The sequence below is a fragment of the Triticum aestivum genome, chromosome 2B, assembly GCF_018294505.1.
Source record: "Triticum aestivum cultivar Chinese Spring chromosome 2B, IWGSC CS RefSeq v2.1, whole genome shotgun sequence".
Lineage (NCBI taxonomy): Eukaryota > Viridiplantae > Streptophyta > Magnoliopsida > Poales > Poaceae > Triticum > Triticum aestivum.
This window is the reverse complement of record NC_057798.1, coordinates 333,399,914-333,544,092: the sequence shown is the minus strand read 5'-3', so window position 1 is coordinate 333,544,092 and position 144,179 is coordinate 333,399,914.

The window sequence follows — 144,179 nt, the reverse complement described above, 5'->3', positions numbered from 1 at the left end:
AGCCTCCCCCAAGCTAGAGCAATCCATTCTCCTTCACGAGGCCAAAAATTATATATATAATTTCGATCACGATGAACTAGATACATAGGATAATTTTTTTGATGGAATTCCAGTTTCAACAGATTCCAATTCCAAGATCCAATATCATCTCATAGTCTGTACCATGTCAATGCTTTTCCCTTCAAAACTAAGGGAAAACCTTCTTCTTAGCTTCATGTCTGGGTAAACCTACAAGCTTAAATAATCCACAAATTCTTCCACATATATCAAGTGCATATCAGGATGTTCGGTTCCATCTCCTGCATAATGACTAGCTAGTCTATCATACCTGAAGGAATTTACTATTCAATATTTTCAGTAGGTGCAGTAGGTTGAGGGGCAACTAATTGTAGTTCCGATCAAGGTGAAGATACGCCGAACAAACCCCTCAAAGGATTGTTCTCCATAGTAACAAGTGACAATAAATTTCAGCACATAGTAATAATTTTTTACTTACCAATTACCACTTACCAAGACCGCTTCTGTCGGTGCAACAGACCCTGGGTATGTTGCCCTATCTGTGCACAAGCACGGGAACAAGATTTTGGCCTCAGGCCATGCCAGAATACAAGAGATCAAGATCTTCAAAGGACCAGCATGAAGAACAAGAGGACCAAGACCAAGCTGGAGAAGGAAGATACCACCAGGAGAAAAGCCTCCCTTGCCAGGCAAAAGGATATGGCAAGGGAAGAGACACCCCCGAAAAGAAGCAACCAAGACGTCCCAGCAGGGCCTGCCGAGACACACGGAAGCCAGAGACACCTCATCACCCACTCCCCCACGACCCACGTCGTGGATCAGTGCGGTGTCAAGCCGCAAAGTGATTAAGTGGCAATCACTCGCCACATGACAGCCCCTTTCTACAGGAAAACCTACAAATGACACTCATCCTATGACGTGTCGAATAAGTAGGCATGGAGCTGGCAGAGTAAGCCTGGCAAGGCTTGCCGAGCGAGCAATGATGCAATGTTGAGTGGCGCATTTAATGCGCCCTGTAAGCCTGCGGAGTTAGGTATGATAGCACTGTTTGCTATCTTATTAGTGCCTAATGACTGTTTTTCCATTGTGGTGACCCCTTAACCCATAAAAGCTGGCCAATGGGAACTGTAGAAGGGGTTCGCGGTTTTCGGTTCGGTTCATTCGGCTCGTGAGGCTGGAGAACTAGACGCCCGTACGCGTGTAGCCACGGCCGTCCCTGCTGGGCAAGTGTACTACGCTCCTCCACCACCATTCTTCCACCATCAACCCACCAAAGCAGGAGTAGGGTTCTATGCCTCGCGGTGGCCCGAACCTGGATGAAATTACTCGTGTGATTCCTACCATGCCGCCCCATGCTCCTCTACTCTTTGTGCAACGCGACGTCCCCCCTACCAAACCAGAAAGGGGCTGCCTGGTCCCATAGCTGGTCGTGGTTTCCCGCGACATCTTTGGTGCGCCAAGTAGGGGGACCGCTTGCGCGAACCTGAGAGAGTGCATAGTGCGTCATCTTCATCACCATTTTCGTCTTCGACGGCACCATCGGCCATGTCGCCTGAGAAGAAGTCCGGTGTTTCGGCTCCACCGTCCACCTCTAAGGCTCCGCCACCCGCAGCTCCCAACGCTATGGGAGGTGCGGAGGCACGCGAGGGTGTGGACGCTGCTGGGTATATGGTTGGAGTAGGCGGCGCCATCACCATTTCCCCCGCAGCTAAAGCAGAAGCAGGAAACACCGGAGGAGAGCGACATCAGCAACACCCTAACGGCCACACTCCATGAAGTACATGCGGAGGGGCTACTCTGTCCACCCCTCCTCCTCTCGCCGACGGGCACAACCGCAGTGATGGCGCTCAGTCTGGGACGAACCGCCGCCCTCTGGCTGCCCTTGTCACAGGAGCAATCACTGCGCGTGTGCTTTTCCCTGGGCGAGTCGACCAAGCCGCTGCGCCCAACGGAGCCATTGGCCCTCAAGCGCCTTCGCCGCACCACCACGCCATCAAGGTGGCTGCTCCGCAGCAGTGGGGGCACAACACTGTTGCTACTGGCACCATCAGAAGCCGAACAATGGTGCAATCTACGTCGTCATTGCCCATGCCGAGCATGGCTACGTAGGCCATGGCATGGGGTCAACTGCTACTCAGGTTCCCGCCCGTAGCTCAGCAGTTGGACGAGTGGCGTGCCACCATCTAAAGCCTCCTCGGTTTCGCCAAGGCTGGGGGCTTACAGCAAGCCGACCCGCTGATGACCCACAGGTGTAGGGGATCTATCATAGTCCTTTTGATAAGTAAGAGTGTCGAACCCAACAAGGAGCAGAAGGAAATGACAAGCAATTTTCAGTAAGGTATTCTCTGCAAGCATTGAAATTATTGGTAACAGATATTTTTGTGATAAGGTAATTTGTAACGAGTAACAAGCAATGAAAGTGAATAAGGTGCAGCAAGGTGGCCCAATCCTTTTTGTAGCAAAGGATAAGCCTAGACAAGTTCTTATATAGAGAAAAGTGCTCCCGAGGACACATGGGAATTATCCTCAAGCTAGTTTTCATCACGTTCATATGCGTCGCGTTCGTTACTTTGATAGGAGTGTGATGGTGATACGATACCGGGGCACCTCCCCCAAGCTTAAGAGTTTCGAAGGGGAGTGCCCATACCCATGTGTTTATGTCTCCCTCTTCGGAAGTGGTGGTGTGATGTTCTTGGCGATGATGCCCCTTAAGATATGATTCTCCTCCTCGAGCTTATTGACTTGCTGCTTGAGATCCATTGTTTCCTTACGGAGCTTATCCGCGACGGCTAGAGCTGCTTTCACCCATGGGTGTTGCATAGCTGCTGGAGAACAATTGACATTCTTTTTCATAGTTTCATAAGAAAGAAATCTAACATTGGAAGGATGACCTAGTTTGGAATAGCTGAGCTCTGTAGTTCCCCCATTGTGAGTACAGCTCGGAAATGAGAGTTAACTTCTTGGTCTTCCTCCATTGCATTTATCGTTTTCAAGTCGTCCTCCATCTCCTCCGTTGATGGCCCAAAGTCATAGGCATCGCTGTTTGCTCCTGGACCCAGTGTCGGGTGAGACACCCGACTCTCCCTGACTGACTCTTGAGAAGACACCTTGCTTTAAACATGTTGCAGAAACAACTCGAAACAAAGACAGAGGATATTTGTGTGATACAGTGGTCAAAACCTTCGAGAGATTATATAATGAATTTTTACCGACCAAAAGAAGTATCGTGCAAGAAAACGGAGTCCGGAGAGCACACGAGGTGCCCACATGGTAGGGGGCACGCCCAAGGGGGTAGGGCACGCCCTCCACCCTCGTGGATGCCTCATGTCCTTCCCGGACTGCTTCTTATTTTCCTATTTTCTTAAATATTCCAAAATAGAGAAAAATTGCTATTAGAACTGTTTTGGAGTCGGTTTACTTACCATACCACATACCTATTCCTTTTCGGAGTCTGAAACGATCTGGAAAGTATCCCTTATGTATTCCTCTAGGGTCACAGTTTCAATAATATTAGTTTCCACATTTATAGGATTACCTGAGATATAATGTTTGATTCTCTGACCGTTAACCACCTTCGGATTTGTGCCTTTGAAGTTGTGGATTTTTATGGCACCGGAACGGTAGACCTCCTCGATAACGTAAGGCCCTTCCCATTTAGAGAGAAGTTTTCCTGCAAAAAATCTTAACCGAGAGTTGAAAAGCAAAACATAATCACCTACATCTAACTCATGCTTTTGTATCCTTTTGTCATGCCATGTATTGACTTTTTCTTTAAACAACTTGGCATTCTCATAGGCTTGGGTTCTCCATTCATCAAGTGAGCTAATGTCAAATAACCTCTTCTCACCAGCAAGTTTGAAATCATAATTGAGCTCTTTAATGGCCCAATATGCCTTATGTTCTAGTTCGAGAGGTAAATGACATGCTTTTCCATAATCCATCTTATACGGAGACATACCCATAGGATTTTTATATGCAGTTCTGTGAGCCCATAATGCATCATCAAGTTTCTTGGACCAATTCTTTCTAGGTCTATTAACAGTCTTTTGCAAAATTAATTTGAGCTCTTTGTTACTCAATTCTACTTGACCACTAGACTGTGGGTGATATGGAGATGCAATTCTATGATTAACATCATACTTAGCAAGCATTTTACGAAAAGGACCATGAATAAAATGTGAACCACCATCAGTCATTAAATATCCAGGGACTCCAAACCTCGGAAAAATAACTTCTTTAAGCATCTTAATAGAGGTGTTATGATCAGCACTACTAGTTGGGATAGCTTCTACCTGCTTAGTAACATAATCAAGAGCAACTAGAATATGTGTATACCCATTAGAGGAAGGAAACGGTCCCATATAGTCCAAGCCCCAAACATCAAATGGTTCAATAACAAGAGAATAATTCATAGGCATTTCTTGAAGTCTACTAATATTACCAATTCTTTTACATTCATCACAAGACAAGAAAAACTTACGGTCATCTTTGAAGAGAGTAGGCCAATAACAACCGGATTGCAATAACTTATGTGCAGTTCTATCTCCAGTGTGGTGTCCTCCATATGCCTCGGAGTGACACTTGCGTAGGATCTGTTCCTGTTCATGCTCAGGTACACAACGTCTAATAACACCATCTACTCCTTTATAAAGGTGTGGATCATCCCAGAAGTAATGTCTTAAATCATAGAAAAACTTTTTCTTTTGCTCGTATGTGAAACTAGGTGGTATAAATTTAGCAACAATGTAATTAGCATAATCAGCATACCATGGAGCAGTACGAGAAGCATTTATGACAGCTAATTTCTCATCATGGAAGTTATCATCAATAGGTAGTGGGTCATCAATTACATTCTCTAACCTAGACAAGTTGTCTGCAACGAGGTTCTCAGCTCCCTTTCTATCAATAATATGCAAATCAAATTTTTGTAGTAGGAGAACCCATCTAATAACTCTAGGTTTAGCATCTTTCTTTTCCATAAGATATTTAATAGTAGCATGATCAGTGTGAATAGTTACTTTAGAATCAACAATATAAGGTCTAAACTTATCACAAGCAAATACAACTGCTAAGAATTCTTTTTCTGTAGTAGCATAATTTCTCTGGGCACTGTCTAGAGTTTTACTAGCATATTGAATAAGATTTAGTTTCTTATCAACTCTTTGTCCTAGAACAGCACCTACAGCATAATCACTAGCATCACACATAATTTCCAAGGGTAAATTCCAATCAGGTGGCTGAACAATAGGTGCAGAAATCAAAGCTTTCTTAAGTATTTCAAATGCTTCTACACAATCATCATCAAAGACAAAAGGAATATCTTTTTGCAATAGATTCGTTAGAGGCCTAGAAATTTTAGAAAAGTCCTTAATGAACCTCCTATAAAAACTGGCTTGACCAAGGAAACTTCTTATACCTTTAATGTCCTTGGGACATGGCATCTTTTCAATTGCATCAACTTTAGCTTTATCAACTTCAATACCAGTTTCAGAAATTTTATGCCCCAAGACAATGCCTTCATTAACCATAAAGTGTCACTTCTCCCAATTCAAAACAAGACTAGTATCTTTGCATCTCTGCAAAACTCGTTCAAGGTTACTCAAACAATCATCAAAAGAGGATCCAAAAACGGAGAAATCATCCACGAATACCTCACAAATCTTTTCACAAAAGTCAGAGAATATAGCCATCATGCATCTTTGGAAGGTAGCAGGTGCATTACATAAACCAAAAGGCATACATTTATAAGGAAAAGTACCGAAAGGGAAAGTAAAAGTGTCTTTTCTTGATCCTCTGCTGACACGTGTATTTGAGAGAAACCAGAGTAACCATCTAGAAAGCAAAAATGTGTATGTTTTGATAGTCTTTCTAGCATTTGATCAATAAAGGGTAAAGGGTAATGATCCTTTTTAGTAGCTTTATTTAATTTACAGAAATCAATTACCATCCTATAACCCGTAATAATTCTTTGCGGGATCAATTCATCTTTATTATTAGGAACGACAGTAATACCTCCCTTCTTAGGAACACAATGGACAGGACTTACCCACTGACAATCAGCAACTGGATAAATTATACCTGCCTCAAGGAGCTTTAGTATTTCCTTCCTTACCACTTCTTCCATCTTAGGATTTAACCGTCGTTGGTGATCAATAACTGGTTTGGCATCTTCCTCCAATTTTATTTTGTGTTGGCATAGCGTGGGACTAATTCCTTTAAGATCATCAAGAGTGTATCCAATAGCAGCACGGTGCTTTTTCAGAGTTTTCAATAATCTCTCCTCTTCCTTCTCTGAAATGTTAGCACTAATAATAACATGATATATCTTCTTTTCATCAAGATAATCATATTTAAGAGTATGAGGTAATGATTTAAGCTCAAACACGGGATCACCCTTGGGTGGTGGAGGATCCCCTAGGATTTCAATAGGCAAGTTGTGTTTCAAAATAGGTCCTTGTTTAAAGAATACTTCACCTATTTCCTTTCTTTCATTCATAAACATATTATTTTCATGGTCTAGCAAATATTGTTCTAAAGGATCTTTAGGAGGCACAGCAATAGAAGCAAGACCAATAATTTCATCTTTACTAGGAAAATATTTATCATGGGGTTGTCTACGAAATTTAGCAAAGTTAAACTCATGAGACATATCTCCCAAACCAATAATAACAGCATCCTTTTTGCAATCTATCCTAGCATTAACAGTTTTCAAGAAGGGTCTACCAAATATAATGGGACAAAAGTCATCTTGTGGGGAACCAAGAACAAGAAAATCAACAGGATATTTAACTTTCCCACACAAGACTTCAACATCTCTAACAATCTCAATTGGTGAAATAGTATCTCTATTGGCAAGCTTAATTGTAACATTGATTTCTTCTATCTCAGCAGGTGCAATATCATACATAATTTCTTTATATAAGGAATGAGGTATTGCACTAGCACTAGCACCCATATCACATAAGCCATGATAACAATGATCTCCTATTTTAACAGAAATAACAGGCATGCCTACAACAGGTCTATGTTTCTTAGCATCGGGTCTAGCAATTCTAGTAGCTGCATCATAGAAATAAATAACATGCCCATCAATATTATCAGCCAAGAGATCCTTAACCATAACAATACTAGGTTCAACTTTAATTTGCTCAGGTGGTGTATATGTTCTAGTATTACTCTTACGAACCACAGTTGAAGTTTTATCATGATCTTTTATCCTAACAGGAAAAGGTGGTTTCTCAATATAAGTGGAAGGAACAATAGGATCATTATAAGTGATAGTCTTTTCTTCAACTGTAATAGGCGCAACTACTTTTACTTCAGTGGGAGGATTATATTTAAACAACTTCTCCTTAGGGAGATCAACATGAGTAGCAAATGATTCACAGAAGGAAGCTACTATCTGAAAGTCAAGTCCATATTTAGTGCTAAATCCATGAAAAGCATCAGTATCCATAAAAGAATTAACACAATCAAACTTAGGTGTCATACCTGACTCCTTACCTTTGTCGGAATCCCAATCTTCAGAGTTGCCTTTAATTCTTTCCAATAAATCCTATTTGAATTCAATAGTCTTCATCATAAGAGACCCAGCACAAGAAGTATCGAGCATGGAGCGATTATTGAGAGAAAGCTGAGCATAAATTTTTTGAATAATCATTTCTCTTGAGAGCTCATGATTGGGGCATGAATATAACATTGACTTAAGCCTCCCCCAAGATTGAGCGATGCTTTCTCCTTCGCGAGTCCAAAAATTACATATATAATTACGATCACGATGAACAAGATGCATAGGATAAAACTTCAGGTGAAATTCCAATTTCAATCGTTTGTAGTCCCATGATCTCATATCATCACATAGCCTATACCATGTCAATGCATCTCCCTTAAAAGATAAAGGGAAGACCTTCCTCTTGATAACATCATCAGGCATACCTGCAAGCTTAAATAATCCACAAACTTCATCCACATAGATTAGGTGTAAATCGGAATGCAATGTTCCATCTCCTGCAAAGGGATTAGCTAGCAGTTTCTCTACCATACCCGAAGGAATTTCAAAGTAAACATTTTCAGTAGGTTCAGTAGGTTGAGGATCAACTCTTTGTTCTACTGGTCGGGGTGAAGATACCCCGAACAAGCCCCTCAAAGGATTATGTTCCATAGTAACAAGTGACGGTAAATTTCAGCACACTATATAATTTTTCCTTACCAAGTTCCACGTACCAAAGGCGCTTCACTCCCCGGCAATGGCACCAGAAAAGAGTCTTGATGAACCACAAGTGTAGGGGATCTATCGTAGTCCTTTTGATATGTGTGTGGATCGGTGCTTGGGTACGACCCTTTCTTGGACAAGAATCCCACTTATGATTAACCCCTATTGCAAGCATCCGCAACTACAAAAGAAGTATTAAGGTAAACCTAACCATATCATTAAACAAGTGGATCGAAATCAGCCCCTTACGAAGAAACGCATAAACTAGGGTTTAAGCTTCTGTCACTCTAGCAACCTATCATCTACTTATTACTTCCCAATGCCTTCCTCTAGGCCCAAATAATGGTGAAGTGTCATGTAGTCGACGTTCACATAACACCACTAGAGGAGAGACAACATACATCTCATCAAAATATTGAACGAACACGAAATTCACATGACTACTAATAACAAGACTTCACCCATGTCCTCAGGAACAAATGTAACTACTCACAATGCATATTCATGTTCATGATCAGAGGGGTATTAATGTGCATTAAGGATCTGAACATATGATCTTCCACCAAATAAACCAACTAGCATCAACTACAAGGAGTAATCAAGACTACTAGCAACCCACAGGTACCACTCTAAGGTTTGGGTACAAAGATTGGATACAAGAGATGAACTAGGGTTTGAGAGGAGATGGTGTTGGTGAAGATGTTGATGGAGATTGACCCCCTCCCAATGAGAGGATCGTCGGTGATGAGGATGGTGATGATTTCCCCTCCTAGAGGGAAGTTTCCCCGACAGAACAGCTCCGCTAGAGCCCTAGATTGGTCCTGCCAAGGTTCCGCCTCGTGGTGACGGAGTTTCATCCCGAAAGCTTGCTTATGATTTTTTCCAGGGTAACAGACTTCATATAGTAGAAGATGGGCACCGGAGGGCTTCCAGCTGGCCCACGAGGTAGGGGGCTAAACCCTCCAGTTTATATAGACACCGGAGGGGCCTAGGGTTACACAAAGTCGGTTATAGAGAAAGGAATCTTCATATCCGAATCGCCAAGCTTGCCTTCCACGCAAAGGAGAGTCCCATCCGGGCACGGGACGAAGTCTTCTATCTTGTACTTCCATAGCCCAACAGTCCGGCATATGCATATAGTTCGTCTGTCCGAGGACCCCTTAATCTAGGACTCCCTCAGTAGCCCCTGAACCTGGCTTCAAGACGATGAGTCCGGCATGCAGATTGTCTTCGGCATTGCAAGGCGGGTTCCTTCTCCGAATAATCCAAAGTAGATCTTGAACATAAGAATCGTGTCCGGCTCTGCAAAACAAATTCCATATACCACCGTGGAGAGCATAATGTTTTCACGAGTCCAATTCGCTGACATCTTTTGCAACACGACATTACGTCATCGTTCGGCCATTATTTCGAATCGTTTTTCCAACCCACTGCTCCATGCTTCGCGAGGTGGTTTTATTGGCACATCTTGTCGAAGCAGAGATCATGTCCCCTTATTATGGGATTCTAGTCAACACGGGCGTGGGTAACCCAACCGTCCCATTGGTATGATTCCTTGGGAATAGGCATGTTTTAAGGCCACGTATGGGATGTTTGATATTCGTCATCTTTATAAGGAGGCCGAGACCCGCCTTTCCCCTCTACGCTACTCCCCTCCTCCTCCAACCTCGAGTTCCAACACCCAAGGCTTAACCAGTTGCTTCGATCCTCAGGACATGTCTTGATGCAGATTCTGGTTCAGAACCAGAATCAAGGTAACAACAACAACAACAGCAACAACAACAACAACAACAACAACAACAACAACAACAACAACAACAACAACAACAACAACAACAACAACAACAAGAACCCACCGCCACCACCCCCTGTTGACAACCTAGCACATTGAGGGAGTCCTGGATTAGGGGGTGTCTGGATGGCCGGACTATGACCTTTGGCCGGACTCCCGGACTATGAAGATACAAGATTGAAGACTTCGTCCCGTGTCCGAATGGGACTTTCCTTGGCGTGGAAGGCAAGCTTGGCGATACGATATGAAGATCTCCTCCCATTGTAACCGACTCTATGTAACCCTAGCCCTCTCCGGTGTCTATATAAACCGGAGAGTTTTAGTCCATAGGACGAACAACAATCATACCATAGGCTAGCTTTAGGGTTTAGCCTCTCGGATCTCGTGGTAGATCAACTCTTGTACTACCCATATCATCAATATTAATCAAGCAGGAGTAGGGTTTTACCTCCACCGAGAGGGCCCAAACCTGGGTAAAAACATCGTGTCCCTTGTCTCCTGTTACCATCCGCCTAGACGCACAGTTCGGGACCCCCTACCCGAGATCCGCCGGTTTTGACACCGACATTGGTGCTTTCATTGAGAGTTCCTCTGTGTCGTCACCTTTAGGTCCGATGGCTTCTTCGATCGTCAACCACAACGCGGTCCAGGGTGAGACTTTTCTCCTCGGACAGATCTTCGTATTCGGCGGCTTCGCACTGCGGGCCAACTCGCTTGGCCATCTGGAGCAGATCGAAAGCTACGCCCCTGACCATCAGGTCAGGTTTGGAAGCTTAAGTTACACGACCGACATCCGCGTGGATTTGATCTTCGATGGATTCGAGCCACGGCCGAGAGTGACGCACTGTCCTGGTGGGCATGATCTAACTCTGCCGCCGGACAGCACCTAGAGTGCCGCTCAGGTGTCCGCTCTGATCATTAGCTCGGAGCCGACTGCGCTAGGCGGGGATGGACGATTGGACGCCGCCCCGGGAGCTGCAATCTCTACGGCGATAGAGCCGAATACCAGCCTAGTCCTTTGCAAGGCATGTGACTCCAAGGTGCCGGACTCCGTTCTGGACTCCGAATCTCCTGCACCCCTCCCGATCGAACCCGATTGGGCTCCGATCATGGAGTTCACCACCGTGGACGTCTTTCAACACTCGCCCTTTGGCGATATCCTAAACTCCCTAAAGTCTCTCTCTTTGTCAGGAGAGCCCTGGCCGGACTATGGTCAGCAGGGATGGGATGCGGACGACGAAGAAATTCGAAACCCACCCACCACCCACTTTGTAGCCACTGTCGACGATCTAACTGACATGCTCGACTTTGACTCCGAAGACATCGATGGTATGGACACCGATGAAGGAGACGACCAAGAACCAGCACCTATATGGCACTGGAAGGCCACCTCGTCATACGATGTATACATGGTGGACACACCTAAAAGAAATAACAACGAGGATCAAAAGGGCGCAACCAGGGATCGCTCCCTCAAAAAACAATCAAAGCAGCGGTATAAGCGCCACGCCAAGCCCCACCTCGACAAAGACCCAGCCATAGAGCAGGGCGAATCAACGGAAGACGAACATGCCATCGAGAAACCGTCCAGACAGGGCGGACAATCCAAACAACCCATCCCCGGGAAAGATTATAGTCCGGACGACCTCACGCCGGACAAATTGCTGGGACATCAGAACCTCCACCAAAGGCTCGTTGCTACTGCACAGAGCCTGAAAAAGCAGAAGCGGAGGCTCAAAATAGCGGAAGATGCACTCAAGATCAGATGGGGCAAAGTACTCAATACCGCACACAAGTACGGCAACAGTCGTCACACAAAGAGCTATCCGAAGCAGAAACTACTACCGGAATTTGATGAAGAGGCCATAGAGCCCCCACCGTCAAAAAATAAGGAAGCCACAAGGTCGGATAGACGACCCCACGATCGATCTCAATCGACAAAGGGCGCCGCACTCAATACGGCGCGCGATCCGCCCAAGGATTCGCATCAAAAAACTGGCCCAACCAGATCCATCTATGGGCCAAGAAAGCAAGCTCCAGTGAGCAATGCAATGCAAAAAATATCCGAACATCACGGCACACCTACATACAGGGGCGCCGCACATCCCCTATGTTTTACCGATGAGGTGCTGGATCATGAATTTCCAGCGGGATTCAAGCCCATGAACATAGAAGCATATAACGGAACAACAGACCCTGGAGTCTGGATCGAGGATTATATCCTCCACATACACATGGCCAGAGGAGATGACCTCCACGCCATAAAATACTTACCCCTTAAGCTCAAAGGGCCAGCCCGGCATTGGCTTAAAAGCCTTCCTGAAAACACCATGGGAAGTTGGGAAGCACTCGAGGATGCTTTCCGGGCAACTTTTCAAGGGACCTATGTCCGACCTTCGGATGCAGATGATCTGAGTCATATAACTCAGCAGCCCGGAGAGTCAGCCCAGAAACTCTGGAACAGATTCCTTACTAAAAAGAATCAGATAGTCGACTGTCCGGATGCCGAGGCCCTAGCATCTTTCAAACATAGCGTCCGAGACGAATGGCTCGCCAGACACCTCGGCCAAGAAAAGCCAAAAACAATGGCCGCATTAACAAGCCTCATGACCCGCTTTTGCGCAGGAGAGGATAGCTGGTTGGCAAGAAGCAGCACCAGCGACCCGAGCACATCCAGACTGAGAGATGGAAACGGGAAACTGTGCCGTAACAAAGAACAGCGCCGAATTAAGGATAACAGCCCGATGAGCATGGTAGTCAACACCGGATTCAAAAGCTATTGCAAAATCAGAAAAAGCCGCCACCCAAAGATGACAGGGACGAGGTGTCTAACCTCAACAAAATCCTGGACAAAATATGTCAAATCCACAGTACTCCCGGGAGACCCGCAAACCATACCCACAGAGATTGTTGGGTCTTCAAGCAGTCCGGCAAACTCAACGCCGAACACAAGGGGTTCGACACACCAAGCGAGGATGACAACGCACCCCACAAGCAGAACACCAGAGAACAAAAGAAGTTCCCACAAGAAGTCAAAACAGTAAATTCACTTCAGGTGACAAAAAGGGAACAACAGAACGGCGCTTATGAACACACGCGCCATACGGCCAGCCCCAGAGGAGCACCGCCACTGGTTGTTACAACCAATCACCTTTGATCATCAGGATTACTCCAGACGAGCCCGGAATGCAGGCTGGACTACCTTGGTCTTGAATCCGATTATTGACGGACTCCAATTTACAAAAGTCCTTATGGACGGCGGCAGTGACTTAAACCTATTATATTAGGACACAATCCGCAAACTAGGGGTAAACCCAGCTATAATCCGCCATGGCAACACTTACTTTCAAGGAGTCACGCCGGGTCCAGATACCCAGAGTATGGGTTCCCTTTCATTAGAAGTCACATTCGGCTCACCCGACAACTTCCGAAGCGAAAAGCTAACATTCCACATCGCCCCATTTGTAAGTCGCTATCAAGTTCTACTGGGACGTGAAGCTTTTGCCCGCTTTAATGCAATACCGCATTATGCATCCCTTACACTTAAAATGCCCGGCCCACGAGGCATCATCTCATTACAGGGGAACATCAATTGACCCCCAAAGTACGGGTAAAGGTGCGACCGCCTAGACAACCGCACAGTAATCCAGCCCTACTATCCCGGACACGGCTCGACGAGTCCGGCGTAAACATACACAGGCTTAATAGCCACATAACCCTGCACAAGGGGCTCCGCGTGTTCACGCCAGGAGACAATACGGCTCAATTCTTGCTCCAACTATATTTTGTTTATTTTAATATAGATTTCTCGGACGCTTATTTTTCACTAAGTTCCTCTCTTTCGCAGACGAACATCGTGCTACGCCCGTGCAGGATACGGCACCACGGAGACACATGCGCAGACGTGCAGTAGGGACCCGTTTCAAGGATTCTTTTCAGATTAAGACCCTGCGTAAACCTTTTTTACTGTCTGTTGTTGACAACATCCCCCGACTTTCGCTATAACCGAGGAGGAGACTGGCGTCTTGCCATGTGGCCACGCCAGAATTTTGTGCGTACCTGGACACCAGGGGCTATTTTTACCAAGGGCTCTATTTCGGCCCGTCTTCATAAAGACCGAATACCTTAGGGAGTGTTCGGCGTCGCGAGTTTGGCCTTATATGCATCAGCTCCGAATCATGTCTTTGGTTAAATGTTGGGTTTGCCCGGCTCCTGTGTTTTGCTGTGTTACGTTCCGTTATATCGGCTAACGCGACACCAGGAGAACTACTGCGATTGTGCCCCGGTTTTGCCAGGCGAGCACCTCAGTAGAGAAAGCCAAAAACTGACTGTCATGATATAGCGAGAGACTGGTCAACCACTCGATGACTCTCGGAATCTTTAGGATTCCTCCGCATTAACGAAGGACCGCTTCCCGGTCAGGCACACACGCGCCCCAAATTCGGGCGAGCGCGGTGCCTTTAGGGGCTATTGAGTAGCCCCAATGTAAACTCCTATGGCTAAGTGAAAGTGATAAAGCATTATAGTCCAGTTGCCTAGTTCGCCGCGCTATCACCTCCTTTGTAGGACCAAGACGTTGGATTAAATGTGAAAAGGCGCCTTTTTTGCGAACACCCCCGCATTATATGCGTGGGGGCTGAAGCTAACGGCTGCCATCTTTCAGGTTATATACACATATACATTAACGGCCGCACAGGAGGTATTATAATTCTTGCAAGCACAAGTATAAAAAGCTTTTATATTCTATTACAATATTTCTTTCACAATAGCACATGCTATTCGAACACAACATCCTTCGAGCATTGTGCTTCTATTAAACGAGCGCCCGGGAGAACTTCCTCAAAGTAGTGCCTGGCAAGTACCCGGCCTTCGTCCGAATCCCGGGATGCAACAATACTGGCCTTCATATCCGCCCAGTATGTCTTGACACGGGCAAGAGACATTTGTGCACCCTCTATGCACGCCGACCTCTTCATTGCATCAACATGCGGCACAGAACCAAGGAACTGCTGCACCAATCCAAAATAACTCTTCGGCTCTGGCTCTCCCGGCCACAAATGACTCGCAATATACTTCATGGCGAGTCCGGATAACCTGTTCAGCTCCGCCCAGGCGGGCAAACGGTCGGATACAGAAAGTGCGCGTTCGGGATTGTGGAACTGCGACCAAAAAAGTTCTTCCAATTTATGGTCACCTCGACCTCGGAAGTGTTCGGTTGCATCTGCCGCACTCGCTGCCAAATCCAGATAAGTGTTTTCCGCACTCCACTGCCGGTCTAACGGAGCATACCTAGGATCCCTGAACTTCATCCGCAGCATATAGAGCCTTCCAGCCGTGATATCTCCAGCCTGACGCAACTCCTCCTTCATAGCTCACATTGTAGAGCGAGTTTCCTTGGCCTCAGAAGTGATCTTCTCAAGGTCCTTCTGAGCCGCCCTTTCTTCTTGTTCGAGAAATTTATAGTGGCCGGCGGCATCCTTCAATTTTATAGCCATCTCGGCTATTACCTTCTTTCTCTGGCAGTGAGCAGCCTATTCGGCTTTGAGCTCTTCAACTGCCTTAACGGCAGCCGCATCACTTTTCCTTGCTTGCTCCTTGGCTCGGGCAAGTTCCGCCCAAAGGTTCTCCACGGCAGCAGCACTATCTGCATTAAGCACATATATTGTAAGGCACGAGAATCGCACTCCTCTTATCAGATGTCTGTGGAGCATACCTTGTGCCTCATCTAGCCGCTTATGTACAAGCGCGATGTCGGCATCCGCCACGTCAAGTTGCCGCTTTAGTTCGGCAGATTCATCAGTCCGGCTAGCCACCGAACGCCTCACCACCTTCATAAAAAGGTGACATTTTATACCTGGGGTTATGATCCTCTGTGCGCCATCACTCTTGACGACACACAGAGTCTCAGGGGCTACTATTTATACAGGGCGCATTTTATATGCAGCTCTATCCAAAGCCTATCAGTAAACTCCTGGCGGCCTCGTACAATCCGCTTTCCGCGGATGAAATCCTTCCTATCACCATGTTCATCAACATACGGTGTTCTTCTAAGACGGATGCTCGCCCGAGCAGATCCCTCAGCCTCTCCAACCGTGCACCAAAAGGCACCGGACTAGCCCGACGACCTTTTTCAGGATCAGGACTTGGAGAAACCCGCCGGGACGACACCTCGGGGTCGCCTGCCTTGTAAGTCGGTGCGGCTAGGGGAGGCGTTTCTCTCTCCATCATCTCCGGACGAAGATCCCCTAAAGACGAGCTCTGCTGAGAAGGGTTGAGATCCGAACTGCAAGGTAATATTTTGGTTATGTTCCTCAGAAATAAAACAGGGATGCTACTCATTTTTGAACCCCTCTCTTTACGTACAGCTCGGAGGAAAGCTGATCCCCTTGAGGGCGCAATGCGGCCGGGGCAGTCTCCCGCGCCGGATCCTCTGACGAAGATTTCTTCCCCCGTTTCGAGGTCATCCCCTTCGGGTCTTCAGAGGCACTCCTTTTCTTTCCCAGGTTGGGGGAAGTCTCGATTCCTCCCTTCCTGACGGTCTCCTCCATGCAAGCGGTAGCTCCTTGGTTCCCCTCTTCGCCCTCTGCCGAAAGCATAATCTCCAGCATCCTGGTTAACACGGGATCCGGCACGGTCTTGGGCAGGGGGGCTGGACACCTGATCAAGGGATAGCTCTGTTAAAGGGCAACTTTATGATGAAAATACGGATGGTGTGTCCAAATATGGGGCTACTTACCTTTGCATCCGGGCGATTGCAGCTCAGACCTGCATCCTCGGACGAATCCAGACACCTTGTTTGTGATCCGAAGAACAATTTGTACATCTCCACGGGTGTCGCGCCCATAAAATGTTGGAGGACTCGCGGTCCCTCCGGATTAAATTCCCACAGGCGGAGAGGGCAACGTTTGCAGGGCAGCGTGCGGTGAATCAGCATAACTTGCGCCACTACGGTCAAGTTAATATCTCTTTCTAGGAGATCCCGAATGCGGTCCTGCAGTAGGGGCACGTCTTTGGACGGCCCCCAGATAAGCCCTTCATTGACCCATGATGCTCGCCGTGGTGAGGGACCCGAGTGGAAAGCGGGTGGCGCCACCCATGTGGTGCCCCTGGGGGCTGTGATGTAAAACCAGTCCTGTTGCCATAAGCCGAACTCCTCTTGGAAAGTGCCCTCGGGCCAGGGAGCGCCGGCTATCTTGCTTATAATAGCTCCTCCGCACTCAGCGTGCTGCCCTTTTATCATCTTCGGCTCCACCTTGAAGGTTCTGAGCCACAATCCGAAGTGAGGAGTGATATGGAGGAAGGCCTCACACACGACGATGAATGATGAAATTTGGAGGATGGACTCCGGAGCTAAGTTGTGAAATTCCATCCCGTAATAGAACATCAGCCCCCTCACGAAGGGATCAATCGGGAAGCCTAGCCCCCGAAGGAAGTGAGATGTGAACACCACGCTCTCACTGGGCTGGGGAGAGGGAATGGCCTGCCCTTGAGCAGGCAGCCTATGCGAGATTTCGCCGGTTAGATACGTGGCATCTCTCAGCTTTCACACATCTTCTTCCATAATGGAGGAAGCCACCGACCGGCCTTGAAGGTCGGAGCCGGACATCATCGAAGGTCCGAAGCACCTAAAATTAGAGCTTTGAGTGTTGGAACTCGAGGCGAGGGGTGGATTCGATTGGATTGAAAAAGAAGGGAGTCAAGCCTTGGTCTCTTTATAAAGGAGTTGAATACCAACAGCCCTCCTCATAACCGTTTGGGACTCGCTTTCAATTACAGAATCATACCAAAAGGCGCAGTTGGGTTACCCACGCCCGTATTGATGAGAATCCCGGAATAAGGGGACATGATCTCTGCTTTGACAAGACGTGCCAAGGAAACCGCCTCGCTAAACGCGCTGAGGTGGAACAGTAAAATGACTCGAATAAAGGCTTGGCCGTGGCGTGATGTCATGCAGATTAGATTTTTGTAGATATTATTCTCTCTACGGTGGTATGTGGAACTTATTTTTGTAGAGCCGGACACTATCCTTGTGTTCAACATCTTCTATGAAGTATTCGGAGGAGGAATCCGCCTTGCAATGCCGAAGACAATTTGTGCGCCGGACTCGTCGTCATTGAAGCCTGGTTCAGGGGCTACTGAGGGAGTCCTGGATTAGGGGGTGTCCGGATGGCCGGACTATGACCTTTGGCCGGAATCCTGGACTATGAAGATACAAGATTGAAGACTTCGTCCCGTGTCCGGATAGCTTTCCTTGGCATGGAAGGCAAGCTTGGCGATACGATATGAAGATCTCGTCCCATTGTAACCAACTCTGTGTAACCCTAGCCCTCTCTGGTGTCTATATAAACCGGAGAGTTTTAGTCCGTAGGACGAACAACAATCATACCATAGGCTAGCTTCTAGGGTTTAGCCTCTCTGATCTCGTGGTAGATCAACTCTTGTACTACCCATATCATCAATATTAATGAAGCAGGAGTAGGGTTTTACCTCCACCGAGAGGGCCTGAACCTGGGTAAAAACATCGTGTCCCTTGTCTAATGTTACCATCCGCCTAGACGCACAGTTCGGGACCCCCTACCCAAGATCCGCCAGTTTTGACACCGACACCCGTTTTCTGAGGTTGAATCCGGCGATGTTATCTAGCAGCACCGAGCAAATTGTTGCAGATGATTAGCTCCGCAAGATTGGAAGAGAGCTGACTACTTTAGGATGCACAAATGCGGAGAGAGTGTTCTTTGATGCACATCAGCTTGATGGACCCGCAACATCTTGGTGGGAGAACTTCACCACCACTTACCCCATTGATACAATTACATGGGATCAGTTTCAGCATGCATTCCGCACCGCCCATGTTTCAGCAGGAGCTATGAGCATGAAGAAGCGCGAGTTTCCCAACTTGCATCAAGGGAGTCGTAAAGTGGGATAGTATGTGGATGAGTTTAGCAAGTTAGCCTGTTTATGCCCCAGATGATGTGGCCACAGATGCCGCGAAGCAGGAGAAGTTTCTTTAGGGACTCAATGATGAGGTGAGCATGCAGTTGATGGTGGCAACTTTCAACAACTACCAGGAGTTGGTAGACAGGGCCCTCATGATAAAAGGCAAGCAAAAACAGATTGAGAATCGCAAGAGGAAGTATGGACAGGGGAGGTAGACTTCTGGAGCTTAGCAGAAGCCCCACTCTTCCCCGTACTCGGGAGGACATACTCACAACCATGGAGGCCATAACCATGGAGGACATATGTACAATGGAGGAAGTTCCCACAACCACAGTGGCCCTAAGAATGGCAATGGGAATGGATGAAGCAACACTCAGAAGCGTTCCAACTCGGCAACACCAGCCAAGAGGGATCTGAATCACATTACTTGTCTCTAGTGCGGGAAGACTAGACATTACGCCACTGAATGTCCTGAAGCAATGAATGGAAATGGCAATGGAAGTTCTGCAAAGAAGCCCAACCCCTTCACCAAAGGTTAGGTGAACCATGTCAGTTTTGAGGAGATTGAGGAGCAGCCCGACCTAGTTGTCGGTAAGTTTTTGATTAATGCATTTACAACACTTGTTCTCTTCGATACTGGTGCATCTCATTCATTCATATCAAGGGAATTTGTGGATAAGTATAAATTGCCAACAGTAGCTCTTAAGTCACCTATGTTAGTAAGTTCCCCAGGAGCGGAGTATATGGCTAGTAGGGGATGCTATCAGTTGCAAGTAACCATAGAGAGACATGTTTTCCCAACCGACCTGGTTGTCCTGGAGTCACAAGGATTGGATGTGATACTAGGCATGGATTGACAATCCAAGTATGAGGGAAACGTTGATTGCGCCAATAAATCAATTCTTCTCACCACCCCGGAAGGAAAGAGGATCAAGTATGTATCTAGGCATACGCCGAGGAGGACTTGGGTGAACTCCTTATCAGGAGTTGTTGAGGAGGAAGTACCAGTGGTGAAGGATTACCCTGATGTATTTCCAGAAGATTTACCAGGCATGCCACCAGATCGAGACATTGAGTTTTTGATTGAGTTATTGCTAGGAACCGAACCAAAATAAAAGAGACCGTATCGGATGCCCGCTAATGATCTGGAGGAAATTAAGAAGTAGATAAAGGAGTTACGGGACAAAGGTTATATTTGATCAAGTTCATCACCTTGGGGAGCCCCAGTGCTTCTAGTAGAGAAGAAGGATGGATCTTTGAGGATGGTCGTTGATTATCATGCACTGAATGATGTGACGGTCAAGAACAAATACCCTCTGTCGATGATTAATGATTTGTTTGATGAGATGCAAGGAGCTAAACCTTTCTCCAAGATTGATGTTCCATCAGGTTATCACCAGTTAAAGATCCGAGAGTCGGATATACCTAAGACAACTTTTACCACGAGGTAGGGATATATGAGTATACAATTATGTCATTTGGTTTGACTAACGCCCCTGCCTATTTCATGAGTATGATGAACAAGGTGTTCATGGAGTTTTTGGATAAGTTCGTCATGGTTTTCATTGATGACATATTGGTTTACTCAAAGAATAAAGAGGAGCATAAGGAACATTTGCGTTTGGTTCTCGAGAAGCTCAGGGAACATCAGTTGTATGCCAAATTCAGCAAATGTGAGTTTTGATTGAAGCAAGTTGGATTTATCGGACATGTTATATCTAGAGAATGAATAGCAGTAGACCCAACCAAGGTTGTTTCTATCACTAAATGGTTGGCACCCACCTCAGTGGGAGAGATCAGAAGTTTTCTTCGACTCGTAGGTTATTATCGGAGATTTATTGAGAATTTTCCAAGATTGCGAAGCCCATGATGGAATTATTGAAGAAAGACACCAAGTTTAAATGGACTGAGGATTGTGAGGCCAGTTTTCAGAAGTTGAAGAAACGTTTGGTTACAGCCCCAGTGCTGATTCTCCTAGATATATGCAAAGATTTCCAAATGTATTGTGACGCTTCACATCGAGGACTTTGAGGTGTGCTTATGTAGGATGGATGAGTTGTTTCATATGCCTCACGACAGCTTCGACCTCATGAGTTGAATTATGCTACGCGTGATTTGGAGTTAGCAGCCGTAGTGCATGTGATCAAGACATGGAGACATTTTCTCCTCGGAAACCGTTGTGATGTTTACACGGATCATAAGAGTTTGAAGTACATCTTCATGCATAAGGAGTTAAACCTCAGGCAAAGAAGATGGTTGGAGCTCATAAAGGATTATGATATGATATTGCATTATCATCTAGAAATGGCCAATGTCGTAGCAGATGCGTTGAGCCGCAAGAGTTATGTTAACACACTCATGACCGGAGGATTACCTAAGGAGTTAGCAGACGACCTTCGAGAGATATGCTTGGAGATAGTTCCGAGAGGTTATCTTGCAGCATTTGGAATTCAGTCCACTTTGTTGGGTAAGATTAGAGAATCCCAGAAGATGGACAAGGAGATTGCTGAGATAAAGGAAAGGATGAGTAAAGGAAATGCTAAAGGATTTCGTGAGGATGAGCACGACACCTTATGGTTTGAGGATCGTATTTATGTGCCTAATGACCCCGAGATCAGGAAGTTGATTCTTCAGGAGGCTCGTGATTCACCTTACTCAATTTACCCAGGTAACACCAAGATGTATCTGGATTTCAAGGAAAGTTTCTGGTGGACAGGAATGAAGAAGGATATTGCCGAGTATGTATCAGTATGTGATGTATGTCAGAGAGTTAAGGCAGAGCATCAGAAACCAGCAGGGTTATTATAGCTTTTGCCAATACCCGAATGGAAGTGGGACAAACTTGGCATGGATTTCATCACTGGATTACCTAGGACTCGTTCAGGCTATGACTCTATATGGGTTGTAGTTGATCCCTTAACGAAGGTAGCCCATTTCATCCCCGTGAAGACAACTTATACGAGTGCTCAGTTGGAGAAGATATACATGACCAGGATCATATGTCTGCATAGAGTTTCGAGGACCATTGTATCAGATAGAGGAACACAGTTTACTTCAAAGTTTTGGAATCAGTTGCATGAAACTTTGGGTACCAGGTTAGAGTTCAGTATAGCCTTTCATCCATAGACAGATGGACAAACCGAGAGAGTCAATCAGATTCTAGAGGACATGTTGAGAGCTTGTGCGCTATATTATGGATCTAGTTGGGATGACAATTTTCCCTATGCGGAGTTCTCCTATAACAACAATTATCAAGCCAGTTTGAAGATGGCCCCTTTCGAAGCATTGTACGGAAGGAGGTGTAGGACACCGTTATCATGGGATGAAGTTGGACATAGACAGTTGTTCGGACCAGACTTCATCAGAGATTCTAAGGAGAAGGTTAAGTTGATTGAAGATAGACTCAAGGTAGCCCAGTCCAAGCAGAAGAGTTATGCGGATACTAAACACAAGGAGGTAGACTATGAAGTCAGAGATAGAGCATATCTTCGTGTGTCCCCACTTCTAGGAGTTAAACGTTTTGGAGACGAGGGAAAGCTAGCACCACGTTTTGTGGGACCATGCAGAGTTTTGGAACACATGGGAGAAGTTGCCTACAAGTTGGAATTGCCCAAAGGATTGTCAGGAGTTCATGATGTGTTTCACGTTTCCCAGTTGAAGAAGTGCCATCCAGAGATGGCCGATATTCCTCTGAGAGATATAGTGCCACTGGAAGCAATTCAGTTGTATAGTGATATGGCCTATGAAGAAAAGCCAGTTAAGATTCTCGAGTTTTCCAGCCGAGTTACCCGCAACAAGGTTATCAAGTTTTGCAAAGTTTAGTGGAGCCATCATACCAAGGCGGAAGCCACATGGGAGCGAGAAGAAGACCTCCGCAAGGAACACCCAAACCTTTTTGCTAACCAACCTGAATCTCGAGGGCAAGATTCATCTTAAGGGGGGTAGGTTTGTAACATCCCAATTTTTAATTTGGATGTTATACATAGATCATCACATGCATATCATATTTTATTTGCATTTGGTTGAGATCCAAGAAATCTTTAGCAACTCAAGGACCCAAGGAGAGAGTTGGAGGTTTCACAAAAATTTCATATTTGAATTTATTTCAAATTTGAAAAGTTGATTAATTTGATTTTCTATAATTTCTTTCCAATTATTTCAAACAATAAAAAAAATAAGAGAAGATAAAATCACTTCTTCAACAGAGGAGAAATATTGGAAAAGAAATTTTGAAATCAAATTATTATTTTATTTTGAATTTTATTTGGAGTTTTATTTGAATTAGAGAAAAACATGCATTTTTAAAAATTGCATTCGGTCCGTAAAAATGTTCACTTTGTCCCAAATATAAGGTTTGGCTGGTGAAAAATGTTTCTGGAACTTTTAGATTTTTATTTTTATTTTATTAGGTTTTTCTTCGTGGAAAAATGTTTTTTTATCTCTTCTTTGGCCGGCCCAGTCACCCGCCGCCTTCCTTCGCTCGGGGAGTCCCGACCGCTGCCGCCAGGAGGAGTCCGGCTCGGACTCCTCAATGCTGCCGCCTGCGCCGCCCCCTCTGGCAAGCCGCCGCGCAGCCTCTCCCCTCCTATAAAGCTGCCGACCCCAGACCCCTCCTGTCCAAATCGTCCCGCCGCCCCGAACACCACCGCCACCCACGCCGCGCCGTCGCACACTACCGCCTGCGCCACCACACCCGCACCCCGCCGCCTGCGCCGCTGCACCCGCACCCAGCCGCCGCCACCGCTTCTGCTGTGTTGCACGCCGCCGCCTTGACCACCGGAGCCGCACCGCCCTGTCGGATCTTGCTGCCGGTCAACTTCGGTTAACCGGTAAAAACCGCCCAGGTTCGACGGTTTAGTTTTCGGGTTTTTTCAGTTTATTAGGTTTAGATCGGTTTTTATTTTTGTTCGTTATTTGACGAACGTTCACCCGTTAGTTTCTTATAACGAACGAATTCGTTTGTTATGATCTGTTAGCAAACGTTCGTTCTGTACATTTTTATTTTTTAGTTTTATTTTCGCACAGGGACCTATCCATGAATAAGTATTATTGCGATTTAGCCCCTGATCTTAAAACTAGCGTAAATTTTTGCTCGTTTATCCAAATCATACAAAACTAACACCTATATCCCCAGTTATGGACATCTTGAGTATCTAGAGTTGGATATTATTGTTGATCTCATCACTCTTTAATTAATTGAATCGGGTTTAATGATGATATTTGTTTAATTGGGATTTGAGTTGGAGGAACCTTCTCAATTATTGGTTCAACTTGGGAGTAGTAAATAAACTTATTACTTTGTTGTAGAGAAAAACTAGCTTTATGCAAAACACTAAACTTAGAGCCTCCACCAGGAAAATATGCATGTAGATATAGTTCTTGCATTCATTGCTTTACAGTGTAACTATGACAGCATATTCAATGTGCTGACCTACACAGCTGCAACGTCTCAAGTTGCAGACTACTCATACGACGAATAAGGTGCGACAGGTCATTGTCGTGCACTCAACTATGCCGCTGGAGTTGACGGACTCATTTACCTTCGAAGCTTTCACAGTTATTTAGTTTAGATGGCCTTCAGCCATATTATTTTTTTGTAATCATACTCTTTATGAGGACTCGATGTAATAAGTGTGTAATTGAACTCTATTATAATTCCTCGAGTACTGTGTGTGTCAGCATTACTGATCTAGGGATTACACTTTAGCACAAAGACTTCGGTCCATTGGGATCGTGGTTGCTACACTGCAGCTTCGTTCGTCCCGCCGCGTCCTGCTGGCCCTAGTGGTGGCGGTTGACGGGTCGTCTGTGCCCATCTCTTCACCATCACCGTCGTCCGCACTCTCCCGCTTATGCCAGGCTACCTCTCCTGGAACCCGATAGGGTCAGGCGGGGCTTCTGGCTAGGCTCCACTTTTGCCCTCTTTGCCTTCCGCCAAAGTGCCTGGGAGGAGAGGGTCAAGAAAGGGCATCACGGGGCACTTATCTTTTTTCAATCTAAAATTTGTAGGCACTTGCCAAACTTTAGTTCAAATTATGATGAAAATACGGATGGTGTGTCCAAATATGGGGCTACTTACCTTTGCATCCGGGCGATTGCAGCTCAGACCTGCATCCTCGGACGAATCCGGACACCTTGTTTGTGATCCGAAGAACAATTTGTACATCTCCACGGGTGTCGCGCCCATAAAATGTTGGAGGACTCGCGGTCCCTCCGGATTAAATTCCCACAGGCAGAGAGGGCGACGTTTGCAGGGCAGGGTGCGGTGAATCAGCATAACTTGCGCCACTACGGTCAAGTTAATATCTCTTTCTAGGAGGTCCCGAATGCGGTCCTGCAGTAGGGGCACGTCTTTGGATGGCCCCCAGATAAGCCCTTCATTGACCCATGATGCTCGCCGTGGTGAGGGAGCCGAGTGGAAAGCGGGTGGCGCCACCCATGTGGTGCCCCTGGGGGCTGTGATGTAAAACCAGTCCCGTTGCCATAAGCCGAACTCCTCTTGGAAAGTGCCCTCGGGCCAGGGAGCGCCGGCTATCTTGCTTATAATAGCTCCTCCGCACTCAGCGTGCTGCCCTTTTATCATCTTCGGCTCCACCTTGAAGGTTCTGAGCCACAATCCGAAGTGAGGAGTGATATGGAGGAAGGCCTCACACACGACGATGAATGATGAAATTTGGAGGATGGACTCCGGAGCTAAGTTGTGAAATTCCATCCCGTAATAGAACATCAGCCCCCTCACGAAGGGATCAATCGGGAAGCCTAGCCCCCGAAGGAAGTGAGATGTGAACACCACGCTCTCACTGGGCTGGGGAGAGGGAATGGCCTGCCCTTGAGCAGGCAGCCTATGCGAGATTTCGCCAGTTAGATACCTGGCATCTCTCAGCTTTCACACATCTTCTTCCATAATGGAGGAAGGCACCCACTGGACTTGAAGGTCGGAGCCGGACATCATCGAAGGTCCGAAGCACCTAAAATTAGAGCTTTGAGTGTTGGAACTCAAGGCGAGGGGCGGATTCGATTGGATTGAAAAAGAAGGGAGTCAAGCCTTGGTCTCTTTATAAAGGAGTTGAATACCAACAGCCCTCCTCGTAACCGTTTGGGACTCGCTTTCAATTATAGAATCATACCAAAAGGCGCAGTTGGGTTACCCACGCCCGTATTGATGAGAATCCCGGAATAAGGGGACATGATCTATGCTTTGACAAGACGTGCCAAGGAAACCGCCTCGCTAAACGCGCCGAGGTGGAACAGTAAAATGACTCGAATAAAGGCTTGGCCGTGGCGTGATGTCATGCAGATTAGATTTTTGTAGATATTATTCTCTCTACGGTGGTATGTGGAACTTATTTTTGTAGAGCCGGACACTATCCTTGTGTTCAACATCTTCTATGAAGTATTCGGAGGAGGAACCCGCCTTGCAATGCCGAAGACAATTTGTGCGCCGGACTCGTCGTCATTGAAGCCTGGTTCAGGGGCTACTGAGGGAGTCCTGGATTAGGGGGTGTCCGGATGGCCGGACTATGACCTTTGGCCGGAATCCCGGACTATGAAGATACAAGATTGAAGACTTCGTCCCGTGTCCGGATAGCTTTCCTTGGCATGGAAGGCAAGCTTGGCGATACGATATGAAGATCTCGTCCCATTGTAACCAACTCTGTGTAACCCTAGCCCTCTCTGGTGTCTATATAAACCGGAGAGTTTTAGTCCGTAGGACGAACAACAATCATACCATAGGCTAGCTTCTAGGGTTTAGCCTCTCTGATCTCGTGGTAGATCAACTCTTGTACTACCCATATCATCAATATTAATGAAGAAGGAGTAGGGTTTTACCTCCACCGAGAGGGCCTGAACCTGGGTAAAAACATCGTGTCCCTTGTCTAATGTTACCATCCGCCTAGACGCACAGTTCGGGACCCCCTACCCAAGATCCGCCAGTTTTGACACCGACACCCGTTTTCTGAGGTTGAATCCGGCGATGTTATCTAGCAGCACCGAGCAAATTGTTGCAGATGATTAGCTCCGCAAGATTGGAAGAGAGCTGACTACTTTAGGATGCACAAATGCGGAGAGAGTGTTCTTTGATGCACATCAGCTTGATGGACCCGCAACATCTTGGTGGGAGAACTTCACCACCACTTACCCCATTGATACAATTACATGGGATCAGTTTCAGCATGCATTCCGCACCGCCCATGTTTCAGCAGGAGCTATGAGCATGAAGAAGCGCGAGTTTCCCAACTTGCATCAAGGGAGTCGTAAAGTGGGATAGTATGTGGATGAGTTTAGCAAGTTAGCCTGTTTATGCCCCAGATGATGTGGCCACAGATGCCGCGAAGCAGGAGAAGTTTCTTTAGGGACTCAATGATGAGGTGAGCATGCAGTTGATGGTGGCAACTTTCAACAACTACCAGGAGTTGGTAGACAGGGCCCTCATGATAAAAGGCAAGCAAAAACAGATTGAGAATCGCAAGAGGAAGTATGGACAGGGGAGGTAGACTTCTGGAGCTTAGCAGAAGCCCCACTCTTCCCCGTACTCGGGAGGACATACTCACAACCATGGAGGCCATAACCATGGAGGACATATGTACAATGGAGGAAGTTCCCACAACCACAGTGGCCCTAAGAATGGCAATGGGAATGGATGAAGCAACACTCAGAAGCGTTCCAACTCGGCAACACCAGCCAAGAGGGATCTGAATCACATTACTTGTCTCTAGTGCGGGAAGACTAGACATTACGCCACTGAATGTCCTGAAGCAATGAATGGAAATGGCAATGGAAGTTCTGCAAAGAAGCCCAACCCCTTCACCAAAGGTTACGTGAACCATGTCAGTTTTGAGGAGAATGAGGAGCAGCCCGACCTAGTTGTCGGTAAGTTTTTGATTAATGCATTTACAACACTTGTTCTCTTCGATACTGGTGCATCTCATTCATTCATATCAAGGGAATTTGTGGATAAGTATAAATTGCCAACAGTAGCTCTTAAGTCACCTATGTTAGTAAGTTCCCCAGGAGCGGAGTATATGGCTAGTAGGGGATGCTATCAGTTGCAAGTAACCATAGAGAGACATGTTTTCCCAACCGACCTGGTTGTCCTGGAGTCACAAGGATTGGATGTGATACTAGGCATGGATTGACAATCCAAGTATGAGGGAAACATTGATTGCGCCAATAAATCAATTCTTCTCACCACCCCGGAAGGAAAGAGGATCAAGTATGTATCTAGGCATACGCCGAGGAGGACTTGGGTGAACTCCTTATCAGGAGTTGTTGAGGAGGAAGTACCAGTGGTGAAGGATTACCCCGATGTATTTCCAGAAGATTTACCAGGCATGCCACCAGATCGAGACATTGAGTTTTTGATTGAGTTATTGCTAGGAACCGAACCAAAATAAAAGAGACCGTATCGGATGCCCGCTAATGATCTGGAGGAAATTGAGAAGCAGATAAAGGAGTTACGGGACAAAGGTTATATTTGATCAAGTTCATCACCTTGGGGAGCCCCAGTGCTTCTAGTAGAGAAGAAGGATGGATCTTTGAGGATGGTCGTTGATTATCATGCACTGAATGATGTGACGGTCAAGAACAAATACCCTCTGTCGATGATTAATGATTTGTTTGATGAGACGCAAGGAGCTAAACCTTTCTCCAAGATTGATGTTCCATCAGGTTATCACCAGTTAAAGATCCGAGAGTCGGATATACCTAAGACAGCTTTTACCACGAGGCATGGGATATATGAGTACACAGTTATGTCATTTGGTTTGACTAACGCCCCTGCCTATTTCATGAGTATGATGAACAAGGTGTTCATGGAGTTTTTGGATAAGTTCATCATGGTGTTCATTGATGACATATTGGTTTACTCAAAGAATAAAGAGGAGCATAAGGAACATTTGCGTTTGGTTCTCGAGAAGCTCAGGGAACATCAGTTGTATGCCAAATTCAGCAAATGTGAGTTTTGATTGAAGCAAGTTGGATTTATCGGACATGTTATATCTAGAGAATGAATAGCAGTAGACCCAACCATGGTTGTTTCTATCACTAAATGGTTGGCACCCACCTCAGTGGGAGAGATCAGAAGTTTTCTTCGACTCGTAGGTTATTATCGGGGATTTATTGAGAATTTTCCAAGATTGCGAAGCCCGTGATGGAATTATTGAAGAAAGACACCAAGTTTAAATGGACTGAGGATTGTGAGGCCAGTTTTCAGAAGTTGAAGAAACGTTTGGTTACAGCCCCAGTGCTGATTCTCCTAGATATATGCAAAGATTTCCAAATGTATTGTGACGCTTCACATCGAGGACTTTGAGGTGTGCTTATGTAGGATGGATGAGTTGTTTCATATGCCTCACGACAGCTTCGACCTCATGAGTTGAATTATGCTACGCGTGATTTGGAGTTAGCAGCCGTAGTGCATGTGCTCAAGACATGGAGACATTTTCTCCTCGGAAACCGTTGTGATGTTTACACGGATCATAAGAGTTTGAAGTACATCTTCACGCATAAGGAGTTAAACCTCAGGCAAAGAAGATGGTTGGAGCTCATAAAGGATTATGATATGATATTGCATTATCATCTAGAAAAGGCCAATGTCGTAGCAAATGTGTTGAGCCACAAGAGTTATGTTAACACACTCATGACCGGAGGATTACCTAAGGAGTTAGTACACGACCTTCGAGAGATATGCTTGGAGATAGTTCCGAGAGGTTATCTTGCAGCATTTGGAATTCAGTCCACTTTGTTGGGTAAGATTAGAGAATCCCAGAAGATGGACAAGGAGATTGCTGAGATAAAGGAAAGGATGAGTAAAGGAAATGCTAAAGGATTTCGTGAGGATGAGCACGACACCTTATGGTTTGAGGATCGTATTTATGTGCCTAATGACCCCGAGATCAGGAAGTTGATTCTTCAGGAGGCTCGTGATTCACCTTACTCAATTTACCCAGGTAACACCAAGATGTATCTGGATTTCAAGGAAAGTTTCTGGTGGACAGGAATGAAGAAGGATATTGCCGAGTATGTATCAGTATGTGATGTATGTCAGAGAGTTAAGGCAGAGCATCAGAAACCAGCAGGGTTATTATAGCTTTTGCCAATACCCGAATGGAAGTGGGACAAACTTGGCATGGATTTTATCACTGGATTACCTAGGACTCGTTCAGGCTATGACTCTATCTGGGTTGTAGTTGATCCCTTAACGAAGGTAGCCCATTTCATCCCCGTGAAGACAACTTATACGAGTGCTAAGTTGGAGAAGATATACATGACCAGGATCATATGTCTGCATAGAGTTTCGAGGACCATTGTATCAGATAGAGGAACACAGTTTACTTCAAAGTTTTGGAATCAGTTGCATGAAACTTTGGGTACCAGGCTAGAGTTCAGTATAGCCTTTCATCCATAGACAGATGGACAAACCGAGAGAGTCAATCAGATTCTAGAGGACATGTTGAGAGCTTGTGCGCTATATTATGGATCTAGTTGGGATGACAATTTGCCCTATGCGGAGTTCTCCTATAACAACAATTATCAAGCCAGTTTGAAGATGGCCCCTTTCGAAGCATTGTACGGAAGGAGGTGTAGGACACCGTTATCATGGGATGAAGTTGGACATAGACAGTTGTTCGGACCAGACTTCATCAGAGATTCTTAGGAGAAGGTTAAGTTGATTGAAGATAGACTCAAGGTAGCCCAGTCCAAGCAGAAGAGTTATGCGGATACTAAACACAAGGAGGTAGACTATGAAGTCAGAGATAGAGCATATCTTTGTGTGTCCCCACTTCTAGGAGTTAAACGTTTTGGAGATGAGGGAAAGCTAGCACCACGTTTTGTGGGACCAAGCAGAGTTTTGGAACACATGGGAGAAGTTGCCTACAAGTTGGAATTGCCCAAAGGATTGTCAGGAGTTCATGATGTGTTTCATGTTTCCCAGTTGAAGAAGTGCCATCCAGAGATGGCCGATATTCCTCTGAGAGATATAGTGCCACTGGAAGCAATTCAGTTGTATAGTGATATGGCCTATGAAGAAAAGCCAGTTAAGATTCTCGAGTTTTCCAGCCGAGTTACCCGCAACAAGGTTATCAAGTTTTGCAAAGTTCAGTGGAGCCATCATACCAAGGCGGAAGCCACATGGGAGCGAGAAGAAGACCTCCGCAAGGAACATCCAAACCTTTTTGCTGACCAACCTGAATCTCGAGGGCAAGATTCATCTTAAGGGGGGTAGGTTTGTAACATCCCAATTTTTAATTTGGATGTTATACATAGATCATCACATGCATATCATATTTTATTTGCATTTGGTTGAGATCCAAGAAATCTTTAGCAACTCAAGGACCCAAGGAGAGAGTTGGAGGTTTCACAAAAATTTCATATTTGAATTTATTTCAAATTTGAAAAGTTGATTAATTTGATTTTCTATAATTTCTTTCCAATTATTTCAAACAATAAAAAAAATAAGAGAAGATAAAATCACTTCTTCAACAGAGGAGAAATATTGGAAAAGAAATTTTGAAATCAAATTATTATTTTGTTTTGAATTTTATTTGGAGTTTTATTTGAATTAGAGAAAAACATGCATTTTTAAAAATTGCATTCGGTCCGTAAAAATGTTCACTTTGTCCCAAATATAAGGTTTGGCTGGTGAAAAATGTTTCTGGAACTTTTAGATTTTTATTTTTATTTTATTAGGTTTTTCTTCGTGAAAAAATGTTTTTTTATCTCTTCTTTGGCCGGCCCAGTCACCCGCCGCCTTCCTTCGCTCGGGGAGTCCCGACCGCTGCCGCCAGGAGGAGTCCGGCTCGGACTCCTCAATGCTGCCGCCCGCGCCGCCCCCTCTGGCAAGCCGCCGCGCAGCCTCTCCCCTCCTCTAAAGCTGCCGACCCCAGACCCCTCCTGTCCAAATCGTCCCGCCGCCCCGAACACCACCGCCACCCACGCCGCGCCGTCGCACACTACCGCCTGCGCCACCACACCCGCACCCCGCCGCCTGCGCCGCTGCACCCGCACCCAGCCGCCGCCACCGCTTCTGCTGTGTTGCACGCCGCCGCCTTGACCACCGGAGCCGCACCGCCCTGTCGGATCTTGCTGCCGGTCAACTTCGGTTAACCGGTAAAAACCGCCCAGGTTCGACGGTTTAGTTTTCGGGTTTTTTCAGTTTATTAGGTTTAGATCGGTTTTTATTTTTGTTCGTTATTTGACGAACGTTCACCCGTTAGTTTCTTATAACGAACGAATTCGTTTGTTATGATCTGTTAGCAAACGTTCGTTCTGTACATTTTTATTTTTTAGTTTTATTTTCGCACAGGGACCTATCCATGAATAAGTATTATTGCGATTTAGCCCCTGATCTTAAAACTAGCGTAAATTTTTGCTCGTTTATCCAAATCATACAAAACTAACACCTATATCCCCGGTTATGGACATCTTGAGTATCTAGAGTTGGATATTATTGTTGATCTCATCACTCTTTAATTAATTGAATCGGGTTTAATGATGATATTTGTTTAATTGGGATTTGAGTTGGAGGAACCTTCTGGATTATTGGTTCAACATGGGAGTAGTAAATAAACTTATTACTTTGTTGTAGAGAAAAACTAGCTTTATGCAAAACACTAAACTTAGAGCCTCCACCAGCAAAATATGCATGTAGATATAGTTCTTGCATTCATTGCTTTACAGTGTAACTATGACATCATATTCAATGTGCTGACCTACACAGCTGCAACGTCTCAAGTTGCAGACTACTCATACGACGAATAAGGTGCGACAGGTCGTTGTCGTGCACTCAACTATGCCGCTGGAGTTGATGGACTCATTTACCTTCGAAGCTTTCACAGTTATTTAGTTTAGATGGCCTGCAGCCATATTATTTTTTTGTAATCATACTCTTTATGAGGACTCGATGTAATAAGTGTGTAATTGAACTCTATTATAATTCCTCGAGTACTGTGTGTGTCAGCATTACTGATCTAGGGATTACACTTTAGCACAAAGACTTCGGTCCATTGGGATCGTGGTTGCTACACTGCAGCTTCGTTCGTCCCGCCGCGTCCTGCTGGCCCTAGTGGTGGCGGTTGACGGGTCGTCTGTGCCCATCTCTTCACCATCACTGTCGTCCGCACTCTCCCGCTTATGCCAGGCTACCTCTCCTGGAACCCGATAGGGTCAGGCGGGGCTTCTAGCTAGGCTCCACTTTTGCCCTCTTTGCCTTCCGCCAAAGTGCCTGGGAGGAGAGGGTCAAGAAAGGGCATCACGGGGCACTTATCTTTTTTCAATCTAAAATTTGTAGGCACTTGCCAAACTTTAGTTCAAATTATCTAATCTCTTTTATCCATGTTTGTGCTCTGTAAGATCTTGTACTTGTTAATCATCATATTAATGATAAACCTTGCCGGGTACTTGTGCATGTAATACGTCCATGCAGAGGTGAAATACCTCTATACATTCGAGGAAACAAGTTTCCCCGATAGGTTATCCTATCGGTACCCTTAGTTTGTTGCCACGGAGCGAGCACTACCGGGCACAAACCATAGAGAGGAACCAGCCCCTGTGAGCCCTTTTCGCTAAAGGCCACTACGACCATCCCGACTGAAGCAACGTTTGAGTCAAAGGATGGGAGCACCTAAGTCTCAAAGGCGGCGAGGCTTTCTTATGAACAAGTACCTGCTTACATAACACGTATGGATAAGAGAAATAACTTATCTGTTTTGTCTTGCCGGGGATCACAACGTAGGCTCGTCTTCTCTTCTCCTCTTAGGGACCAAGTCCACGACAGCAGCATGTAGTTTGATGCAGATGAAAATGATGCCTCATGCGATCTTATCTACATGAACATGCAATGCTCATGATATGCTTATGCATCCATGCAATTTTTCGGGGCCCCTAGCGCTTCATTTATTTCTCTGTTGCTCAGGGTCTACACATGGCTTTGTACAAGGGGTTACATGCAACTGAGGCAAGGCCTATATAAAAGGGTGGCTACCAGGCAGGGCCCGACAGCCATGCCTTATGGGTAGAACTTGCAGAGATGCTCAATGTTCCCTGAGTTTTGCAATTTAATTCCATCTCCGGTCTCCAGACGGACTACACCAGGTCTGGTGACTCGTACTACCCGATATGGGCCTTCCCACTTTGGCGTCAACTTGTTTGTACCCTAGGCAGACTGAACGTGCCTAAGGACAAGGTCGCCTTCCTCAAAACACCGGGCATGAACCCTGTGGCTGTAATAGCTACACAGGGCTTGCTAGTAGCATGCGGCACGTGTAGCAGCCCAGAGATGGTTCTCCTCAAGTAGCACAACATCGTCACACCAGTGCTGTTCCTGTGCTACTTCATCATAGGCAAGCACTCAATGTGACTCGTAAATGAGTTCCGTAGGGAAAACTGCTTCTGCCCCATAGACCAGGGAGAAGGGAGTCTTCCCGGTAGCTTGATTTCGTGTTGTTCTGAGGGACCAAAGAACCACCAGCAGCGCATCGATCCACCGCCTGCCATATTTATGCAACTTATCAAATATTCTCGTCTTGAGTCCCCACAATACTTCAGCGCTCGCCCTCTCAGCTTGCATGTGGCTCTTTGGGTGAGCAACAAAGGCGAATGAGATATTGCTTCCGAGGGCATGAATGTATTGCATGAAGGCACAACTCATGAATTGGGTGTCGTTGTCGGTGATGATCCGAGGAGGGACTTCAAAGCGGCACACCAATCCTTTCAAGAACTTGATAGCTGACTGAGCAGTCACCATTCTCACGGGCCATACTACCGGCCACTTTGTAAACTTGTTGATTGCAACAAACAAGAAATAAAAGCCCCCGACAGCACGGGGGAAAGGGCCCAAGATGTCAAGCCCCCAGACCAAAAATGACCATGACAAGGGGATTGTTTGAAGAGCTTGGGCAGGCAGGTGGATATTCTTGGAATGGAACTGGCAGGCTTCACATTTGGTGACAAACTCAACTGCATCTTGGAGGGTTTGGGCCAGTAAAGTCCTTACCGGAAGGCCTTTCTAACCAGAGCCCTTGATCCGATGTGTGAGCTGCACATTGATGACCCACATTTATAGGGGATCAATCATAGTCCTTTCTATAAGTAAGAGTGTCCAAGCCAACGAGGAGTTGAAGGAAATGACAAGCAGTTTTCAGCAAGGTAATGTCTGCAAGCACTGAAATTATAAGTAACGAGTAGTTTGATATTAAGATAATTTGTAACGAGCAAGGAACAATAATGGTAACAAAAGTGCAGCATGGTAGCTCAATCCTTTTGAGGCAAAGGACAAGCCAAAATGGTCTCTTGATAAGCAAAGTGTTCTTGAGGGCACACGGGAATTTCATCTAGTCAGTTTCATAATGTTGGGTTGATTTGTATTCGCTACTTTGATAATTTGATATGTGGGTGGACAGGTGCTTAGGAATTGTTCTTACTTGAACGAGCCTCCTACTTATGATTAACCCCCTTGCAAGGAGCCGCAACTACGAGAAAAGTATTAAGAATAAATCTAACCATAGCATTAAACTTTTTGATCCAAATCAGCCCCTTACGGAATAGCGCATAAACTAGGGTTTAAGCTTCTGTCACTCTCTCAACCCATCATCTAATAACTACTCCACAATGCATTCCCTTAGCCCAAATATGGTGAAGTGTCATGTAGTCGAGGTTCACATGACACCGCTAAGGGAATCACAACATACATACCATCAAAATATTGAACGCATATAAAATTCACATGATTACTTGCAACAAGATTTCTCCCGCGACCTCAAGAACAAAAGTAACTACTTACAAATGATAATCATGCTCAATATAATAGGGTTGTTAAATATAATAATGGATCTGAACATATAATCTCCCACCAATTAAACCATATAGTAATCAACTACAAGATGTAATCAACACTACTAGTCACCCACAAGCACCAATCTATAGTTCCGGTACAAAGATTGAACACAAGAGATGAACTAGGGTTTGAGAGGAGATGGTGCTGTTCAAGATGTTGATGGAGATTTTCCTCCTCAAGATGGGAGAGTTGTTGGTGATGATGATGATGATGATTCCCACCTACGGGAAGGAAGTTCGCCGGAGGACACCGGAGGACAAAAGTGTCGGAGGACAAAAGTGCTCCTGCTAAGTTCCGCCTTGAGATGGCGGCGCTCCATCCCGAAAGTCTTCCCCTTATTTCTTCTAGGTCAAAATGACTTATATAATAGAATATGGGCACCGGAGGTGGGCTGGGCTGAGCACCACCCACCAGGGCGCGCCTCAGGGCCCTGGCGTGCCCTGGTGTCTTGTGCTCACCAGGTGGCCCCCTCCGGTAGTTATTTTCTCAAGTATTTCTTATTTATTCCATAAAAAATCCTCGTGAACTTTCATATCATTTGGAGTTGTGCAGAATAGGTGGCCTGACGTAGCTTTTTCAGGTTCAGATTTCCAGCTGCCGGAATTCTCCCTCTTTGTGTGAACCTTGCATATTATGAGATAAAAGGCATTAGAATTACTCCAAAAAGCATTATTATGCATAAAAACATTATAAATAACAGTAGGAAAACATGATGCAAAATGGACGTGTCAAGTCCCCCAAGCTTAGACCTCGCTTGTCCTCGAGTGAGAATCGAAATCGAAAAACATGTCTACATGCTTAGAGTGAGAGGTGTCGACAAAAACAAAATACGGACATAGAAGCATCATGTATATAATTGTAACAACAACAAACTTTAACATAAGACTTTTATTATAGAACTTTTATCATAGACTTCTCATGAACAAGTAACCATTCATCACAACATCGAAGTTCTTAGTCAACTTTGTTCTCAGTCAACTTTGCAACTACAATTTCTCATCTTTTCATGAAGGGTCACATATCAGAGCCTTTTTGGCAAGTACACATACCCAACCATCTTATAGTCTTCTATGATTGCTAACGCTCACCACATACACATGAGCAAAAAATTTCAATCGGACACATAGAAAGATAGGGGCTTATAGTTTTGCCTCCCAACATACTCACCTCGAGGGTGATGTCAACAATAATAACTCATGCTACCCATATCCAACTGGATATATGTGCCTAGATCTTTCCTCACCACATGATGCTTGCCAAAATAGAAAAATAAAAAGGAATAGAGAGAAAAACTTTGACTCTTGCATGAAAGTAAATATATAAAAGTAAAAGATAGGTTCTTCGCAGATGGAAGCAGAGGTGGCCATGCGCTTTTTGGTTGTATGCTCAATCCCTTATTGCAAAAGAACGTCACATTATATTTCCCCTTATGATACCAACCTTTATTTTGTAGTTTGTCGCATTTATTCTTTGCCATCACAAGTTCGTACAATGCTCAATTTTCTCTTACTTTAAATGATCTAACACTTTTAGAAGCAATTTTTATTGCCTTATTGCACCGATGACAACTTACTTGAAGGATCTTACTCAATCCTTAGGTAGGTATGGTGGACTCTTGAAAATATGATTTGTGTTTAAGGGTTTTTGAATGCATAAGTAGTATCTCTACCTGGTGTGGAGTCTTTGGCTAGCAAAGTTGGGGGGCAAGCACCACATGTTGAAGGATCTATGACGATATAGCTTCTACGTGAATATGAGGAAACATAAATCATTACGTTGTCTTCCTTGTCCAATGTCAACAATGTTGGCTTATAATATTTTGATGGGGGCTCACAATCACAAAAGATTTCCAAGATAGTGTATTTGCATGTGAATCTTCTCTTCCCTTATTAATTCTTTCATGAATCGCATCATTCACCAATGTTATGTTTGCCAATCTCCAATAAAATTTTCTACTTATACTTTTCCTTATGTGGTGTCATTAATTACCATAAGATTAGCATATGATCGTTTTCATTTATTTCTTTTCTTTTTTAATGAAACATGAAAGTAAATAAAGCAAAACTCAAACTAAACTTTATATATATATCTTGCATACGATTACAAGGATAGATCACTAAGCAAACATTGAAAAGAAAGAATCGAACTAAACTTTTATTCATCTAAAGCAAAATATAACTATGGATCGAACTAAGATAAATAAAGGAAAAAGATAATGGAGGTGATACGATACCGGGCACCTCCCCCAACATTGGCACAAGCCAAGGGGAGTGCCCATATCCGATACTCAATTTTCTTTGGGAGTGATGAAGAAGGAGGTGGTGGTGATGAAGTGGTAGCGATCTTGTCCTTCATGACCAAGAGATTCTCCAATCTACGGACGATGCTACAGAGGGCAATGATGTGCACTTGCAACAGAATATTTTCACGGGTAAGGTATTTATTTTGCATACGAACCATTTCGATGATCCGAAAGGCTTCGATCTCAGTGAGGGTGGGATGATCATAGTAAGGTTTAAGGATATCTTCTTCTTCTTCCTCGACAGGCAAGGCCTGCTCAACCACCGGCACTTGATCTCCAGTAGCCTCCTTGCTCTTGTCCCCTTCGATGGCTTCTACGGGCTCTTCTCTCTTCAACTCGATCTTCATCAACCAAGCATCCTCTTCCATGTTATTGGAGGAGGAAGAAGACATGATGCCTGGCTTAACAGATCTGACCAAAAACAGCAAGAAAAAGAAAATAGAAGATTTCTTCGCGATACAGTGGTCGATGGGTTTGGGGGCTATACAAAGATTTTTTATGTTGGGAAACAAGCAGACGGAAGAAAAACGGTGTCCGGAAGGTGCCCGAGGTGGGCACAACCCACTTGGGCGCGCCTGGCCAAGGCACGCCCTGGTGTCTTGTGCCCACCAGGGGTGCCTTCCTGGTTGTTTCTTATTTTCCTAATTTTTGTTATATTCCAAAATGGATAGAAGATATTTTTGCAGATTTTTCAAAGTCCGTTTACTTACCATATCACGTACCTCCTCTTTTTCACGATTCCAAGATATAATGTTTTTTTGTTGCCCATTAACAACATTTGGGTTTGTACCTTCGGCATTATTTATTTTGATAGTTCCAGATCGATAAACCTCCTCGATAACATAGGTTCCTTCCCATTTGGAGAGGAGTTTTTCTGCAAAGAATATGAAACGAGAGTTGTACAAAAGAACATAATCTCGAACCTTGAACTCACGCTTTTGTATTCTTTTATCATGCCATCTTTTAACTTTTTCTTTAAATAACTTGGCATTTTCATAAGCTTGGGTTCTCCATTCATCTAATGAGCTAATATCAAATAACCTCGTCTCACCAGCAAGTTTGAAATCATACTTGAGTTCTTCAATTGCCCAATATGCTTTATGTTCTAACTCAAGAGGCAAATGGCAAGCTTTTCCATAAACCATTTTATAAGGAGACCTACTCATAGAATTTTTATAAGCTATTCTATAGTTCCAAAGTGCATCATCTAATTTCTTGGACCAATTCTTTCGAGACTTATTGACAGTTTTTTGTAGTATTAAGTTTATTTCTATATTACTAAGTTCAACCTGACCACTAGACTGAGGATGATAGGGTGATGCAATTCTATGGTTAACATCATACTTGGCAAGCATTTTACGGAAAGCACCATGAATAAAGTGTGAACCACCGTCAGTCATTAAATATCTAGGGACTCCAAACCTTGGGAAAATAACTTCTTTAAGCATTTTAATAGAGGTGTTGTGATCAGCACTACTAGTTGGAATAGCTTCTACCCGCTTAGTAACATAATCAACAGCAACCAAAATCTGAGTATGGCCATTAGAGGAAGGAAAAGGTCCCATGTAATCAAATCCCCAAACATCAAGTGGTTCAACAGCAAGTGAATAATTCATAGGCATTTCTTGCGCTTACCGATATTACCTATTGTTTGACATTCATCACAAGATAATATGAAGTTACGAGCATCCTTGAAGAGATTAGGCCATGAAAACCAAGCGTGCAATACCTTGTGAGAAGTTATGTCTCCCGCATGATGTCCTCCATAAGCTTCGGAGTGACATTTCCGTAGGATTTGTCCATGTGCATGCTCAGGTACACAACGTCTAGTAATACCATCTACTCCTTCTTTATAAAGATGTGGGTCATCCCAAAAGTAATGCCTTAAATCATAGAAGAATTTTTTCTTTTGTTGGTATGTAAAGCTAGGGGGAATGTATTTCACAACAATATAATTAGCATAGTCAGCATACCAAGGTGTATTATTAAAAACATTTATTGCAGCTAATTGCTCATCACGAAAACTATCATTAATAGGTTGTGGGTCATCAAGAATATTTTCTAACCTAGACAAGTTCTCATCTACGGGGTTATCAGCTCCTTTTCTATTAGTGATATGCAAATCAAATTCTTGTAGCAAAAGAACCCACCTAATGAGTCTAGGTTTAGCATCTTTCTTTTCCATAAGATACATTATTGCAGCATGATTAGTGTGAACAATTGCTTCTGAATCTACAATATAGGATCTAAATTTATCACAAGCAAACACCACTACTAGAAATTCCTTTTCAGTAGTAGCATAATTGCGTTGGGCACTGTCTAGAGTTTTACTTGTGGAGTGAATAACATCCAGTTTCTTATCAACTCTTTGACCTAGAACAACATCAACTGCATAATCACTAGCACCATACATAATTTCAAAAGGCAAGCTCCAATCAGGTGGTTGAACAATAGGTGCAAAAATTAAGGCTTTCTTGAGTATTTCGAAGGCTTCTAAACAATCATCATCGAAAACAAAAAGGAATATCCTTTTGCAAAAGATTTGTAAGAGGCCTAGAAATTTTAGAAAAGTCTTTGATAAATCTCCTATAGAAATCAGCATGACCAAGGAAACTACAAATACCTTTGATATCTTTTGGACATGGCATTTTCTCAATTGCATCAACCTTAGCTTTGTCCACCTCAATACCTCTTTCAGAAATTTTATGGCCAAAACAATACCTTCATTAACCATAAAGTAGCACTTCTCCCAATTCAAGACAAGATTCGTTTGCTCACATCTCTGCAAAACTCGATAAAGATTGCTTAAACAATCATCAAAAGACTTCCCATAAACAGAAAAGTCATCCATGAAAACCTAAACAATCTTTTCACAAAAGTTAGAGAATATAGCAGTCATACATCTTTTAAAGGTAGCAGGTGCATTGCATAAACCAAAAGGCATATGTCTATGAGCATAAGTTCCAAAAGGAAAAGTAATAGTGGTTTTCTCTTGATCAGGTTGTCAGACAGGTATTTGAGAAAAACAAGAATATCCATCAAGGAAACAAAAGTGTGTGTGCTTAGACAATCTTTCTAGCATTTGATCAGTAAAAGGCAGAGGGTAATCATCTTTTCTAGTAGCTTTATTTAATTTTCTACACTTGATTACCATTCTATAACCAGTGACAATTGTTTGTGGAATAAGTTCATTCTTATCATTAGGAACAATGGTAATACCTCCCTTTTTAGGGACACAATGAACGGGACTTACCCATCTACTATAAGCTATGGGATAGATTATACCTTCTTCCAAAAGTTCTAATATTTTCATCCTTACCACTACTTTCATCTTTGGATTCAACCGACTTTGGTGATCAACAATGGGTTTAGCATCAAGTTCCATATTAATCTTGTGCTAACATAGAGTGGGACTGATGCCCTTAAGATCATCAAGAGTACATCCAATAGCAGCTTAGTGCTTCCTTTGAACTTTCAATAATCTTTGTTCTTCATGTTCTGAAAGTTTAGAACTAATAATTACAGGATATATCTTCTTCTCATCAAGATAAGCATATTTAGAAGTGTCTGACAATTGTTTTAATTCAAACACAGGATCACCTTTAGGTGGAGGAGGACCTCCTAGTGTTTCAATAGGCAAATTGTGCTTAAACAGAGGTTGTTGTTTGAACAAGATTCTATCTATTTCATTTCTTTTGTGCATATGCAAATTATTTTCATGGTCTAGCAAATATTGTTCTAGAGGATCAGTAGGAGGTACAACACTAGAGGCAAGACCAATAATTTCATCCTTACTAGGCAACTCTTTATTATGATGCTTTCTACTAAACTTGGGAAAATTAAACTCATGAGACTCATCACCAAAACTAACACCGAAAGTTTGTTTCTCAAAATCTATTTTAGCATTAAGGGTGTTCAAGAAGGGTCTACCAAAGATAATGGGAGAAAAGTCATCCTGTGGGGAACCAAGAACGGGAACATCAGCAGGGTATTTTATTTTCCCAGACAAGACTTCAACATCTCTAACAATCCCATGTGGTGTGATGGTGTCTCTATTAGCAAGTTTAATAGTAACATCTATGTCACACTTGCACCTTTGTCACATAAACCATGATAACAGTGATCTCCTATCTTAACTGAGACAACAGGCTTGCCAACAATAGGTATATGTTTATCTTTTTCATCGGGTTTGACAATTCTAGAAGCTTCATCACAGAAGTAAATAGCATGCCCATCTATGTTTTCAACCAGGAGATCCTTAACCATAGCAACACTAGGTTCTACCTTGATTTGTCTAGCTGGTTTAGGTGTTCTAATATAAATTTTATTGACCACAGTTGAAACCTTAGCATGTTCCTTCATCCTAACAGGGGAAGGTGGTTTCTCGATGTAAGCAGTAGGAACAACTGGATCAACATTGTAAATGATAGTTTCTTCTTTAGCAACTACCGATTCTTTAATTTATTCTTTAATAGGGGGATGATATTCAAAACACGTCTCTTTAGGGAGATCAACATGAGTAGCAAAAGATTCACAAAAGGAGGCTACTATCTCAGAGTCTAGTGCATATTTAGTTATAAAGTTTTGAAAAACATCGGTATTCATAAAAGATTTAATACAATCAAACTTAAGATCAATACCTGACTCTTTACCTTCGTCTAGTTCCCAATCTTCATACTTGAGTATAATTCTTTCTGAAAGATCCCACTGGAATTCAATAGTCTTCTTCATAAAGGAACCAATACAAGAAGTATCGAGCATGGATTGATCATTATGAGAATGCCGAGCATAAAATTTCTGAACAATAATTTCACATGAGAGCTCATGATTGGGGCATGAATATAACATTGACTTAAGCCTCCCCAAAGCTAGAGCAATACTTTCTCCTTCACGAGGCCAAAAATTATATATATAATTTCGATCACGATGAACTAGATACATAGGATAATTTTTTTGATGGAATTCCAATTTCAAGATGTCGGGGAAACTGATCCACGAACACCTATGGGACCGGCGGACCGAGCCCCTTTCGGTTCGGCGGGGGGCGGAGATCGCACGAAGAGTAGATCGAGGCGAAGCACACGAGCGGTTTACCCAGCTTCGGAGCTCTCTGGAGAGATAACACTCCTACTGCTGCATGTCTGAGTGTATTGAGTTCTTGCTCGGGAGCGCTGAGTGCTACAGTACACACTAGCTGCTAACGAGACCGAGCGTGAGTGTTTTTCTGCCTTCCAACCCCCTTCTACGTTGCGCATGGGCCTCCTTTTATATGCTAAAGGGGTCACCGACAGGTGGCAACGTAGATAAGGGTAAAAAATGGAAAAGGAATTGCGGTTGGTACAACCACCTGTACAGTGTGTCATACCTAACCCTGACGGCAGGGGACAAAGGCATTAAATGCCCGTCTGCGTCGCCCAAATAGTGCAAAAAGGGACCGTCAGGGACGCCACCGCTTGCCATGATGGCAGTCTTGTCAGCGTCGCTTGCCACCGTACACCGCTGGCTGCACAACCTCTTGCCACGCGCGCCTGGAAAGGCCCCAGGTTGACACATTGATGGATGTGCTGGAGCGCGGGTACAGAGTGGTAGCTTGCCGCGGCAAGCGCCTTGCCGCGGCTGTTGTCTTGTCGCGTCCGGAAGCTTGTCGCTCGCCGGGCCTTGCCGGGACGCGTGGCGCATCGCGACAAGTTTCTTGAGATGCCTTGGTTGGCCTTCCCGGCAAGCTCCTCTTGCCGGGGCCCTGTCTGCTTGGCTTGAATACTTTGTTCTTGAATGGCTCCAAAGGAACCATGGAGGACCTTGGCGGTCACCCGGCAAGCCTTGCCGCGGGGTGCTGCGACTGCCCGTGCACAAGTTCGGGATACTAGGGTACCCCTACTCTAGTACACCGACAGGAGCCCCCGGGCCTGGGCCACACATGGCGCCGAGCGCTGTTGGGCCAGGCCCAAAACAGGGCACGGGCACACGCGGCCTGGGTTACACTGTATCTTACTCCGTATCCACCGCGCCTTCCCCGAACGGCACGCGTTGAATGCGGCGTAGTGGGAGAGGTCGTGGGTGGTTTCTTTATTCGGAAAGACAGAACGACCGCCCCTCCCTCTTTATAAGCAGGGGAAACAGGGGCAGTTCGCCCATCTCGCCAGTTGCTACTCCAATCTCAGAAATCTCCGCCGCTCCCCCCTTCTTCCCAAAGCTGAAAGAGAGCAGCGCTCCGCCCCCCATCGCCACCAGCATCACTAACACCGTCGATCTCCCCCACCTCCTCCGCCATGGCTCCGAAAGCCGACAAGGGGAAGGTCATGAAGTTGGCCGAGGCGCAACGGCTCACGGCGCTGCGAAAGGAGCGGGCAATCTCCCCCCCCCCTAGCTCGCCGCGAAGGAGCTGAGGGAGTACTACTACCTCTTCTGGTCGACGGAGACGTGAGCGCATCCGCGTACGAAGGTACTCCCAGCTGCTGCTTCGGAATTGGCTCCGAATGGATACCCTTTCTTCGCGCTGTTCTTCTACTGCGGGCTCTGCCCGCCTTTCTCTGAATTTTTCTGCAACATCATGAACACCTACGGGTTCCGCCTCCTTGACTTCACCCCCAATGCTATTCTGACCATGGCAGTTTTCGCACATCTCTGCGAAAACTTTGTCGGAGCCTATCCAAACGTAGCTCTTTTCCGCCACTTCTTTATGCCCCGAGTTGAGAGAGGAGAGCCTTTATCCGGCGGAATCGCCTGGATATCGAGGGCTGGCAAGAAGGAAGCTTATCTGGAGGGAGAGCTCCGCAGCAAGTGGGAGGAATGGAGAGCAGAATGGTGCTGGATCGTCGAGGAGAACCCGCAGCCATTTACCGCCCAGCGCCAAGCCCCAATAGCGCGCGGCAACGATTGGAGCAACGTGGCCCCAGAAGACGATAGGCTGAAGATTGCCGTCACCCAAATCCTACGCCTCAGGCTTGCCGGGCTCACCGTAGGTGCCGTTGGCGCAGATTTTCTTCGCCGCCGCATCGCCCCCCTGCAGGAGAGGAGGAGACCCGCCTGGGAGTTCTAGAACACGGCGGATATCATGAGGTTGCGCCCGGGCCTCAACTTCAACTTCAACTTCAACTTCACTGTCCTAGAACTGGACGCGATGATCCTGGAACTGTTCAAGCGCGATCCTCAGCATCCTGAAGCGTTCATGTTGCCGAGGGGCGTCGTTCCACTGTGCAACAACTCCTCGCTCAACTGCATCCGTGCGATGATGCCGCTGTGCGACTCGCATGGAATTGTCCCAACTTGGCAAGAGCCTGCAGACGTCGTCGTGCAGGAGTTCTTTGATGATCTGGTAGAAGTGCCGGTCCGCCCCGATGAACAGAAAAGCCTCACCCGCGACACCACCGATGCGGAGATGCAGCGCATCGCTACTAGGCTGGAAGAGGCGGCAGCAGCCGCTGCCGCGGGCGAGTTCGGATTCACCGTGGAGGAGGCAGAGGCAGCAGAGGCGGCAAGCCTTGTCGAGCGAGAGGAGCTTGCCGGCGAGGAAGAGCTTGTCGGGCCTGAAGCTCAGTCGAGCGAGCCCGCCGAGGGCGCGAGCGACTCGTTGAAGATCGGCTCCTCCTCCTCCCCACCTCCAGCCAGCTCACCGCAAGCGGAGCCCCCAGCTCCACCAAGAAGGCGTCTCTACAAGTCCGGGGACGTAGCGGGGCGGCAGGCGAGTCAACAGCCGCCGTGCCGCGCGACACGCTCTACCGCGGCAAGCACTGTTGCCATGGGAGCACCTCACGCTGCTGCGGCAACTGGAGCGGGGTCTTCCCGTTCCACCGCTACCGCTCCTGCCAAGCGGACAAGGGAACCTACTCCTCCGCCTCGTCGCACCGGAGGCGAGCCGGACTTCGATCTCTCCGCGCTCAGCTCCGACGAGGAAGAAGAAGAGTAAGATTCTTTGTTGTACTTGTAGTTCTTCAATTCTTGCCGTTTTGTCTTGTGTCTGATTTGCTTTACTCCGAACCCATTCCTTTTCAGGACTCTGGCCCAGAGAGCGGCGAAGAGAGCCAAGGTCCCAGTGATTGTCATCGAGGACGAACCCACCGCGACAGCAGGGGGCGTGTTTGAGACCACCTTGCCGGACCCGGCAACTTTTGCCCAAAGCAGCCCCCAGCGCAGCCCCCAGCATAAGTGTATAGTTTACTTCTTGCTGTCAGGCGTGCATGGGTGCTCTTTCTTTGCTGACATCTGACTGTTGGTTTGTGTAGGAGCAGAGCAGCCTCACCAGGAGTGCCCGGAAGCCGCTCCCGAAATGCCATCTGCTTCGACTACACCGCCAAGGGAGGATTCCCCGGCAAGGGAGCGTTCTCCGGCAAGGGAGAATTCTCCGGCAAGGGAGAATTCTCCAGCAAGGGACAGTTCTCCGGCAAGGGACAACACTGGCGACCCTCCGATGGTTGAGACCATGACTGCAAATCCTAGCACAGGTAATCCTCTTGCTTGAAAAACTTCCCTGGGGTTTTTCTTCTTCTAATTTTGTTTTTGGATATTTGCTTGACTTTTCTTTTTCCGTTCGTCAGATCCATCTTCCACGGAGCCGATGGAAACCGAGGTCGCCGGCGAGGAGAACACGCGCAGCAATACCGACGACGCCGTTGCCACCGAAGGAGAAGCCGGCGTTGATGATCCCGCTGGTGAAGAGGCTGCCAAAGCTGCCGCCGCAGAAACTGGCGAGGGATCCGGCGATCGCACTGACAGCCCCGAGGCCGCAGGAGCGTCAGGCGCTACGCCGACCGCCGATCCCTCCGCCGCCGCTGCAGTGCCAGGCTCCGAAGAGCCCCAGCCCGGCGCCTATTTGAAGGCCGGCGACGGCATCTTCATCAAGCTCCCCTGGGCGTCAAGCTCCAGGGCACCGGTCGAAGGAGAGATTTTGGATGGAGAGGTGCTCACCTCCGCTGGGCTGACGCTGGTCGACGCGCCAAGCAGCAGCAGCGGCGAGCCTGAGGAGGAGCGGCTGCTGCGGAAGCTGTTGTCGCTTTACCGCGCCCGACAGGCCAAGCTGGAATCTCGAGAAGCGCTTGTCGCGAAGGCGGGAGTGGACATCGAGAAGCGCGCGGAAGAGCTACGGGGTCTCAGGCAGGAAGCTCTCCGATCCCTGGCAGAGGAATGGGAGCAAGTCGCCGAGGAGCAGAAAGCCTTCCTCCTCGAGAAGGCTGAAGTTGCAGAGCAACAGTGGCTTGTTGCCGAAAAGCTATCTGCGCAGGAAGGCGAGTTGGCGCAGCGCAAGGTCAACCTTGACAGCCACGAGGAGGAGCTTGCCGCGCGCGAGCAAGCAATTGGCGGGGCTCTCAAGGAAGCAAAGGATGCCGCTGCAGCTGCCGAGGCCGCCAAGAAGGAGCTGGAGACGAAGATGGCGTAGCTGGAGGCCGATCTCAAGGCGAGCGGCAAGGAGCTCGCTGCGCTCAAGCGTGAGCGCGAAAAGGATGCCGCTGCTCATGGCAAGCTGCAGGGTCGTCTCGCTGAGAGGAGCAAAGAGCTTAGCGCCGCCAAGGACTCCAACGTAGATCTTGAGTTGAAGCTGGCTACTTTGACCAAGACGCTGGACGGCGCCAGGGAGCAGGAGGTGGCCTTGAAGGAGAAGATCAAGGCCGACGAGGCGCTACTGGAGAATGCGGCTGCCGCCCAGAATGCTTTTAGGGAGAATGTGGAGCACTGGATCGAGGGTCTTGTGAATGTTGCCGCAGCCATCGACGGGGAGCTAGCGCAGCTGGGGATGGAGGATCTCGGGTACTCCTCCGATGAGCACCTCCAACCCAGCGCCAAGCTCAGCTTGTTCTTCAAAGGCGTGGCGACGGCCCTCCAGCGACTCCGGGAGAAGATCCCAAAGCAGCTGGCCGACGAGTCGCGCAAGATCTGCGCGGGAGTTCTTCAAAAGGTGCTGGTGAAGGTGGCCTTCCGCAACCCAGGCCTCAACCTCACCAACGTCCTCAGGTCCCTGCCGCCGGATGCTGATCTGGAAGCGCTCAAGGCCCTTGTCGCACCCATTGTGGACAAGGTGAGCGAGATCAAGAGGGTTGAGGGCGATCGCGTAGATTAGGCCGCCCGTTTTCTCTTTTTCTTTGTCGCTGTTGATCATGTCATGAGAACAATCTGTTAGGGCCACGACAAGCTATCTTGTAATATAACTCTATTTTGGGTAGAGATTGCTGTGTTATTTCCTTTACTTGATTCCTTCCTTTGTATGTTTTTGCCCTACGCTTTTAAGGAACTTGTCGGCGCGGGCACCTGGGCCGCGAGCGCTGAGTGCGGGATGTCAGCAGCCTGCTGGCGGCGCCGCTTCCGACAAGAAACCTTGTCACAACTAGTCGCAGCCCACTTAAGTTGTTGAGCGGACTCGAAACAAAGTAAGGGCGCAACTAGCTACGAGTTGGTTCCTCCACGCACAGGTTTTCCATACAAAGTATGGTCGTTCAAGGAAGATAACTTAAAAATTAAAACTGATTGCTCAAACTTTGGCAACTTAGCTTTTCTGTCGTTTGCTTTCCGGTAAGGCGAAACTTCCTGGACGATGCCTGGTCCACACCATTATCTTCTCCTTTCCCCCCGGCAAACTTGTGGGCGAGGGAACCTTCCTTTCCTTTTTGAGAAAAAGAAAGAAGAGAAAATAAAGATATGGAGCCTTACGGCTCGTTATTGCTTACCGGGGGTAGGCGCTGCACAAAGTGTCAGATAACGCATGCAAAAAATAGTAGAAAGCATGAAATTGACAAGATGTGCGGAGCACATGAGCTTTACTTATGCACGGGGTCTGCGCCCGGCTTCGTACAAAGGATTACATGCAACATCGGCAAGACTTGTACAAAAGGTGGTTGCCGGAAAAGGTTCCGGCAACCGCGCCCTACGGGTAAAACTTACGAAGATGCTCAATGTTCCAGGAGTTGCTCACCGGAATGCCATCTTCGGTCTCAAGGCGGACAGCGCCAGGCCTAGTGACTCGTTTCACCCGGTAAGGGCCTTCCCACTTCGGCGTCAACTTGTTGGAATTCTTGGCGGACTGAACGCGCCGAAGAACAAGGTCGCCTTCCTCGAGACTTCTGGCATTAACTTTGCGGCTATGGTAGCGGCGCAAAGCTTGTTGGTATCGAGCAACTCGTACAGCAGCCTGAAGACGGTCCTCCTCAAGGAGCAGCGCGTCATCTTGTCGCAACTGCTCTTGCTCAAGCTCATCATAAGCGAGCACTCGAGGTGACCCGTATACGAGTTCCGTGGGGAGAACTGCCTCTGCTCCATAGACTAGAGCGAAAGGTGTCTGGCCAGTGGCTCGATTTGGCGTCGTCCTGATCGACCAAAGAACCACCGGCAGCTCCTCAATCCAGTTCCTTCTGCACTTGCGCAGCCTGTCGAAAGTCCTGGTCTTGAGCCCGCGCAGCACTTCAGCATTTGCCCTCTCCGCTTGACCGTTGCTTCTCGGATGAGCAACAGAAGCGAAGCAGACCTTGGCGCCAAGATCTTGGACGTACTGCATGAAGGTGCGGCTCGTGAATTGCGTGCCATTGTCGGTGATGATCCTGTTAGGGATCCCGAAGCGGCAAACAATCGACCTGAAGAACTTGACTGCTGACTGTGCTGTCACCTTCCTCACTGCTTCCACTTCCGGCCACTTTGTGAACTTGTCGATTGCAACGTACAAGTACTCAAAGCCCCCGACAGCTCGGGGAAAGGGGCCGAGGATGTCGAGCCCCCAGACCGAAAATGGCCAGGACAAAGGGATCATCTGGAGAGCTTGAGCTGGCTGGTGTATCTGTTTGGAATGGAACTGGCACGCTTCACACTTGGTTACTTGTGCAGTTGCATCCTGGAGGGCTGTCGGCCAAAAGAAACCTTGCCGGAACGCTTTACCGGCAAGTGCTCTTGCGCCAATGTGGTGACCACATATGCCTCCATGTATCTCTGCCAACAGCTTTTGTCCGTCTTCCCGGTGAATACACTTCAATTTCACGCCGTTGAGTCTTCTTCTGTACAGTGTGTTGTCCACAAACTGGTACATACTTGACTGCCGGGCTACTCTTTCCGCTTCTTCTTGCTCTTCGGGAAGCTCTCCTGTCTGAAGGAAACGGACAATCTGCTGTGCCCATGCTGGAGCTTGCGGCTCGACAACGGACTAAAGGCATATCTGCCGCTTCGGGAACATCCGCTTCTACGGCGAGAACCTGCGGCTCAGCCGGAGCTTGACGTTCCCCGGCAAGCTTGCCGGAGAAAAACTTGTCGGGAGCGTCTGCTTCAACGGAACAAACCCTAGGCTTGCCGGAGCAGACTACTCCTCAGCATCCTTGGTGTTGATCTTGAGGACCTTTTTGGCGGCGGCTTCGGGGAGTTCTACCGGAAAATAGTCACCAGAAATCAACTTCCTCTTCTTGCTCTGTCCAGTTGATGGCATTACAGACGGTTGAGTCAGTTTGAGCACAAAGATCCCTGGTTCCACAGGTAACTTAAGTGCGGCGCACTTCGACAGGCCATCAGCAATGTCGTTCTGAGCTCTTGGAACATGTTCCATCTATAGGCCGTCAAAGTGCTCTTCTAGCTTTCTCACTTCATCAACGTAAGCTTCCATCAACGGACTCTGATAATTCTTGTTCACTTGGCGGACGACAAGCTATGAGTCACCCCTGACAATGAGCTTCTTGATCCCAAGGTCTGCTGCGATCCTGAGACCGGCAAGCAAACCTTCATACTCTGCGGTATTTTTCGTTGCTTGCTCCTTGGGAAAGTGCATCTGGACTACGTACTTGAGGTGCTCTCCAGTGGGTGCAACAAGTAGCACGTCCGCACCGGCGTCTTGCAGTGAGAAGGCACCATCAAAGTACATCAGCCACTCTTTGCTTGCTTCCTTGACGGGGATGCTCGTTTCTGGAATTTCTTCATCTTGTGTTGGCGTCCACTCTGCTATGAACTCTGCCAATGCTCTGCTTTGGATAGTTGAAGTGCTCTCAAACTTTAGGCCAAAGCTTGACAGTTCCAGTGCCCACTCGACAATCCTGCCTGTTGCTTCTGGATTTTGAAGTATCCTCTTCAGCGGAAAACGAGTGACGACTGTGATCTCATGTGCTTGGAAGTAATGGCGCAGCTTTCTCGAGGCCATGAGAAGGCCGAAAAGCAATTTCTGCACACTAGAGTACCTTGACCTTGCCCCCTGCAGAAGGGAGCTGACAAAGTAAACTGGGCGCTGCACCATTCTTTTCTGCATCTTCTCACGCGCCTGTGCAGATCCATCTTTGTCGGGACCAGAGCTTGCCGGTGAAGTCCCCTTCTTGTCGCTGGATGCATCTGCCGTGGTTGCTGGCTCATCATCCGCCTCCCTCTCCGCTACTAACGCAGCACTAACCACTTGATTGGTTGCCGCTATATACAGCAGCAACTTCTCTTGTGGCTTAGGTGCGACAAGTGTTGGAGTGGAGGACAGGTATCTCTTTAGGTCCTGCAGCGCAGCCTCCGCTTCCGGAGTCCATCTCATTGGTCCTGCCTTTTTCAATATTTTGAAAAATGGCAGGGCGCGCTCAGCAGACCTAGAGATAAACCTGCTGAGAGCAGCTACGCAACCGGCAAGTCTTCGTACATCCTTGACGCGCTTTGGTGCTTCAATCTGCTCAATGGCCTTGATCTTTTCGGGATTGGCTTCAATTCCCCGCCGAGACACGAAGAACCCGGGAAGCTTGCCGGAGGGGACTCCAAACACACACTTCTCGGGGTTAAGCTTGAGGTTGATCTTGCGCAGATTTGCAAAGGTTTCGTCTAAGTCTTGAATCAGAGTCGCCTTGTCCTTGCTCTTGACCACTATGTCATCCATGTAGGCTTCCACATTTCTGTGTATTTGTGGTTCAAAAGCGTCATGGACTACCCTTGCAAATGTTGAACCGGCATTCTTTAAACCGAAAGGCATCCGTACAAAACAGTATGTGCCACATGGGGTGATGAATGCGGTCTTCTCCTCATCCTCTTCTGCCATGAAGATCTGATGGTATCCTGAGTATGCATCAAGAAATGAAAGCAAGTCACATCCGGCCGTGGAGTCAACAATCTGGTCGATGCGCGGCAAGGGAAATGAGTTTTTGGGACAAGCTTTGTTGACATCGGTAAAGTCGATACAAAGCCTCCATTTCACGTTTGCCTTGCGCACGACTACAGGGTTGGCCAACCACGTAGGATGGAGCACTCCTCTGACAAGGCCTGCTGCTTCCAATTTCTTGATTTCTTCTGCGATGAATTCTTGGCGCTCCACTGCCTGTTTCCTGACTTTCTGCTTGACGGGCCGCACATGAGGACAGACGGCAAGATGGTGCTCGATTACTTTCCTGGGAACACCGAGGATGTCAGACGGTTGCCATGCAAACATGTCGACGTTCGCCCGCAGGAAAGCAACAAGCACGCTTTCCTATTTAGGGTCGAGAGTGGCATTGATGGTGAAGGTACCACCAGTGCCATCCTCCTTGGCGGACACCTTCTTGGTCTCTGGTGGAGCTGCCATTGTCTTCTTATACTTGCCGGTGGAGCTCGATGGTGCGTCATCGATGGTAGCGTAGCACTCCGAAGAGGTGCGCTTGCCGGAGTGAGCATCAGAACTCTTGCCAGACTTGGTCTTCTTCTTCGTCCCGGGAGCTTCAACGGCAAGTGACTTGCGATCTGTTGCAGCTGCTGATTCCCGGTAGATCCTGTCGGCGCAGATAAGAGCATCCTTCTTGTCGCCAGGGACAGAAATGACACTTATCGGCCTGGCATCTTCAGGATGTTGTATGCATAGTGAGAGGCTGCCATGAATTTGGCGAGTGCTGGACAGCCGAGTATCCCATTGTAAGGCAATGGGAAGTCAGCAATTTCAAAAGTGACCCTCTCAGTCCTGAACTTCAACTCGCTGCCAAATGTCACCGGCAATGTGATCTTTCCCTTCGGCTTGCTCCTTCCCAGATTGATTCCTTGGAATGTGCCGGTCTCTTCGAGCTCGCCATCAGGGATCTGGAGTTTCTGGAGTACCGCGGAGGAGATCAGGTTCAAGCCGGCCCCGCCGTCAACTAACATCTTAGTGACCTTGAGGTTGCGGATAGTTGGTGAAACCAACATCGGCAAGCACCCGAACGCAGTTATGCGATCAGGGTGGTCCTCAATATCAAAGACGATAGGCATGCTGGACCATTTCAGAGGCTTGCGTGACTCGACGGGTGGTTCTGCCGCATTGACTTCCCGCACCCACTGCTTGAGCTGGCAGTGTGAAGTATGCAGAGAAGCACCGCCGTCAACGCACAGGACCTCTGTGGCTTTCTGGAACTCCTGCTCATCGGTCTCGTCATCATCCATATCTTCATCGTCGTCGTCATCTTCATCCTTGTCGCGGCCGCGGGGAGGTCTGTCTCCTTGCCGCTCCTTGGCCTTGCCGCGGCGTCCTCCTCGGCCGGGGCGTTTCTTGCCGGCACCTCCGGCACCTTCCTGGGCCTTCTCCTTGTCGCGTCGCTCGTACTCAGCCTTTTGCTGCTCGACAAGCTGCTCAACCTTCTTGCAGCTCTAGAGGTCATGGCCCTTGGTGCGGTGGATCTTGCAGTACTGCTTGTTGATGCCGTCCTGCTTGGCGGCGACCGCCACAGCCTGGTAGTTTGTGCCTGCGGCAATTTCTTCGCCGGAGCTACCAGCTTTGGCTTTCTTGGCGCCACCTCCTTTGCCGGACTGCTCAACGACAAGCACATCCTTGCCTTTCTTTTTCCTGTTGTTCCACCGCCGGTTTCTTTTTGCCGGGGCAGTCTCCTCACTATCAGATCCTCCTGCTCCTACATTCTCTCCGGGGAGTTTCCTTCCTTCCTCAGCACGTGCACACTTGTCGGCCAGGGCATATAGCTCACTGACGTCTCTGATCTTGCACATCGCCATCTCCTCCCGCATCCTGCGGTTTCGCACGTTCTGATGGAACGCGCTGATTACCGCGGCAGGGTGGACATCTGGGATGTTGTGTTGTACACGGCTGAATCTCTGAATATACTTGCGCAGGGGCTCTCCTTCCTTCTAGGCGAGCAGATGAAGGTCACTCTCTTGGCCATGAGGCTTGTGGCCGCCTGTAAAGGCGCCAACAAACTGATGGCATAGGTCTGCCCAGGAGGATATGGAGTTGTCCGGCAAGTGCATGAGCCAGGATCTGACATTGGGCTTGAGCACCAGCGGGAAGTAGTTGGCCAAGATCTTGTCGTCCCGCCCCCCGGCAGCTTGCACCGCGATGGTGTAGATGCTGAGGAACTCCGACGGATGCGACTTGCCATCGTACTTCTTTGGCACGTCTGGCTTGAAATTCTTCATGCTGGGCCACTGGACTTGCCACAGCTCACGAGTGAACGCAGGGCAACCTACCGTGTACGACAAGTCGCCTGGTTCCCCTGGCGCATGCATGTCGACAGAGGGCCCAGCGCGCTGGTCTGATTGATGCCGCGCTTCTCTTCGGCGCTCGATGCAAGTACGAGCGTCTTCTTGCTGTCGTTCATGAAGAACTTGGCGCTGATCGCGACGAGCTCGTGGATCTGATGATGCGGTGGAGTCGCTGTCGAGGTGGATCCGACGAGTCGGCGATCTTGGCCTTCGGGGTGGAGAATGCATGTTAGTTGCACCCCCACCGGTTTCGTCGCCATCGGCTCGTGCCTGGCAGTCCTGCCGCGGCAGCGATGTACTCGACTGCCGCGGAGTGTCGCCGTTGGCGAAGCCGATGAGACTCTGAATGGTGGCCCTCCATCCATCGATCTTGTCTACCGTTGGAGGGTAATCCAGGAGCAGTTGAGCTCGCGCCAAAGCTTCTGCTGGAGTGGTGGGCGGCAGTGGCGAACGGTGTGAGGATCGGGATATGCTCGGACTTCTAACTATGTTAGAAGGAGCAGTATCCCGTCCAGGCGACCGTGTCTTGCTCGTGCCAGCATGTTGGCGTGCATGCTGGTCTTGAGCACCCCGAGATCCACCAGCTCGATCTTGGTCCAACAAACGTATTGCACTTCGAATACCATGACGCTGTCGGTCCTGCGCCTCCTGAGATGGGCGCGGTGCATGTACGGACGTCGAGGTCTGCGCAGCCTTGTCCTGGACCTGGCAGCACCGTGAGCTCCCTCGTCGATGTCCGTTCTCCCGCTGGCGTCTACCCCACCACCCATTTGCTCCGGTGGTGGTGGGATCGACGTGGACGGAACAGTTGCCGCGGAAGCCTTTTTCTTCGGTGGCATGTCGATGAAGAAAATGAAGATCTAGCTCGTGTGAACGCCGGATCAGGTTCACACAACCTCGACGCTCCCCTACCTGGCACGCCAAAGATGTCAGGGAAACTGATCCACGAACACCTATGGGACCGGCGACCGAGCCCCTTTCGGTTCGGCGGGGGGCGGAGATCGCACGAAGAGCAGATCGAGGCGAAGCACACGAGCGGTTTACCCAGCTTTTAAGCTCTCCGGAGAGATAACACTCCTACTGCTGCATGTCTGAGTGTATTGAGTTCTCGCTCGGGAGCGCTGAGTGCTACAGTACACACTAGCTGCTAACGAGACCAAGCGTGAGTGTTTTTCTGCCTTCCAACCCCATTCTACGTTGCGCATGGGCCTCGTTTTATATGCTAAAGGGGTCACCGACAGGTGGCAACGTAGATAAGGGTAAAAAATGGAAAAGGAATTGCGGTTGGTACAACCACCTGTACAGTGTGTCATACCTAACCCCGACGGCAGGGGACAAAGGCATTAAATGCCCGTCTGCGTCGCCCAAATAGTGCAAAAAGGGACCGTCAGGGACGCCACCGCTCGCCACGATGGCAATCTTGTCAGCGTCGCTTGCCACCGCGCACCGCTGGCTGCACAGCCTCTTGCCACGCACGCCTGGAAAGGCCCCAAGGCGACACGTTGATGGATGTGCTGGAGCGCGGGTACAGAGTGGTAGCTTGCCGCGGCCGTTGTCTTGTCGCGTCCGGAAGCTTGTCGCTCGCCAGGCCTTGCCGGGACGCGTGGCGCATCGCGGCAAGTTCCTTGAGATGCCTTGGTTGGCCTTCCCGGCAAGCTCCTCTTGCCGGGGCCCTGTCTCCTTGGCTTGAATACTTTGTTCTTGAATGGCTCCAAAGGAACCACGGAGGACCTTGGCGGTCACCCGACAAGCCTTGCCGCGGGGTGCTGCTACTGCCCGTGCACAAGTTCGGGATACTAGGGTACCCCTACTCTAGTACACCGACACAAGAGATTCCAATTCCAAGATCCAATATCATCGCATAGCCTGTACCATGTCAATGCTTTTCCCTTCAAAACTAAGGGAATACCTTCTTCTTAGCTTCATCTCTGGGTAAACCTGCAAGCTTAAATAATCCACAAATTTCTTCCACATATATCAAGTGCATATCAGGATGTTCAGTTCCATCTCCTGCATAAGGACTAGCTAGTCTATCATACCCAAAGGAATTTAATATTCAATATTTTCAGTAGGTGCAGTAGGTTGAGGGGCAACTAATTGTAGTTCCGATCGAGGTGAAGATACGCCGAACAAACCCCTCAAAGGATTGTTCTCCATAGTAACAAGTGACAATAAATTTCAGCACGTAGTAATATTTTTTTCCTTACCAATTACCACTTACCAAGACCTCTTCTGTCGGTGCAACAGACCCTGGGTATGTTGCCCTGTCTGTGCACAAGCACGGGAACAAGATTGTGGCCTCAGGCCATGCCAGAATACAAGAGATCAAGATCTTCAAAGGACCAGCATGAAGAACAAGAGGACCAGGACCAAGCTGGAGAAGGAAGATACCACCAGGAGAAAAGCCTCCCTTGCCAGGCAAAAGGACATGGCAAGGGCATAGACACCCCCGAAATGAAGCAACCAAACGTCCCGGTAGGGCCTGCCGAGACACACGGAAGCCAGAGACACCTCATCACCCACTCCCCCACAACCCACGTCATGGATCAGTGCGGTGTCAAGCCGCAAAGTGATTAAGTGGCAATCATTCGCCACATGACAGCCCATTTCTACAGGAAAACCTACAAATGACACCCGTTCTATGACGTGTCAAATAAGTAGGCATGGAGCTGGCAGAATAAGCCTGGCAAGGCTTGCCGAGTGAGAAATGATGCGACGTTGAGCGACGCATTTAATGCGCCCTGTCAGCCTACGGAGTTAGGTATGATGGCACTGTTTGCTATCTTATTAGTGCCTAATGACTGTTTTGCCATTGTGGTGACCCCTTAACCCATAAAAGGAGGCCAATGGAAACTATAGAAGGTGTTCGCGGTTTTCGGTTCGGTTCGTTCGGCTCACGAGGCCGGAGAACTAGACGCCCATATGCGTGTAGACACTACCGTCCCTGCCAGGCAAGTGTACTACGCTCCCCCACCACCATTCTTCCACCATCAACCCACCCAAGCAGGAGTAGGGTTCTATGCCTCGCGATGGCCTGAACATGGGTGAAATTGCTCGTGTGATCCCTACCACGCTGCCCCATGCTCCTCTACTCTTTGTGCAATGTGATGTCCCCCTACCAAACTAGCAAGGGGCTGCCTGGTCCCATAGCTGGCCATGGTTTCCCATGACATCTTTGGCGCACCAGGTAGGGGGGTCACTTGCGCAAACCTGAGAGAGTGCATAGTGCGTCATCTTCATCACCATTTTCATCTTCGACGGCACCATCGGCCATGTCGCCTGAGAAGAAGTCCGGTGTTTTGGCTCCACCGTCCACCTCTAAGGCTCCGCCACTCGCAGCTGCCAACGCTACGGGAGGTGCGGAGGCACGCGAGGGTGTGGACGCCGCTGGGGATATGGTTTGAGTAGGCGCCGCCATCACCATTTCCCCCGCAGCTGAAGGAGAAGCAGGAAACACTGGAGGAGAGCGACATCAGCAACACCCTGACGGCCATGCTCCATGAAGTACATGCGGAGGGGCTACTCTGTCCACCCCTCCTCCTCTTGCCTACGGGCACAACCGCAGGTATGGCGCTCAGTCTGGGGTGAACCGCCGCCCTCTGGCCACCCCTGTCAAAGGAGCGACCACTGCGCGTGCGCTTTTCCCTGGGCGAGTTGACCAAGCCCTGCGCCCAACGGAGCCATTGGCCCTCAAGCGCCTTCGCCGCGCCACCACGCCATCCAGGTGGCTGCTCCGCAGCAGCGGGGGCACAACACTGTTGCTACTGGCACCATCAGAAGCCGAACAATGGTGCAATCTGCGTCGTCATTGCCCATGCCGAGCATGGCTACGTAGGCCATGGCATGGGCTCAGCTGCTACTCAGGTTCCCGCCTGCAGCTGAGCAGTTGGACGAGTGGCGTGCCACCATCTAGAGCCTCCTCGGTTTCGCCAAGGCTGGGGCCTTACAGCGAGCCGACCCGCTGATGACCCACAGGTGTAGGGGATCTATCATAGTCCTTTCAATAAGTAAGAGTGTCGAACCCAACGAGGAGCAAAAGGAAATGACAAGCAGTTTTCAGTAAGGTATTCTATGCAAGCACTAAAATTATTGGTAACAGATATTTTTGCGATAAGGTAATTTGTAATGCGTAACAAGCAATGAAAGTAAATAAGGTGCAGCAAGGTGGCCCAATCCTTTTTGTAGCAAAGGACAAGCCTAGACAAGTTATTATATAGAAAAAAGTGCTCCCGAGGACACATGGGAATTATCGTCAAGCTAGTTTTCATCACGTTCATATGCTTCGCGTTCGTTACTTTGATAGGAGTGTGATGGTGATACGATACTGGGGCACCTCCCCCAAGCTTGGCAGTTTCCAAGGGGAGTGCCCATACCCATGTGTTTATGTCTCCCTCTTCGGAAGTGGTGGTGTGATGTTCTTGGCGATGATGCCCCTTAAGATATGATTCTCCTCCTCGAGCTTATTGACTTGCTGCTTGAGATCCATTGTTTCCTTAGAGAGCTTATCAGCGACGGTTAGAGCTCCTTTCACCCATGGGTGTTGCATAGCTGCTGGAGAACAAGTGACACTATTTTTCATAGTTTCATAAGAAAGAAATCTAACATTGGAAGGGATGACCGAGTTTGGAATAGCTGAGCTCTGTAGTTCCCCCATCGTGAGTACGGCTCGGAAACGAGAGGTAACTTCTTGGTCTTCCTACATTGCATTTATCCTTTTCAAGTCATCCTCCATCTCCTCCGTTGATGGCCCAAAGTCATAGACATCGCTGATTGCTCCTGGACCCGGTGTCGGTTGAGACACCCAACTCTCCCCGACTAAATCTTGAGAAGACATCTTGCTTTAAACATGTTGCAGAACCAACTCGAAACAAAGACATAGGATATTTGCGTGATACGATGGTCAAAACCTTTGGGAGATTATATAATGAATTTTTACCGACCAAAAGAAGTATCGTGCAAGAAAATGGAGTCCGGAGAGCACACGAGGTGCCCACAAGGCAGGGGTCACGCCCAAGGGGGTAGGGCACGCCCTCCACCCTCGTGGATGCCTCGTGTCCTTTCCGGACTGCTTCTTATTTTCCTATTTTCTTAAATATTCCAAAATGGATAAAAATTGCTATTAGAACTGTTTTGGAGTCGGTTTACTTACCATACCACATACCTATTCCTTTTCGGAGTCTGAAACGATCTGGAAATTATCCCTTATATATTCCTTTGGGGTCACGGTTTCAATAATATTAGTTCCAACACTTATAGGATTACCTGAGATATAATGTTTGATTCTTTGACCGTTAACCACCTTCGGATTTGTGCCTTCGAAGTTGTGGCTTTTTATGGCACCGGAACGGTAGACCTCCTTGATAACGTAAGGCCCTTCCCATTTAGAGAGAAGTTTTCCTGCAAAAAATCTTAACCGAGAGTTGAAAAGCAAAACATAATCGCCTACGTTAAACTCACGCTTTTGTATCCTTTCGTCATGCCATCTTTTGACTTTTTCGTTAAACAGCTTGGCATTCTCATAGGCTTGGGTTCTCCATTCATCAAGTGAGCTAATGTCAAATAACCTCTTCTCACCAGCAAGTTTGAAATCATAATTGAGCTCTTTAATGGCCCAATATGCCTTATGTTCTAGTTCGAGAGGTAAGTGACATGCTTTTCCATAATCCATCTTATACGGAGACATACCCATAGGATTTTTATATGCAGTTTTGTAAGCCCATAATGCATCATCAAGTTTCTTGGACCAATTCTTTCTAGGTCTATTAACAATCTTTTGCAAAATTAATTTGAGCTCTTTGTTACTCAATTCTACTTGACCACTAGACTGTGGGTGATATGGAGATGCAATTTTATGATTAACATCATACTTTGCAAGCATTTTACGAAAAGGACCATGAATAAAATGTGAACCACCATCACTCATTAAATATCTAGGGACTCCAAACCTCGGAAAAATAACTTCTTTAAGCATCTTAATAGAGGTGTTATGATCAGCACTACTAGTTGGGATAGCTTCTACCCACTTAGTAACATAATCAAGAGCAACTAGAATATGTGTATACCCATTAGAGGACGGAAACGGTCCCATATAGTCCAAGCCCCAAACATCAAATGGTTCAATAACAAGAGAATAATTCATAGGAATTTCTTGACGTCTACTAATATTACCAATTCTTTGACATTCATCACAAGACAAGACAAACTTATGGTCATCTTTGAAGAGAGTAGGCCAATAAAAACCGGATTGCAATACCTTATGTGCAGTTCTATCTCCAGCGTGGTATCCTCCATATGCCTCAGAGTGATACTTGCGTAGGATCTGTTCCTGCTCATGCTCAGGTACACAACGTCTAATAACACCATCTACTCCTTCTTTATAAATGTGTGGATCATCCCAGAAGTAATGTCTTAAATCATAGAAAAACTTTTTCTTTTGCTCGTATGTGAAACTAGGTGGTATAAATTTAGCAACAATGTAATTAGCACAATCAGCATACCATGGAGTAGTACGAGAAGCATTTATGACAGCTAATTTCTCATCATGGAAGCTATCATCAATAGGTAGTGGGTCATCAAGAACATTCTCTAACCTAGACAAGTTGTCTGCAACGTGGTTCTCAGCTCCCTTTCTATCAATAATATGCAAATCAAATTCTTGTAGTAGGAGAACCCATCTAATAAGTCTAGGTTTAGCATCTTTCTTTTCCATAAGATATTTAATAGTAGCATGATCAGTATGAATAGTTACTTTAGAATCAACAATATAAGGTCTAAACTTATCACAAGCAAATACAACTGCTAAGAATTCTTTTTCTGTAGTACCATAATTTCTCTGGGTACTGTCTAGAGTTTTACAAGCATATTGAATAAGATTTAGTTTCTTATCAACTCTTTGTCCTAGAACAGCACCTACAGCATAATCACTAGCATCACACATAATTTTAAAGGGTAAATTCCAATCAGGTGGCTGAACAATAGGTGCAGAAGTCAAAGCTTTCTTAAGTATTTCAAATGCTTCTACACAATCACCATCAAAGACAAAAGGAATATCTTTTTGCAATAGATTAGTCAGAGGCCTAGAAATTTTAGAAAAGTCCTTAATGAACCTCCTATAAAAACCGGCATGACCAAGGAAACTTCTTATACCTTTAATGTCCTTGGGACATGGCATCTTTTCAATTGCATCAACTTTAGCTTTATCAACTTCAATACCCGTTTCAGAAATTTATGCCCCAAGAGAATGCCTTCATTAACCATAAAGTGTCACTTCTCCCAATTCAAAACAAGACTAGTATCTTCGCATCTCTACAAAACTCGTTCAAGGTTACTCAAACAATCATCAAAAGAGGATCCAAAAACGGAGAAATCATCCATGAATACCTCACAAATTTTTTCACAGAAGTCAGAGAATATAGCTATCATGCATCTTTGAAAGGTAGCAGGTGCATTACGTAAACCAAAAGGCATAAGTTTATAAGCAAAAGTACCGAAAGGGCAAGTAAAAGTGGTCTTTTCTTGATCCTCTGCTCACACGGGTATTTGAGAGAAACCAGGGTAACCATCTAGAAAGCAAAAATGTGTATGTCTAGATAGTCTTTCTAGCATTTGATCAATAAAAGGTAAAGGGTAATGATCCTTTTTAGTAGCTTTATTTAATTTGCAGAAATCAATTACCATCCTATAACCTGTAATAATTCTATGCGGGATCAATTCATATTTATTATTAGGAACGACAGTAATGCCTCCCTTCTTAGGAACACAATGGACAGGACTTACCCACTGACAATCAGCAACAGGATAAATTATACCTGCCTCAAGGAGCTTTAGTATTTCCTTTCTTACCACTTCTTTCATCTTAGGATTTAACCGTCGTTGGTGATCAATAACTTGTTTGGCATCTTCCTCCAATTTTATTTTGTGTTGGCATAGCGTGGGACTAATTCCTTTAAGATCATCAAGAGTGTATCCAATAGCAGCACAGTGCTTTTTCAGAGTCTTCAACAATCTCTCCTCTTTCTGCTCTGAAAGGTTATCACTAATAATAACAGGATATATCTTCTTTTCATCAAGATAAGCATATTTAAGAGTATCAGGTAATGGTTTAAGCTCAAACATGGGATCACCCTTGGGTGGTGGAGGATCCCCTAGGATTTCAACAGGCAAGTTGTGTTTCAAAATAGGTCCTTGTTTAAAGAATACTTCACCTATTTCCCTTCATTCATTCATAAACATATCATTTTCATGGTCTAGCAAATATTGTTCTAAAGGATCTTTAGGAGGCACGACAATAGAAGCAAGTCCAATAATTTCATCCTTACTAGGCAAATATTTATCATGGGGTTGTCAATGAAATTTAGCAAAGTTAAACTCATGAGACATATCTCCCAAACCAATAGTAACAACATCCTTTTTGCAATCTATCCTAACATTAACAGTGTTCAAGAAGGGTCTACCAAATATAATGGGACAAAAGTCATCTTGTGGGGAACCAAGAACAAGAAAATCACCATGATATTTAACTTTCCCACACAAGACTTCAACATCTCTAACAATCCCAATTGGTGAAATAGTATCTCTATTGGCAAGCTTAATTGTAACATTGATTTCTTCTATCTCAGCAGGTGCAATGTCATGCATAATTTCTTTATATAACGAATGAGGTATTGCACTAGCACTAGCGCCCATATCACATAAGCCATGATAACAATGATCTCCTATTTTAACAAAAATAACAGGCATGCCTACAATAGGTCTATGTTTCTTAGCATCGGGTCTAGCAATTCTAGCAGCTGCATCATAGAAATAAATAACATGCCCATCAATATTATCAGCCAAGAGATCCTTAACCATAGCAATACTAGGTTCAACTTTAATTTGCTTAGGTGGTGTATATGTTCTAGTATTACTCGTACGAACCGCAATTAATGTTTTAGCATGATCTTTTATCCTATAGGAAAATGTGGTTTCTCAATATAAGTGGAAGGAACAATAGGATCATTATAAGTGATAGTCTTTTCTTCAACTTTAATAGGCACAACTACTTTTACTTCAGTGGGAGGATTATATTTAAACAACTTCTCCTTAGGGAGATCAACATGAGTAGCAAATGATTCACAGAAGGAAGCTACTATCTCAAAGTCAAGTCCATATTTAGTGCTAAATCCACGAAAAGCATCGGTATCCATAAAAGAATTAACACAATCAAACTTAGGGGTCATACCTGACTCCTTACCTTCGTCGGAATCCCAATCTTCAGAGTTGCATTTAATTCTTTCCTATAAATCCCATTTGAATTCAATAGTCTTCATCATAAGAGACCTAGCACAAGAAGTATCGAGCATGGAGCGATTATTGAGAGAAAGCCAAACATAATTTTTTTGAATAATCATTTCTCTTGAGAGCTCATGATTGGGGCATGAATATAACATTTACTTAAGCCTCCCCCAAGCTTGAGCGATGCTTTCTCCTTCACGAGGCCAAAAATTACATATCTAATTACGATCACGATAAACAAGATGCATAGGATAAAACTTCTGGTGAAATTCCAATTTCAATCGTTTGTAGTCCCATGATCCCATATCATCACTTAGGCTATACCATGTCAATGCATCTCCCTTCAAAGATAAAGGGAAGACCTTCCTCTTGATAACATCATCAGGCATACCTGCAAGCTTAAATAATCCACAAACTTCATCCACATAGATTAGGTGTAAATCGGAATGCAATGTTCCATCTCCTGCAAAGGGATTAGCTAGCAGTTTCTCTACCATACCCGAAGGAATTTCACAGTAAACATTTTCAGTAGGTTCAGTAGGTTCAGGATCAACTCTTTGCTCTACTGGTCGGGGTGAAGATACCCCGAACAAGCCCCTCAAAGGATTATGTTCCATAGTAACAAGTGACAGTAAATTTCAGCACACTATATAAATTTTTCCTTACCAAGTTCCACGTACCAAAGGCGCTTCACTCCCCGGCAACGACACCAGAAAAGAGTCTTGATAACCCACAAGTGTAGGGGATCTATCGTAGTCCTTTTGATAAGTAAGAGTGTCGAACCCAACGAGGAGCAGAAGGAAATGACAAGCGGTTTTCAGTAAGGTATTCTCTGCAAGCACTGAAATTATTGGTAACAGATATTTTTGTGATAAGGTAATTTGTAACAGGTAACAAGCAATGAAAGTAAATAAGCTGCAACAAGGTGGCCCAATCCATTTTGTAGCAAAGGACAAGCCTGGACAATTTCTTATATAGAGATAAGCGCTCCCGAGGACACATGAGAATTATCGTCAAGCTAGTTTTCATCACGTTCATATCATTCGCGTTCGTTACTTGGAGAATTTGATATGTGTGTGGATAGGTGCTTGGGTACGGCCCTTTCTTGGACAAGAATCCCACTTATGATTAACCCCTATTGCAAGCATCCGCAACTACAAAAGAAGTATTAAGGTAAACCTAACCATATCATTAAACAAGTGGATCGAAATCAGCCCCTTACGAAGAAACGCATAAACTAGGGTTTAAGCTTCTGTCACTCTAGCAACCTATCATCTACTTATTACTTCCCAATGCCTTCCTCTAGGCCCAAATAATGGTGAAGTGTCATGTAGTCGACGTTCACATAACACCACTAGAGGAGAGACAACATACATCTCATCAAAATATTGAACGAACACGAAATTCACATGACTACTAATAACAAGACTTCACCCATGTCCTCAGGAACAAATGTAACTACTCACAATGCATATTCATGTTCATGATCAGAGGGGTATTAATGTGCATTAAGGATCTGAACATATGATCTTCCACCAAATAAACCAACTAGCATCAACTACAAGGAGTAATCAAGACTACTAGCAACCCATAGGTACCAATATGAGGTTTGGGTACAAAGATTGGATACAAGAGATGAACTAGGGTTTGAGAGGAGATGGTGTTGGTGAAGATGTTGATGGAGATTGACCCCCTCCCGATGAGAGGATCGTCGGTGATGGCGATGGTGATGATTTCCCCCTCCCGGAGGGAAGTTTCCCCGGCAGAACTGCTCCACTTGAGCCCTAGATTCATCCCGCAAAGGTTCCACCTCGTGGCGGCGGAGTTTCGTCCCGAAAGCTTGCTTATGATTTTTTCCAGGGTAAAAGACTTCATATAGCAAAAGATGGGGACCGAAGGGCTGCCAGGTGGCCCATGAGATAGGGGGCTAAACCCTCCAGTTTATATAGACACCGGAGGGGGCTAGGGTTACACAAAGTCGGTTATAGAGAAAGGAATCTTCATATCCGAATCGCCAAGCTTGCCTTCCACGCAAAGGAGAGTCCCATCCGGGCATGGGACGAAGTCTTCTATCTTGTACCTCCATAGCCCAATAGTCCGGCATATGCATATAGTTCGGCTGTCTGCGGACCCCTTAATCGAGGACTCCCTCAGTAGCCCCTGAACCGGGCTTCAAGACGATGAGTCCGGCGTGCAGATTGTCTTCGGCATTGCAAGGCGGGTTCCTTCTCCGAATACTCCAAAGTAGATCTTGATCATAAGAATCGTGTCCGTCTTTGCAAAACAAACTCCATATACCACCATGGAGAGCATAATGTTTTCACGAGTCCAATCCGCTGACAGCTTTTGCAACACGACATTACGTCATCGTCCGACCATTATTTCGAATCGTTTTTCCAACCCACTGCTCCACGCTTCGCGAGGTGGTTTTAGTGGCACATCTTGTCGAAGCGGAGATCGTGTACCCTTATTACGGGATTCTCATCAACACGGGCGTGGGTAACCCAACCGTCCCATTGGTATGATTCCTTGGGAATAGGCATGTTTTAAGGCCATGTAGGGGATGTTTGATATTCGTCATCTTTATAAGGAGGACGAGACCCGCCTTTCCCCTCTACGCTACTCCCCTCCTCCTCCCACCTCGAGTTCCAACACCCAAGGCTTAACCAGTTGCTTCGATCCTCAGGACATGTCCGGATCCAGCTTTCAAGGCCGATGGACGACTTCCTCTGTCACCGAGGAGGATATCACGAAGCTCAGGGAGGCAAGGTATTTGACCGTGGAAATACTTGTCAGGATTCCTGCACAAGGGCAGGTTATTCCTACTCCTAGGCCTAATGAGAGGGTCGTATATATCCCTCACTTCCTCCGGGGGATAGGTTTCCCCTTTATCCCTTCGTTCAAGGGCTCATGTTTTACTATCGACTAGATTTGCATGATCTAGCTCTGGACTCCCTCCTTCACATGTCATCATTCATTATCGCATGTGAGGCTTTACTTTGTATCTCTCCACACTTTGGATTATGGCTCAAGACCTTCGATGTAAGGCCGACGATAATTGAGGGGAGACACCAAGAGTGTGGAGGTGATTTGATAAGCAAATCGGCCGACGCCGTCTGGCCAAAGGGTTCCTTCGCCGCAACTTCCGGCCTATGGCAACGGGAGTGGTTTTATATCATGGAGCCCCATGGTACCAAGTGGGTGGCTTCACCCGCCTTCTGATCTGATCCTCCGCTACAGCTTGCATCATGGATCAACAAGGGGCTGGATTGGGGATCGCTAGATGAAGTTCAGATACTGCAAAGCCGCATTCGAGACCTTATTAAGTAGGACTTCGACCTCATCAAGGTAATCCAAGATATGTTAGTCCATCGGGTCTTGCCATGCCAATGCCGACCTCTCCATATGTGGGAGTTCAATCTGGAAGGACCGCGAACCATTCAGCGCTTCTTCGGCACAACGCTCGAAGGGATGTGTGAATTATTCTTCGGGTCACGAAAAAGGTGTCCGGACACTACCGAGGACGCAGGCCTCGACTGTAACCATCCAGATTCCCCGTTAAATCCTCAATTTCTGAACACGTTTTTAGTTTAAGTTTGCCATAACAAAACTGAGAAAACCACACTCTACCAGGGCTGGTTAGAGAAGGCGTAGAGGATCAGGTGTTCGGCCCCTCTTCCCGAAAACCCAGCGGACCCAGTATTAACAAGGATGCTGGCTCCGGCACTTTATCAAGCGCCATTGAGGGAAGAAAAGGAGAGGAGTGGAGAGGCCCAAAGCGGCCTTCATACCAGAGGTGCGTCACACACCATATCCGGGGAAATCGGAACTCCCGTGTTGGAGGGTGAATGGGGAGGAGAATCTAACATTACCTCCCCCCACGAGAAGAGAAGAGCCGCTCCCGAACACCTGAAGGCAAGGCTTCCAAGTGAGGGAAGAAATCCCTATCAGGGGGCCCGAATTCGGGAGGCGATAATGCCGCACTGTGCCCACAAGGGGGCCAACCCCTAGCCGAACCATGAGTGAACAAAGGAGTTTAATAAGCATACCTCGTTCTTTTCCCGTTTGTGAGGGTAATATTTGGAAACGTATGTTTTGCAGTTCGGCCTATAGCCTCCCTCAACAATCTTCGTCCTTGGGGGATCTTCTTCCGGAGATGATGGAGAGCGAAATGTCGCCTCATACTTCCCCGCCCCATAAGGCGGATGACCCCGAGATGTCATCCTGCAGGATCTCTCCTGATCCGCGAAGGAGTGTCAGGCCAGAAGATGACTCTTCGGCCGCCAGAGGTCTGGGGTATTCGGCTCCTAGAGAGACCAACAACAAAAGTCCCGGACTATCCGATATACAGCCGGACATATGGACGGGTCTTCTACGGCTAGCGCCTATATCAGAGGAACATTATACTTTAATGGTTACGGTGATTGAGAGATTTTCTTCCGCAAAAAGCGGATTGAATGAAGCCTTTACGATCCTGCTAAGAGGCTTTGAGGGACGTAATGTAGCCTCTCTTTTTTTGTACCGTAAAAGCAATGTGCACTATGTATAGATAGTAGCCCCTGAGACTCTGGTTGCCCTCCGAATGGGACGATAAGAGGATCAAAAGATAAATATGCTCAGGTAATAATTTTGCTAATTTGTACACAGGCGGCTGCAGCCCCGGCCACTGCCCGGGCTGCCCAATTTGCCGAACTGAAGCGGCAACTTGATCTAGCGGATGATGACATCACGCTTGTGAACAAGCGGCTTGACGAGGCGCAAGGTATGTCTTTTGGGCGGTCACTAATTATAAATAGGAGCATGATTTTGGAATTTATAGTGTGCTTGACTGCAGATCGTGCTGCCGCCGTGGAGACCCTTCGGGCTAAGCTTGCCCGGGCCAAGGATCAAGCCAGGATAAGCAACGCGGCTGCCGAGAAGGCAGTTGGTGAATTAGAAGCCGAACAGGCTTCTCATCGCGTGAGTGAAGAGAAAATATCCAACATGATGCTTGAGCTAAGGGATGCCGCTAGCCAATATGCACTTCTCGAGAAAGACACCAAAGAAAAAACGGCTGACCTTGAGAAGGCCTTACAAGCGGCAAAGGAAACCCGGTGAGAGGCCAGAGCGGCATGGTATGAGATCCGGCAAGCCGGGGAGATCACGGTTGGGAAGACCTTTTTATTACGAACTAAGTTTGGCGATCCGACGTATGCCCCGCTTGATCAAATGTGGAGTTCTCTGGACGCATATTTGAACTTGTTGAAGAGTGCTTCTGATGCGGCGCAGTTTTTCCAAGCCCAAGAAGGCCATGTAGCGGAACGGCTTTTCTGGTTGAAGTTTAGCATGCCAAGGCATCCGCTGCTGTAACACCCCAAAAAATTTAACCAGGTTTTAGTTATTAAAATATTGCCAAGAATTTAAAACTTTTGCCTGCAAGTATATCTCTGTTGATTTCAAAACTTTTCCTTTCATATTAAGGAATTTTTCCCAAATGGATCCTTCCAAAATATATTGAACTTCTATGCCATCTCATTAAAATAATTTCTTAATCAGTAGATTTATTTATTAAATTATTCCACCCTGAGCTTTATTCATTAAAATGTCTTGCTTAAAGTTTTGGAGCTCTTTTTGTACTACAACCAGTTGATAAACTAACTAAAAATCCAACCAAAATTTGGAGATGTCATGTGATGCCCCTAAATCACTTCTATGCAATAATATATTTCATTCATTTCATATTTTGAGTGCTACACCTGTTTTTCTTCTCTGGTCCAGTGGGCAATTTTGCACTACAACCCTTTTAAATATTTCTTTCTAGCTTCCACCAAAATTATGGGATGTTAGTAGGAGCATATGATTCCATTGTATGCAAAAATCCAGGGATGTTCTTTGAAAAAATTGAGTGAATCAACCTCATCTCCATTCTGGTCCAACATGATGGGTTGTACAGCAACCATATTCTTGCTTGCTCTTTGGCCCTAGATTCTTTTCCCTACTTGTAGTCCTCCATGCTAAACCCCTAAGTCCAGAAGCTTGCAACCATTGGCATATTTTTGGTTCATGAAATAATGCCATTCACATCCTGTCCAGATTTGAAGTTCTGCAAAAATTGCACTAGAAAGTTTGTGCTTTTCACCAACTAGCCTCACCACCCTCTTATGCATCCAAAGAGACTTCAATATGGAAGATTTGGCCACTCCAAGAAAAGCCTAAGTGCCTGTGGCATTTTGTCAAACACCTCGAGTGCATGATCAGATTTGACATGAGTTGTTGTTGGCATTGTGAACTTGGTCTCCTGACCAAACCACCTTGTCCCCTGGGCTTCACTCTATCAACAACCTAGCTATGTTGCTCGCCAACCTCACCTGTGACCTGTAGCATGCCACGGCATTTTACCGAACACCTTCCGCGCGTGCACTAGACGCGCCCAGAGCACGCGTATTGCACGAACCGCGCTCGAGCCGACACGCTGGCCCCCCTGGTTTTGGCCCGCTCTGCAGCGCCACGCCATGCACTAACCTCCTCTCAGCAATGCGCCAAGCCGCCCTGGCAGCCAACAGCGCCGCTGATAGAGCTTTTGGCGGCACGCCGGCGTCCGCAGTGCGCCTCTGCCACGGTCGGCGCCGCCAAAGCCACCCCGGCTTGCCACCTGCCCCTGGAACAGTGCGAGCTCATCCGCAGCCTCGTCCTCTAGCGCTCGTCACCGCTACATCGCCCAAGCTACAGGGAGGCGGTTCACCGTGGTCCTTATCGCCGGCCGCCTCGGAACCGACCTCCACCGCGTATATAAGGACCCCGGAGCTCAATAGAGTCCTCGAGCAACCTCAAATGACCTTCCTAGTGCTACCTTTGCCAGCAGTCGAGGAGGGGAAGGCCTTCTTCCCCGAGTCCGGCCGGTTCGGTCGCCGCCATTTCCCGGCCGATTCCGTCGCCACTAGTGCCTCCCCCTCTCCACTCTCTCCACCAAGAACTCTCCCTCCCTCTCGCGAGCACAACCCCACGCTCAATATTGGCCGGAGACGACCGCAGCCCCAAACTCACTATCCACCCGAACGCCTCCTCCGCCGCGAAGCTCGTAGACGGCGACTCCGTTCACCTCGGCGACCATGGCGGGTACCCAAAGACTCGTCTCGACCCCTTGAGCCCACCCATGTCCTCAGATCTCCAAGGGACGCCCCCGTTTGCCGGCAAATCCTCGCCGCAGCTCAGCCTCTGTTCGGTCGGAGGGGAACGACGCGCGCGTGGCTGGTCAAACCTGACCAGTGGGCCAGGCGGGCCCACCGTCAGTGACCCAGCGCCGGTCCACGCAGGATTAAGTGGAAGCGCACTTCCGAAGTACACTTTCGACGTGTACACGTTTTATTTGAAACGTTTTTCTTTTCTGTTTTATTTTTTAAATTTCAGATTTTGACCAAACTTTGACCTGCTGTATCTTTTTAAATATAACTCCAAATGAATTAATTCTTTTTTCTACCTCTCTCAAATATTGTCTAGTTTATTTTAAGATTTATTTGCAAAATTTTCAAAACAACTTTTTGTGCTGTTTTTATTTTGTGTGTTAATTCATTTATATTTCTAACATAGGATTTTTGAAGAGAGGAGAAGTATTTCAAGAGTTTGAAATGCACCCTGCCTTTCCATGACTTGAAGGCAAGCATTCTAAACCTCGGCATAATATTTTTGTGTGTTCGATGACACGTTTATAACATCACCTCACTTTGGAGAAACTTGTTATTTCATGTGATATGATCATATGTAGGGGTGCATGTTAGTGATTTCCATGCTGTTGGAAATGAACACACTTGTGATGATAATCATCCTCATGTGCCTTGCTTGCATGCCGGAAGGAATCCGGGAAAACCTCTGCCTTGGGTAGGCATGAGTTTGTCGCCGGTCCCCGTTGGGACGGTTATGTCCGGTATGGCATAGTGAGGTATGGTGAGCGGTGATCGTGTTGGTTGGAACATTTTGTTATGCATGTCATGCAGGGAAATTTATGAACCTCCTGAGTCGACCATAGACCGAGTCTTGTTCCAGTAACCCCCATACTGGTTTCGTACTACCACTCGTCTCTACAACAAGTAGACTACGGTTTAGTAAGTTGTCAACCTCTTTCTAGCACACACCGTACAGACAGGCCATGGCGGAAGATACCGGTTGTAGCTGGTAGGCAGGCCACCTGGTCCGAGGGCATGGGTGTTACCGGTTGAGACCGAGAGGGGAGGCCACCCCTTAGAGCGTGCGATATAAATTTGATCCCATGCTATGCGAGTTTGTAGCCTCCCCACTTAGAGTTTGCTTGACAGGTGTCATGGGTGATTCCAGACACGTGTGAGTTAAGCTGGTGTGTGCAAGTTAGGTGTGTTTTCAACAAAAAGGCCGTAGACGGAATTAGTCCCGATGGACTAAAGGAATCCGTTACTCGAGGGTAAAGAGTACACCCTCTGCAGAGATTAAATCTATTCGAATAGCCGTGTCCGTGGTTAAGGATTTCAGTCTGGGATGGGTCAAATGTCGGTCTTAGTGTCGGTCTTTGGAGGTGAATATATTAGACCAGGACCGGAATTACTACCTGTGACTTGTGATAATTACGATTCTTATTATTGTTGACTAACCCGTGATATTATTGTTATCATCGAGTATCTCTGGGATGGTTCTACCTCCGGGATATTCACTATGATTTGTTTCTTTTATAAGCCCTTTATGTGGTGTCGCTCAGACGCCCGACTATGGCATTTCTCTTAAAGCCCTTTATGTGGTGTCGCTCAGACGCCCGACTGTGGCATTTCTCTTAAAGTCCTTTATGTGGTGTCGCACAGACGCCCGACTGTGGCATTTCTTTTAAAGCCCTTTATGTGGTGTCGCTCAGACGCCCGACTGTGGCATTTCTCTTAAAGCCCTTTATGTGGTGTCGCTCAGACGCCCGACTGTGGCATTTCTTTTAAAGCCCTTTATGTGGTGTCGCTCAGATGCCCGACTGTGGCATATTTGTTATTTATTTCATAATTTTAATACTGCTATGTTATTGCATATTCACATATAACATGCTTACACACATCAGAGTTATATTTATCTTTTGTTACTGACGTCATGAGCATAAAATATTTTCAGCACATCGTTGTTATATTATACCAGTGTTCATAGTGTTTGCGAGTACATTCAAAGTACTCACTGGCTTGTCCCTGGCTATTGTCTTGGCCAGATTTCTTGCGCGGAAAGGAGCGACCGTGTTGACAGCACCGGAACCTAAGCAACGGTGATAGCAGTCTCGCGAAGATAGGAGTTTACCTGGTCAGCTGTTCCCGTGGCAAATGGAGTCCATAGACACTGATGTTTCACAACCCGCTTCCGCCATCAACCACTAGAAACCATTTTATATTTTGCTTGGAATTTCTGTATCAAGTTGGTGCCTCATCAGCTAACAGTTATCCTAGGGCTGATGAGCACAAGGGCCATTTTCTGGGAATTAATACCCGGAAAACCGGTCGCCACAGCTGCTGTTCAATGAGAAGATGGCTGAATGGGCCGAGCTCCGCAGGATATCCGGACATGCCATGAAGGCTGTAGTGGACCGGCTGTGGCCTGGGGGACCAACTGTGAATAGTTATTTTGATTTAGTGCAGCAACTTGTTTGTGCGGTGTCGCATATCAATGCTGTCAAGCGGTCAACGTGCATAGAAGGTGCACGGATGGCCCTTGCCCATGTGAAGACGTATTGGGCGAAGATGAAGGCCACTGATATTGCAACAGGGGGTCCACCCGGGGGTCAGGACACACCAGATCAATATTTTTAAGAATTCTTAGAGGGTGCCCGCTTGATAGAGGGTCAGTGCTCGAACAATATTATGTTCGAGTAACATGTATCGGAATTGTAAAAACAATGCTTATGATAATGAAGGATGTGTTTATACTTTTGCCCGTAAACTATTTTAGTGCCTCCTGTGCAGCCGTTTATGTATATATGTATATATCCTGAAAGTTTGGAGTCGGCGGCTTCAGCCACCTTGCATATAACGCGGGGGTGTCCAGAAAAAGCACTTGATCACACTTGACCCAACGTCTTGGTCCATTAAGGAGGTATTAGTGCAGGGAACTAGGCAATCAGACTATGGAGCTTTAACACTTTCACTTAGCCATAGGAGTTTGATGGTGGGGCCACTATATAGCCCCTAGTATGTTCGCATTTATCCGAATACGGTGTGTTTACATACGTGACAAGGAAACCGGACCTTCTTTAATGCGGAGGAATCATGAAGATTCCACTGAGTCATCGAGTGGTTGACCAACTCTCACCTTATCATGACAATCACCTTTCGTCTTTTTCTACTGAGGTGGTCGTCCGGATGAACCAGGACACAATCGTAGTAGTTCTCCCTTGGCCGCCTTAGCCGATAGAATGGAACATAAGGTAGCAAGCACAGGAGCCAGGCAAACCCAACTATTGACCCAAGACACGATTCAGAGCTGATGCATATAAGGCCAAAACTCGCGACGCCGAACACTCCCAAAGGTATTCGGACTTTCAATATATACCGGGCTAGGTACAGCCCCCGGTAATGAACCTTGAATTCAAGGCACGTGCTATGACCCGGCGTGAGGAGAGAGCGCCTGTGGTGAGAATATATTTCTCAAACCACACTGCTGGCTGCTTCTATAACATCCATTTTAGTACGGCGAATCATAAGTTCGCAAGTACTGCCGATATCTTTCCTGGTCGTTTTATATGCCAGGAGGGTATGAAACAACAAGAGATAATAATAAGAAAAAAGGTTTACATAGGGTCTTAATCTAAACAGAAACCTTGAAACGGGGCCCTGCTACATGTCTGCGCCTTTGTCTCTGTTTTGCAGTGTCATTGAAGGGTATATCATGATGGCCTGTCTGTAAAAAATAAAGAACTAGGTGAAAGAATCTGGTACGACCGTGGGTATAGTTTGTTGGTTTTGATGAACCGTGAACTATAGCTTCTTGAGTCTAAATAGGGTCAAGCCGAAATATAGACTTCTTACGTGCTGGGTGCCCCCAGCGCTACCGAAGGAATTTTGAGTGTATATTTATGTATACGGGAAAACATGTACAGTCTTCGTATGGGGCGATCTATGGGGCAGGGCTACAAAAAAAGCTCAGGTTTATCTGAGCTTTTGCACGTAGGTGTGCGCCGAACACGTTTGGCTCTGTCTGCGGTCTTGAGGATCGATGAGCTGTTCGGCTTGGAAAGGCCGCTTCATGCTTCGGCTACTAGAGCCACCGCGTATGCTTCTATACAAAGAGAAGGTTCTGTATTTTCCGCTCACCGTGATAACGCCACGTGGTCTAGGCATCTTGAGTTTGAGATAAGCATAGTGCAGGACTGCATTGAAACGGGCAAAGGCCGTTCGTCCGAGTAGTGTGTGATAGCCACTTCGGAATGGAGCAATGTCGAAGATTAGCTCTTCGCTTCGAAAGTTATTGGGAGAGCCGAAGACGACGTCCAATGTTAGCGTGCCTGTGCAGCGGGCCTCTACGCCTGGTATTACTCCTTTAAGGTAGTGCTGCTTTGCTTGATTCTTGATGGGTCTATCCCCATCTTGCAAACAGTGTCCTGATATATCAGATTGAGACTACTGCAACTGTCCATAAGGACTCGGGTGAGGTGGTATCCGTCAATTATTGGGTCGAGCTCTAAGGAGCCGAGCCCCCGTGACTGATACTAGTCGGATGATCCCTGCGATCATAGGTGATCAGACAGGTCGACCATGGGTTGAATTTGGGGGCGACAGGCTCTGTAGCATACACGTCTCGGAGTGCGCGTTTGCGCTCCTTCTTTGGGATATGAGTGACATAAATCATGTTCACTGTTTTGACCTCCGGTGGGAATTTCTTCTGTCCCCCCATATTCGGCTGGCGAGATTCATCCTCGTCTTCTCTTTGCGGTCCCTTCCCTTTGTGTTTGGTGTTGTGCTTGGTGGCCTGCTTGAAGATCCAACATTCTCTGTTGGTATGATTGGCTGGTTTGTCGTGGGTGCCATGAATCTGGCAGGACCTTTCTAGAATTTTATCTAGGCTAGATGGACCATCTCTGCTGCCTTTAAGTGACTTTTTCAGTTGACCAGGTCTAGAGCCCGTGAATCCGGCGTTTACCACCGTATTGTCCGGGCTTTCTGCGTTGTTTCGATGTTTATTTTTATTGCATCGTGACTTTCCATTGCCATCCCTCACTTTGGATGTGCCAGGATCACTGGTGCTGCTATGGGCCAACCAGCTGTCCTCTCCCGTGCAAGAGCGGGTCATGAGTGCAGTTAAAGCTGCCATTGTTCTAGGCTTTTCCTGGCCTAGTTGTCTGGCTAGCCATTCGTCCCGGACGCTGTGTTTGAAAGCTGCTAAGGCTTCGGCGTCCGGAAAGTCGACGATTTGGTTCTTCTTGGTGAGAAATCTGTTCCAAAGCTTACGGGCTGACTCTCCGGGTTGTTGGGTTATGTGACTTAGATCGTTTGCATCCGGAGGTTCGACATAGGTCCCTTCGAAATTGGCCCTGAAAGCGTCCTCAAGTTCTTCCCAGCTTCCAATGGAATTTTCAGGGAGGCTTTTTAGCTAGTGCCGAGCTGGTCCTTTTAGCTTCAGAGGTAGGTATTTGATTGCATGGGGATCGTCTCCGCGAGCCATGTGGATGTGAAGAATAAAGTTTTCTATCCAGACCGAAGGGTCTGTCGTTCCGTCGTGTGCCTCGATATTCACTTTTTTAAACCCTTCTTGAAATTCATAATCAAGCACCTCATCGGTGAAGCACAAGGGATGTGCAGCACCCTTGTATTTGGCTTGTCACGGCGCGGGCCCAATGGTTGCAGTGTTCGGTGTTGGTTCCGAACTAGTAAGTTACCTTCATATTTGGTTTGATGGTCCTGATCCTATGCGGAAACGCGTTCCTTGGATCCACAAATGGACTTGGTTCTGCCAGCCATTTTGTCCACGTCTTTATGTAAATCCTGTTTCTAGTTCTGGGTTGCGACCTCGTTTCCTTTATGGAGAGGGGGTGAGATTTTGTGTGCGGCATTGTTAGCCGCTCTGTCTCGACCACGAGGTGGTCGGCCTGGTTGATCGGCCGTATTGTTATTCGGTCATATGGGTGCAATAGCATCGTCGTCGAATTCGGGCTGCAGTTTGTGTTTGGGGTAGCTCTTTGTTTGGCGACTACCTCTGTATTTTTCCTCAATGTCGAGCACTTTCTTCCATTTATTATTGAGCATATCCTATGCGGTTTTACGCCATTGCTTCTGCTTCTTAAAGCTCCTCGCGGTGGCGATAAGTCTCTGGCAGAGGTGATCTTGTTCCAATTGTTTTTTCGGGACGATGAATGCATCATCATCCAGACTATTCTCCTCTTTGGAGACAGGTTGATAATTGGAGTCTTCGGCATCGCTGTGGTCGGACACGGGCCCTGGACTATGTTCGCAATCACCTTGCTCGTACTGCTCCATTGCTGGGTCCACGGTTTATTCATTATCTTCGGCGTTGTCTGGGGTGTTATTCCCTCTTGTGCCGGTATCGCTATTTTTACCATGGCGTGGTTTCGAGAGGCGCTGCTGATGTCGGTGCTTTGGTTGCTTTCCAGGAGCTTTAGCCCCAACTGCGTCCTTCTTGTCATCGCCATTGTATTCTTTTGATGTATGCACCATGTATATGTCGTATGAGGAGGTGGCTGTCCAGCGCCCTGTGGGTGGTGGTTCTCTTTCTTCTCCGGCATCGTCGTCCATACCGTCGATATCTTCGGAGTCTAAATCAAGCATGTCGGTCAAGTTGTCCACAGTGGCTATCAAGTGGTTGGTGGGTGGGTAACGAAGTTCCTCGTTGTCCGCTTCCCACTCAAGCCGGACATAGTTCGGCCAAGAATCTCATGACAAGGAGAGAGACCTTAATGAGTTTAACACATCACCTAGCGGTGAGTGTTTGAAGATGTCCGCGGAGCTCAACTCTAAGATCGGCGCCCGGTCAGATTCGATGGGTGCGGATACACGCGGTTCTGAGCCTATGGCCGGAGACGAGTCCGAGGTTCCGATGACACATGCCTCGTTGGAGGTCAGATTTGTGTTCGGCTCTACCACCGCTGGGTCCGCGGCTTCCGTGGCGTGGTTGAGCCTCCCGTCCTCGGATGGCGCGCTCTGCTCTGGATCTAGGGCTAGTGCGGTTACAGGCGCAATCTCCTGCACACAATTTGATGACAGATTTAGGTCATGTTCATCGTGGCGGCAGGGCGCGGCTGTCATGTGCTTGAATCTGTCGAAGATCAAGTCTCCGCAGATGTCGGCAATGTAGTTCAAGCTTCCAAACCTAACCTGATGGCTAGGGGCGTAGCTGTCGGTCTGCTCTAGATGGCCAAGCGAGTTGGCCCGCAGTGCGAAGCCGCCAAATACGAAGATCTGTTCGGGGAGAAAAACTTCACCCTGGATTGTGTTGTTGTAGATGATTGAAGGAGCCATCAAGCCCTATGGTGATGACACAGTGGACCTCTCAATGAAAGCACCAATGTCGGTGTCAAAACCGGCGGATCTCGGGTAGGGGGTCCCGAACTGTGCGTCTAAGGCTAATGGTAATAGGAGGCGGGGGACATAATGTTTACCCAGGTTGGGACCTATCGATGGAGGTAATACCCTACTTCCTGCTTGATTGGTCTTGATGATATGACTATTACAAGAGTTGATCTACCACGAGATCGTAGAGGCTAAACCCTATAAGCTAGCCTATGATTCTGATTGTTCCTCTCCTACGGACTAAACCCTCCAGTTTATATAGACACCGGAGGATGCTAGGGTTACACTGAGTCGGTTACAGAGAAAGGAATCTTCATATCCGAATCGCCAAGCTTGCCTTCCACGCAAAGGAGAGTCCCATCCGGGGCACAGGGCGAAGTCTTCTACCTTGTACCTCCATAGCCCAATAGTCCGGCATACGCATATAGTCCTGCTGTCCGAGGACACCTTAATCTAGGACTCCCTCACCCGGCCCTTCCCGCCAGCGCTATTTTGATCTCTTTCCTTATCACGCTTCTCATATTCAGCCTTCTACTTCCTAACGAGCTGCTCAACCTGATGACACTCCTGGAGATCGTGTCCTTTGGTCTGATGGATCTTGCAGTACGGACCATCACCTTTCCCAGCCTTCTCAGCAGCTGCGGCTTCCCGGCAATAAGTGCACGCAGCAATTTCCTTGCCGGGTACCTCAGTCTTGGCCTTCTTGCCGGTACTAGGCGTGCCATATCCGTCAACGGTCATCGCTGCCTTATCCTTGCGCCTTTTTTTGTGCTTCTTGTTCTTCTTCTTTAGACTGGTAGCCTCATCATCGTTCTCTGAATCGACATCGACGCCATTCTCTTCTCCGAGGAGCCGCCATCCCTCCTCCACCCGAGGACACTTATCCACTAGAGTGTAAAGCTCCTTCACGGTCTTGTGCAATCGAATGTTCATCTTGGCACGTATCCGTTGGTTGTGCATGTTGGACTAGAGCGCAACTATCATAGCTACCGGGTGGATGTCTGGAATATTTCTGTGGACTTGGCTGAACCTCTGCATGTACTTCTGGAGAAGCTGCAAGTCACTGGGCCGCCTTGGTTCTTGATGGCCACCCATGAAGGCGCCAATGAACTCGTGGCATACCTCAACCTGGGTTGAAATGGAGTTCTCCGGTAGGTGCATCAGCCAAGACCTCACGTTGGGCTTGAGTGCTAAAGGGAAGTAATTAGCGAACACCTTCTCATCTCTTCCTTGGCAGCTTGAACCACGATTGTGTAGATGCTCAAGAACTCTACAGGGTTTAGCCTCCCATCGTACTTCTTTCGTATCTCTGGCTTGAACGTGCGGGTAGACAACCAACAGACTTGCCGCAGCTCTCAAGTGAAGGCGGGGCACCTAGCCTCGAAAGGCAGGTACCCGCCTCCGCCGAGCGTAAGCTCGTTCATGTTGGGGCTGGCGCGCCCATCGGACTGGCGGAGGGTGTCACGGTGTTGCTCGGTGGTGACTCGCGCTCCTTCCCTCTGCCTGTCCTCCAGGGCCTGTCGTTGGCCTTGACGCAGTCGACAAGGACATCAACACATCGTTGGGTTCTTGGTTGTGTGGCTTCCACACTGGCTGCCGCGAAGGGTACTGCACCACGGAGGTGGCCCCTTCAGTACGGCCAGGAGCGCGGGCTGTTGTCGTCGCCTGGGGAGGTCGTGGCGGGCCAGCTCACTGTGATTCTCTCACCTCGGAAAAACGAATCAAGCTTTGGATGGTGGCTCTCCACTCATCCATCAGATCGGCTGCCGACGGTAATATCAACAGCAGTTGGGCTCGTGCCATGCCTCCGAGGTGATCCTCAGCATGGGTGATTATGATGTAGATCGCAACGTCGGCTGGCTCCTGACGGTGCTGGTTGCGACCGCGCTGTGCTCTCATCATTGCGAGCCAGCCGCTTTAATGGCATGGTGATGAGGTGGAGGCGCTTGAGAACCAGCGGCTCCGTTGGGCGCAGCGGCTAGGTCAGCTCGCTCCGGGGGTGGTGCATGCCCTGCGGTCGTGCCCGCGGCGGGAGCGGCCGAAGAGTTGCGATTCGCCATAGAGGGTGTGTCGCCACTTCGGCTGTGCCCTTTGGCTGGGTGGATGGGTGCAGACGGAATAATCTCTCCACCCAAGGAGTGTCGCTGCTGGCATGCTATTGACTCCGTCCTTCCCCGGTGCCTCGTGCTCCTACTTCGGTCGCAGGGGAGGTGGTGACGATGTCACCTGCGCCGACCACGCTCCCCACAGCATGCACACCCCCATGCATCCTCGTAGCCCCCGCAGCGTCAGCGGCTATGCATGACGGGGCCTTTGAAGTTCACGGGTGAGCTGCGGCACCGGGCTTCTTCTTGGGAGCCATGGTCGATGGAGCCATCAATGAAGAAAATGTCGATGTAGATGATGCACTACATACGCTTCTCGGGTTCGCGCCAGCACTACCCCCATACCTGGCTCGCCAAAGTTGTCATAAGAAACCACGGCCACCTATGGGGCCATGAGCACCTTTTTGATTTGGCACGGGGAATGAGCATGTTGCACAAAGAGCGGAGAATATCGCGTTGCACGATAGGGATCACACGGGCAATTTTACCTAGGTTCGGGCCGCCGCTAGGCGTAAATCCCTACTCCTTCTTTGGTGGATTCATGGTGGATTGTGGTGGAAAACACAGTGATCTTGCGTGGCAGGGTTGCCTCGGGGCAAGAGCAGCTACGCGCGTATGAGTGTACGGGGGTCCGAATACTTTCTATGGTTGCCATGGGCCTCCTTTTATAGATGAAGGGGTCACCATAGTGGCAAATTGGTCATTATGCACTGATTAGATAGCAAACAGTGCTATCATACCGAACTCTGCAGACAGGGTAGAGCGCATTAAATGCGCTGCTTAGTGTCACATCATGGCCTGCCCGGCAAGCCTTGTCGGGCTGATCGGCCACGTTCTCTCCTGCCTGCATGACATGTCGCTGGACCGGTGTCATTTGGAGGTGTTTTCCATAGGAAGTGGCTGCCATGTGGCAAGAAGCGGCCACTTAGTCACTCGGGGGCTTGACGCCGCACCGGTCAATGACGTGCGTCACCGTGAGGTGGAGCGGTGGAGCCTTGGTGGGGTGGTTTGCCTTTGCTGTGCCGGCAGGCCTACCGGGATGGTCTTGATGCTTGCTCTTGGGGCCACCTCGACCTTGCCAGGCTTGCCTGCCCGACAAGGGAGGTTTTCCCTTAATGATATCTTGCTTCCTTTGGCTTGACTTGGTCCTCTTGATCTACATTCTGATTTCTTAAGAGCTGATCTCTTGTGCTTGGCTTTGTCTCGGTCGTTGCAACTTTTCTCTTTTAGGCTTGTGCACGGACTGGGCTACAAACCCTGGGTTTGTTGTGAGGGATCGTTTACACAACATATCGATAGACACGGATAGAGGGAAGAAATTTACGAGCGTACACAAGCGCTAGGAAAGAGGGGGTGCATGTTCAAAGATGATGCAAGAGGCCAACTAGGTGAAGGCAAGGAAGGAGTACAAGTGCGATAGTGATAATTAAAGAGAGGGGATGATAACGTGTGTGGGCGCGCTTGTCTGCTCGATATACAAAGAAGAAGGCATGGATGATGAGACGGGGAGGGGCAATTAATGTGTGTGTGTTGTAGGCGGTCCTATGTAGAGAGGTCATGGTTTGGTCTATGTGTACGTGTGTAAAGAGGGGGAGACTTATCCAGAGATATAGATCAGATATTTTGAGTGCGGAAATAACAAGAGACCTGGCTACACGTAGAGGGAAATCTATTGGTGTACATGCATGCATGTGCCAGGGATAAAGGAAACCCTAAGTGACGAAGAGAGGGGGAGGGGGTGAAGCTAGCTTGTGACACTATACGAGTGCAAGATGGATAACAACAGAGGGTATGACAGTGGCCGTGTGCCTCACAGTTAGGGTGGGAGGCATGGATGTTGAGAGGAGAGGAGGGACTATGTGTGTACATGTTTGTGTGTCGTAGGCAGGTCTGGCTAGCTAGCGGGGTATATCGATTGGTGCGTGTTGGAAATATGGAGACGTAGGGAGATCGTGGGAGATCGACCTAAAGAACAAGAACGTGTGTGCACGATGTAGAGGATGCAAAGTGGTGGGGAGTGTGTGTGCATGTATGCATGCACAATAGGAAAGTTATTGGTATCCATCAAGGGAGGAGGAGGAGTGTGTGTGTGCGTGTAAAAGACTTACAGAGACGATAATCAATATAAAAGTGGATTCAATATCTGAATAAGGGCCCATGCTGTTTGTAAATCATGCATGCATGGATATAATGAGATATGCCTGGTGTGGTTTTGAATCAAATGTGCTATATACTATATTCACATCAAACAAGGCGAAATCGATTTGAAATTGAGACACCGATGGCAGGCATCGTCTGACCAAACTACATCCATGCATGGACATAACTATTCGAATTCGAGGTAATGTGTGGCTTTCAAAGCTAACATCTAAATGTTGTGTGTGTGGGCAGGGTGATGCATTGTTGTGTGTGTTTAACACATTATACACATGAAAACAATGTTTAGATTATTCCGAACATCTCGCTACCTAGAGCAATGTACTGTTATTTGAATTCATGATAAAATGGATACAAATATTTGAATTGGAGATCGTATGGTACATGTAGTTCACATTTAAACATGATTAATACTATATGCATGTTTCCTATTATCAAAATAATATTTAAATGATGGTTTAACTTGACAACAATCGTATTGAAAATGGGAAAAATGATTCGAATAGTCCTTATGTTAGACGACAATATATATTCATAGGGTGGAGTAAAATGTTCATATAAGATTGAAGATCAAAATGTAGGACAACATCCGTTATAAACCGCAAGATCACCTAGCGATATATTCAAATTCAACATAATACGGATTCAAAATTTGAAATTCAAGAGCCTAGCATTTGTAACCATATAAACCAGGACATGACTCTTTCTTGTGGTGGGAATTGATTTTGCCAAATTATGGGATCCGCAAACCCTTGAGAGGTTCGAACTCTGGGGAGGGTGTGGAGATCTCAACCTACCCAGCCTGCCGACTTGCGATCCTCCTAAGCCTAGCGTGTCGAGCTCAAAGGGACAAGAAACACATCAATTTTATCCTGGTTCAGGCCATCGATGTGGTGTAATACCATACTCCAGCGTTTTGGTGGATTGCCTCGAAGGGCTGGGGATGAGCTAGTACAGTGGACGAACAAGCCTCAGGAGGTGAGGTGTTCTTGAGTTGGTGTGGTGTATGCTAGTTCTACTTGTTCTGATCCTGTCCCCTTCTATGGTGGTGGCTAGTCCTATTTATAATGGCCTTGGTCCTTTTCCCAAATATAAGCGGGAAGGGATCCCACAATGGCCGGATGTGAAATGGAACAAGTAGTACAGTCTATCCTGACAAAAGTAGTCTTCTCCTGCGAAAAGCCTCTGGTGGTGACGCTGCGGTCGGCTCGTCGATGACCTTCGTCCTGCCGTCCTGGCGGTCTTAGTCTCATTGTACTGAAATGGAAACCTTTGGCTTATTCCTCGGGACTCCATGCTTGTGGCTTGCCTCCCTTGCACCAAAAAGAAAACCTGCGCTCTCCGCCCGCCTGGCACCTGCCTAGCCTTGGTCGTCATGGCTCACGTCATCTGAGCCTCATGAGGTAACCTGCATAGAACTCTCCGCACCTCAGGAGCCAACATGAGGAGGTCGGTCCCCTCGGGGGTCTTGGAGCTGCCCGCCTCGCTAGGCTTGGCCACTCGCGAGGATCCTGCAGTGTTGGTGTTGATGGTGGGCCGTACCAGGCCTTCGGTGGAGCCACGTGGTGGGCCGTCGGCAGGCAGTGCTGGGTACCCCCGAATCCAAGAGGCGGACAGTAGCCCCCGGGCCCAAGGCATGCTCGGACTTGGCTTCCAGGCAAAGACAAAGGGCAAGTGCGGAGCGCCGTGGGCCCTAACCGCCTGCGGCCGTGATGACGCGTGACGATTGATGGGATGTGGGCGACTCCGCTTCCCCATGCCGCCTCGGCAACTGCTTGACTTGACTGGTCGACGCGGCATGCAGAAGGTCATGATGGTGTGAGGTCATGGAGGCCGGCGGTTGGCCTCCCTTGGCTATAAATGTGATGGAGGGACAGAGCCCCCTGCCCATCTTTACTTCGTCTTGCTCCTACCTGCTTTTCTCCTCTCCGTCTTGCTCCCATGGTGTCGCTGAAGAGGGTTTCAGCGGCCAAGAAGGGGAAGGCCTCAAAGGAGGAGCTAGCCTCTCCTCCTCCCAAGAGGGGCCGTGGCCGTCCCCGCAAGCACCCTGTGGTCCCTCCGACAGCTTCTAGGGGACGTGGGTGCGCGCCCCCTAGAGGCAGCATTGCTCTAGGCGCCCGCAATGGCACCTCTTCCCGCGGCGGGGGCCACCGGCTTCGGAGCAGCCCCCATGATGAAGGGAGGCGCGCCGTGATTGTGCACCCTCCTCGGCCGCGCTTTTCCTCACTGGACGTGCTCCCTGAGTTCATGGTGTGGTCGGAGAGTCCGGCTGGCACCTCGCTTCCCCTCCCGCGCTTCTTCTCCGGCGAGCTTCTTTCTTTGGGCCCCAATGGTCGCTGGCTGCAGGCTGACGGTTGCTGCAGCAGGGCTTCATGGGTTGGTACGGAGGTCACCGCCTCCGGCAGCGTGGTCCTGACCCGCAGCTGGCAGACCTTCGCCCGCGTGCGTGGCCTGGGCGGAAGGTGCACCCTCCACTTCAAGTACGACGGCCTGGCGACCCTCTACGTGAGGGTGTTCAGCAAGGACGACCACCGCGTGGGGTGCTGCCCGGAGGATGGCGGCGATGACGACGGTGGCGATGGGGATCTTGGTCTTGGCGACACGCGCTCACCCTCCCGCAACGGCAGCTCTTCCACGGATGAGAGCTCGAGTGGTGGCGGCTACGACCGGCCCCCGCGTCGTCGTGCTTAGGTCGAGGATGTCGGGGGTTCCTGCCGCGGCGCTCCAGTGAAGCTGGAGAGGAGCCCGGTGTGATGCTAGGAGCCGGTGTACTTGGACTCAAGGCCGTCGGCCCCTGGTCACCTATGGGATAACTAGTGGAGCGCCGGGTCACCTTGAGGCACTGCTTGAGGATGCGGCGCTGGTGCCGAGCTCGTACGCCTTCGGGCCCTCTTTGTTTAGCTTTTCCTTTCTCCTGCAATTCGAAAAAAGAAAGATGTACCCTGTGGGGGCATGTAATGAACTGTTGCTGTTATGCCTTTTATGCTATAATTGCCATCTTGATGTTGTGCTGTAATGTTTGTGATCTGAGTGAGTTAGGGTAGGAAAGCTTAGCTTGGTATGTGCAGTCGTTTTTCGCCTCACGAGAACCTGACCTCAGGTACTTGACAGGGCCCCCTTCCTTGGGGAGTCTTTGACGCAGCTCCCGGAAGATAGTCCTTGTGCTCTCAGGAGCCATGACAGGGCAGAGCTGTCCTTTGAAGGAAGAGAAAACCTGTCGAGGGGCTCACTCCCCCTTACGCGAGCCCCCTGCCACATATTAGCTCGGACCTGATGCACCACGTCGCGCTACCCGGGGGGCACGGACGTGAGGGGTGCTGGTGCCCGTGGACTTGATCGGGGGCTCCTCGGGAGGATGAAGCTGAAACACCAGGGTTCGGCGTGGTGCGTGCACGCAAAGGTAAGCCCAAGGCACACACACCTACCAAGCCCCATGCGCGAGGAGCGCGAGGAGAAGTGGCGGGCGACTACCACCTCTCTCACGTACTTAGACCAAAAACAACTCGAGGAACTAGCGTTCGAGAATACCGAATCTACTGAAAGATTACTAAAAAACTGCAAGCAACTTCAGAAAGCAAATGAACAGCCACATTTGGCACCTAATCTAGTCTTCTCACCAGCGCGGAGCTATGTGCTGCCACTAGGACGTGGGAGGGAGCATCCATGAGGCCCCAGGGCGGCTCTCAGGAGACTTCGGGGCATGTTCAGCCCCACTCATTATTACGGGAGAGTGTCATTTGTCGAGACCTTCACAGGGTGGAGCCTTGCTTCACAGGCCGCAACCTTTCTTCAGGGGCAGAACTTCCGGAGGTGCTTGATGCTCCAAGCGTTCTAGATGGGGACCCTGTCCTGTGTCTCCAGGCGCGCGACGCCAGGCCTGGAGACATGGGAAATTCTAAACAGGCCCTCCCACATGGGAGAGAGCTTGTGCAGCCCCTCCTTGGAGAGCACCCGCCTCAGGACGAGGTCGCCCACCTCTAGCGTCTTGGAGCGAATGCTGCAACAGTGGTACCGCCGCAGCGCCTGATGGTACCTCGTTGCCCGGAGCAAGGCTTGACGGTGGCGTTCCTCCCCCAGCATAATATCCATCCCCAGCTTGGCGTCTTGCTGCGTCTCATCGAACGCCAGGACCCGCGTGGAGAGATGCTTGACCTCGTGAGGGAGAACCGCTTCTGCTCCATACACAAGGAAGAATGGTGTTTCTCCTGTTGGCTTGGTCACGGTGGTTCAGATGGACCAGAGCACGGACTGCAGCTCGTCGAGCCAGCCCCTGCTGCAGGCCTCGAGCTTCTTCTTGAAGGTCCGAGTCTTGAGGCCCCTCAGGACTTCCGCATTGGCCCTCTCAGCTCGTTCATTGCTCCGCGGGTGCGCTACTGAGGCGTAGCAGATCTGCGTTCCAAGGTTAGCACAGTATGTTTTGAAAAGGTTGCTAGTAAACTGCGAGCCGTTGTCAGTGATGATGCGATTGGGGACCCAAAACCGGCTCACGATTCCCTTGATGAACTTGACGGCCAATCCAGCTGGGATGGTGCGCACGGCTTCTACCTTCGCCCACTTGGTGAACTTGTCAATGGCGACGTAGAGGTATCAGTAGCCCCTGGCGCCCGAGGCAACGGTCCCAAGATGTCCAACCCCCATACCGTGAACGACCACATGAGCGGGATCGTCTGGAGGCCCTACGCGGGCTGGAGGATCTGCTTGCCGTGAAATTGGCAATGCTCACAAGAGCGCACCATCTATGTAGCATCGTTTAGTGCAGTGGGCCAATAGAAGCCGTTGCGGAACGCCTTGCCCACCAGGGTGCACGACGAGGAATGATGCCCGCAGTCCCCACCATGTATGTCCGCTAGCAGCTCGAGCCCCTGTTCCCTGGAGATGAACCCACAATGAAATGTCATTGGGCCTCCTGCGATATAACTCACCGTCCTTGATGCAGTACACGGTGGCTTGACGGGCCATGCGCTCGGCGTCCTCCTCCTTCTCTGGCAGTGTCCCTTGGAGCAAGTACACCTTGAACTCTTCGGTCCAGTACCCCTCCCGAGGCTCGAGCGCGAGCAGCAAGCGGGCTTCCGAGGGGTGACCACAGGCTGGGGCACCCATCTCGGGTGCCTGTGGCAAGTCCTCCGGAGGTGGTGCTAGAGTCGTGACGTGTGGGGTCGCAGACGGCTTGAAGAGTCGCTCCTCAAACACCCCTAGCTCCTGAGGGAGCCTGCGAGAGGCTCGTTTGGCGATGTTGTCTACTTCCTTGTTTGTTCCACGCGGCACGTGCTGCAGCCTCCATGTGCTCGTCCTTAGGCTTGTACTCCCTTGTTGGAGAAGTTGACGAGAAGCTGAGAGTCGCCCTTGATGGTGAGGCGCTTCACTCCCAGCGCGGCTGCGGCCCTGAGTCTGACGAGCAATCCTTCTAATTCTGCAATGTTGTTGGAGACCTTCTCGCCCTGCTGAAAGCACAGTTGCACTGCGTAACAAAGCTTGTCCTTGGTGTGTGAGATGAGGATGGCCCCTGCTCCTGCGCCTCGTTGCGCAAACGCCCCGTCGAAGTACAAGATCCATCCATCCAGCGCTTCGTCTCCTAGCAGGAGGGAGCAATCCTCGCCTACTCCATGGTCAGGAGCGTCAGTCCACTCGGCCACAAAGTCTGCGAGGGTCACGCCCTTGATGACCCTGGTGGTGCTGAATTCAAGATTGAATGCCTGAAGCTCAATGTTCCTTTCAGCAACTCGCCCAGCTGCGTCCCGGCTCCGGAGCAGCCTCTCCAGCGGGTACGCTGAAACAACCTTGATGGGGTGGCCTTAATAGTAGTGGCGCAATTTCCTGGAGGCAACTAGAAGTGCGAGCAAGAGCTTCTGGGGCATGGGGTACCGCGCTCGGTCTTCCCTCAGTATCGTGCTGATGAAGTAGACAGGCTGCTCGACGAGGGGGAATGCATCAACGGGATCTTGTTCTTCATGAGGGCACAGGTCCTCCATGGCCTCACAAGGCCCGCCATCAGGAGCCTTGATAGCCACGGGATCAACCATGGTCCCGGGAGGAATGTCGACCACTGTGCCGATCCAGCCTCTAGATACCTTGCCCAGAGGGTGCTGCGACTTTCTTGACAGTTGTGCATCCTGCTGAGGCTTCTTGATCGGACGTTTCTTCCTTAGCGCCACCAGGGCGGCGCTGGCTGAGTGAGGGGTTGCTGCCAGATAGAGCACCAAGGGCTCGAGAGGGCGTGGTGCCACCATTACTGGAGGACAGGTCAAATATCTCTTGAGGTCCTAGAAGGTTGCGTCTGCCTCTGGGGTCCACTCGACTGGCTCCTTCCTCTTCATCAGCTTGAAAAACGGGAGGGCGCGCTCCTCCAGCTTGGAAATGAAACACCCAAGTGAAGTTACATAGCTCGCCAGCTTCTGCATCTCCTTCAGGGTCTGTGGGGGGGTTCATGTCCTCTATCGCCTTGACCTTCTCCGGGTTGGCCTCGATCCCTCTGTGTGACACCAAGAAGCCCAACAGCTTGCCGGAAGGGACCCCAAACACACACTTCTCGGGGTAAAGCCGAAGATACCTTGTGTAGGATGGCGAACGTCTCCTCCAGATCTACTATTAGAGTTCTGGACAACTGAGGCTTCACCACTATATCGTCAACATAGGCCTCTGCGTTCCTCATGAGCTGCGAACCCAGGGCGATATGTATTAACCGCTAGAAGGTTGCCCTAGTGTTATGCAGCCGAAAGGGCATGCAGGTGTAGCAGTACACCCCGCATGGGGTGAGGAATGCCATCTTCGCCACATCCTCCACGGCCATATTGATTTGGTGATAGCCGGAAAAGGCATCCAGGAAGCACAACGGGTCGCACTCGGCGGTGGAGTCGATGATCTGGTCGATGCGAGGGAGCGTGAAGGGGTCTTGCAGGGAGGCCTTGTTGAGGTTGGTGAAGTCGACACACATGCATTCCTTCATTCCTTTCTTGGGGACGATGACGGGATTCGCCAGCCACTCTGGGTAGCGTACCTCTCTGATGACCCCTGCGGCTTGTAGCTTACGGGTTTCCTGGACGATGAAGGCCTGCTTCTCGGTGGACTGGCGGCGAGCCTTCTGCTTCACTGGCCGCACATTTGGACATACCCTCAGGTGGTGATCGATTATCCCCCTTGGGACCCTCGCCAGGTGTTTGGGTTCCCAAGCGAATACATCCTTGTTGGCCCGCAAAAAGTTGATCAATGCTTCCTCTTGATCTTGAGGGAGGCCCGCCCCTATGGTGAAGGTTGCGCTGGCCGTCCCATCCTCATAGACCGACACTTGCTTCATCTCGGCTCGGTCTTGGGTGAACAACTGCTTCTTCTTGGCCGGCGCTGCTTCTGGGGCCTCCTGACCCTTCTTCTCGCTGGGTGCGCGGACGTGGCTGTCCTGAAGGCGAGCTTGAGGGCCTGCAGTGCGCCTTTGGTGTCCCCCGCCACCGTGAGGACACCATTGCTGACAGGCATCTTCATGAGTTTGTACGCGGGGTGAGTCGTAGCCATAAACTGGGCCAAGGCCGGGTATCCCGGAATAGCATTGTATGGCGGGTCGATCTTGGCGATGACGAAGTCGATGAGCTCAGTGCGGTAGTTTTCGCGGGTCCCGGAGATGATAGGGAGACGGATCTGCCCCAGGGGCCTGGTGGAGCCGCCGCCACCCCCGGAGAAAGGCTTGGAGGGGCGGAGCCAGCTGGGAGGTACGTGGAGTAGGCCGAACGCCTCCGGGGAGAGCACATTGAGGCCGGCTCCGCTGTCCATGAGGGTCCTGGTGATCGCCACATGGCAGACGGTGGGGGTGCAGAGCATTGGGAGCACGCATGCTCCCATTGTGGCGACGGGGTGATCCTTGGGGCTGAAGGTGAGGTCAGCTTGGGGCACCGCCCAGCCCGGGGGAGCCCCCGAGCTCACCTGAGTGGCGCCTACCTGCCGGTAGAACTGCTTGATGTGGTAGTCGGAAGGTGGTGCCAGCGAGCCACCTAGGAGAGCTGCGACGACCGGGGGCGTCGGTGCCGCGTAGTGGGCAAGGAAGAGGTCGCGCAGCTCCCCCAGGAGGCCACAGAAGATGTCGGCAGGTTGAGCAACCAGGCACGTGGCACGCCTACAAGGGCCATGGGGAGCTACTTGGCCTTCACCTTGTCATCTCCGCCGGCCGCCCAAACTGCCTCCTCGTATGCTTGGAGAAAGGGGGCTAGATCTGCCACGCCGTCGTAGCGCGGCGGCATCTCCGGTCGGAACTTCGGCGGCCACTGCACCTGCCGCAGGGAGAGGGTGACGTAGCGCAGCCCTGGCGCTTCTTCGGGAATGCGTGTCGACTGGGCCGACGGAGGAGCGCCCGCCATAGGAGTCAGTGGCACGATCTAGAGGTCGAGGAAGGAGATTCAGGCGCTCCCCTACCTAGCGCGCCAAATGTCGGATTATGGGATCCACAAACCCTTGAGAGTTTCGAACTCTGGGGAGCATGCGAAGATCTCAACCTACCCAGCATGCCTACTCGCGATCCTCCTAAGCCTAGCGTGTCGAGATCAAAGGCACAAGAGACACATCAGTTTTATCCTAGTTCGGGCCACCGATGTGGTGTAATACCCTACTCTAGCATTTTGGTGGATTACCTCGAAGGGCTGGGGATGAGCTAGTACAGTTGACGAACAAGCCTCAGGAGGTGAGGTGTTCTTGAGCTGGTGTGGTCTCTGCCAGTTCTACTTGTTCTGATCCCGTCCCATTCTATGGTGGTGGCTAGACCTATTTATAGTGGCCTTGGTCCTCTTCCCAAATATGAGCAGGAAGGGATCCCACAACTACCGAATTTGAAAAGGGACAAGTAGTATAGTATATCCTGACAAAAGTAGTCTTCGCCTGCAAAAAGCCTCTGGTTGTGACGCTACGGTGGGCTCATCGATGACCTCCGTCCTGCCGTCCTGGCGGTCTTGGTCCTGTTGCACTGAAATGGAGACCTTTGGCTGATTCCTCGGGACTCCGTGCCTATGGCTGCCTCCCTTGCACCGAAGAGGAAAGCTACGCTCTGCGCCCGCCGTGCGCCCACCTGGCCTTGGTCGTCATGGATCACGTCATCTGAGCCTTGTGAGGTAACCTACATAGAACTCTCCGCCCTCAGGAGCCAGCCTGAGGAGGTCGGTCCCTTCAGGGGGTCTTGGCGCTGCCCGCCTCGTGAGGCTTGCCCCTCGCGACGGTCTTGTGGTGTTGGTGTTGATGCCAGGCCATACCAGGCCGTCGGTGGAGCCACGTGGTGGGCCGCAGGCAGGCAGGGATAGATACCCCCCGAATCCAGGACGCCGACAAATTTGTTTTTTGTTGTTGTTGAGGGAAGTGCGAATTGATTCGGTACTGTACATGGTAATCTTGTTCTCCCAATTTTTTTAGTTTTTTCTTGTAGTTCTCTCTATGGCATTTGTAGAAATATAGTAAAAGGTGACATCCTCACAAAAATAGAAATAATAGGGGACATGGCTCTCTTGTGTCTTGTATGAATTGTCTTTTTTTGTACACATTAAGTTTGTTCTGACGAACGTGAAATCCGCGCCTTGTTATCCCAAAATTTTAAAGCTAGAGTATCTCTTGTCTTTTCTGCTGCGAAACTCCCGCCTCTTCAACCTGCACCGCACCTTGTTATCTCGAAATTTTGAGGCGCGTGAAAATTCCCTCCTCATCTGAAATCGGTCGCGCAGCCCAAACACGCGAAATCCCCCTTCTACCACTTAGCCGGAAATGTCGCCTTGAAGTTGCGTGGTCAAAACTGGTGGGGGTACATTCGTAACTTACCCCACATTTTGGACAAGCACGTCCTTAAGCCGTGGCTCCCCTACCTTCCCCTTCATTCCCCCCATTCTTACACCGAGGCCGCCAAAACCCGTAAAACCCCACGCTCCTCTGTTGGCCTCCCGATCGCCGCCCAGCTAGAGCCTCTTCCCCGATGATGTCGTCCATAGCAAGGGTAACGTCTCTCATCCACCACACTGGATGAGGATCTATCATCAATCTCGTCGTCCCGCCTGTTTAGATGCCCCATCCTCCACCTCCAATGAGCTGCCCCGACGTTCGCCTCGTCTATCACGCCACCTCCACCCCACAGTGTCATCTTCACTTGCCCGACGGGAACCGCAACACCCTTAACAATTCCTTCGATGGAACAGAGGCCTGCTCGGCGCGACCAAGGAGGTTCTGCACTCACCTCTGCATTTTATTTTTTATTCGATCTCACGGGGCTGCCGGTGCTCGATACCAAGGAGCCGGCCACTTCCTACACGCCGTATCTCCCACATGTCATTGCTTCCTCGACGGTGACTTCCACATCAGCACTAGCTGCTGTTGCTCCATCTCTCGCTTGCACCGCGGCTCCGCTCTTGTTGCCGATCGTGTTGCTGCTCTCCTCTTGCTTTCGTTTATGCTGCTGCTCTGCTCTGCTCTTGTTGTAGGTCGCGCCGCTGCTCCTCTCTTGCTCTCATTCGTGCTACGGCTCTACTATGCTCTTGCTCTCGCTCGCTCTGCTGCTGCTACATGATGTGCGGCAACTACGTGAATTGCTACTTTAGCATTCACTCGCGGTGCTGCTGCGTGGGCTGCTCTCTGTTAGTGTGTTCCCTGCTTGAGCGGCCGCTGATTTAAATCACTGCTTCTATGCAACTAGTGCTCAAACGGCCTAAATTTCTATTGTAGTGCTCTGCTACTAGTTCAATCAGTTTACTCAGAAAAATTCAATTTCGATAGTAAAATACTATTTCGACTATAAAGTTTAGTTTCTGCAGTTAAGTTCAGAGTCAACAGTATTGGCAACATTCGTTGGAGTGGCCACGGCTGATGCATTTTTAGTTTAGTAGCACTTTTTGGTGATGTATTTTCCATCATCTATTGCAGATGCTATTAGAATCCCACTTCAGATTAGCATTGTTTGTCTTGTCCTGCTTCAGTCTCGCCGTCGTACACCTCACCAGAGCTTCTCCAACGATGGAACCATCTATCATAGGAGAGCAGTACCCTCGACGGCATCTCCAGAGGCCTCAGATCTTCTTCCCCGCCTCCGACAGTCACACCAGCATCACCATCCTCCGCGTCCAACCCAATGATGCTGAGGTTGTACACTCGTCGCATCACTTTTTTACTCTACATTCATGTTGATCCCTCAGGGATCCTTTGGTTCAAAGCAGTTGCAAATCTAGCAAGAAATGAAACATGGTCACAAAGTTATCAGGGAGAAAACTAAATGCTCTTTTGAACCACAATTTGAATCCGTTTAGCAAGATGGCCATTATATGATATTCATGTGGACCAAATAAGCTCACAAATTTTTTCGAGGGAAGGCTTCATCCTGTTGAAGACTGCCTACTTGAATCGCCACTGGTTCAAAGAAAAAGTGAAGGAAAACATAGGAATTGGAAACTTTCCTATGGTGCTACTATTCATTCATTTGGTTAGAAGGAATGGAGCAAAGAAAAACTAAAGTTTTTTCCTTTGGTGTCTCTTTCAAACAAAAAGCGTAGGAATTTTAATATTCACTTGGACGTCCTTTTCAAATTAATATGTGAAGAACAAGAGTAAGTGCATTACTAGCATGTGACAGCCTGGTTTTTTTCCCCTCTTCTTTGCCTGATTTTCAGTTGGTTTGAATTTGAAACTTGCAGTTTTGAATCTTTTCATATGGACTTAAACACTTGGGTATCCCTTGACTTTCACCCAAGTGCCCCATTTCCCTCTCTAACCATCATTCCCTCTCTGGTTCATCTCAAAATAATATTTTGAATATTTTTCTTTAATGAAAAATATTCATTTCCCTCTCTTAAACCCTAGCTAGATCAATGTGCTCCAAAGCAACCCCAGTTTTTCTTGCCCATAAAAATCTGAGAAAATTCCCAATTACTCTTTGAACCCTAGGGCACCTTTCTGAGCAAAAATATTTCATCACTTTTTGGAATATTTTGGCTACAGAAAATATTTTCTGTTCTGGACAGAAATGGTAGTTTCGACAACAACTACCATTTTACATGCTCCATTGTGGCTGATTTTTCTTGTGCATCATCACCTTAGTAGATGATTGCTAGCCTCCAAAGCCCAGCCCTCAACTCCCAGTAGTTTCACCACAGTAAGTTCTCAAAGTTACTGTCCAGAAACTTACCAGGAATGTGAAATCATTTCTGCTGCAGCTGAGACCAAACCCAAGCGTGGTAACCTTCAAAACTACCACGAACAACAAGCCAGACATGAACTTTGGACTTAGGTCGGCCTGAGGGGAAAGTTCACGTGGTGACCGCGTTCGTCCAAGCATGTTGGCATGCAGTCGACGCGCTCTGAGTGCCGCCGAGCGCTCTGTTGTGCGCGTGCTCGCTTCCCCGCCTGCATGAGCATGCAAAACCGCGCCACAATGTTCGTCCAAGCCTTATTAACTCCCCCCTAGCGCTCGCCAATGCCGGAGCTCGCCGTAGCGAGCACGGGCACGGTTCGGCCAATGCAACAGTGCGTGGCGCACTATGCCGGTCGCCTTCCTCTCGCCCCTGTGCTCGTCCCCGTTTGCCAACAGTTCCCACGTGAGCTACGTCTTATTCTCCCCCTCTCACTGACGCTGTTCATCGCCGGGCGCCGTGGTCAGGTGTTCACCAGTGGAGCCCAAAACTCCCTTGACGCTCAACTATAAATAGCGCCATTCCCGGCCTCCTCAAGCACCATCCACCACTCCCACACACTCCATGAATGAGTAGATAGCTGTAACCCGGTCGGGTAGGCCGCAGGCCGCCGTCCCTGAGCTTGAGCTCGCCGGCGATCCCCTCGGGTCGTCCCCACAGCTCCAGCCGCTCCCAGGCCTGGGCTACCCTTCCAGGGCCTCCGCCACTCTCCGGTGTTGCCGTTCTTCCTAGTTGGAGCCCATGGAGTCGCCTACTTTCGCCGTCGTTTTCATCTCCGGCGACCTTCGCTCTCTGCCTCCGCTGGAGAGGCTGATTCCAGCATCGTTCGATCACCCCTAGCTACTCTACGGGTACGGGCAGGTTCGCCTCCATCTCCTCTCTCGATCCCTCCCTCTCATTTTGTCCAAGGAGCCTTCGTCGCCGCCGTGCGCTCCGGCGAAGCCGCGGAGTCCTGTGTTTCCCTCTCTCTCTCCCCCTCACCTGACTAGAGGGGCCCGCCAGTCAGCCACTCAGTACGCGAACGAAGCGGTACGAGTGGTGGAGCCCCGAGGCTTTTACGCCTTCGACGTCACCCCCCTATTTTGTTTTATTTAAATTCAAATTCTAATTTATCCAGAGAGCTTCAAACGGCCAAAACTTTTCAACCATAAGTCCAAATGAATTGATTCCTTTTGCATTTTGTTCTTCATATAGAAATCTAGCATCTCACCAAAGATGAGATTTTTCCATGCTGTCTAGATTTTTTGGTGAATTTCAAAAGGTTTTTTGATGATTTCTTTTTTGTGTTTTTAAATATTTTCAGAGGGTGAGGCTTGTCCTGAGGATCACCATGAGGATAGTGAACCTCATCTGCACTAAGGCAAGCCACAACAACATTTTCATGGTGCCCTTACAATATTTGTGATTTTCTTACTTGAACAAATGATTTAATCCATGCTTTTAAATCATTATCATGTTAATTATATTCTGTTAATTGGTTGTTTTAGTTATATGCTTGAATCACAGAAAGTTTGAAGTTAACTTACTTCGCAAAGAAACTAGTATTTATTTTTGAGTGATGCAAGAATAATATGGTTATGAATATAAATAATTAGTGGAGTTATTTTCTTGCATGAGTAGAAATTGTAAAATTGGCTAGAAAAGATTCTGTTTAAAGTGAGGTTTAATCTTAACCAGAGAAGTGTCATGAGTTGTTGATGTTATGCTTAGTGTCGATATAGTTGACTCAGTCATTTCTGGGAATATGTGATGCATATGTTATTGTTGCATTTCATGGCATGCTATGACACCGGTTATTTTCACCTTAATTTGAAACCTGATAATAACTCAACTTGAATATATTGTTGACCAGGTCATGGTGCCACCGAATTGAGTTTTTCACAGTGCAACCACATTTGCCTTTATGGGAAGGCCTTTATTTGGTCTGTTGTCATGCCTCTAGTCGGTGCCTCCAACTAGGGAAGGTTATGGGCGTGCAGTACCCTGGCCCGGTAAGCGGCCATAACCTTGTGTGCCCGTTGTTGAGTTTATGGTACCGGGTCCCCATGTGGGATCGTTTATGTTTTGGCCAAGACGGTGGTCGTTGTGTCTTTGGTAGACACGAGGCCACCCAGGACTAGCCCAGTGGGGAGTGGGTCGGAGTGGCCTGGAGAGTGTCGTGACAATGGAGGGGTTTCGTTGGAATGCCATTGGTCCACCCGAATGGGAGTGCGAGGCCATTGGTTCCATGGTGTGGGTATAGTGTGCTACCTCTGTAGACTGTATTAATCTATCGATAGCCGAGTCCACGGTGACGGACACGCTAGAAAGTAGGTCACACCATAGTTCAATGTTTAAATAAATCTTGCACACTAAGTGATGAGCTTTGCACCGTTGATGATGGCAGGAAGGCCATCTTGTTGTTTAGACCCAGTATTGGTCGTGGTTGTGATCGCCGGAAGGATCACCGTTTAAGATCAAATATTGGTCGTGGTTGTGATCGCCAGAATGATCACGAGGTTTCTCTAGCTAATACCTTGAGTTTGGTACATTTGTGATCCAAGAGCGATCACGGTTGGTAAGCTAGTCCGAGGGACTTTTATCACAAGAGCATGATCACAACATGTTGGATATGTTGTTGCATTGTTATTAATTGGTTAATTATCATGACATTGTTTGTCATTATCTTTCTGCTTGTTGTGAGCTTGCAAGTACATTCAATGTACTGACCTGGCATGTCATGCCAGATTTCAGGAAAGTCTTGTTGGAAAGGAGTGTTGTCCGAGTCTAGATCGTGTCCACATCGGTGTCCCTGTGCTATGGAGTTCCGCTACGATGTTGTTCCGCTGTCGCGTAGTTGTCATGATCAAGGCCCCTTTATGTTCACTAAATAATGTACATATTGTTCAGCCGCACCGTGTGTGCCGCTTGGCCTCGCCAACTGTTGTAATATAAACTTTGATCTGCTAGCATCAATAAAGCGGTTGTTTTCTGTACCAAGATGTTGTGTGTTGCCAGAAGACAAGGTCTCTGGGCTGGCAATGCATGGTAAATCGGTTGCTCTGAGTCGAGGTGCCCCAACGCTTGTTATTAGAGCCGCGCTGACTGTAGGACACGCTAGACTACGACGTGTCAACTGGACATTAGGTACGAGTTTTAGTTGAGTGTCGGTAGCATTTGTAACTGGTTGTTGCATTGCATGCGCTTGTTTTATTTTTATGCTAACCTGCTAATGGTTGTGAGTGTAGATGGATCCGGTGGTGCAGCTGATGCCGTACATGTCGCCGCATCTCCTTCCTAACGTGTGGTGTCGACTGTACCCCCTCGGTGATGACCCAGCCTACCGTGTGTACCGGGAGCATCTAGCAGACTCAGTGTGTGAGTATCACACAGTGGTTACTCTGCGCACCAGTTTCGATTCCAGCACTTACACTCATACCTCTCAGAGCGGTTATGCTTCCACCGCTTCTTAGGCTGTCTAGTTTCCTGCATTCAAGGTCCTTGTTGAGCTTCATTACAATGAGGTCCGGATGCATAACCACCCAGGTTTCTACTACTATCCTTCTTTGCACGACAATGGTCGTATCCGTTTCCCTATCATTGATCCGGAGTCTGATAGTGTTGCTAGCCACCTTTCTCGTTATATCACTACTAGCTATCTTATGATCCACGGGCTGGCTCGAGAGCTGACTCGTGCCCGTACTACTTTAGCCTGTACTAGATCTGTCACTGCTCCAGCATTTGTGGGATTTACTCCCTATATTCCAGCCAGTTCTAGTTCCCCTGTTTCACCGGTTACTCCTCCGAGTAGCTTGGGCACCGCGACCATGAGTCCTCTCAGTACTCCTGCTGAGTGGGTTTCACTTCTCGCTACTCCTGTAGCCCCGATGCTTCACCCTACACCTGCACCGGAGGGAGAGCCCTCGAGGCAGCGCCATCGTGTTACCTTTAACCCGGAGGTCTCAGTTAACCATGTCAGTTCAGGATCCAAGTCCGCTTCAGGAGAGGACTCCGCCGCACCAGCTAAGCAGTAGAGCTTATGAGTATTCGCAATAGTCAGGATGGTGTACGAGTGTAGTCGTACGAGTCATGAGGTTTCGTTTCATGTATGCGAGTATTTGAACCTGGCATGTTGTTATCTTTCATTTATGAGTCTATGTATAATTATGTTGGAACTCTATTTTATTCTCTTTTTTTCTTCGTCATTTCGGTTTTGCTCGGGCTTTTGTTGATGGCTTTCCCCAATTTATTTTGAATCTTTCTCATCTCAGTTGCGTTGCCTTGGGAAAATCACCATAGGATGACGCGGGGAGGTAGCAGTAGCAACGTTCGCGAGGGCTCTCCTGTTCGTCGTTCCGCACAACAGACAGGACACTCCCCCTAGCCGTACGTTCCACCACCGCCTCCACTGCCAAATCCGCCCTCTACCGAGAAAATTCTGCGTATGTTTGAGGAAAGATAGAATAATGATTTGATTGAAATATTAAGAAGTGTTCAAGCTGTGGTTGGGAAAAATGGAAATCAGAACGATCATCATTCCAAGCTATCAGATTTTCAAACGACCAAGCCTCCGAGTTTCAGTCAGGGTATTGACCCCTTGGATGCAGACGATTGGTTGCGAACTATTGAGAAGAAGCTTGATATTGCTCGTACTGAAGAAGGAGATAAGGTTCCATTTGCAACTCATTATCTTGAAGGCGTTGCTGCCATATGGTGGGAAAATGAAAAAGCCATGTGGCCTGCTGATGAAGAAATCACCTGGTCAAAATTGAAGGATCATTTCCGGAAAATATCATATCCCTACTAGAATTATGAAGACTAAACAGCGTGAATCTCTCGCGCTCCTCCAAGGAAATCAGTCTGTAGGTGAATATTTGAAAAAATTCAATCATCTGTCATGTTACTCCATATATGGCATGGCCACTAAAGAAAGAAAGATTGACAGATTTCTTGGTGGATTAAACCCGCAACTCTGGTGTACTCTCAGTATGTTTGATTTCCCAGATTTCCAAACTCTGGTGAACAAAGCTTTCATTGCTGAAAGGGAGCACAAGCTTGTATCGGATAATAGGTCTACTAACAACGATCACACGGGCAAGTTTGAGCCAAGAAAGGAAGGGCAACCCGTGCAAAAGGCTCGTACCTGGCAGCAGACTCAGGTGGAATACAAGCCCAATTTGCAACAGAATGTTAATAAGACCACCACTCAAGTCAAGAATGTCGTGACCAACCCAGTGCACGAGGAGCGCCAGCGCAACAATTCTTGCTTCAGTTGTCGGCAAACCAGACATTATGCTAGACAGTGTCCCAAGAACAACAAGGCAAATGCTCTATTCAAGCCACAAGTCAATTTTATGGAGTCATGCCCAAACCAGCAAAACAATACTTGGCACATTCATCACCTCTCCGCCGATGAAGCCCAAGAGAACCCCGAAGTCGTCATTGATATGTTTTCTATTAATAACATAATTGCAGTGATTTTATTTGACTCTGGGGCTTCCCACTCTCTTATTTCTTGGAGTTTTGTTGCCCAAAACAAATTTCCTTGTTCGCTTTTGGGCAAGAATATGCTGGTACAAACCCCGGGATCCTTAATCAGGAGCAGTCTGGTCTACCATAATCTGGAAGTCAATATCAACGGAGTCTGTTTTCCAACTTCTTTGATAATTATTGAGTCTGCTAAGTTGGATGTTATCTTGGGTATGAATTGGCTGACTCAATACCAAGTATGCATAAATTGTGTGACCCGAGAAGTCACTTTGACCAGTCAGAAGGGGCAGACTACCAAATTCTATGCTCGCAGAAGCATACCCAAGAAAGAAATGGTCTTCACCGCTGTGGCTGAATTGGAATTAATTCCTGTGGTCAGTGAGTTTCCTGATGTATTTCCAGAAGAACTGCCAGGCATGCCACCAGATCGAGAGCTTGAGTTTACAATAGATCTTGTGCCCGGAACCGCACTGTCATACAAGAAGTATTACCGGATGCCCTCATCAGAATTAGTGGAGATAAAGAAACATCTTGATGAAATGCTCCATAAAGGACATATACGTCCCAGTCTTCACCATGGGGATCACCTGCTATCTTCGTGGACAAAAAGGATGGCAGCCTCCGCATGTGTGTGGATTACCGTCAGCTAAATGATGTCACAATCAAAAACGAATATCCACTGCCAAGGATTGACGACTTGTTTGATCAGCTCAGTGGGGCCAAGGTATTCTCCAAGATTGATTTACGGACTGGATATCATCAGCTCAAGATTAAAAAGGAAGATATTGCTAAGACCGCATTCACCACTCGATACGGTCTTTATGAATATACAGTTATGTCCTTTGGTCTGACCAACGCCCCTGCCTTCTTCATGCATATGATGAACAAATTATTGATGGACTTCCTCGATAAGTTCGTGGTAGTCTTCATCGATGACATACTTATTTACTCAAGAAGTGAAGAAGAGCACAAAGAAGACCTCCGAGCAGTGTTATAACGACTCCATGAACATCAGCTATATGCCAAATTCACTAAATGTGAGTTTTGGCTCAAGCAAGTTGGATTTCTTGGACATGTGCTATCCGCTGAAGGTATAGTTGTGGACCCGAGAAAAGTGAAGGATGTGCTCGATTGGTTGCCGCCCACAGCAGTATCTCAGATCCGGAGATTTCTTGGATTAGTCGGATATTACTGTCATTTCATTGAAGGTTTTTCCAAGATTGCTAAACCCATGACGGAGCTACTCAAAAAGGATAAGAAGTTTGAATGGGATGAGGACTGTGAGAAGAGTTTCAATGAGCTAAAGATGCGGCTGACGACCGCACCTATGTTGACTCTTCCTGATATCTACCACAGTTTTGATGTGTACTGTGATGCCTCTAGACAAGGACTTGGATACGTACTTATGCAAGACGGCAAGGTAGTAGCCTATGCATCACGACAGCTACAACCCCACAATGGAAATTATCCTACTCATGATCTGGAATTGGCCGCAGTGATTCATGCTCTAAAAACTTGGAGACACAATCTCATCGAGAAGAGGTGCCAAATTTTTACCGATCACAAAAGCCTCAAGTATATATTTACTCAGCCAGATTTAAATCTCCGTCAACAAAGATGGCTTGATTTAGTCAAGGATTATGATCTTGGAATAAATTACCACCCGGGTAAGGCCAACGTGGTTGCCGATGCACTCAGTCAAAAGCTTGTCAGCCTAGATGTCATATTGGAATCCTTGCCTCTTGAACTTCAAGAGGAGATTGCTCAGCTCAACCTGGTCATAGTTGATGCTAGCCTAGCTAATATTTTGGAAGTTGCCCCCACACTTGAAGAAGAGATCTGCAAGGCCCAGCCAGATGACATCGATCTGCAGAAACGTGCCAAGAATATGGTAGCAGGACAAACTTCAGATTTATCGAAGGATCAATTCGGTACCCTCCGATTCGGTGGAAGGATTTGTGTACCCAATCAAGCGGATTTGAAGCGCAAAATCATGTCAGAAGCACACGAATCCTCGTATTCTATTCACCCTGGAGGTACGAAAATGTATGAAGACCTTCAACAAATATTCTAGTGGGATGGAATGAAGAAAGACATTGCCTATTTTGTGGCATGTTGTGACATATACTACAAGGTGAAGGCAGAGCATTAGAAGCCAGCCAGACTTCTATAACCGCTGCCAGTTTCGCAATGGAAATGGGATGATGTCTGCATGGATTTCATCACAGGGCTGCCTAAGACTCAGCGAGGCAATGATGCAATCTGGGTCATAGTGGACACCTTAACCAAGGTTGCTCAATTTATCCCAATCAGAACCACATATCGAGCGGATCAACTTGCATAGCTATATGTATCCGGAATAGTCAGTCTGCATGGAGTACCCCGAACCATCACTTCTGACTGAGGTTCAGTTTTTACCTCCATTTTTTGGTCCCATCTCCATCAATCCTTGGGGATAGCACTAAAATATAGTATTGCTTATCATCCTCAGACTGATGGACAGACAGAGTGGGTAAACCAAATACTCCAAGATATGCTGCGAGCCTGTGCTTTGGCCCAAGGACCTAAATGGGAAGACTATCTGCCGTATGCTGAGTTCTCTTACAATAACAGCTTCCAGACCGGTTTAAAGATGTCACCGTATGAGGCTTTGTATGGTCGTAAGTGCCGCACTCCTTTAAGTTGGTCCCAAACTGGAGATATCCGTATTTTCGGAACGGATCTCATGATGGAAGCCGTGAAGCAAGTTAAGGAAATCCGAGACAGACTGCAATTGTCCAAATCTCGACAAAAGAGTTATTATGATGCAAAGCACCGACAGATCAGTTTTGAACACGGAGAACACGTATACCTCCGAGTCACTCCTATGAAAGGAATCAAGAGATTCCAGCCTCGTGGTAAGTTGGCACCCAGATTCATTGGACCATTTCCCGTTATGTCACGAGTGGGTATTGTTGCATATCAGTTGGAACTACCCCGTGAATTATCGGACATGCACAACGTGTTTCATGTTTCACAGTTGAGGCGATGCATATCGCCGCCGGAGAAAAAGACTGCTATCACAAAAATAGAGATGGCAAAGGATTTAACATATGAAGAGAGGCCGGTTAGAATTTTGGATCGGATGGAAAGGTTCACTTGTAGTAAAGCAAGGAAGTTCTACAAAGTCTAGTGGGAGCATCATACAGAGTCAGAATCAACTTGGGAACGAGAAGAATTTCTAAAGCCACATTATCCAGAATGGTTTTCCCAAGCAACCGAATCTCGAGGACGAGATTCATTCTAAGTGGGGGAGGTCTGTGACAGCCTAGTTTTTGCCCCCTCTTCTTTGCCTGATTTCCAGCTGGTTTGAATTTGAAACTTGGAGTTTTGAATCTTTTCATATGGACTTAAACACTTGGGTACCCCTTGGCTTTCCCCAAGTGCCCCATTTCCCTCTCTAACCATCATTCCCTCTCTGGTTCATCTCAAAATAATATTTTGAATATTTTTCTTTAATGAAAAATATTTATTTCCCTCTCTTAAACCCTAGCTAGATCAATGTGCTCCAAAGCAACCCCAATTTTTCTTGCCCATAAAAATCTAAGAAAAATCCCAATTATTCTTTGAACCCTAGGGCACCTTTCTGAGCATAAATATTTCATCACCTTTTGGAATATTTTGGCTACAGAAAATATTTTCTGTTTTGGATAGAAATGGTAGTTTCGACAACAACTACCATTTTACTTGCTCCATTGTGTCTGATTTTTCTTGTGCATCATCACCTTAGTAGATGATTGATAGCCTCCAAAGCCCAGCCCTCAACTCCCAGTGGTTTGACCACAATAAGCTCTCAAAGTTACTGTCTAGAAACTTACTAGGAGTGTGAAATCATTTCTACTGCACCTGAGACCAAACCCAAGCGTGGTAAAATTCAAAACTACCATGAACAACAAGCCAGACATGAACTTTGGACTTAGGTCGGCCTGAGGGCAAAGTTCACGTGGTGACCGCGTTCGTCCAGGCGTGCTGGCATGCAGTCGACGCGCTCTGAGTGCCACCGAGTGCTCTGTTGCACGCGTGCTGGCTTCCCCGCCTGCCTGAGCGTGCCAAACCGCGCCACAATCTTCGTCCAAGCCTTATTGACTCCCCCTGGCGCTTGCCGATGCTGGAACTCACCACAGCGAGCACGGGCACGGTCCGGCCAACGCAATAGTGCATGGCACACTATGCTCGTCCCCATCCTCTCGCCCCTGTGCTCGTTCCCGTTCGCCAACAGTTCCCGTGTGAGCTGCGTCTTATTCTCCCCCTCTCACTAACGTCGTTCGTCGCCGGGCGCCGTACCCAGGTGTCCACCGGCGGAGCTCGAAACCCCCTTGACGCTCGGCTATAAATAGCGCAATTCCCAGCCTCCTCGAGCACCATCCACCACTCCCACACACTCCACGGACGAGTAGATAGCCGTAGCCCGGCCGGGCAGGCCGCGGGCCGCCGTCCCTGAACTCGAGCTCTCCGGCGATCCCCTCGGGTCGTCCCCGCAGCTCCAGCCCCTCCCAGGCCTAGGAAACCCTTCCAGGGCCTCCGCCACTATCTGGTGGTGCCGTTCCGCCTGGTTGGAGCCCCTAGAGTCGCCTCCTTTCGCCGTTGTTTTTGTCTCCGGCGACCTCTGCTCTCTGCCTCCGCTGGAGACGCTGATTTTCGTGTCGTCCGACCACCCCTAGCCACTCTATGGGTATGGGCAGGTGCGCCTCTGTCTCCTCTCTCGACCCCTCCCTCTCGTTTTGGCCAAGGAGCCCTCGTTGCTGGCGTGCGCTCTGGTGAAGCCTCGCCGTCCTCTGTTTCCCTCTGTCTCGCCCCCTCACCTGACTAGTGGGGCCCGCTAGTCGGCCACTCAGTACATGCGCGAAGCGGTACGAGTGGTGGCGCACCGAGGCTTTTACGCCTTCGACGTCACCCCCAGTCTATTTTATCTAAATTCAAATTTTAATTTATCCAGAGAGCTTGAAACGGCCAAAACTTTTTAACCATAAGTCCAAATGAATTGATTATTTTTGCATTGTGTTCTTTATACAGAAATGTAGCAGCTCACCAAAGATGAGATTTTTTCCATGCTATCTAGATTTTATGGTGAATTTAAGAAGGTTTCTTGATGATTTCTTTTTGTGTTTTTAAATATTTTCAGAGGGTGATGCTTGTCTTGAGGATCATTAGGAGGCTTGTGAACCTCATGTGCACTAAGGCAAGCCACAACAACATTTTCATGGTGCCCTTACAATATTTGTGATTTTCTTACTTGAACAAATGATTTAATCCATGCTTTTAAATCATTATCATGTTATTTATATTCTCTTAATTGCTTGTTTTAGTTATATGCTTGATTCACAGAAAGTTTGAAGTTAACTTAGTTGGTAAAGAAACTAGGATTTACTTTTGAGTGATGCAAGAATAATATGGTTATGAATATAAATAATTAGTGGAGTTATTTTCTTGATGAGTAGAAATGTAAAATTTGCTTGAAAAGATTCTGTTTAAAGTGAGGTTTAATCTTAACCAGAGAAGTGTCATGAGTTGTTGATGTTACGCTTAGTTTGGATATAGTTGACTCAGTCATTTCTGGGAATATGTGATGCATATGTTATTGTTGCATTTCATGGCATGCTATGACACCGGTTATTTTCACGTTAAGTTGAAACCTGATAATAACTCAACTTGAATATATTGTTGATCGGGTCATGGTGCCACTGAATCGAGTTTTTCCCAGTGCAACCACATTTGCCTTTATGGGAAGGCCTTTATTCGATCTGTTGTCATGCCTCTGGTCGGTGCCTCCAACTAGGGAAGGTTATGGGCGTGTGGTACCCTGGCCCGGTAAGTAGCCATAACCTTGTGTGCCCGTTGTTGAGTTTATTGTACCGGGTCCATGAGGGATCGTTTATGTTTTGGCCATGATGGTGGTCGTTGTGTCTTTGGTAGACACAGGGCCACCCAGGACTAGCCTATTGGGGAGTGGGTCGGAGTGGCCAGGAGAGTGTCATGAAAATGGAGGGGTTTCGTCGAAATGCCATTGTCCACCCGAATGGGAGTGCGAGGCCATAGGTTCCGTGGTGTGGGTACAGTGCACTACGTCTGCAGAGTGTATTAATCTATCGATAGCCGAGTCCACGATTATGGACATGCTCGAAACTACGTCACACCATGGGTCAATGTTTAAATAAATTTTGCACACTAAGTGATGAACTTTGCACTGTTGATGATAGCGGGAAGGTCGTGTTGTTGTTTAGACCAAGTATTGGTCGTGGTTGTGACCGCTAGATGGATCACCGTTTAAGATCAAATATTGGCCGTGGTTGTGATCGCCGGAATGATCACGAGGTGTCTCTAGCTAATACCTTGAGTTTGGTACGTTTGTGATCCAAGAGCGAACACGGTTGGTAAGCTAGTCCAAGGTACTTTTATCAGAAGAGCATGATCACAGCATGTTGGATATGTTGTTGCATTGTTATTAATTGGTTAATTATCATGATTTTGTTTTTCATTATGCTTATGCTTGTTGTGAGCTTGCTAGTACATTCAATCTACTAACCTGGCATGTCATGCCAAATTTCAGGAAAGTCTCATTGGAAAGGAGTGCTGTCCGAGTCTAGATCGTGTCCACATTGGTGTCCCTGTGCTATGGAGTTCCGCTACGACGTTGTTCCGCTGCCGCGTAGTTGTCCTGATCGAGGCCCCTTTATGTTCACTAAATAATGTACATATGGTTCAGCCGCACCGTGTGTTCCGCTTGGCCTCGCCAACTGTTGTAATATAAACTTTGATCCGCTAGCATCAATAAAGCGGTTGTTTTTTGGACCAAGATGTTGTGTGTTGCCAGAAGATAAGGTCTCTGGGTTGGCAATGCATGGTAAACCGGTTCCTCTGAGCCGGGGTGCCACATAGCATAATAAGATTCTTATTTTACATTGTCATGTGGTTTGACTTTAATTTGACCACGTTTCTCCATTAATGTGTTCTTCCAATTCATGTGAACTCTTGTGTTTGCAAATGCTCTGTTTTGGACGTGCATTCGTATCCTATTCATGTGTTTTTATTGTCCCCGCGTTTTTAGAATCCTCCAATTCTACGGAGCCCTTAAAGATTCACTGCATTTTCAGATAGGACTCAAAGAAAACTCTGTGTGTTTTGTCCCACTCGTGGTATGCCGTCATCCACCCCACTTGAGGTGCACCATCGGTGGAAGCATCAACTGCAGCAGAGATCCCCCTTGCAGACCTTCTTTCACCGCCTCAGATTATCTTTACCGTGGCTGGCAGCCATGCCAACTGCATTACCATCATCGACTGAGCAGATGAACATGAGGACTACACAGTTCCGGAAGAGAGGTCACAATCTTTTGTGTCTTCTTACATTATACATTGATTGTTTTTACGTGCTACTTTATTGTTCTGTTCACCTCTTAGACTTCGAGTCAGGTCCAAACAAATATTCAAACTTGAGTTTGAAAATACCTGCGGGGCACATATCGAGGCAACAATGAATAGTATCTATGTGTATTATCTAGTTCATCTTGAGTCTTCTATGTGGTTCATGTTGGATGGGAACAAACAGTAGATGAGCCATCAACTATCTTTTTAAAGTGAAGCTATCATCTACTTGCTATCATTAGTTTTGGATCTATCCACTCGTTAGCTACCATCAGTCTTGATTTCTGCATGCACCCCTTAGGCCTTACATAATCTAACTATGTTTTTTATTGTATATGTCAGTTACTGTACACAATCATACTGAACGTGTAGAGAAAAAGAGAAGACTGTTGCGTGGGAATATAATGTCATACAGATGCCGCTCCATGGTGGGTGCAGTGGGGCCCCGTCTTCCCCCATTCCAGATTGTATTCTAGAGGAAGATAACTGTTCAGATGATGATTCAGAGGGAGCTGACCACTCCTATTTACCCCCTGAGGTGTTTGCTCTAACCTGGCATGTTGATGCTTTGTCATATCATGCATATGGCGCCTCACATTGCTTACTTTATACATCTTGTATGTCATCAGCTTAGTTTACATTTGCTTTATGTGAGTGCCGCCTATTTGGTTTCGATATCATATATGTGAATTATGCACTTCCATCTTGCTTAGCCAGGCATCGCTTACGTGAATCATGCAATGCCATAATGTTTAGCCTGTCATCGTATATGTGAATTGTATCATGCCATACTATTTTTTTCATCATGTATTCCATTTGTAGACAATATTTGTACATTCATATACTCTTCCTGTGCATCAACCATTTGAGTCGATGATGGAAAAATATGGAGTGAAAACAAGGTCTTCTGAGCAGTTAGTGCTACCTATAGATGCAGATTTCTTGTTGGTTACAGATAGCTCCTCAGAGGAGGATTCAGAGACAGATGACTAGTCGTATTCCCCTCTGAAGTGTTGCTCTTACTAGGTAGGGTTATATTGCTCATATCATGCATATGGTGTCTTGCATTGCCCTGCCATTTGCTTAGATTAGACATGCTTTGTGTGAATGCTACCTGTTTACTTTCTATATTAGATATGTGAATTATGCAATGCATGTTTTTTAGCTAGTTGTCATATATGTGAATTATGCACCGCCATCCTGTGTAGCCAAGCATCATATATGTGAATTATCTCATGCCATCCTTTTTTTCATTACATATTCGGTATTCCATTTGTCGACAATCTGTGTATATTGAACTCCTTTTCGTGCACATCAGCCATGTGAATCGGTTATGGAAAAATCTGGAGTGAAAAGAAGGTCTTCACAACAGACAATGGTACATGTTGAAGCATATATCTTGATTGTTATAGGTAGCTCCTCACAGGAGGATTCAGAGATAGATGACCAGTCCTATATCCCACCTGAGGTGTATGCTCTAAGTTGCAATGTTTATATTTCTCATATCATGCATATGGTGTCTTGCATTGCTTAGTTTAGACATCATCTACACAATATTCAATGCCATCTGCTTAGTTTAGAGACCATACATGCGAGTGCCAGCAGCTTCGTATATGAATCAATTATGTGAATTATATCATGCCATCCTATATACTTAGATAATAGGTATGTGAATTATTTCATCCCAACCTATTTTAGAAAGATATCATATAGTTATGTCATCTAATCGTGTTTAGATACTCATCATATGTTGAATTATGCCATCATATCCTGCTAGTTATCCATCATAAACTGAAACTGTGCCATGCTATCCTGTTTAGTTAGCCATCGTATATGTGAAATCCTATCATGATGTCATGTTTGGTTAGACAACATATATGTGAATTACCACATCTGTCTATCATACAATGTTTGTACATTCCATTGCTTTTCTTGTTTATCAGCCATTAGAACTGGAGGGGGTGATGGCCATATCTAAGGAGTAAAAATCCATTCTTCAAAAAATACAGTGGTACCCATTGAGGGAGTCCTGAATTAGGGGGTATCCGGACAGCCGGACTATGTACAACGTCCGGACTATTGAAGCGTGAAGATACAAGACTCAAGACTTCGGCTCGTGTTGGCGTGGAAGGGAAGCTTGGCGATCCGGATATTATATTTCCTTCCTTGTAACCGACTCTATGTAAACCCTAGCCCTCTCCATTGTCTATATAAACCGAAGAGGTTGGTCCTTAGAAGGCCGATCACAATTACATTCATACCATCATAGGCTAGCTCCTAGGGTTTAGCCTCTATGATCTCGTGGTAGATCTACTCTTGTACTACCCATATCATCAATATTAATCAAGCAGGAAGTAGGGTTTTACCTCCATCGAGAGGGCCCGAACCTGGGTAAACACCTGTGTCCCTTACTTCTTGTTACCATCAGCCTTGACGCACAGATCAGGACCCCCTACCCGAGATCCGCCGGTTTTGACACCGACATTGGTGCATTCATTGAGAGTTCCTCTATGACGTCGCCGTCAGGCTCGATGGCTCCTTCAATTGTCATTAACGACGCTGTCCAGGGTGAGACTTTCCTCCCCGGACAGATCTTCGTGTTCGGTGGCTTCACGCTGTGGGCCAATTCGCTTGGGCACTTGGAGCAGATCGATAGCTATGCCCCCGGCCATCAAATAAGGTTCAGAAATGTGAACTACGCGGCTGATATCCACGGAGACTTGATCTTCAACGGATTCGGGCCAGCGCCAGAAGCGCCGGACAATCGCGATGAGCACGGCTTAGACTTGCTGCCAGACGTCACTCGAGATATCGTCCCGGCAGAGGCGTGGGATATAAATCCGGGATAGGTTGCTTCGCCTAAGGACGGAGCGCTGGACCCTGCCCCGCAGGCCGTACCTTCATCGGCGACGGAGCCGAACACAGGTCTCTCCTCTGAAGGAACTAGTGACTCCGGACCCTCGGGTTCATATCCGGACGCGGGTTCCTGTCCGCGCGCCCCCGAGCCCGCCGATCCTGGTTGGGCTCCGGTGATGGAGTTCACCGCGGTGGACGTTTTTCAGCACTCGCCCTTTGGCGACATGCTGGACTTATTGACGTATCTCTCCTTGCCAGGAGACTCCGGGCCGAACTATGTCCGGCTCAAGTGGGAAGCAGAAAACAACGGAATTTGTTGCCCACCCACCACCCACTTCATTGCCATGATCGATGATCTAACCGACGTGCTTGACTTCGACTCCGAAGACACCGACGATATGGACGACGATGTAGGAGAATCACAGGAGCCACCGCTCACCGGGCGGTGGATGGCCACCTCCTCATATGATATATACATGGTGGACACTCCGAAGGAAACTAATGGCGATGAGGCAATGGAGGACAACCCCTCGGGAACAAAATCAAAGAATGGGCGTCGTCGGCGCCGCTCCAAGCCCCGCCATAGTAACACCAGCCCCAAAGGCGAAAATAATCCGGATGGGCCGAAGAAGAATATGACCATGATCAGCCCGCCTTTGAGCAGGCCGAACAGGAAGACGAGCATGTCACCCCAGAAGAACAGGCGACAGACGCATACCCGGAGGAGGACAATTACATGCCCCCCTCTGAAGACGAGATCAGCCTCGGTGACGACGAGTTCGGCGTACCTGAGGATCCCGTGGAGCAGGAGCACTTCAAGCGTAGGCTTATAGCCACTACAAGGAGCCTGAAGAAGAAGCAGCAGCAACTACAATCTGATCAAGACCTGCTCACAGATAGATGGACTGAAGTCCTAGCAGCCGAGGAATATGGACTCGAACACCAAATGGCTGACCGGCCACCCCGTGGCCGGGACAAAACCGGACACTAGCCCGCACCCCCACGCCGATACACTACAGCTCAGGGCAACAGGCACGACCTGCAAGATATTCTGGACAATAAAGCAGGACAACCAAGATTGATCTACGGATCGAGGGTGCGTGCCCCAGCGCATGACGATGACCGTCACACCAAATACATCATCAACAAATCTGACCGGGCTGAACATAGCAACCCAGACCAATCCGACCTGCGTAGCCACATAGACCGGCACAGGGGCGCTGCACACCCCCTCTGCTTGACGGACAAAGTAATGGATCATGAATTCCTAGAAGGGTTCAAATCCATAAACATCAAATCATACGATGACACAACAGACCCCACAGTATGGATCGAAGATTTTCCTTCTCCACATTCACATGGCCCGCGGAGATGATCTACACGCCATCAAGTATCTCCCCCTTAAGCTCAAAGGACCAGCCCGGCATTGGTTAAACAGCCTGCCAACAAATTCAATTGGCAGTTGGGAAAACCTGGAAGATGCATTCCTTGACAACTTCCAGGGCACATATCTGCGACCACTGGACGCTGATGACCTGAGCCACATTAATCAACAGCCCGGAGAGTCAGCCCAGAAATTCTAGACTCGGTTCCTCATTAAAAAGAACCAAATAGTCGACTGTCCGGACGCCGAAGCCCTGGCGGCTTTTAAGCATAATATCCGTGACGAGTGGCTCGCTCGACACCTCGGCCGGAAAAAACCCAAGTCTATGGCAGCTCTCACAACCCTAATGACCCGTTTTTGTGCGGGTGAGGATAGCTGGTTGGCTCGTAGTGGCACCACGCCACATTCCGGCACTCCGGACGGCCGTGATGCTAACGGCAAGCCACAACGAAACAGACATAAGAGATAGAACAACGGCGACAGCATGGAAGACACGACAATCAATGCCGGATTCAGCGGACCTAAATCCGGACAGCGGAAAAACCCGTTCAAAAGAAATAATTAGGGACCGTCCAGTCTGGACCGCATACTAGAGCGCTCGTGCCAAATTCATGGCACACCGGACAAACCAGCCAACCACACCAATAGAGACTGTTGGGTGTTCAAACAGGCCGGCAAGATAAACCCCGAAAACAAGGACAAGGGGCTGCACAGCGATGGTGACGATGAGCCCCGGCGTCTGAATACGGGGGGGGGGGGGGCAGAAGAAATCCCCCCCAGGTGAAAACGGTCAATATGATCTATGCCACCCAAATCCCCCCCAGGAATGGAAGCGGGCACTACGGGACGTTTATGCGATGGAGCCAGTCGCCCCCAAGTTCAACCCATGGTCAACTTGTCCGATCACCTTTGATCGTAGGGATCACCCTACCAGCATCCGTCATGGCGGCTCCGCCGCATTGGTCTTAGACCCAATCATCGACGGAATCCACCTCACGCGTGTCCTTATGGACGGCGGCAACATCCTGAACCTGCTTTATCAGGACACAGTGCGCAAGATGGGCATTGATCCTTCAAGAATTAAGCCCACCAAAACCACCTTTAAAGGTGTTATTCCTGGAGTAGAGGCCCGCTGCACGGGTTCTATCACATTGGAAGTGGTCTTTGGATCCCCAGACAACTTCAAGAGCGAAGAGCTGATCTTCAACATCGTCCCTTTCTGCAGCGGCTACCATGCACTGCTCGGACGAACCGTATTCGCAGGATTCAATGCGGTGCCGTACTATGCATATCTCAAGCTCAAGATGCCGGGACCGCACGGGGTCATCACTGCAAACGGAAATATGGACCGCTCCCTTTGAACAAAAGAGCATACGGCAGCCCTCGTGGCAGAAGTACAATGCGGCCTCCTCCGACAAACCAATCCGGCGAGAACTCCGAGCACTATCAAATGAGTCCGGAGCACCCCGCAGCAGGATCAACACGAACGTCAAGATCGTGACTAGCAGTCCGGCCTCCGCTCAAGCCCCTCCAAAGCAGCATTCGTCCCACGCGTACACAATTACGCACTCAAGATACCTTGGGCATAGGCGGAGGCGCATCAACGACTCAGTCGATACTGCGGGTAACTGCTAAATACCTTCATACTCTTTTTTACATTTCAGGACACCGCATTAGTGCAACATCCTCAGAAGAGCCGAATTGCCGGACTAATATGGAAGAAACACCCACGGAGGCAATAGATGTTGTGCGTAGAAGGAAATACCCAGGTGGAATCTATTTATGATCATTATACCTGCTTCATCTATCTGCACACGGCTTGCCCCTGGATAGGACATGCCAAATAGTCCTATTTTTATCTCTGCCTAACGCAACCATTGTAAACATACGCTTAAACGTATTTTTCATCAAATGGAGTTTATATATAGCGTCAGCTTATTATCCTTATTTGAGCATTTTTCTCTTATAAATGTTTATTTGGTATTGCATCCGTACACCTTGGTACGGCCAGTTTGCCAGGGGCTTCTTACGACGCCCCGTAATATGGCAACTAAAAGTCCGAACACTTTCAATAGTGCGGCACCCCGAACTTATAACACTATATGCATCAGCTCCGAATCATGTCTTGGGTCTACAATTGGGATAGCCCGGCTCCCTTGTTTTGGTGCCTTACGTTCCGTTATATCGGCTAAGGTAGCGCAGGGAGAACTACTGCGATTGTGGCCCAGTTCTTTCGGACGAGCACCTCAATAGGGAAAGCCGAAAACTGACCGGCATGATGTGGCGAGAGCTGGTCGCTGTTCGAGAGGTACCAAAATCCTTAAAGATTTTTCGCTTTAGGCGATAAATCGGCTTTGTCCGATCAAGGCGTATATAGCACCCCAATTCGGCCTTCCAGATTCTAGGGGCTTCACCGAAATTTAAAATTGTAGACTTCTATGGCTAAGTGAAAGTTATCAAGCCGCATAGTCCGATTGCCTGCTTCGCTGCGCTGGACACCTCCTTAAGGGACCAAACATTTGGATAAAGAGTGTCCGGGTTTTCCATGAACACCCCAGTGCTAGTCGCGTGGGGGCGGAAGCCGACGACTGGCCTACTTTCAGGATTTTATAAACAGCCGCACAATAGGTAATATTTTAAATAACAAAAGTGCTACATAGCGCAAGTAACTTCGTCCTTAAAATACAACCATGAAAGAAGCGAATTCATTCAAAAATGGTGTCCTTGGTACATTCGTCAGCCACGAGGTGAGCACCATTCATAACGCCATCATAGTATAGCTCGGGATGGCGATGTGCCTTGCCCTCCGGCGGTCCGTCCTTGACCAGCTTCTCCGCATCCATCTTGCCCCAATGCACATTGACGTGGGCAAGGGCCCGGCGGGCACCCTCGATGCACATGGATCGCTTGATCACCTCAAGCCGCGGGAAGGCATCCATCATCCGCTTGATCAGGCCGAAGTAGCTACCGGGCATGAGCTCACTAGGCCACATCCGGACTATGAATCCCTTCATATCTAGTTCGGCCGCCCTGTGGAGTTCGACCAACTGCTTCAGTTGGTCACTCAGAGGCATCGGTTGTTCGGCCCCAGCATATTGGGATTAGAACAGCTTCTCTATTGAGTTCCCCTCCTGCACACGATAGAACTCCGCAACATCTGACACGCTGCATGGCAGATCTGCGAATGCCCCTGGAGAGCTCCGAATTCGAGTAAGTAATAGAAACGCCTCCTCCACATGTTTGCTTTGCATAAAGAACTTCTTCTTGCTGTTATCTTCTTGGCCTCCTGCATCTCCTGCTGTGCTTTCTCAGCTTCGGCCTTGGCGTCTTTTAAGCTCATAAGGACCTTCGCAAGCTCGGCCTCTTTGGCCTACAGATCATGCTCCACGGACTCACACTTCTTGCCGAGGTCGTGGAGCTCCTGCTGTACCTCACCTACCCTAGCACTTTGCTTTTCGTGCTCCTTATATTCTGAGGCCGCCTTGTCTTCGGCCTCGGATAGCGCCTTCTTCAGGGCCGCCACTTTAGTGGGGACCCCTGTTACACGGTCATGACACTTAGTTGTTAGACCCACCAATCCTTCCTATCCTTAAATACATAAGAATGGGAATTACTTACCCTTCTTCTCTTCAAGCTGCCTCCTCGTGAGGTCAAGCTCTCCCTGCACCGGCTCCAGGTCCTAATTCAGATCGGCAACCTCGGTAGTACGGGCAGCAGCAGCAAGCAGCACAGCCTGCTTATTCAAAACAATACTTATGATTAGACTCCTGTGGATTTTAATTGACCCTCTGCTCGGCTTTTCTTTCCAAACACCAAACAGAGTATCAGGGGCTACTACCTATCGGGTGGTAATTTTGCACATATTTATTAGTCACCTCGAAGCCTGTCAGGAGGCTGGTGCAAGCTTCGGTTAGTCTGCTCTTGGTGGAAGAAACCTTCTGAATCACCGCTCATAAGAGTACGATGCCCTTCGTCCAGGGAAGCGCCGCAAAGCGCTTCCAGCAGACCGTCTGGCGCTTCATGCACAACGGAAGTCCGTGACATAGACGGCTCGCCCTCCTTTGCGAGGGGTCGCCTGCCTGAGTCTGGAACCTTCGAAGGTTACGGAATTGTGTTCGGCTCAGAGCCCGGCTGGCCGCGGCTCCCGTCGACACGATCCGCGGGGATCTTGAACCCCGAGTGTCCACCGACTAAGACCCTGCCTCGGGGCATCTCCACGGTCACCTCCCCCTGCTTTGGGAACCTTTGGGACAACACCTCAGTGTCATCCGTGGGCTGAGGAGTGGTGGCCGTCGGAAGCGAATTCATTTCCGAATTTCTCAGGGACTCGGAGGAGGATATCTCGGGGTGATCCCTGGCCGGACTGCATATATGTTCGGCATTATAAATACAAAAACTGTGAAGGGAAGTCATGATAGAATGCAAACACTTACGATTGTGCTAGGGGCTTCCCCCTAGGCAGCCACCCCTCCTCGCTAAGGGCGGCTATGGTGGAGTAGTCCGGAAGGGGCACCTTCTCCTTCTTGGACGCCCCTGCCTCCCCTCCTGGGGCGACTTTCCTCTTCTTCTCCCCCTCGATGGGGGAAGGAAGGATCTCTTCCTGATTCCCACTGCCTCCGTGGGAGGAATCTGACTCGTTGTCATTGGACGACAGGGGAATGATGGCCCGGCACCGAGGACCTTTTCCGGCCCCCGGGTCCGCCTCCCCGGACCCCTCATCCGTTCCGAATGGGGCGTCTTCTTCTTATTCCTCCTCCCCTTTGCGGGAGGAGTCCGCCTCATCGTCTTCAGACGAGGCTTCCGGCACAACCTTCCGCCGGAGACCCTTTCGGGTCCCCGGGGCCTTCTTCTCGACCTTCTTCTCCGGCACCTTGTACGGCGCCGGGACCAGCATCTCCGTTAGGAGAAGATCTGCTGGGTCTTCTGGCAGCGGAGCCGGGCAGTGAACCCGCTCCGCTGTCTCCACGCAATCCTGAAATAAACAAGCACTCCCGTGAATATATTTGGAAGAATTAGGTTTGGTGTCAGTCTAAGAACTCACCAGCCTAGGAGCCCGTGCGGCGTGAAGCCCGCGGTCCTCGGATGTCGGAGGAGGCACTTCGGAGGCCTTCAACAGCTCCTTCCATGCGCCTTTGTGCGTCATGGCGTAGAGCCTCTGGAGCGTCCGATGCTCGGTGGGGATGAACTCCCGCAGATTGACTGCCCGCCTTTGGCAGGGCAGGATTCGGCGAACAAGCATGACCTGGATCACGTTGACAAGCTTGATGTTCTTGTCCTTCATGCTTTTGACGCATGTTTGGAGTCCGGCCAGCTCCGTGGAATTGCCCCAGGACAGGCCCTTCCTCTCCCAGGAGGTGAGCCGCATGGGGGCTCCGGATCGGAACTCGGGGGTCACCGCCCAGTTGGCGCCACGCGGTTCGGTGATGTAGAACCACCCTGGTTGCCATCCTTTTATGGTCTCCACAAAGGAGCCATCGAGCCATGTGACGTTGGGCATTCGGCCCACCATGGCCCCTCCGCACTCGGCCTGTTGGCCTCTTACCACATTCGGCTTCACGCAAAAAGTTTGCAGCCATAGGCCGAAGTGGGTCTGGATGCGGAGGAAGGCCTCGCACACGACGATGAATGATGAGATGTTGAGGATGAAATTTGGGGCCAGATCGTGGAAATCTAGCCCGTAGTAGAACATAAGCCCGCGGACAAAGGGATGGAGTGGAAATCCCAGTCCACGGACGAAGTTGGCGATGAATACGACCCTCTCGTGGGGTCCTGGGGTCGGAATGACCTACCCGGCGTCCGGTAGACGGTGCGCTATGTCCACAGCCAAATATCCGACCGCCCGAAGATTGGTGATGTGCTCCTCCTTGACGGTGGAAGCCACCCACTTGCCTACTGCTCCGCACATGTTTAGCTGTGCGAGGAAGACTTGGGCTTGGGCGCTGGAGCTCGAGGGGGCAAGAGTGGGCAAAGGAGGAAGAAGGCATGGGTGAAAATGGGGGAATCTTATCCCATTATAGAGGCGCCGGAAGCGGTGCGCCTCCCCACTCACCCGTCGGGAATCACTTGTTTCCCAAGCGCCACAGTTAATGGCATGGTGAGATTACCCATGCCCGCATTGATGAGAATCCCGTAATAAGGGGACATGATCTCTGCTTTGACAAGACGTGTCACAGAAACCGCCTCATGATATGCGTTGTAGCTGGTTGTGTGGAAACGGTTCGAACAATGGATCCGATCATAATAGCGTGTCACGTCATTAGGAAAAGTTGTCCGCAGATTGCATTTGTGAAATATCATTCTCTCTACGATGGTATGCGAAGACCATTTTTCAGATCCGGACACAATTTGAGTGTTCGATAATTACTTTGTAGTATTCAGAGGAGGAACCCGCCTTGCAATGCCGAAGACAATACTGCGTTCTAGACACATCATCATTGAAGCCTGGTTCAGGGGATACTGAGGGAGCCCTGGATTAGGGAGTATCCAGACAGCCGGACTGTGTACAATGTCCGGACTATTGAAGCATGAAGATACAAGACTCAAGACTTCGGCTCGTGTCCGGATGGGACTTTCCTTGGCGTGGAAGGCAAGCTTGACGATCCGGATATTATATTTCCTTCCTTGTAAATGACTCTATGTAAACCCTAGCCCTCTCCATTGTCTATATAAACCGGAGAGGTTGGTCCTTAGAAGGCCGATCACAATTACATTCATACCATCATAGGCTAGCTCCTAGGGTTTAGCCTCTACGATCTCGTGGTAGATCTACTCTTGTACTACCCATATCATCAATATTAATCAAGCAGGAAGTAGGGTTTTACCTCCATCGAGAGGGCCCGAACCTGGGTAAAACCTGTGTCCCTTACTTCTTGTTACAATCAGCCTTGATGCACAGATCGGGACCCCCTACCCGAGATCCGCCGGTTTTGACACCGACACCCGTCGATGTAGATAAAACCATGGTTGTACTGGCCCAGCAACTAGCCCTGCCACACACAATCGAGACTCTTCCAGATTGTACACCTACACCATTGGACATAGAACCAACTACGCCCCAGCTAACCCAACCCCAGCAGATAGTAACCCACCTCTAGTTGACACAACATCATGTCCACCACAAAGTACCCCCACGCGAGCAGTTTGTAAGGCAACTGCAGTGCCCAAAGCACGAAGACCACCACAACAAACCCAAACTCCATGTTCAAAGCAGATGACCAACTTTTCTCAGGTCAGATTCCGTAGCTATGGTGCATATTCCTTTGCTCTTATATCACTGAATTTACTCATACCAACTAATTTTAAATTTGAAGGATCCAATTGAAACTCCAGTGGTGCAACGTGTATGTTTTGCACCAATTTCTTTAACTGCATTGTTGTTATAACTTCTTGCTCTATGCTGATGTCAGTTTTAGTTGTATAAATAGTTATGTGCTTAGCTCATGCACATTACAAGTGTTGTTAGTGCTGTGTAGTTTCCCACACTTATATTCTATCTACAGCTGTGTCTTAAAAAGATATGATTTGAACAGTGTCTCTATCTTGATTTTCAAACATAAACTAAAATGATGTAGACAATATAGTGACCATAGTACATTGATATATGTTTGTTTCATGTTGTTATCCTCTCCACCTTACTACTGAACCAGTTTACCAAAAATGAGTTTCATATACTACATGATAAACCGTTGATGTGTCTACTTGTTTCTCTTGTAGAATGTGAATAGAATATTGGAGAAGAGTACCCCATTATAAAATGGTAGACAAAGTAATGCAGATAAGGTTCAAGATAGTAAGACAACCCTGTTGGTCTCCAAGAAAGGTGATAAAAACTATCTTGCAGACAGTGAGACAACCCCAAAGTCCTGTGTTGATGTAGTGTTTGAGTTACTAGCCACTACCGCTGACACAAGGTCTTCGAACTCGCTGCCTGAATCACTTCGGCTTCTTCAGTCTTGGCTACTAGCTAAAAGGCATCAGTCAATTGTGTTGTGGCAAGAAGCCGAAGATCTGAGAAAGTCCCTGCTGAATTCAGATCCATACTTTTTGGTGCAACAGTAAGTGCTAGAGGATTTTAGCGCCAAACAACAGAAAACTAATAAGCTTGGTAAGTGATAACCCACAAGTCTAGGGGCTCGTAACATTTTTTGAGGGTAGAGTATTCAACCCAAATTTATTGATTCAACACAAGGGGAGCCAAAGAATATTCTTGAGTATTAGCAGCTGAGTTCTGAATTCAACCACACTTGAAAGACTTAATATCTGCAGCAAAGTTTTTAGTAGCAAAGTAATATGGAAGTAACGGTAACAATGGAAAAAGTAACAATAGAAATTTTTTAGCAATCATAACAGTGGCAACGGAGAAGTGACTAAGCAAAGATCAATATGAAACGAGCTCGTAGGCAATGGATCAATGATGGATAATTATGTCGGATGGCATTCATCATGAAATAGTTATAACATAGGGTGACACAGAACTAGCTCCAATTCATCAATATAATCTAGGCATGGATTCCGAATATAGTCATACGTGCATATGGAGAAGAACTTCCGTGACATCTTTTGTCCTACCCTCCCATGGCAGCGGGGTCCTATTGGAAACTAATGGATATTAAGGCCTCCTATTCATAGAGTACCGGACCAAAGAATTATCACTTAGTGAATACATGAACTCCTCAAACTACGTTCATCGCCGGGAAGTGTCCCAACTATTGTCACTCCGGGGTTGCCGGATCATAACACGTAGTAGGTGACTATAACTTGCAAGATAGGATCAAGAACACAAGCATATTCATGAAAACATAAAGGGTTCATATCTGAAATAATGGCACTCGAGCCCTAGTGACAAGCATTAAGCATAGCAAAGTCATAGCAACATCAATCTTAGAACATAATGGATACTAGGGATCAAACCCTAACAAAACTAACACGATTACATGGTAAATCTCATCCAACCCATCACCGTCCAACAAGCCTACGATGGGATTCCTCGCGCACGACAGTGTGCATCATGAAATTGGTGATGGAGGATGGTTGATGATGACGATGGTGACAGATTCCCCTCTCAGGAGCCGCGAATAGACTCCAGATCTTCCCGCCCGAGGAAGAACAGAGCTTGGCGGCGGCTTCGTATCATAAAACGCGCTGAATCCTTGTCTCTGATTTTTTTCTCCTCGAGCGTGAATATATGGAGTTGGAGTTGAGGTCGGTGGAGGTCCAGGGGGCCCACAAGACAGGGGGCGCACCCAGGGGGTAGGGCGCGCCCTCGGTCCTTGTGGCCAGGGTGTGGGCCTGTGGGGACCCTGACTCATAAGTTGTGATCATCGAATGCACATGTATAGTGATCCCAGAAATCAGTGCTCACTTAACACATAGAAGCTGAATAACAAGAGACTTACATCCATACACACTGTCTTACACAAATTATGACCATTATGGTCAAGTCTTCAGTATATCATCGCAGCGGAAATGTTCGTCGACAACTTGCACCCATGCCATCTGCCTTAACCCTACAGGCATTCTGACTGGGAAAGCATCCTAGCTCGCATGTTCGTCACCAAGGTACTCTTCATTATATCTTGTTCTTTCATGTCTGGCCAATAAAATAACCAGTGGCAAGCCAATGAGTACTTTGAATGTACTCGCAAGCAACCCATGTTTTTGGATGAAGGTAAAAATGTATGATGTATCAAGAAGTAGGCAACCTAGCATCAAGCTAGTTGGAATTTCTATGACATGTCCTATCAACTTGTAAAACATGCATCAATGAACTCTGGTAACCATGTGAACAGGTTGCAGATATCAACATAAATAGAGTTTGGTTCAATTCTAGCTTATTCATCATGTCAACTCATTTACCTTGACTCACATAATTCTGTTCCACACACACATGTACCAACATTGTAAAATACTGGACATAGTTTAAGTAGCATCAACCAACTGTCCATGACCGTGGACATGACTATTCGAATAGTTTGACACTCTATAGAGATTGTGCACTTTACCAACAAGATCCGGGAAGCTTTCGTGTCACCCACGATCCTGCAGTACCTCAAGTAATCAGGGGAACCACCTGATCATTATCTTTCCATAGGCGACACTAAATAGGTCCACTCGGTGATACACGACCATCGTGTATAAGCATAAGATTTTGGGACGCTGCCCTTTTTATTATCACACATACACGAAGGGACCAACAGTGTGTCCGGTGCCCTGTGAAAACAGTCATGGCGGCCTATCCAGGCACGACCCCGTCCCGAGACTGACCTCATGTCACCCCTGTCACTCGTAATGTGGGCACCATGCTAGTATTGGACTAGATAATTAATAATGCCCCATCCCATAAGGGGTAGAGTGGTTGCATATGTTTGGTTAGGACGGTAATCACACTTAAATCTAGTCCAGCATTTTACCCACACACGAATGCTTGCTCCGGTACACCACTTCTTCCTCAAGTGGTGACCTTAGTTCAACATCACCAACGGGCATTAGGGGGCACCCGATGGGGTTTTTCGAAAGAATGCAACCACAAGGAGATCATGGCCTACATGCAACATTATCCATCAATAACTAAACTTTTGACAACGTATCTCTAAACAAAAGGTAGAGCTACGAGTACGGACATGCATCATTTGGTGGTTCATAACAAGTTCATCACCGTCACTTTCATCATCATGCAATCGGAAGAAGGTATCAATGAATAAGAGAGGTATCATGGTCAAAAGGGCTGGTTGCCTTGGTTGGCTCGGTTTTTGAAGTCTTCAAGTCCTTCTCCTTCTTCTTCTCCAACTACTTTGTAAAACACGGGATCTAACATTTGCAAAGTAACGGCCACACCATAAGACTACAACACAAACAAAAAATAAAAGTGCACATAAAAATGTCCATTTAATTTTGTTAAATAGTAGGATGAAAACTAAGAACGCCAAAATTTTTAATTTTGGGTTTGGAGTTGTAAAATAGGAGTAATGGATTTTCAGAGGGGAATATAAATGCTCAAATTTGAATTTAAATTTGAACGGTGCAGAAAAATTTGAAGGATATTTATGAAAGTTACACCATTAAATAGGTGGGATTTTAGGGTAATATAGGAGTTGGAATTATTTCATTTGGACAATTATTTTGATCTGTTGAAATTTTTGCAAGTTTCTCGAAAAACAAAAAGAAGAAATGGCACTGTGCAACTGGGCTGATTAGGCCACAATGCAGCAGACCCAGAGGGGATTCAGCCCACGCGAGGCTGCCACATCAAAAGCGTATTTGGGAAATACGCCTCCAGCCGACGCACCAAACCGGTGCGCATGTGTGCATTTTAAACCTGACGGGTGGGACCCCGCTTTCAGGCTGTGTGGTTGAAAGATGGGCCCTAGGGCCATTATCGCGTACCTCAGACCAGAGGGCACAGCGAGCTCACCGGTGTCACTGTGGTTGATGGTGAGGTGATCTGAGGGCACCGACGTGCTCAGGACGGAGTCACTGTTTGGGTGCAGGTGGAGTTGGATGCCGGGTGCAGGAGTTCGCTGGCGACAAGGAAGCCGGTGGAAGGGCTTCGGGAGGTGCTTGCTCCAGTTAATTTAGGCTGCAATAGAGAGGGGAAACAGAGGGGAAATGGTCAAAGCAGTGAGGCAGTTCCAGATCAATAGAGAGAGGGGAAGAGGAGACCTATACCACGAGATCGACGGTGACCCGAGGCAGCGGAGCTTGAGCTTGAGCTCGAGCTAGGGCAGCTCTAGGGATGAACATGAGGTGCAGGAGGAAGATCAGGAGTGGGAGAGAGCGAGTGGTGGTGAGGGGGAGGCTCGGGAAGGCCTTTAAGTAGGCGTGCAACAACTCATTGTGGTCCAGTGCACTTGCGAGGCCGTTGTCGTTGCTAGGGGTCACGGGGGCTCGCTTCTGTGTGTCTAGGGTGTTCGTGGAGGTTGTCTACGACCAGGGGAAGGAAGAGAGAGAGCGGGGGAGCGTCAGGGCATCACGCTTGTGAGCGTGCTTATTGGAGCTCTCGGGCGGCCATGGCGTGGATGCGAGGGAGGCAGCAGGAGGGAGAAGTAAGAGGGGGACCAAGGTGTAGCGTACTACACACATCGATGCGAATCGTCGGGCGTGCGGGGGAGGGCCGAGGCCGCCAGGAGCATTGGGCAGAGAGTGGTTACAGTGTCGTGGCGCACTGTAGTGCCCTCTAGAGCGAGCATATGGCTGACATTGCCTTTGTTTAGGGGCCGTGAGCGCGGACAATTGTGTCTGGTAGCTCTGGGGGGTGTAAGCGATGTGGGAGGTGCATTGGATGCTCTGGAGGCATACTTGAAGAGGGATGAGGTCGAAAGGGAGAGGAAACTGTGCTCTCCAGGGGTGAAAATGAGGTTTTCACCCCCAAATGATTGAGCTAGGGATCAGTGGAAGCTACTGGAGGTGTAAGAGGACTAAAAGTAGTTCTGGTAAAAAGTTGAACTCATGGAGAATAGTGGAAGGGGTCAAAACAGGGGTTTTGGTAAAATGGCAGAAGGTGTTTGGTGGTGATCTGAGCAAGTAAATGGATTCTCCTTGCCATAAAATTTAACAGGATCAAATGGTAGATAGAAATAAGGTTTACCACCCAGTTTGTGCTCATTTTAAGAAAGATCAAACTGTAACTTTGGTAAACCCTAGAAATCAACATAAATGGATTTTCTTAGATCAAGCTAAGCTAATCTCTTCTCCTTGAGGCACCACCGTGTGTAGTGTCATAATTTGAGGATTATAGCATGTACACAAAAAGTCAGATCAAAAGGAGACAGTTGGTAGTGCAAAGTTGTTAAATTTGAATCTGGTTAGAGAGGGTTTTGGGATACTTTGATCAAGTTATCCTTCTCTCCAACATGTACCATTTGGTCTAGGTGCATAATAAGACCATTTTAGCATCTGCATAAAGTTTGAGGGCATTTGGACATGTTTGGCAATGTAAAGTTGCTCAAACTTCAAAATGGACAGAAAAAGTTTTGAGGGGTTTTCGGTGATGTTATCTTGTTCTCCAAGACTTGAGGCTTGGCAAGATCATCAAATATGTCATAAGTGACATGCTATAATTTTCTTGGAATTAATGAACAATATTTCCTTTGTAAATATTTCAAAAGCTTGAAATATCCAGAAAGGGGTTTTGATGGATTTGACCAATATTTTGAACATGACCATGTGTTGAAACTCTTATATATGGACAATATATGTCCAATGAGGTTTCCTAAATTTTCTCAAATATTTTTGAAGCTTTAAAATAATTTTAACCTATTAAAGACCATTAGTAGCCTAAAGAAAAAGCCTTTAAATAAAATAATGAAATAACTTTTAAAATAATATTTTTGTGGTTTTTGGGAGTCCTATATCTAGTAGGAGTAAAATATAATTTTTGAAAGATTTTTCACATCCCAGATTAAGTACTTGTAGTTAAAGCCTTATCTCAAGGGGTTTTGGAAAACCTAATTTAGAAAATACTTTTTGGCCAAATTATTTTTGAAAGAAAATATTATGATGTCCTATACACATGGCATGATCATTGGGAAAAGTTTTGGATTATGGAGCGGGAGTATAAGAGCTGGAGAATTTATTTCATTTTTAGAGCACTTGCAAACAACAGACAAGATCCAATCGAAGCAAAGTCCAAAACACTCAAAAGTTTTTGTCAAACCACAATTATTTTCATGTTTTATTAGCTTAAGTGTTGTGCCATGAAAATCACGATGTGACAAGGCCCCCTTCTGTTGATTATTTCTCCAACATTTTTTATTTATTCCAAAAGTTAACTCCCTGAAGTTTCAGGTCATTCCGAGGACTTTTATTTCTGCACAAAAATAACACCATGGAAATTTCGCTAAAACAACGTCAGTTCGGATTACTTCCATTCAAAGCATGCAAATTAGAGTCCAAACCGAGGGCAAAAGAGTTTGGAAAGGTAGATACGTCGGAGACGTATCAACTCCCCCAAGCTTAACCCATTGCTTGTCCTCAATCAATTCAGTTGACAAACTAAAAGTGATAAAGAAAAACGGTTACAAACTCTGTTTGATCTTGTTGTTACAAATATGTAAAGCCAGCATTCAATAACATTTATGTCTCACTTACTGATATCAATGGCATAATCAACTAGAAAGTAATAATAATAAATCTTGGATGACAACACTTTCTCAAAAAAATCATGATATGATACAACAAGATGGTATCTCGCTAGCCCTTTCTGAGACCGCAAGACATAACTGCAGAGCACCCCTGAAGATCAAGGACTAACTAAACATTGTAATTCATGGAAAAAGAGATCCAGTCAATGTCATACTCAATATCTATTAATAACAAGGCATACAAATGACGGTGGTGCTCTCTAACTGGTACTTTTTATAACAGGATGATGACTCAACATAAAAGTAAATACATAGGCCCTTCGGAGAGGGAAGCAGGGATTTGCAGAGGTGCTAGAGCTCAAGTTTTTTAAACAGAGATAAATAATATTTTGAGAGATATGCTTTCATTGTCAACATAACAACCAAGAGATCTCGGTATCTTCCATGCTACATACATTATAGGAGGTTCCCAAACAGAATGGTAAAGTTTATACTCCCCCACCACCAACAAGCACATTCCACGGCTAGATCGAAACAACGGGTACCATCTAACTAACAACAATCCTGGGGGATTTTTTTGCAATTATTTTGATTTGATTTGAGCATGGGACTAGGCATCTCGATTACCAGCCCTTTTCTCGTGAATGATGAGCGGAGTCCACTCATCATGAGAATAACTCACCTAGCATGGAAGATATGGATAGCCCTAGTTGTTACATGAGCAATTCGAGCATATAAAACAGAATTTCATTTTAAGGTTTAGAGTTTGGCACATGCAAATTTACTTGGAATGGCAGGCAAATACCGCATATAGGTAGGTATCGTGGACTTATATGGAACAACTTTCGGGTTTATGGAAGTAGATGCACAAGTAGTATTCCTGCTTAGTACAAGTGAAGGCTAGAAAGAGACTGGGTAGCGAGCAACTAGAGAGCGACAAGAGTCATGAATATGCATTGAGATTAATCAACACTGACTGCAAGCATGAGTGGGATCTAAATCACCATGAACATAAATATCGTGGAGGCTATTTTGATTTTATTTCAACTACATGTGTGAACATGTGTGAAGTCAAGTCACTCGAATCATTCAAAGGAGGATACCATCCTATCATACTACATCACAACCATTTTAATAGCATGTTGGCACGCAAGGTAAACCATTATAAACTCCTAGCTAATTAAGCATGGCATGAGTAACTATAATCTCTAATTGTCATTGCAAACATGTTTCATTCATAATAGGTTGAGTCAGGAACGATGAACTGATCATATTTACAAAAACAAGATAGGTCGAGCTCATACCAGCTTTTCGTCATCTCAATCATTTCATCATATATCGTCGTTATTGCCTTTCACATGCACGACCGAATAGTGTGGATAATAATAATAGTGAACGTGCATTGGACTAAGCTGGAATCTGCAAACAATTATTCAAAGCAGAAGACAAGGTAATATGGGCTCTTTGTTAGATCAACAATAATGCATATGATAACCAGTCATCATTTTCATTGTGTGTTCTCCTCTCGACCAGCAAAGAAAAGAAAATAATTTCAAAGAAACACAGAGAAATGTTTTTGGAATGTTTTCGGAAGGAAGTTAAACAAGAACGAGAAAAACTATTTACACGGGAAAGCTCCCACCAAGCAAAAGAAGAACGAGACATCTTTTTGGGTTTTCTTTAATAGTAATAGTACATAAGACATGGAAAGTAAACTAGCTAGAAACTACAACTATTCTGTTTTGGTTTTTCTCAAAGTTTTTCAAACACACAAGAAGAAAGCAAGAAATGAAATATAAGCTAGCATGGATAATACAGTGAAAAAGAATGAACACCTATAACTGGAATGAGCGTGTGAACATGAATGTAATGCCGGTGCGAAATACGTACTCCCCCAAGCTTAGGCTTTTGGCCTAGGTTGGTATAGGCCGATGGATCAAAGTAGCCCTCTCTGGTGTACTAAGGAGGATCCTGGGGGTTCCACTGGTTGGCAACCTCACGCAGCGTCCACCGATAAATAGAGTCCTGAAAAGGATCATGTGATGGCTCTGGCTTAGGATCTGGAGATCATGTCCCTTCCCAGTATGCATGAATGTCTGCAGGCAAAACGAAGTACCTGCCTGAATGAATATCGAACAAAGTAGGTGTAGGCAAGGTAATAATCTGAAAAGTATCCTCCCGAAATACTAGGTTATAGATGAGTCGCTTTTACATATCATAATGAAGAAACTTATGTTCTAGCATGCTTTCATAATCTAAGTATATAGTGGGTAGCAACTTCTCCTCTTTTTCATAGTGCCTAATGAGTATCTCTAAGCGTCTAGAAAGGCAGGAGGCAAAGATACCTCCGAAAATGGGGGCCTTTCTTACAGTTTAAGCTCAACTGTATAACAACCATAGCGCCTAAACTGAAAGTTCTATCATGAAGTAAAGCATGGTGCAAAATGGCAAGGTCAGGAGCACTGAGGCCTCCACTATCCCAGCGACCAATTAAACATCTACTAGCAAATAATGAGTAGTAGCGCAAGACAGCAAAATGTATACTAGATGCTCTAGCCTCTGACACTTTTCTACCTTCCCCTACGGTAATATATTTATTAAAATCTTCCACATCACTAGGATGTGGTTGCTCGACGTTACCCTCAAAGGGTAATTTACAAACCACACAAAAATAATAAAGCATCATCTCTTTATGCTCAACATATAAATATAACTCTACCGTGGGTGGTGATCTCCTAGCATGAAAATGAATTTTTTTCATGAAAGTATTAGTGAGTAGGAGATACTGATCACACTAGTCGTGGAGGAAGTCGGTGATGCCTGCATTTTCAGCCAAGTAATAGAAATCCTCATATATTCCGGTTGCATTCAAGAATGCGTCACTTGGCCATTCACATGGACGAACCTCCGCGGTGCGAGGAATGTTGTAGTTGGGCTTTTCCTTTTCTTCATTTTCTTTTTCCTTCGAACCCCGGCTCGAGGAGCCTCTCAACAATCTCCTCAACATTTTCTTCCACTGAAAATTTCTGAAATTTTTAGTAACTCAAAATAAAAGTGAACCAAACTCAATAAAATTGATAGCAACTACTCCCATAAGTGCCTAGAGTCTATATCATGCATCAAAACTACTTTGGACCATATAAATTTGACATGCAAGCTCAAGAATAGGGTCACCACCGTAGCAAAAATTTGCAATAAATAAAGCACTGGAACAAAAACTAATTGGACCATTGGAGGAGTCACATACCGAAGAACAATCCCCCAAAGCAGTTTTGTGAATGGAACCTTGAGTAAGGAGATCGAAAATGGCAGCAAAATGAGCAAGAACACGGGTTTGAGCTACGGGTTGATTTTTTTCTGAAGGAAGACGAAGTGGATGGGTGCTGGAATAGGTGGAAGGGACCCACATGGGTCCCATAAGATAGGGGGCGTGCCCAGGGGGGTAAAGCGCTCCCTCCACCCTTGCGGCCCACTGGTGAAGCCCCCTGGTGTGTTCTCAGTGCCAGAAATTCTCAAATATTCTATAAAAATTCATACTAAATTTTCAGGGCTTTTGGAGAACTTTTATTTTTAGGGTATTTTTTATTGCAAGGATAATTCTGAAAACAGACAGAAAATACTAATTTTTCTTTATTTAATCTAAATAACAGAAATTAAAAGGTGGGTATAGAAGGTTGTACCTTCTAAATTCATCCATCTCATGCTCATCAAAAGGAATCCATTAATAAGGTTGATCAAGTCTTATTAACAAACCTCTTTCGAATAACATGAAACCGGAGAGTTTTCGAATAACACTAGGTTACCTCAACGGGGATATGCATGTCCCCAACAATAAGAATATCATATTTCTTTCTGATAGTAGGAAGAGGGAAGTCAAAACCTCCAATAGTAATAGTTGAAATTTTTCCAATAGAATTGATACTATGAACTTGAGGTTTTTTCTTCGGAAAGTGTACCGTAGGCACATTACCATTCACTTGTTTCAATCAATAATAGCCCCTGCAGTATTCAAAAAGGGTCTACCTAGGATGATTGACATATTGTCGTCCTCGGGAATATCAAGAATAAAAAAGTCCACTAAGATAGTAAGATTTGCAACCACAATAGGAACATCCTCACAAATACCGATGGGTATAGCAGTTGATTTATCAACCATTTGCAAAGAGATATTCAGTAGGTGTCAACTTATTCAAATCAAGTCTACAATATAAAGTGGAAGGCATAACACTAACACCGGCTCCAAGATCACATAAAGCAAATTTGACATAGTTTCTTTTAATGGAGCATTGTATAGTTGGTACTCCTCAGTCTCCTAGTTTCTTTGATATTCCACCCTTAAAAGTATAATTAGCAAGCATGGTGGAAATTTTAGCTTCCAATATCTTTCTTTTATTAGTGACAATATCTTTCATTTACTTAGCATAATAAGGCATTTTAAGCATATCAGTCAAATGCATACGCAAAAAGATAGGTCTAATCATTTTAGCAAAGCGCTCAAAGTTATCATCGTCCTTTTTCTTGGATGGCTTTGGACGAAAAGGCGTGGGTTTCTGAACACATGGTTCTCTTTCTTTATCATGTTTTGTAGCAACAAAGTCTCTTATCATCACGTTGCATATTTGATTGTGGGTTATCAAGATCAACAACAGGTTCAATCTCAACATCATTATGATTACTAGATTGAGTATAATCATGAACATCATCATTAACATTATCACTAGGTTCATGTTCATCACCAGATTGTGTCTCAGCATCAGAAATAGAAATATCATTGGGATTCTTAGGTGTGTCAATAACATGTTCACTAGAAGCATGCAAAGTCCCATCAGTGTTCTTTTTCTTTTTATTAGTAGGACTAGCTGCATCAGTATTAATTCTCTGAGAATCTTGCTCAACTCTCTTAGGATGGTCCTCGGGATACAAATATTTCCCGTAAAGCAGCTCGTTTCTTATGAGTAGGAAAATATTTTGCAGATAAGTAGTAAATCATATCATGGGGAATACACACACAACCACGAGCAATAGAATTAAACCATATCTTAGCATCACACTTTAAATAGAAAGGAAATAATTTAAGAATATAGTAATAACAATTTTGTTCCTCATGGGCAAATAGGGTGGCTATATCATTCAGTTTAGTAAGATGTGCCACAACAGTTTCAGATTCATAATCATAGAAAGGATCAGATTCAACCAAAGTAATTAACGCAGAGTCGACATAGAATTCATAATCCTTATCAGCAACACAGATAGGTGAACTAGCAAACGTCGGATCATATTGCATTCTTGCATTCAAAGACTTTTCTTTCAGCTTAGCTAACAGTTTCTTAAGATCATCTCTATCATTGCAAGCAAGAAAGTCTCTAGCAGTTTCCTCATCCATAATATAACCCTCAGGTACAACAAGCAATTCATATATAGGGGGAGAGTCATAATCTTTAGTTTCAATAATACACTATAAAAAGACACATCTGTGACATTTTGGGCCGAACGAATTTTTCTTCTATCATGGTTATGACACTTCTATGACGATAATTGTGACAACACCCGGTATCATCATAGTTGTGGGGGGATCCTACTTTTATGACAAAAATCATGACAGAAAATGGGCTTTCCATCCTGGGCGGGCTAGAGACGCACCTGCATGACATTCTTTGGGCTGTCCTTGACGGAAAAAATCATGATAGAAGTGAGGGCGAGGAAAATTTCGGGGACTTCCTGGTTATGGTGGGTGGTCGGGGCCGAGCGATGCATGGAGGTTTGCGCGTTTCACTCGTAGAAGTATGCACGTGTGTTTGAGGCATTGCAATCTAACTGAACCCGAGCTAGGGGTTGGCTCTAACTGAACCCGAGCGATTGCACTAGCTACGTTACTGAACCCCGATCGATCCCTTGTTATTAACTGAACCCGAGCAATTCCTTCACTACCACTTCTAACTGAAGCCGATCAAAGCTTCTTATTGATAAACAGTTCCCGGCGGGGGTTGGATGAACAGGATCACGTGGTAGTGGAGGTCGTCGTCGCTGGATGAACAAGAGCCTGATCGAGGAGGCGTGGGTGGATGAACAGTAGCTGGTGGAGGCTCGATGAACATGACCCCGTATGTGGAGAGCTGGTTGAACAGGACCCCGTGGAGGGATGGTTGAATAGTAGCCGGTGGAGGCTAGATGAACAGGACCCTGTGGAGGGCTGGATGAATAATAGCCGGTGGAGGCTGGATGAACAGGACTCCGTGGATGAACAGTAGCTGGTGGAGGCTGGAGGAAGTCGACGGTGGATAATCAGTAGCGGGTGGAGGCAGGATGAGGCCGACGGTGGATGAACAGTAGCCCGTGGAGTCCCGTTTTGGAGTACGCCACACCCTTTGCGATGAACATGACCCTTGTTTCGACCATAGGAAGTCGAAGAGAAGTCTAATTCCTCTGTTCTGCGGTACGCCACACCCCTCCCGATCAACAGGACCCCATTTCGACCGTAGGAGGTCGAAGAGAAATCCGTTTCCTCCATTTTGCGGTATGCTAAACCCCTCCCGGTGAACATGATCCTCTTTTGACCATAGGCCGTCGAACAAAATCCTTTTCCTCCGTTCTGCGGTATGCTACGCCTCGTTTCGGCAGTCCCATCCAAGCCGGTTGGCTCCCGATGAACACATGGCGCATTCCGACCCAGTCTGTTGCCTGCCGATGAACAGGACGCGTTCCAACCTAGTCACTTCTCTCCCAGTAAACATGACACTTTTTCCTCCATTCCAACCCAGCCGGTTAGCTGAAGATGAACAAGACAACATCGATGTCGTCCGTTAACTCTCCTCATACATGAACCATGGCCATCTATATGCACGAGTATGCATTTCGAGACCCCACTCATATGTACGTATGTGGCTGTATTTTTTGGCATATGGTTGTATGTACGTTTACATGGTTTAGATTGAACAACCTGAACTACTACATGGGGGGCTCTACTATGACATGTGTCGCTACTTACTCGGCCATGGTTCATCGTTGCAGAGCAACCGATCGACCAGTATGTACGTACATGTTCGCGGCAAGACATACAATGCTACGTACGCTTCAACCGGGTGGGTCCCAGCTGTCAGGGAGGATAAGGACGCACTTCCTTGCGTGCGAACATATAGCTGCTGGGTCTCAGCTATCAGGGGGGAATCATTTTTTTGCCTATAATAAGGACGCACTTCCTTCCATGCGAAGATGTAGCTGGTGGGTGCCAGCAGTCAAGGGGAAACATTTTTTTCGCGAAATACGATGGCCCATCACATGGGTCCCTGCTGTGAGGTGGATGAATTATTATTTTGCGTTTAATTAGGAGGCACTTCCTTGCCGCGGCCGTGGACACAGCTGTCAGCCTCTACACGTACAATACTCTTCTGATGGAAGTTGTTCCTTGACCACATTGACCACGCCGGGCAGAGAGCACCAAGGCGGTGGACGATGACCAGGAGTAGCAAGGGGACAACGCGGAGGCGTGGAAGACGCGGAAGTGGATGCCCACGCGAGAGGAGTACGAGGGTTCACTGGTTTGGCTGCGATGTTAGGCTGTCGTCGCTGCAAAATAACATGGGTTGTGGCTGAGTAGAGGGATGGCCTAGCCAGAGGTTGGAGTAGAGTGGGGCAGTGAGGCCTGCGTGGCAGCAGAGCCGGCCACGGGAGGCAGGAGCAAGCGGCACGACCAGCGCTGGTTTGAGCAGCTGGAGCAAGAAGACTAGAGGTTGAAGAAGCACTATGGTCGTTGGATGGACATCGTACGGTCACGGGAGCTAGAATTGTTCATCTTGACTAATTTGACAAATTCCTCCGTCAACGCCGTCCGTGTGCGTCAACTTAGTAGGCCCACAAGTTAGCCTCCCACAATGGTGGGTCCCAGCTAGCAGGGGGAGTATTCATTTTTTGTGTGCCTAATAAGGAGGCACTTCCTTGCGTGCAAAGATATAGCTGGTGAGTGCGAGCTGTCAGCGGGAGGAAAGTTTTTTTGCGAAATACAGAGGCCCTTCCGGTGGGTCCCAGCTGTCAGGTGGAGGAATAATTATTTTTTGCGTAATAAGGAGGCACTTCCTTGTGTGCGGCCGTGGACCCAGCTGCCAGCCTCTCCACATACAGTCCTCTTCCGATGGATGTCGTTCGTTGATCATGTTGACCATGCCGTGCCGAGAGAACTAGGGCGGTGGACGACGGCGAGGCCTAGGAAGGGAACGACCCGGAGCCAGGGAAGACTCGGTAGTGGTTGCCCACACGGTGGGGAGTACGAGGGTTTACTGGTTCGGCTGCAGTCGTCGGAAAATAATAGGAGGTGTGGGTGAGTAGAGGAATGGCCTGGCCAGCGATGGAGTAGGGTGGGGCGGTGCGGCAGCATAGCCGGCCACGGGAGGCGGGAGCAGGCAGTCCCACCGTCGCTGGTTTGGGCGGTTGGAGCAAGAAGATCAGATATTGAAGAAGCAGCACGGCTGTTGGATTAACATCCCATAGTCACTACGGCTAGAATCGTTTGTGGACTAAGTTGACAAAGCCTTTCATACACGTCAACCTAGTAGATCCACAAGTCAGCCTCCAAATATGTCCCAAACAGCATAAAACCCGAAATTTCTAGCCAGATTCAAATTAATTTAAAAACTAAACATACTAATTTAATCCCAAGAAATTTTACCCGCACAAAAACAATGAAATTTAAAATATGAAAATCCGAAAGAAAAAAGTATTTTGGAACTAATTGCCTATTTGCTGAATTTTTTCATTTTACAGCCCATTTATTGTTACTTATAGCCCATTTCTTATTACTTATAGCCCATTTTCTAGGCAAGCCTGAATGCATCCCTCCTCGCCTTAAAAGATTCCAGCCGAGTAGGGCGTAGAAAAGCAAGTAGGCTTACGTTTGTTATGCTGCAAGATACAAAAATAGCTGGGCTAGCCATTTTCAGAAAGGAAAAAAACTGGGTTGGTCATGTGGTAAACATATGAAATAAAAGCCTGGGCTTGACGGGCCACAGCTCCCGCACAACCCAGTTAATACCCTTCTCCGTCCCGAAATAAAAGAATTACTGCGCGCACTGCTGGGTCTCGGGTGTCTGCCGGTCCTTGTGCAGTTATCTCGCTTATTGACTATGTTGACAGTGGCGTGTGACCCAGATGTCATGAAACCATCAGGAGGAACCCTTTTTTTCTTGTAATAAAGGAGGCACTTGCTTGCCTACTGCCATGATCATGGTGGGTCCATACTATCATCCTCACCATGTACAGTCATCTCCTTATTCCTCTCAGTTGTTGACCATGTTGACAACACTGGAGGGCGGCGCCGTAGTGAGCAAACCAAGGTGGAACACTCAATTTTGTCCTCCTTCCATCCTCGCAAAAAAGACAGAAAATCAAAGACTTGAGAAGGCGTACAGAAGAAGCTAGTGTACTAGTAAAGATACGTTGCTGAGTTTTTGAAAAAAGAGAGACGTGCTCCTGTTCAAATCCAAACCTAGACTATGACTATATATGGTGCTATGCTACTCTGCAAGTAATGAAACTGACATATCAAACATTCGTTTCTCCTCTTCTATACTTACTCTGCCTACCACCAGAAGCTCTGGCTGCAACAACCATGTCCGCTAGTTGCTCATCCACCTACTCTTCAGCAGGCAACAACCAGATATGCGCCAAGTCACCACTCGTACCATCGCCTGTGGGTCTCATCACACCCGCATCGGCGTATGCACCGCAAACGGTTGCTCATTGCAACCCGCTGCCGTTGGTGTGGTGCCACTTCTGCAAATCATGTAGATTCATCTGTCGCATCTCAACCACAATTCGCAACCCTGGTCAAATCTTCTACATATGCCCGATTCATGGGGTAATAATATGTTTTTAAGTGTTGTTCTACTGCTTTGAGTTGTTGATTTTTTTAATAGTTTGGATGATAATCTTCCAATTTGATTCATGCAGAAAAAGGGAGGATCCGTGCGATTTGTATTTCTGGGTAGTTGTTGATGTAGGGGAATGCAACTACGCTGATAATTTGGTTAGCCGAGGAATCCCAATACCAGCAGATTGGGGTGTTGGACAAGTAACTGAAGGAACATCAGAAGAGGAAGATGCAGAGCAGAAGGGTACTAATGTAGTTCCTCTGATCATGGCCAAGCAACAGCTGTTGAACGGCCTTGACGACAATGAGGAGATGAATGAGCTTGTGAAGATAATGGGCAAAATCTATGTGCTCTGTAGGATGATTGTCTCTTTATTTGCAGTGTATGTAGCACTCGTGATGTATTCTGTGGCTATGACATGAGCACTTTGCAGAAACTAGTAGTGAATCAAACTTGTTTAGCAGGCTGGGCGTAGTGTTGTGATCATCTAATGATTTCAATTGACGAAAATCGGGGGGTATCCCCTTTTGCTCATAAATAAATAAATAGGAGAGGCCTTTTTGCTAATAAATAAATAAATTAGCATAGGATCTGTCAGGTCGGCTTTGTTCCCATTCGAAGGCGTCGAGAAAATAGTAGTCCAACAGCAAACTATGTCATAAAATACAAGTTTCATAGCCAAATATGAGTACAACTAAACAACAATGTCATCATGTTTTAGTCGTCATACAATCACCAAACATAAATCAACATACAAAATAAGTGATGTTCTCATAGGAAAATACTAAACAACAAGTTCATCAGGTTTCAGTTGTCATAGCAAACACACTTTCACAAAGTAGATAAAAAACGTCTTCTGACAGGAAAATACGACAAAAGCAATCTAATCATCATCCGTAGCAGCAGCGTCAACAGCTTTGTGATGTGTATCAGTCCAAATTGTAATTCCCCCCAGTCTCATCTTCTTCTTCATCCTCAATGTCATCGAACGTTGGCTTCTTATTGATCAACTCTCGCATGTCCACGGCCCGACAAGCAATATTTTTGCCAGCATCATTGACGTGATGGTTCTCAAAGATATTAGGAACATCTGCGGAATCTTGTACATCAGGAGCAGTGTAAGCATCATCTTGTTGTGCAACTTCATTAAACGAATTCCTCTGCTCAAACCTTTGCAATACTCTCCAGCCATCGTTGCGTGCAAATGTGTCTTCCAAGAAAAATATCGGTGTTGCTTGATTTTCCAAAATAAAGGGCTCATTGGTCTGGTACACCGCCTTGACATTGATGGATTTGGAATAATCATCAGCTCTGGGTTTTGCGATCCTGGAAAACAAGTTATACGAACGACACCACGACAGAACCACACACCGATGAACCTCAAAACTAGAGACATACTGCAACTAAACAATGTCTGTTATGTTAGCATACATTTCAGTTGTCTCTTTGTCGTATGTATCCGTGATCATGATGGCACTATTTTGTGTCTTCCTGCCTTCGTCGTGTGCAAGTGTGTTGTAGCGCACATCTCCAACAATGCAAGATTCATAATGTCTTACCCAAGTATCAGGACCCACTGCTAGTGCGTAAAGGGCATCATCAACTACTTGTCCATCCTCCCGCATCTTTTAACCTATGGTTAGAATATAGACAAGCTGATCGTCTTATGTACTCAATATATCAAAAAACGGGCAGTGCAATTCAAAAGCTTACATGGCTCTTGAACCATTTCGCAAATCCTGCCATAACCAGTTTGTCAATGTTTCTTGGATTTTGCGGCAGTAACTCCTTCGTGTAGATGCTGCACAACATAGTGATCGCGTCAAACATATAAATATATAAGAATGTGCTGCAAGTTTAGTAGATTACGATGTATAAGTTGCAGTACTTAGCACTTACTCGATATAAGGTAGAATCTCAGGATAGTTATTGAACACATACCAAACCATTTTGTCCAAATCTTTAGGTGTGTCGTCTTGTTGACTCTTTCCTGTAACTCGAATAGAACAATCGAAAACATTGAGCCCGGATTGTCTTCACCCAGCTCTTTGCTAAGCTGATCAGCTCTTTCAATGTATTTTGAGCAGAATGTCAATGCTTCTGTAGCAATGTAGGCCTATGCAATGGAACCCTTGGTTCTAGCTCTATTCCTAACATAGCCCTTGAAAGTGTCTAGCCGCCATTCAATAGGGTACATCCAGCCATACCGTACTGGTCCTCTAAGTAGTGGCTCATCGGGTAGATGAACAGCCAAATGCACCATCACATCAAAGAAGGATGGAGGATATATCTTCTCAAGGTCGCATAGGATAGTTGGTATCTTGTCTCTAAAAGGCTCCGAAGCATCTATCCTGATATTTCTACTGCAGAGTTCCCTGAAGAATTGTCCCAACTCTACAACTGCTCTGTATATGTCAGGGCGGCCCAATACTCTAAGGATAACAGGTAAAACCCTTCGAACTAGGACATGGCATTCATGAGTTTTCAACCCTTGTACCTTGTTTCGATCTGCACCGACTCTCCTTTCAGGGTTGGAAGAAAATCCATGTGGGAATCTCACACGTGACAGGACCTCGCAGAATTCTTTTCTTTTTACCTTGTCCAAGATGTACACAGCTGGTGCCATATCCATGGTTCACCTTCATCTTCCACATACAAATCCTTTCTGATACCCAGGTGTGTCAAATCAATCCTAGATTTTAAGGTATCTTTTGTCTTGCCTTCAATATTAAGAAGTGTGCCGATAGTGTTGTCACATATATTTTTCTCGATGTGCATCACATAAAGATTATGCCGCAGATCCAAATCTTTCCAATACTCCAAGTCGCACAAAGTGGACCTGCGGGTAAACAATAATCTCTCTTCTGCCCTACCACGCTTTATTTTCCCACTACCATTATCAGGATGGTTTCCTGGTGTAATATGCCTAACCTTCTCTAATTCCACTTGCAACTCATCGGCGGTGAGCCTCTTTGGTGCATCACGGTTTCATGCTTTGCGTTGAACACATATCTTTGGTATTTTGTAGGACACGGCTTGTCCTTGGCAAGGAAATGGCGGTGTCCAATGTAACAGATCTTGCTAAGTATTGCGTATGACAGCGGATTCCTGTCACAGCGAACATGTGCATCGTAACCATGTGTCGTTTGCCTTGACATAGTGCCCAAAGCCAGATAATCATGGATGCACCAAATTATAACAACATGTAGAAAGAAATCAGCTGGTGAGTTGCTATATAGGTCTCGAGTGAGAACACCCCTCCATAGCTGTTGAAGTTCCTCCCCAAGAGGCTCTATGAATAAATCAAAATCCTTTCCAGGACTTTTTGGACCTGGGATGAGCAAGGCCATCATGTAGTTTGATTCTTTGGTGCAGACATTTGGAGGCATGTTGTAAGGGATAACAAGCACTGTCACATGCTATATGTCGTGCTATGGTGGCCAAATGAGTTAAATCCATCTGAAGCTAAGCCAAGTCTAATATTTCTCAGGTCAGCAACAAGTTTTTGGTGTTTGTCATTGAAGTTTTTCCAGTCACTACCATGAGATGGATGGCTCATTACATTCTGATCTCTGTGCTCCTGGTTCCTAGAATGCCATAGTACATCCTCTCTCGTTTCAGCATCATGAACTAGCCTCTGCAATCTTGGTATAATTTGGAAAATGTCTCAGAACATTATGAGGAATCCTCTTCACAACATTGCCATCTTTCCATCTTGATGATTTTCATTTTGTGCATTCACTTAAGTTGGCATAATACTTCTGGAACAGAACACAATTATTCTTACAAACATGGATAATATCATATCCAATTCCAAATGCACGAAAGAAATTCTTCATTTTAGTGTAGGTGTGTGGTAGCTCAGATGCTTTTGGGAAAGATTTGCGGAAAGCACCCAACATCCCATCGAATGATTTGTTGGTCATCCGCTCGGATGTCTTCACCTAAAGAAAGGTGAACATAGCTGAGAATACTAACAGCTCATTTCCTAGGGTGACAGCCACGTTGCATTGTTCCAACATTTGGGCCCACCATTTTTATTCTGCTGGTGAATGTTCACGAAATGCACGAGCATTTCGTAGCATTCTTTCAATGTTGGTCAAACTCACTGGCTCCGCCACCACCACCTCCTCCTCCTCTTCCACCTGAGCATCAGGCAAATCAAGATGGTGATCTGCTGCTTCCACATAGTCAGTAACATTGACGTTCAAAGCTTCACCATGATGAACCCACCTAGTATATGTAACCAACATCCCATACAAGTATAGATGATTTTGCATAGTTGACTGGGGTCTTGTAACTAAATTCATACAACTGCTACATAGGTAGAGCACATCTGATTTCAGACCACCGTAATCAGCTCTGATAAAGTTCATGAAGTTTTCAACCCCCTCGACATATGGAGCGGAGAATCTTCGAGCAGAAGTTATCCAAGTCTTTTCCATCTGTTAGACATACAAATTAGTTCTTCTACTAGATATTACAGGAAAAACATATATGCTTTTTTATGAGGTCCAGAAAAAATACCTAGGTCGATGTGTAAAGCTATGGCAACATATTTGCACAAGCGTATCTAAGTAATAAAATATATGTAAAGCTAATTCAGCAAATAGATTTGAGTGCTAAATTATGGCAGGCTGTTTCAACAGTCAATGAGGACGAGCACACAGCCATCGAAGGCCATCTTAGCAACAAATATCGAGTATAAAATGGTGTAGAGCTATTTCACCTAACAGATTGGCTACTAGACTAGGGAAGGGGAAGAGAAGGTGGTGGTGGCGGAGCCAGTGAGTTTAGCAACTAGTCGGGCGTGGCATGCCATCTCAGCTAAGCAGATTGAGTGCAGAATAGGGCAACGAAGCTTCTTAAGGAGCGCATATTGACTATAAACTACTTCGGCAAACACTAAGATTAAAAGCACCTATCAGCTAATATTCAGCGCTACTCCTACATGGACGGGGCCTCAGTCTAGAATACTCGTACCGTGGGAGCAGCTGACCGCTAGAGGACAACTGTCTACGAGAGCGTATTGTGGGAGCGAGAGAATCGTAGTGCGTCCCCTCGACCAACCGCGGCGCCGATGTATGGGTGCGGCGGGGATGGCGACTTTGGCAGAGCGAATGGAGTGGAGGGGGCCAGGGGGAGGGGGTTTTGGGAATATTATTGGCTAGTTGGCCGAAGGTCGGTTGAATTTGGGATTTGGGTGATATTTGGGGGGGGGGATTTTTGCGCGGTGGGCGGGGGAGTTTGGTGCATGGTCGGTTTCTCCAAGTGCAGTCACATGTGTCAGTGAAGACGCAAGTCGAAGCGCGTTCCGTTTGTGTGAGCCGTGTGCATGACCGACCGTGTGAGGGGTGCAATGCGACCGCGGCAAGATTGTTGTGAGTGTACCGCCTTTTTTCCTTTTAAACTTGGTGCTTTGCCCCCTAAAAAAAGTTGGTGCTTCGCGCGATCCATCGATACTACTAGTAGTAGTTCGGTAATCCCGAATAAAATGGCGCGACCGGGTCTTTTCCCGCACGATATGGTGGGAGGTTTAGCTTAGTTGGTTTATTTAGGACGAGTAATGCTAACCATACGTAATCCCAGTTACGTAATTAATGTAATGTGAAACGTGTGAGCTGTTGATTGGAGATTGGGGGAGGGAGGGGCCCACCACCATGAAAATCATGGGGAGAGAGAGATAGGCAATTTACGTTAACCCTTTCGTAGGTTCCCGTAGATGTAAAAAGATGTGAAATGCGTGAATGTGTAGTGGACGTATTATTGGAGTGCCTAAGATAAATTGTGTATGTAGACCCGATGTGTTTATTTACTTCACATGTTAGCTTTGTCTCGGGTCAAACCTTCTAAGTTTATACACACAAAAATGAATCATCATTCCATATATTTTCATACTCCTACAATATATCTTACTATTATTGTGAAAGTTCATATACACAGGACGATATTCATGGAAACGCGACATATTTTCATTATTTCGAACTTTTATAGGACAGAAAAATAAAAGAAACCCGACCCTAAACCTATTCTACGGCGGTTCCCGACATCCTCCATCTACGATCTTCATGTACGGGGGCATGGTTCAAGACCCGTGAAGTGGAGGTGCGGTCTCCGACGAGGAAGAGTAGAACACGGGAGACGGACCGGCTAGTTGGCACACTATGCCCTGCCGCCTCCCATGCCCTACTCATTCTTGAAGAAGTCCCCGATCTCGGTGGTGCCGGTGGACGTGAGGTCGATGATGATCGACGTGGATGGTCTGTCGCTTCACATGCCACATGTGCCACCGAACGTTGGACGGCGGCAAGTAGGACGTGTGGCTGAGGATGCTCCTATCGTCGGCCGCCAGCGTGGCCACTGCTTGTGGGATCACGTCCGTGTCCGGCTACGCCGACTTGAGCGAAGGCGGTGACCTCGAGCTTCATCCCTGAAGACAAGCTCTCCCACAGAGCGTTCGTGCTCGCGGTCATGGCGGATTTGGTGCCAGGTAGCAGGACGATGCACTATGGTATGGAGTTTAGCTGTGTGTTTCCACTTTAAGTAGCGCATTCCGGCGAGGCCAAGCGTCTGGGTGCGTCATTAAGTCGGTGGAGTTGGTTCCTTGGGCACCAAACCTCTTAATGACGGCATACGGACGGAAGGCATGAATGCGGGTAGCTGGCGCCACCTGGGTTCCACCGCGCGATGGCACGAGGGACAAGGGTTTTTGTGTGCCAGGGTAGTCAACTACGGTCGTGGCAACGTTGGAGATGCCCTTTGCTCACATGTGATCCCCACAAGTCATTGAAAAAGCAAGACAACCCGGCATGGTCTCAGGTCTTGGGGATGCATTTGGCCACGCTACAACACTCCGTGGACGCGGCACAGCGCGCGCACACTTCGGCACCCCGTGCATCTTTGACAAGCCGGGTGTTGATCCGCTGGTCATGCCATAGCGCTAACGCCACCCTCGGCAACCTGAAGCCGACCTTGTCTAGTGACGATGAGTGTGTCACTCACCGTGGTCGCCGTGTCCAGAGGCAGTGCGGGAGGTGTGCCACGTTGTTGGCCCACATGACCCACATGAATGGTTGCCGGTGGCGTGTAGATCATGGGCCAACTCCTCCATTGTACTAGTCTATGCCACATCGTCCCAATAGGTGTGCCCCACATGTCTGTTTCCTTATTTTCCTGGCCAAATTCGGGCGTTAGTGCTCCATGTTGCGCATTAGGCGCAGAATAGGTGGTCTTTGTGCCCTGGTTCAAATGTGGTACAGTACCAAGTTGTTACCCTAGCCCCAAGTGCGGTTGTTTTGGTTACGGTACCACCCTTTTCCTTTTCAACTAATGAAGCGTAACAGTTGATTAAGTAGCATATGGTGTGCTATTGTAGGTGTCCGACTGTTTGAAGGAATAATTGAGGTGTGCCCAGTACGTGTCCACATTTAGGGGTCCAACTTACTATGTTCCGGCAGTAGTAACTATACTAGTCCGTGCGTACTCCCTCTGTTTTTATTTACTCCGCATTTTAGCTTTACTCAAAGTCAAACTTTGTAAACTATGTCAAAGTTTATGGACGTAAATAATAAAGTATACAATAGCAAATCAATACCATTAGATTCATTATTGAATATACTTTCACATCATATAGATTTTCTATTGTAAATGTTCATATTTTTTCTAAAAATTGGTCAAATTTTATGAAGTTTGACTTCAGTCAAACCTAATATACAGAGTAAATAAAAAACGAAGGTAGTATCTTACTCCGTGACCAAGACGGAAGGGAAAATGAGAGAACTTATTGTTTATTTGAATCGTTCAAGTATAATCATGTGGCATTGCTTATTTCTCATTCCTCTCCAACCCTCTTCTCCATCAATCATGCTGCCCTCAGGTCGAGTCCATCCTCCCGCATGCCTCATTTGAACATTCCGCCGAGTATCTTTGGCATGTGGCCTAGACCATGCTTGTATTTCCAATGTTGTAATTTGTCCGACATGCATACAGACAAACGGTTCGTTTAAAGTTTCACTTTGCCTCCACTACGTGTCGCTTCCCATCTTAGTTTTGACATCCCATTCGTTTCATGCCCCGACACATCTTCACGAAATCAATTGATGTTGAGAGATCAAGTGCGTGTCATGCAAGGAGATAAAGGTTTGGCGAGTTTCTATGATAGAAATGACCCGCACGTTCTGTAGGGGATCAGAGGGAGTATATTGTATGTTTGAAAGCAAAATGAACATACTGTACCCACCCTAGTCCTCTTACAATCGATCTCCGGACCCTGAGATGAAACCAAGAGAGAACAAGTGGGTGCATGTGTGATACCTAAGGCGGATTCAAAATTTTGAACCAGTGATCATAGCATCAGAAAATCATATATAAAGGGTATTCAATGTTCGTTTCACTTTAGAATGTACAATATACTCCCTCCGATCCTTTCTAGTTTATATATAAGTTTTATGTGTAGTCAAAGTATCTCTACTTACAGAAAAAAGTATCAACATTCAGCAACGCCCAATCAATATTGTTAGATTCGCACGTACTCCTAGA